Source organism: Xiphias gladius, chromosome 13 (assembly GCF_016859285.1).
Source record: "Xiphias gladius isolate SHS-SW01 ecotype Sanya breed wild chromosome 13, ASM1685928v1, whole genome shotgun sequence".
Classification (NCBI taxonomy): Eukaryota; Metazoa; Chordata; class Actinopteri; order Istiophoriformes; family Xiphiidae; genus Xiphias; species Xiphias gladius.
Genome location: NC_053412.1, coordinates 10383507 through 10497248, shown reverse-complemented (window position 1 = coordinate 10497248; position 113742 = coordinate 10383507). Strand labels below are relative to the sequence as shown.

General features: G+C 40.3%; 1 protein-coding gene across 1 annotated transcript; it reads right to left on the bottom strand.

The window, feature by feature from the left end:
• Positions 1–26900: 26900 nt before the first annotated feature.
• On the bottom strand, positions 26901–108008 carry LOC120797902 (gamma-aminobutyric acid receptor subunit gamma-3-like). The gene is made up of 10 exons (XM_040141668.1): positions 107922–108008; positions 107329–107483; positions 82011–82078; positions 62758–62849; positions 62161–62292; positions 57703–57785; positions 50412–50549; positions 42325–42477; positions 31015–31211; positions 26901–27820 (listed from the first exon to the last, which is right to left on the bottom strand). The coding sequence occupies exons 1-10, from the start codon at positions 107975–107977 to the stop codon at positions 27539–27541; spliced, it is 1356 nt and encodes a 451-aa protein (XP_039997602.1). The 5' UTR covers positions 107978–108008; the 3' UTR covers positions 26901–27538.
• Positions 108009–113742: the final 5734 nt, after the last annotated feature.

Sequence of the window (113742 nt, the reverse complement as noted above, 5' to 3'; positions counted from 1 at the left end):
CTCACTAAGTGGTTAGTGGCTATTATGTAGTCTTAAAGCTGCTGTAATCAATATCTTTATATGAATAATGGATTAAATGACTGTGTGTAATGTGAAAGGTGGTGTTTGTAGTGATGAGCCCAACTGTACTTTCCTCAGCCTTATGGAGCTTTTTAGGATCTTTCAGCTCGTTGTTTTGGTTTTCTGGCCCGCAGCTTTCTTGTTTTGGTTCACTTTCGTAGCGTCATTTTTGGCTGCCACAGGCGGCTCCCTGCTCTGCAGTAATATATCACTGTGTTCACAGTTTCTTTCTGCTGCGCCCAAGCAGCCTAAAAATCTATTATATCAGTTTTTAAATTCTGCTGTTTGCAAAGAAACAAACAAGGTGACTCTGGTTCAATGCATGTTGATGTTTTAATTTTATAAATTCAATTTATTTTGCCTGTAACATCTACTTTAAAAAAGTACCAAAGAGCTGAATGCTGGTTCCAACAGTCAACAATCAGCCTTTCACCACTAAAGAGCAAAAAGTGTCATCACACAGTAGTGGTCTACCTCTGTATGTCTCACAGGGAATGAGTCAAATTGAAGAAATTATAAAACATCTAGGGGAAAAGCCCCTATTTTCCTTCTCAGTAATTCGTCCGTCTGTTGTTATTTATACCCAACTGTTTTTCTCTAACTTTTTTTTGCTAACTTTTCCATCTCAACCAAGCGTAAAATGTATTTCTTTTCAGTAATTGAGAATTTTTTTTTTTTCCCAGATTTCTGGAACTGCCTGTCAGGTTTTTATACACAGTTTCAAATGTTCTGTCATTTTGATTTAGGCCACTTTTATGTGTAAAATCACAAAAGCATGAAAAAAGATAGAAACCTTTTTGCTGTCAACGCTTCACAAATTAAAGAGGTAAGCAAGATGGCTCAAGCACATTAATCTGTCAACTCCTCTGATGAACGGCTAAAAACGGGACAACATCTTTTATCTCTTAGTGACTAGATTTGAAATCCAATGGGGGGGAAAAGCTGGCTCTGAAAGGCTTTTATTGCTTGCTGAAAAGCAGTGTAAAGCTAGAATCTGCTTTGTACCCTTTTAAACCATGGCTACCTTTGAAGGATAGATGAGTTTTTTTCCGTAAATAATTCCCCCAAGCAGGGGAGTAACTGTGTTGAGACGTGCTTCCCCCGAGCTATCCACATCAGCAGGCTGCCCCTGTTAACTGCCAGCCCTTATCTTTCGCTCTCTGTCCTTCCTTTTCTCTCCAACCCCCCCCTTCTGTCTCCCCCTCTCTTATCTCCCGCTAAGACTTTTCTCTCTCTGCCATCGCCCTCGCAACTCTCTCCCGTATCCCTCGCTGCTCCCTTCCGCTCTATTTCAGTTTCCTCACTCATCGAGCTCCGTTCTGTTTCCCCCCCCTCCTCACTTTCACCCCAATCTCTGTATTTACCCTGCCATTTAACACCCGGCATTCTCTCTACATCCCCCCCAGACACACACACACACACCTCCAATCTGTCATTCATTTCTCTCACAGTCGGATCCAGCGTTTGATCCAGCTCTTCACCATTCACACCCAAACTTTCTGACATCCAACTTTGCAATGATAGGGTAGGAATCCCCCAATTCTTGATAAATATAATGAAAGATCCTCATTCTCCATGCAAATGACTTGGTACTGTAAGTAATTAATTAGTGAAATGTCATGCTGTTTCGATCAATCAAGGGAAAAAATTAGTTTCATTGTATTTTTGGAGTTTGAAATAGAATCAGATCAGACCAAAAATCAGTGCTTTGTAGATTTAAGATTTATTTAGTGGGTCAAAAGAAAGCATTTATTTAAAAAAAAAAGAATTCACAAAGTACAAAAGGATAGCTTAGTCAATAAACTGTCGGTCAAAACTGTTCATACAAACTTAATGTATACTGTATTTCTTTATCATGCCAGTGTGAACAGAACTGCATATTGCACATTGATCTTGATTCAAGGACAAGCAGTGTTTTACCCCTAAAGCCCTTTAAGATGACAGATCTCTGTGCTAAGTATCTACAATTGCAGAGGTGTGACCGCCTTAAATATTTACACGTTGTCACTTCACCAAAATGATTATACATGCTCTTCCGCCCTGTTTAAAGTCTTTATTAGACACAAGCTGTGTCCGAAATCCAGACTGCATGCTTATTCTACACAGTATGTACTTTATAGTAATCATCATAGTACACTATTTCAGCAGTTAGTATGCAAAAAACATACATCCACATAATTAACCGCTTCATACCAAGAGGAAATTACACAATGCATGCAATGTCGAATGTCCATCAAACTGTGACTTTGGAATGTCACTGCAAGTTAACAGAAACAGAAAATAAAATGTTTTTCTTACAACTGATTACTTATTTTCCTTTTCCAAGATCCTTCTTGAGCAGTAGCACCACCGTCCACAGTTTATTTGAATGTATGATGACAAATCGGCTGGCCACCGTAAAAAAAGGGATCAGATACGACGTTTTTTAATTATCCGGATAACAGCACACACTTTCAGACACTCTAGCCAAATGCGTGGAGTGAGCTTGAAAGTCGGATTGTCTTTTTCGGAGAGTTACTGGTGGAGGCTGTTTTCAAAGCTGTTCGACCAGCCGACAAGCACTTGAGTTGGAGTATACTTGCACCTTTTTTTGCACCTTAATTTTCTCTGGGATTTGAAAAGTGGCCTTCCAGGCACAACCCTGCTTCTGTAACCTCTGGGCTACTATTGCTATATTAATATCTATATTATATTAATAAAGCGCTGTTATTTAACCTCCCAACAAGGAATACCTGCACTGTAAATGAATAAAATCAAAATGTAAAACACATGTGGGTACTCTGTATTGACCTAACTAGACTAGACCAGATCAGTCAGTCACACCTCACTGATGAGCACTGGTTCACAGTATTGAGTGTGAAAAACGCTGCAGGTGTCATTGGATTAACCCTTTCACCTCTGTCTGTTCCAGCATAGCTCATATACAGCCACCAGTTGTCCTCAGATATCTTCACTAAAAGGCAGCTGTTCTTGTTCTCTAACCTCCGCCCCATTCATAGACAGTAGTCAGTTCTACTATCGACCAAGAAAAATGAGATGATAGTAAGAGACACACTGAAGATTAAATTGCAATCAGCCTTCACAGGGAGTCTTTACAGCTCTTTCCTTGACAAATACAGCTGTCGAGGCCTTGATGCAAAAGAAAATGGGGCTGTACAAGATAGATTAATTCTGAATATAATATAGTCTTTTTCAATACGCATCAATTCTACCAAAGATTCCTTGAGCATTACTATGGAAGCCCAGTACTAATGTTAAATGGTGTTTTGACTCATCATTGGGCCATGCAGTGGGTATCAGTCTGAGCCCTCTGACATGTGAAAGCATTCTCAACCTCTGATTTAACATCCCTTTATACTGTCTTTGAACAATGACCGAGCAAAGGGCAGATACTCAGCTACTTAAAGAGTAGCTGAACACTGAATTCACGTTTTTGAATGAATAAATGACATGTGCAGTCACTTTATTACGCTATCTATTGATCCTGGTGACGTTTTATAGTGTTGATTTGCTACTTCAGTTATTTTTCTTTTTCCACAGAAAATTCAGAAATCTGTGAACTTGTGCCTGGAAAAAAAAAACTTGTGAAAAATCCATGAACTATCCAGGGACACTCTGCTGCCAAAAGCAGACGGCGACGTTGCGCCCGTTTTCACGCAAACATACCAAAGTTGTCCCTTACTGCTTCACCAGTGTGAGGAACTGTTAATAAAATGAAAATCTTTTTGTTTTGGAGTTTTGGTCAGACAAAATAAGACACCTGAAGATGTTACCTTGGGCTTTAAGAAATTGTGATAGGCATGTCTTACTATTTTCTGACATAGATTAAACAATTAATCAAGGAAATAATTGTCATACCAATCGTGCCATCAAGCGATGGTAAGGCTCCAACTTCATAAAAAGTCGACATCACCAATCACTTGTTAGCAAGCTTTGCTCAACCAAGACCATGTTAAACATCTGGCTTTTACATAAGCAACCTAAGTAATACAGCCAAGCTAACAGCCTAGCTAATTTAGCCCAGCAAAGATAGCTAACTGGCAGGACTGGCAGCATGACGAGATCATGTGCTAAAGAATCGTTCCCCCATGAATGTCATTCAGGGAACGCTGTAGGTGAAATTTATATGAGGATCCTGTCAGATCCTAAAACTGTATAACATACATACCTGACATTACAAAGCCTGTAAGACCAGAATAACCCACAAACTGTAACAGCATTCACTTTCAGTCAGAGCAAGCAAGCAGGCAGCGACTGGAATTATAGATGATATGAATTATGGATGCAAGAGTCTGATGGAAACAAGGAAGCATGGTGTTCTTTGTGCTGTTTCCCAAAGGTTCAATCAGGTGTTGCAGAGGTGAACTACTCAAAGTGGGATTCCTACATAAAGATAGAGGGGAACTGTAGTATAAGATTGCTTTCCATTTAGCTTCACATTTTTCTTTACAAGTTTCTTTTAAGAAAAAAAAAAAAAGGATTGTAGTCTATGTGCCTCAAATTATCAATAAAATTTGCTTTGCAGTATGGTTGCTTTCCTGTAGAAAATAATTCAGGCACCTCAGATTTAAAGGAACTATAACCTTTGCTGAACCACACTAATGTAAGAGTTGTTTAGCATGTAGCCCAAATGCTAAACTAACATAACAGTAGCACAAGAGAAGAGGATTCATAGGATCATATTATACACATAATGTTTTATCATTCAGCTGAAATGCTAAACTACTGGAGCAGGAGCACAAATGGAGAAGAGTCAGAAAGTCAGCAAACTGACTCAGTAATGTCCATCGCACATTACTGTTTACCTAGTTAACATTAGCGAACATTACACATTGCAAATTACTGGTCATACCAGTCCAAGTAAGGCTGTATCACCAAAACCCTTCAGTCTATTGAATCAAGCAACAGTGCATTTTATTGCTCATAAATTTAACTTTTCATTTGTAAGATGAACAACGGGTTATTTCTTCTCTTAAAAATTACATAGTCCCACTTTAAGATATTTATCTTGAAAATATGAATCGATTCAGTTCAAGAGAACATTAATCACTTTACTGAAACAAATTAAACCTGAAATATATCGTTTAATGGCTGAATAAGGTATAAGAAAAGCAACTTAAAAAGATCAGTCATTTAAGCCATGAAACATTTTCACTATTAATTCCATGATATTTTGCAAACAGCTCATGGTGCTCCATCTAAACAGCAGCACTGTAACCAGCAGTTTAGCTCTGATAGTTGAATGAAAACAGCTCTGCCAGTCCCAGCAGAAAGCCTTGACCTTTGCCATATGTCACCTGTTTCATCTCCAATCTTGTCTTACACCTTCAGAAATTAAATAGTATTCAAATATTCAACATTCAAACAAGCAATATCTCCTTCAAGAAATCATTAAATCAGTTAGGAGTATAAAGTACGTGAAGAGGGAATCCGTGCCGCTGTTTTTAATTTTTATTTTTCATTATTTATTTTTTGCACTTGCTACTGAACATTATTTCATAGATTACTGTTTGTCAAGTAAAGTACAACCAATTTCAGCCAGTGCTCTATTTTCCTCCTCTCAATGTTCCTCTCTCATTTAATTTTAATTACAGCTCCTAGGATTTATGCCAGACTGTCCCTTAGATCAGCCGTAACCACCTTGTTTACAGTCACGTTTTTAGTGTTGCACTGAAGACTGCATTGAAAATTACGACACGATCCATAAACAACATTCTGTCATGTAATTTGAATAATTTAATGGCAGAAAATAAGAACTGTTTTGCACACAACAAGATGTGTCCGAGATCATGAGGGTTACACACACACACACACACACACACACACAAACACAAACACACACACACACACACACACACACACACACACACACACACACACACACACACACACACACCCCTAACTCTTAGGTACACACTGCCCATTCTCAATGTATTGTTCCAGCGCGTTCCCCACAGATGTAATTCCAAAATCAGTGCAAGACTGAAGTGTGGTCTGATTGATGTAGCATGCCAAAGAGGAAACAGCAGGGTGTTGATCAGGTGTGTCCACAACACTGAATTTTGTTGTCATAAAATAGAAAGGATGGCTTTGCATCACAGGCATGAGTGAGTGAGCAGCTTTTCATTTTACTTTGGGACGTCATACTGTATGAGACTCCAACTCTGGGAATCAAAAGGGAACTGAAATTCAAATCTCTGTCGAAACGACATGCTATTTTTTGTCCCTGTATTAACATGTAATAATAGGGCCATTAGCCATTGCTGATGACAGTGGTCAACCTTGATGCGTTGCTTGCACAATGTAAAAGTTCCACACATCAGACTTCAAAAGATAAATCAAACTTACACACTAAATGGTTTTCTGGCTGGGCAATACTTTTGCAAATAACCTGAGGCATTTAATGAAGTAGTCCTACACTTTCTACAATATTTTTAGGCCGTGATAAAACCCGTGGTGTCAACTCCTTTTTTTTTTGTACTCTGGATTTCAGTTTCCTATTAATGTGTTGTTGGAAACATTTTTTTTGTGTGTGTGGTCAAAACTCCTTTTGCACAGCTCTGTAATAACCTTTGTACACTCAAAATACTCATCTTTTTGGGCTGGGTGCCTTATTTCCTGAGTCACACATTGTTCTTTCTATCATTTCTATCATCCCTTCCATATGCCAAGAGCTTCAGGTATTGGAAACAGTTGCCCCCTACTTCCCTTCTTTTACATATTTTAGGGTTAAAATATAGTATTTTTTTTATCATAAATCAAGCCTTTAATGATGGATGATGATAAAATAATTAAAATTCTACTGAGTATTATGTTGTATATAATTTATCTAAAAAGTGAAGATCTTTATGTGCCCATCTGAGAGCTGGTATTTTACCACTTACTGTTGAAGAAGAAAAGCAGATTTGTTCAATGTGCTGTCTGAATGATCAAGAAAATGAGTTTGACTTTGTTTGCTTTGTTGTCCTTCTCATAGGGAACTGCATGATACAGATGTACAAAGACTGAGTTGACTCTTCAGACATGAAACATTTAAATTTGCCACTTAGTTAGAAGAACCCTAGGAGAAGGAAAAAGAAAATCCCTTTATTATCATAAACTGTAGACGTTTAAGAGTTCTTTGTGGTTTACAGTTCATTTACAAATAAATGTTATCTGAAAGAATAGAAATATTTACAATGTGACGTTTTTTGCTTCGTTTTGTTTATGTAGCCTGTGAGGCAAAACCCAGGGCAAAATGACTTCTTGCACGACTTGCCGCTGCATAGTGTTTAGAGACATTCTAGAGGCAAAGCAACCCGAAACAATAAAAGTGCGAGGAATTCTTTTTCGTTTTTTGGAACACCCTAGGTCTAAGATTGATGATCGACTTTGTGGTCATATCGTAAGATCTATTGCCTTATGTCTTGGACACTCAGGTGAAGAGAGGAGCAGAGCTGTCAACTGTCAACAGAATGACAGTTGTGATTATATTCTCAGCAGGAAGTCAAGCATGTTTCCACTTGGTGTTGGCCTTCACCAGGGTTGTCCCTCATCACCGATCTTGTTGTGATTTTCATGGACAGGATCACAGCTCCGGAGAGGAGGCCTGTGTCAAGTTTGGCAACCTCAGAATCACCTCTCTGCTTTTTGCAAACGATAAGGTTCTTTTGGCTTCATTAGCCCGTGACCTCCAGCATGCACTGGGATGGTTTGCAGCTGAGTGTGAAGCGGCTCGGATGAGGGTCATGAAGGCATTGTACCGGACTGTTGTGGTGAAGAGGGAGCTGAGCCAGAAGACAAAGCTTTCGATTTACCAATCGATCTACATTACAAATTCTAACCTATGGTCTTGAAGTTTGGGTATTGAACAAAAGAGTGAGACCGCGAATACACTTCGTAAGGTCCCCGGGTTTGACCTTTGTGTCGAAAGGAGCCAGCTGAGATGGTTTGAGGATCTGATCAGGATGCTTCCTGGACACCTTCCATTGGAGGTTTTACAGGCACGTCTGACCGGTAGGATGCTCCAGCCTAGACCCAGAACACTCTGGAGAGACTATAAATCTCATCTGGCCTGGGAACGCATCAGGTTCCCCCCAGGAATAACTAAAAACATTGCTGGGGAGAGGGACGTCGGGACTATGCGACCCGACTCTGGATAAGCAGCAGAAAATGGATCGATGCATGGATAGGATTTTTTCGTTCTTTCCATCTTCCCTTCCTTTGCCTATAGCTTGAAGTATGGGACACAGTTGTCCTATACTTCCTCCGTTATTGTTGAGCTGTGGAGAAACCAGTATAACCACTCTATGTTTATCTGGTTTAGAGTTTCTACAGTTTACTGTTAATAGGTTTCTGGAAACAATTTTTTTTTGGGCTAATATAGTAACAAAACCCTCCAGGTACAGGTTGTGTTTACACAGACTCTGTACTGTAATAACTTTATTTTTGTATGCACTATTTCCTTAATCACTTATTGGTCTTTTTATTTTTGTACAGCGAAAAAACTCATCATTTTTGGGTTGGATGCACTATTTCCTGAATCATCCCTCATCTGTCTTTTCACATACAGTATTTTCGTTTCCTTTCTTTCTTTCTTTTTTTCCAGTTTATGTTGTTTAGTTGTGTCGGTTTAAATCAAAACGCCAGTATACTGTGTCTGTGAAGATTCTCAGTCATCCAGTTCATGCATATCCCAGTTGAATCGAGAGCAACTTCACATTACTGAAGAACTGAAGGAGCCTCTGAGATGGAGGGGAAACTTCTTCAAGGTCTACAGCAAAGTCCAGTTGCCTCAGTTCAACTCTTCTTTGATAACCAATATACTGCATATACAGTACATATAGTTTATCCTTGGGATACATCCACCTAAGTCTTCAGATGAAAGCAATTGAGACACGACTGTGTCACCAGCCAAATTTCATGAACACAGAAACACAAACACTAAGAATATTCATACGCGGTTCTCCTTGTGCATTTATTTCTACCACTAAGATCCGTAGCAGCTTAGGGACATGACTTGTCTTTTCTGGCAATATTTCACAAGAGATGACCTAACTGATCAGACACACACACATTCACCTGCTTTTTCCAGTCACCTAGCCCTGACAAAATAAATAGTAACGCGACAGTGCAGTTTCCTCGGAAATGGCATACAACTAGCAAGATTTCACCTCAAAGTCTGCCATCTGGAGTTACACATCTTTAGTCGACAACTGTGATTATTGGCTGAAAGAGCTGTAGAAAGCCAAGTGCATCTATGTACTGTATGTGCGCGCACAGCTTTTTCACTTTGCATACATACACGTCAGCTTACCGGTTGACAAGTTTTAGGTTTGGTAAAGGCAAAAATGACTTTTTAATTAAATTTTCTTTTGCGGATTACCACCTGCTGCCACTTACACATTCAGGATATGCACACATGCGCACATAAACATGCTAGGCTAATGTGGATCTGACTTTGATATGCTGATTTAGTAGTTTTAACATTCACACACAAGCAGGGGTAGAAACAGTGGAAAGAGGAGAAGAAAAGGCTGAATACCCTTCTGATTGGGTTATAAATACTCTCAATGGGGTCCCAGCCTCATAAAGATTATCTACACAGACAGCACAGCAAACAGTGTATGTTTGTGGTATTTTGGGGGGGGGGGGTGAGAGAGAGAGAGAGAGAGAGACAGTGAAAGAGAGAGAGTGTGCATTCAGAAAAATTCCATCCGGAGTGTCTTCAGCTTGCAGGGATGAAGCCTGAATATTTGATTTGACTTGAGCAAGCTCAAAAGGAGACATGAGGGGAAAAAAAAACGTCTCCAAAGAGTCGGTGTGGCTAAAAGTTCTCCACTTCACATGATTGCACCCTTAACACATCTTATGTATAGGTTTTGTGGCGTTGCCCAATTATGCAATCATGTGTATGGAGTGAGGACTTTAAGAGCACTCCAATCAATGCGGTGGGCATTTCAGCCCAAAGCTCCATGCAGGAGTAGTGTGTCAAAGATCACGTAGAAAAGAGTTCACTTACACAGGTATGTACAGCCCGACATACCAACTCATGCATTTGACAAATCTTGTAATAGAGATTTTGGTTATTTTCCAGTGGACAGAAGGTTTACAGGATAAGTGTGGTGGATTAGTGTCTCCTCGCATACAGTTAGGTATATAAGCATTTGAACAGTGGCACAAGTGTTGTGTAGACTTTCAACCTTATTTCAAGAGTTTAACAAAAATTTTGCATTAATCATATAGGAATTACAGCAATTTCTATTTAAGAGACTTGATAGTAATTGGACAAACCAACATAATTATAAATATAAGGATTATTTTAAATACTTGGATGAAAATCATTTGCCAGAAGTCTGGAACCCGTGTGCATCACTAAATGTTGAGTTTCCTCCCTTGAGATGCTTTGCCAGGCCTTTACTGTAGCTGCCTTCAGCTGCTGCTTGTTTGTGAGTCTTTCTGCCCTCAGTTTTGTCTTCAGTAAGTGGGAAGCACGCTCAGTTGGGTTGAGGTCAGGTGACTGACTTGGCCAATGTAGAATAATCAATTTCTTTGATGTGAGAAGCTCTTGGGTTGCTTTTGAAGTATGCTTTGGGCCATTATCCATCTGTACTCTGAAGCCCTGTCCTGTCAGTTTTGCTGCATTTGGCTGAATCTGAGCAGATAGTTTAGCCCTTTACACTTCAGAATTCATCCTGCTACTTCTATCAGCAGTCACATCATCAATAAACACCAGTCCACCAGTTCCACTGCCTCCACCATGTTTACAGATGATGTGGTATGCTTTGGATCACGAGTCGTTCCTCTCCCTCTCCATACTTTTCGCTTCCCATCATTCTGGTACAAATTAATCTTGGTTTCACCTGTCCAAAGAATCTTTTATTTAATTTTTTCATTATCCAGGAAAGAATTCTGCAATCATCCACCTTAGTTGTCAGGCCTGGTGGTGTTTCTGAGCTTGCCAGTGCATTCCTTCTTTCTAAGAATTTATCAAGTTGTTGATTTGGCCACTCCTAAAGTTTCTGCCATCTGTCTGATAGGTTTGTTTGTTTTTTTTTCAGCCTAATGATGGCCTATGTCATTTGCATCGACACCTCTTTGGACCGCATATTGAAAGTTCCTATGAACAGCTGCCGTATGCAAATTCAACCCTTGGAATCAACTCCAGACCTTTTATCTTCTTGTCATGAAATAACAAGGGAACAAGCCATGCCTGGCCATGAAACCTATTGTCAGTTAATTGTCCAATTACTTTTGAGTCTCTGAAAATGAGTAGCTGTAATTCCTAAACAGTTAATGCAATATTTTAATATGTTTGTTAACCCCCTGGGTTCAGTTCCGTGCTCTAGTTCTTTCTGCGTGGAGTTTTTCAATTTGTCCAGTCTCACCTTAGCAGGTGTGTCAAGCTTTGGATGTTCCACATGTTGAAGTTGTGTGTATGAGGCTGTAGTAGTGATACTGTATTTAAAAGAGTTTGGCATCTTTGTTTTTAGCCGCACCAAAATCGAAAACACAAGAGAAAATTTGTAAGAAAGTGATTAAATGGTGTTTTTATCTGCTCTAATGTAAGTTACAAACATTAGCATATCTGACTAACTAGCTTACAACTAACAATATTAACCTAGCATTACTTTTAAATTAAAGGAGCATAGCGTTAGCCGACTTTATGATTGTCATCTGGCAAGGATTATAAATTTTTGCCTGGGACATGTGGCTTTAGCCTCTTACTTTTAGCATTATCCACGTAGCCATCATATGCACATTTAAGAGTTCCCATGTTTAAACAAGTTTGTTGGAAACATAAAAAACATTAAAAAAGTCAGCTGTTCTCAAATTTTTTAGCCAGGAATTAGCATCAACTAATTAGCTAATGCTAGCTAAGTACAGCTAATAAAATCTGCTAGCCACAGTTGTCATTTCAAACAAAAATATCAAGATTTGTGGGGTAGAAATGATAGGCCTGCTTTTGTTTAAAATAATTACTAAGAATTTAGAGTGGTAAATCTGCCATGGTTAGCACTGTAAGCTACATATATATTGTGGTAGAGCAGAAAGCTTGACAGATGTAGCACTGTGCAGTAACTTAGGGGCTTATCAAAGGGTCAGTTGTCCAAACAAGTACAGTATATTTGCTCTCCAAAAGTATATATTTAGCCCCCATAGCCACGTACTAAAGTGAAGCTCTTAGCTTCCAAGCTAGCTACATACCCTCTCACTGGTTCAATTTCTGGTTCCATCTGTTCTGTCTCTGTCTGCCATTGTTCCCATCTTCTGTGCAGTGTGTCCCACAGGGAGTGTGATATAAATTCAAAATATCTGCCATCTTCGATATTCACCCCCTTCTTCCACCGAATGAGCTTTTCTTAGTGCATGTTGGCAGAAGCCCTCAGCCCCCCCGCAACCCTGAAAATTATGAAGTGTAAAGGTACTATATAGCCATGATTCTCTAAGGCTATTTTAAGTTTCACAATATTAAGTTTCTTACAGTCAAATCAAAACCTGTGATCACTTTAAAAAACCTGAAAATAAGTTTTTTTCTTCTGAATTCCTGAAAACTTCACTGCTATCAGATGAAAACCTTATAACACAAGATTAAACACCATGTGCACAGAATTTCAAAAGAATTTTAATATCAAGTAAAAAGAGGAGAATCCTGGTGTATTTTACAAAATGCTAATTTCTGGGCCAGTTGCTGCACCTCTGAACTCTGCACCTCTGTACTCTGACGACATTTTTGTCTCGGGGCTTCTCCTTTGGCATCTGGCCTTGTCCTCTTCTGAATCCAGAGAGAGCACTCTGCTAGTTAGCAGCTGCCAGAAGATTGGTGCTGATTCTTTCTCAGGTTTATTTTTTTGCTGTTTCAAATACAAATTAAAAAAAAAGTGAGAAACGACTGACTAGATACACTAAACTTCTAAAGGCATTTATGTGAAATCATGGCACAGGCACAGGGGATGGCACGTAACAAAGGTTGGGTATAAAGACTGAAAACATTTTGTTTTTTTGCCTCACACTGCTTATCCATTAAGACACCCACGTATGGTATTTCTCAAGGCCTGTTGTATGATTCAGATAAAAGCAAAACAATAAGTGCAGTTAAAATCTTTTCATTCTAGTGCCGTACGGAACATGAAATGAGTGAATGGATGGCAGGTCAAGCCAAGTAGGATCCTGATCACAGTTTGATTTTTGGCTGGGCTGATTTTTAATCTGCCTTTGAACAGCCGGTTGGGACATCTTGTTTTAAATCCTGACTTTGTAAAATCCTATAGGATTGTGTTGTTATTATTCTACAAGATGGTTGCAACTTGTGCCAATTTGGGCTTAAACATAGAACCAAAGGCATCAGTGCTTTAAAAGTGAAATGTAATATCATAAACCCAACCAAGTAGCTAGAACAAGGGTAAAATCAGACATGTTTGTTTGAATTTTAGGTACAGACACCAATAGCAGTATCAAAAATATCACAATAGCCAACCTCCGGAGTGTGCTCAACCGGTGGCAACAGCTGGTGGAAGTGATGATTTTGACTCAGGTTCCCCCTCAAAGGATCCAAAAAAGGCTAACAGAGCTGTCACAGATGTTTGGATGATGGCTGCTCATTTCTCTTAATCACTCCCCCTGCAATGAATCTGATGGTCAAAGGATTTCCCTTGAGCAGTGGTTTTGTGTACACAATGAAACAGGAGATCAAATTGAAGAAATGCCAATGTGTATCCCCGCACTTGTGGATGTTTATCTATCCAGTAAGTTTATATTGTCTTTGACTTTTAGCTATTTTTTTCTAAACTGATGGCAGTTTCAACACTGTTCCGTGGTAACACTGATGCTATGTGACAGGAAATAAACAAGAGAAACAATTTCAAACCATGTTTTGTGTATTTATTCACAAAAAGTGGTCAGAAAAGAATGTTTTAATGTTTCGGTCCACTCCCACTGCTGTTATTGCATGATTGTTTTGGCCTCAGCAGGCAACTGTTTTCAGACCCACACCAGCCCGGCTTCATACAGCAGACTGACAAAATTAGCAGCAAGCTGGTTAAATTCACCAGGCTAGCATACCAATTTTATGGGCCGATAATTTGTCAGTGTTGTGTTTACAGCTTGTTTTCGCTGCCCCCAAGCGGCAAAAAAAAAAAAAAAAAAAAAAAAAAAATCAATCATTGCAGGTTTAAAGTGGGCTTTGCCTCAAATTGAAGAGAATGGGCACAGTTGTATTGACCCCAACCTTATTCGTTACAAAGTGATTCCATTTATAATTTTTTAATTTAACAACTTGTTTTGAATTTAAATACCTGTGTAAGGGCAGAAGGGATGTGGAATTTTGTTTTGAAAAATAAATGTCATATCAGAAGTCCTAATAACTGTAGTATTTGTCAGATTTCTGTTTTGATTGGGAGATTTCCCATTGGAAAGATGAAGATATATCTCTAGGAAACTGACAACTATTTTGGTCAGATTTCCCCTGAGCTCATTTTTTTTTTTTTTTTTTTTTTACATTAGGCACCCAGACAAAAACAGGATGCATCTTTAATGAAGTCATCATTGGTGGGCATTTTGAGATGAAGCCCCCCAGCCCCCACGCCCCCCCCACACACACACACACACACACGCACACAGAAACACCCCCCCTCCACCCTTTTCTCTGCACTGCTGAGTTGTAAACATTTCTGCATATGGCTGAAATCAGATAAACCTAGCCAACAAACAAATTTCCCTGGAGTTTCCATTAATGAAAACGCTCAGATAATGTCTTGCTGTTTGTGAGTTGTCAGAGATATGTTTGTGCACACAGCACATGCTTTCATTCCACTATCCAATTTGCAACTGTAATGAAACCGACATACTCAGTTTTCATTTTTAAACTCCTTGGAATAACATTTTTCTTTATTTAAACAGGCAGGGTTTGTTGATCCCTGAATCACAAACAACTATTATACTGCCACTGAGCAGATAAGGTTTAACAGCCCTGATCAAACTCACATTAATGATGATTTCTTTATAGTAGTGTCTTTCACATTGACTTTCACATTTACCCTCAATTAACAATCAGATATTTTCTGTTCAAACTCATCTGATTCTTTGAAGCAATAATTTTCTGTGTGTGTAGCCCTCAGGCTGTTGCCACCCAACCATCCAGCTTTGATTGTGTGTGTTTTTTAAGGACTATTTTAGAACCAGACAGCGTAGATGATTCACAATAAGTAGACCAGGTACTTGTGCCCATACAGACAAGTAGCTTTGATAACTGACAATATTCCTGATGCTGTCAGTGGTCCGAAACCTACTCAACCATTTTGTCCTTCAAGATATTTAGATTCATTTTGAAAAAGCTATTTGACAAGTTTCAGGCCTCATATTGTTATAAAATTGCTGTGAAGTGTCCATTAACGCTTGCATATGACATAAAAGAGTGGTTTAACCACTATTCATGTGGCAAACTACGCAGCAATTTACAGCATCAATTATGGATATAGATGAGTATATTGAAGAGGAGATGTTTTTCAGTAAAATGCTAGATGGTTTTTTCATTATATGCTGAAAAACTGTGATTTGCTGAAGTGTGTTTTGCACCTAAACAGCTCACTTTGTATTAGTTTTGTAAATTGTAGAATGTAACTAAGAATTTAGGAATAACTTTACATTCAAACTTAGTGATGGATTTCTGAATAGCAGGTGCAACGAAAGCTAAGCTAAGCTAACTGTCTCCTGGCTCCAGCCACATACTTCGCTTACAGATAGCTAAGTGGTATCGATCTTTCTCAGAAAGTGAATAGGCTTACATCCGAAAAGGTTTAATTGTTCCTTTAAGATTTTAAAGCTCAAACACAAGGGTATTCAGGAATTTACAACTACAACATATTACAACTGTTACCATTTAGTAGCCATTCAGATACAGCTTACAGTAATACTAAAGTCTTATTTCTCCTCTGCTGAGCAGCCTACGGAAGAGACGTTTCCTTGTCGCAGCTGATGAATTAATATCTCGTTTGATACTGTAACCGATCAAGACTCGGTCACATTCCAGTGTTGCATTACTGTGATGATTTAATCCTCCTAGATACTGACAAAGGAGGGTGCTACCACAGATTTGTTGTTAACTTCCCTTTGATTATAAATCATCTGGATTTTGAGACACTGATTTAAACTATTTATCGTATCTGAAATGAGCAGCAGTAGCCTATTACTAACCACAGGACTTTCACATGCTGTTCCCTAAAATAAGCTAATGGCATCGTTTTTTATTAACAATCCAAAATACATGTTGTTTTTTTTTCTCTCTCTGTTATCCAGTTGTTCCTGCTGCTGGGGAAATAAAGTCATATGGTTAAGAGAGGGCGAAAATTGATAATGGCCACTGTCGATTTTTTTTTTTTCCATTATCATGAGGAATGATCAAATAACCCCCATCATGAATTTCGGCATCCGGCCGAGGTTTGGTAGTGACATGCAGCAGTACTGTCTCACCCAGTTGTCACACTTATTCATTTTTTTGTGCTTTGTTTATCAGAAAATGATGAGAAGAAACTAATGTGCCTTATTAACCTACTGTAAGAACAAACTGTGCAGTTTCCATTTAAATTCCTCATATAATTTCTTTGACCTCGGACAGAAAACCAGTCAAATCTGCAGAGCTTTGGAGCCATCTCTTTATATAATGATGAAAAGTTATTATGACTTGTGTCTGGCTCTGTAAATCCAGTTGAACTCTGAGAAAAGTAAAGTCTGTGGAACTGAAGCATAAAAATGAAAGAAGAAAAGTCAACATCAGTCTTCAAGTAGACCTGGATAAATAATAGTTTAGTTATCTTAAATTAAACCCTTAGATCTCCAAGCTTGAGACTCATAAAAGTCAGATATGTGGCTGGTCTGCATACAGTATATACAAAAAATCTGAGACAAAAACACACTGAAGGAACCAAGATAAATGCTTCTTTTAGAAGTTAAGACATAAGCACAGTAGTTTAATTTTGATAAAAGGTAACTTAAATTAATCTTTTCCATGTTTGACTATTGTGTTTACATTAACACATCATCCACGCACAATATCTGTTTGTGCGCACAAAGACAAGCTGCCTACCTTCTGCCTTTGTTTACATACTCTCCACTTTCTTGGACTGACTGATTGGTTCCTGATTGGATCCATGCATCCGAATGTGAGGCAGTATCTTATCTCAGCCCTGTCTCCTAGAAATTATATTTATATACTCCTAATTTTTTTTTTTTTCTCCACTCTTGCAATACAATCTCCGTTCATAGCAACTTAATGATTAGGCACTCACAGCACTTGGTTAAAGTTAGGGAAAGATTGTGGTCTAGGTTAAATATTGAAAAAGTCAACCATGACTTGAAGCATGAGACACCAAGTGTTTACTTTATTAACATTTGACTGAAACCACAATACTGCAAATGTTAAAGCAGCTACAATCAGTATTTTTATATCATAGTGTATAGCTTAATTGATCAAATAACTATGTGTAATATGAAAGGTGTCACTTGTAGAGATGAACACACGGGTAATTATCACCCAACGCTGCAATTCCCCTGAGCTTTTTAGGGTCTTGCAGGACATTGTTTTGGTTTCATGGGCCAGAGCAAAAAAAAACTCACTGTATGCTACCTACCCAGCCCCAAATGACATACAAAGTTAGCGACTACCTGGTGTAAAGGGGGGAGTATTTAGCAGCTTGAGAGCCAGATTCCCTTCAACCTTACAAATTTTCAAAGTCTGTTACCTGTCTTTTACCTCATTGTTTTATTTTTATGGCCTGCAACTTTAATGGTGCAGTCTCACCACTTTCAACAGCATTGTTTCCATCAGCAGCAGGCAGCTGATTTCAGTGAAAACATTCTGAGAAATCCACTGTGGGGTAAATTTCCAGCAATAAACAACTGACAGACAAAGATGGTGACTAGCTAGTGGAGCGTTTAGCTGCTAAAGGACATTTCCATTAGGAGTTGGTGGAGACCAAAACAGAGCTCACAGGAGAGTGAATATCAAACTTACATTCATCAGGTGTTCACAAACATGACTCCTCATGGATGCTAATTTCACTCCATATCTTTTAAATGTATTATAAGCAACTATTTAAGCATATCAACTTTATTATGTGATATTATTCAACTGCTGTGGCCAAGATATAACTTACTTCAGGTGTAATTACCATTTCCACAAGTGAACATAACGTGCTATTCTGCAGTATCTCTTTAACGAACCCTATAACCTGTATCATACATCTGGTTCAGCTGCCATTAGCTGGAGTTCAGATAACCAGCTACTGATTTTGACATCAGTTCTGATTTAGCATGCAGCTAAAGCCTGGCAAGTTCCAGTTTAGCTGAACCCATGATAAACCAAAGCTGAGCTAGTCAGATACAAAGTGACATGGCCCCTCTTAATTGACTTATGTGCATCAGCACATGTTTGGCTTATCGGCTTATCTTCAGTTTAGATAAGCCTCACGAAGTGCATTATTTACTGCAGGGCTACTGTTTCTTTATATCAGTATATTATTGTAACCCCCGCCCCCCCGTAGTTTCATTTCATTTCATTTATCTCAATCATGCATCCCTTTTAGGGGCTGTCATAGCAAACATCTTACATAATTCAAATTCAGAATTGGTCATAATGTTTCATTATTATCATTTTCTACTGAAAAAAACCCCCAGAAACACACCATACCCATGTGAGACAAATATTTAGGAAAGCAAACAGTTTTTCACAGACGCTATTGTATTTCCCAAGACATGAAGCTGCTTTAGGAAGCATTACCAGACCTGAAAGCCCTCTCTTAGCGAAGTGACTGCGACACCTCAATTGAAACAGGCACTGAAATGCCACAAACACATCAAAATATTTCCAAAAGTGTCTATGCTTTCAACAAGACAAGAACAGCAATGCAGATGGTTATACCGGGTAATAAGATGCTAAATCTTCCAGTTATTTAACATTGGCATTGACAGAAATGGACATATCAAGAAAATCCATTCAGGCTGAGAATTCAATTACAGTCTCTGCTTTATCATGGGCCATGGAATCAATATGCGGGAAGGGGACACACACACACACACACACACATACTCACACACACTCACACACACACACACTCACACACACACACACACACACACACACACACACACACACACACACACACACACACACACACAGTCACACACACAGTCACACAAACACACACACACACACACAAACCTGCAATTATTTATTGTTATCCCTACATCTGTCAGACCTACTCACATCTCAGGATCATTAATCGTTCATACCGTGAACTACATCACAAGTTGACAAATACACACAATAGTGTTTTCAGTTGTGGTATAAGTGAAGAAAAGTGGGACAAAGGTGGTTAGTGTGTGTGAGACCAAGAGTGTAATTTACACTATGGATGGGGGATGGCGTGTCGTTCTCACCTTTCAGAATCTTATTTTTATCCTTTGCAGCAGCAGTGACTGATACACTGCCTTTTTTACCCTGGGTTTTGCCTCTCAGGCAACATACAAGCTGCCCTATCCTGCTGGTGGATATTGTTGGGGTTGTATGCTGCCTGAGAGGAAGATCTCTCAAACAAACAATACTCAGGGCTGAAAACATACTGCAAGCTCCTCTACATTTTAACTTTAAACCTAATCAGTCAAAGAGAAGGCAGTAAAGGGCAATACTGTGGAAATACTTGTTGTGATGGAAGAAGATGGAACTGCATTATTTATTGCTTTTAAAAGTTCATTGTCAACATTGGAAATAGTAATTTAAAGTTTTTGTCACAGTTTTCATAAAACATGTTAACATTATTTATATTAAAATATCGATTCAGGGCTGATATTAATCGAGTATCTCAGAATTATTCCTTTCGCTGAAAGTTAACCAAGGAGTAAAAACACTCCTAGCTCCGAGTAGGACTTCAGACTAATTAATGAAGCTTCCTACACTGACTTTCTGCGAGGAGAAGGATTCCTCCTCCTGAGGAGAGTGTTACGTCGCTGTTTTACAACACTAACGTAGAAATTATGAAGATGTATTAATTAATTAAAACTCATGGATATTTACAATTTAGCCATTTAGACTGAAACTAAACATTGGCAAGCTGCTTATTTGGCTTAAAAATAAATGTAGCCTTTATGTAAACTAAAAGAATAGGTAATTTGACTGAGCTCTGTCAAATTATCCCATAAGCCCTGTCCAAAGCTCCATTGTTGTACCACTTTTCGTGCCACTTCTTTCATAGACTGCACAGGCACATGCAGCGGTGATGTTGAAATCTGCCAGGCTTCAAACTAATCTTCTCCGCTGTCCACTTCCACAGTCCTAATCTGCTTTCATCATTCACGTTATCGTTGTGAGGCACATAAATGCGATCAAAGCTTGATCCGTGACTTCTGAATAGCGCTGACCGAAAATGGAGAACTTGTGCCTTTGCAAGTTCGACACTTACCAGGTCTGCATTGGTATGTTCGGCCTTTAGGAAACAGCGATGCGGCTGCCTTCCGAAGTCCGACATGAACGGACCGCTTGGGGTCTTTGGGGCTCGCCACATTGGTTCATTTTCAGTAATTTGGCTACTGTCATGAAACAACATCCATACGAGTTTGTAAAGTTTTGTTTATATTATGTGAAAACACTGTAATACACATCTAGCATCAACACAGTTTATCACACTAAGTTAAATAAAAATACCTCTTGATTTCCGAAGTTATCAGCTTTATGCATATTGTTTTACTTCCTCTTCAAACTGGCATTTCATGTGAGTGTGTCCTGCACTCTTGTGGCCTGAGAGGTGCGAAATACTCAATACTTGAAAACTCAAGTGAAAAATATAGAGGTCTAGACCTGATATACATTGTAGCAACATAAAACTCAAATCTCCCTGTCCCTATCTCTGAATACTTTCAGTTCCAACAGAATCACGACTGTTGCACACTGTTGTTGTGAGGAAATCGGTTTGTGAGGAGATATCAGGTGTTCTCTTCTGCATCACCCGCAAAGTCGGGCTCAAAAACGATTTTGTTTTTCTCAAAATGATCTTTCGGTAAGCTTGATGCTGTCAAGTGTTCCCAAACTCTTGCGGATTCTCTCTGCTCGAACGCCATCTCTTGGAAAGTCCTGACAGGTTGGGACTCATCTGGTGATGAGACAGGATTTCCTAAATTAAGAAAGTTGACAAAATATTTTTACCTCATACCTCATCCTAATAGGACCGAAAATGCGCCGCTCATAATTTGTTATCTGGTAGGTGATATAAATGTCATTTTCCACAATTCAAGAAATAGCATTCTTTCTTTACACTATAGTATATTTCCATATTTTTTTTCTTGGCTGAAGAACTTCTGATTCCATTTTCCTTTTGCAAACAGAGGAGGACACACAGTTATACACACATCCAGTAACTATACACACCTGTACAAACCCACAAAATGCTAACATGAGTGTATGCATGCACCCACACACTAACAGGAAGAGTCCCGTTCTTGCTGAGGCATGCATGCAATCATGCATGACCACACGATGTCTGAACGCGCACACACACGCACGCACACACACGCACGCACAGACAAACAAATACACTGATTCCCTGCAGCAGGTTTTCTCACAAGGGGGTGTCCATTCTTGCTTTAAGCAAAGCTGTCACTTTACAGACATGAGCAAGTTCATAAGTTAAATCTACACACACGCCTACACATGTACTGACGGCAGAAATTTCTACTGCATAAGTGCTTTCCTCTCCATATCTACTGTGTTATCAGGTCATCCTGCCTTTGGCTCGCGTAGGTGACAGGAACTTCCTCTTCCAGCTTTGGGGGCAGAGAAGCTCCACACCGTAGCATCCACCCTTTGACTCCACTTATTTGTTTGTCTCTACCTTGTGCTATGTTCATGCTGCTCTCCTCAAACTGGGTCAACAAACTCAGGGTAAAGCAATGTCGTGCTCATGCATCTGTCAGTGGATATTAGTAGTATCATTGATATTAGGCATGCAGACTGCCTGAAGACAATTGTAACTCATGTTATTGTCTATGGAGAGCATAATTTATCAACTTGCCCATCAGAACATTGAATTAGAGGTCTTTTTTTGGACTAATGAAACCAATGAATGTGCACTCGCCGAATGTTTAGCTTGTAAATTCGGAACTTCATTTCAAGGTTACAGATGATACCACCTGGGGTTGCGTCAAGTGAAACTAACTCGGATCATTTCAATACTTGTTTTGCACCAAGCTGGTACACCTAGATATCCCTTCAGTAAACACTATAATTCTTAATGCAATGTATCCTTTTAGTGACGTGTTTCTTTGACTGGATAGAACCCAGTTGTCGTGTCACGCTGCATGAAAAACTTTCGCAACAGGGGAGATTACTGATATTTAGCTAAATCAAACACTGGTCAATATTAAAGCAGGTAAAAAAACAGGGACTGCCAACTATACAGGGCATCCCATAATGCTGAATTTGACCACTTAATATTAACTTACTATTATGGATTCGGTTCTTTACTTAATGTTATGATTCTTTTTCGCCATGCAGTAATTATACTTCTGCTAATTTTGTGTTGTGTCTGTCCCGCTGTCCAGCAAGAAGCTCTTCCTGGCGTTTCTCCCTTTCACAGATCCTCCAGAGTCCAGAAAGATAATATTTTTGATCCTGTGCTGTTGAAGGTTATTGTGGAGATTTTCTTACAATATCCAGGGTCTAAGGTTAGACGTTGTTGCATGGTGCTTGATCCTCTGGGACAAATTTGTAATTTGGTGCTTTATAAAAATGTATCCTGACCTTGCTTGGCAAAGTCATAATAACAGTAATAATATTCTTTATTTGCAGAATACTTTTGAAAACTTGACATAAAAAGTGCTTAACAGAGGGCAGCAAATTAAAAATGAAATCATAAGACACAAAAGATAAAACCAATTCCAGCGGTGTAAGATACAAGAAATGATAGAGAGGGGATGAAAACTGAAATAAAAAGACTGATAAAAGCATGTTTAAAGAAAGGATTTAAAAAGTGGTTACTGACTCAACATACTGGGAGCCAGTGTGAAGAGACTTAAACAGGAGTGCTTTGGACACACCTCTTGGTTCAGGTAAAAAAAAAAAAAAAAAGAGGCTGGAAGCTGAGTTCTCTACAGTCTGTAGTTGATGAATAGATGTATGCATGGCTGTCACACATCATCTCTGTCTCCTAAAAATCACATTTCGATACTAATAATTTGCAACGGCAAATGAATTTAGAAAGAAATGTAATGCTGCCTGGATTGTGCTTTTTAATAGTATAATGAGGAGACGTTGTTAATGAACGTACTTGCAAATGTCACTCCTGTAATCCGATATCCACTCGTACCAACTAAAGCATAATTAGGCCTTTTTATACTTACTGTATATTTAGACTCTCAAAGTTCTTTGTTAGGGGAAGATCTTGGTCTTGGTTAAACACTGAAATGGTCAAAATGGACTGGAAACCTGAGAATGGACGAGTGACGTACTTTACCATAATTTAACCAATTCCAGTCTTTTCCTAAACCTTAACCAAAGTGTTTCTGTTGCCCAAACCGGACCACACCCGCACAGTTGTGATTGCCTTTTTGTTCATTGCTAATGTATAAGTCAATGTCAGTGTCAAGTTCTGGCACAGTGATAGCCTTTCCTCCAGTCCCAGTTGTTTTCAGACCTCATGCCTCTACCAGAGCACACTGAAACTATTCATCAGAGGCTCATGGCAACTTAAGACACAATGTATCTCCCATAGCCATGAATCGGTGCTAGACAACACAGACAGTAATACTCTTGAAGAGTTTCATTCTTACATAAAAAGACTTCACAGTAGCACTTGACCAAAACGTTATTTATTAATATAAGCAACGTACCACGCACTAGAAAAAAGATACCTATTTTCACTCTAGGTCCTGTTTTCATAAAATCTTTCCCTTTGGAGTACTGATCCAAGATCAGAGTGGCTATTTTTGTACAGCCCTGTCCTGCAGAGACCTCACTGACAATCAAAACAAAATCCGTTTGCGGGGTAAAATAGGAGTAATATATGATTTTGTGTCAACTGGGCGCAAATGATGCACCGCTTTTCAGGGAAACTATAATGGAGGTGATGAGGTCTCCACAAGAAGCTCTTGAACGAGTTCATTACGCTCACCAGTGCTGATCCAGGGTTAGTACTCTGATTCCGAAGAGGCTTTATAAATACAGGTCCCAGTCAGTTGAAACACACAGGTGATTTTCATTAAGACGTAGAAAATAGTGATTTTGTTTTATTGAAGTATCTCAACGGACTAAGACACTTATAAAGTGTAGTAGAAATATCAGAGGTGAGGAGAGTTTACTGCGGTGTGGGCCAAGCTCTGTTCAGTTCCGTCAGTTCATAGATAGATAGATAGATAGATCTAATGTCAAAAATACTAATGTAGTTTCACTGTCTCATGTGAGCTAATAAATTAAATCAGCAGAATAAGTAATGGCCCACAGGGTAACAGACCTTCTGCTGTTTCTCTAGCATCAGTCGAGGCAATTTGATTTGTAATTACAAACCTCTGGACAGGACACAAATGTGTCTGCAGGCCTTATGAATATGTAGGACCCCTAAATATAAACTCATTTAGCCTGCTTGAACTGACTGAACTGGAACCAGATTGACTCCGGCCTCGCTACTGGCCTAACATACATTCCGTATATAACTGTATGAAAATAGAAACATTAATTAGACACATCGTACATAAAAGCTTTTCTCTGAACATACAAATACTGGGGAAAAAGTGTGTGTTTGTGTTGGGGGAGGAGGAGGAGGGAAAAAGGGGGTTGATTGTTCTACAAAGCCGAACGACTGCAAAAAACACCATATAACAGTAAACAAAACCAAAATGTAAATGCCGTCGGTACCGTCCATCTTGTGTGTCTGTATGCCTCCATACATGGCATCAATTTTACATGTTTGAGGAGGGCATGTGGGACTCCATCAAGACTCATCAACAACCATCCTTCATCATCCATTTTTTAACACTGTGCTGTGTACAGTATGTGAGTGTATTGAGTATCACAATATATAGAACCTATTTTACAGCACCTGTGATCATTGCCAGCTGGGCACAAGGGGATGGGACTTTAGGTCCTGTATATGGCAGGACATCAGAAATTCACTTTTCATCAGGAAAAAAAAAAAAAAAAATTACGCTTTCATTAAGACGCAGCTTTATGTATTCAAGCGCTACCTCTGAAACTAGATGGAATGACTCTAATGCAAAATAAGTAGGCCATGTACAGTATATTTGTGTTTGTATGTGCTTTAGGGTTCAAGTGGCTTTTGGCCAAGACCAATGTTTTCTGCAGCTCATTTTCTACCAATATCCAACATATTTGTATTGAACCATATTCATGCCAAAACAATTATTTTCCGTTTATCCACAATTTCATCATGTGCAGCTGAAACTCTCCACTGAAACCACTGAAATTTATCTGGGGTTGCTAACGCCTCAAAGGAATAGCCCAACAATATGGGAAATATGCGTATTCGCTTTTCTTGCTGGGAGTTAGATGAGACCACCGATACCACTTTCCTGCCTGTATGGTAAATATGAAGCTACAGCCAGCGGCTGGTTAGCTTAGCTTAGCATACTGGAAACAGGGGGAACAGCTAGCATGGCTCTGTCCGTACCGTGGTTAACAAAGTGCACCTAATAGCATCTCTAAAGCTTACTAAATAACATGTTATATAGCCTAACTCACTAACTGATTTCTTGGCAAGATTCCTGTCAGGTGCATTTTTAAATTTGTTTTAACCTTTGAACAGAGCCATGTTAGCTGTTGGTAAATGGTAAATTCAGTATAATGTTCATTTCCATAGCACTAATTCATTAGTGCAACAATCGGGTGATGTTATACTCACTACTCTACTGCTTTGAGTTTCTCTTTTTTAACAGAAATAATGTTTTCTCATTCTAATTAATTCCAGTCGATTCTTCTTTGCCGTGTTCCTGATCAATGTTAAGTAACTGTCAACAAAACTCAACACTTCCTGATGCTTTCTCTACTTATAAGTCTTGCAGCCTACCTATAAAACAATGGCTGCAAGACTTTTAATGTGAAAATTCTGGAGGAAGTGTTGAGTTTAATTCATGGCATCTTAACATTGTGCCGTAACATGATTGTGTTAGTGCTATGGAAATAGACGATGCTGACTTTATTAAGACATAAGGTAAACATGGGGAAAGTTTGGAATTTGTATTAACTAGGGATCAGAGGCGATTATGAATAAAAGCATGTCTTTAATAAGTCTGTCCTAAATACGACAAACTGTCACTGAGGTAAATAAAGGCTCTGGCCACTATTTGAGAAATTATGGTACGTACATTTCCCAAATATGTCGAACTTTTCCTTTAAACCTTGGTGATCCACAGGCCCTATAAAAAATAAAACAAAAATCTATATAAATGAGAATAAAAGTGTGTAAAATAACACGCGAAAGTGTTTTGTTACAGCTATAGGAAGAAACCAGCATTGCTCTAACCCTGATCTGTTAATACGTGTACTGTAACATACATAATATGCCCGGTTTAGTATTAGATTGGTATGGATTTATGCAGTTCTTATACATTTGGTGTGTAGGATGTAACCCAGGATTCTTCAGAAACACTCAGATCTTCTTGGCATCAACTGTAAACCGCATGGTCTCATCATAAAGCATCATGAACAAAAGCTCACTGACTTAATAAACAAGATTTTACCAGACAACCACTGCCCCTGACACTAACTCATATTTAACAGTTAACAACTGAAGTGTGAGCTAACTGACTTACTGTGAAAATACAACTAATTCTCATAATAATAATAATGATAAGAAGAAGAAAAAACATTACTATTATTAGAAAGGAGAACTAAATCTAGGGTACAACTAAAACTAATGTGCTACAAAATGAATGGTGAATGTTAGTTTTAAACATCTCCAGTGGTGAGAACTGTGTTCTGGGTTTGTTTCATCAAAGAATAAACAGCTCAGCATGCGGCGGTGTGATGGATGAGGTAATAAAGATAATGGTGGGAACGCTGAAGCTGCATCTCTCGGTGCCGCACCCTTTCTAAAGAAGGCACTGTGGGTGCTTCGCGATCTCGACGACCAAGATTCAGCAATTCAACCCCCGTCCCCAAATGTCTCTGAAGCCACAGCTGTGTGTTGTTTGGTTTCTGAGAGTCATAAGTGGGACCTATCCATTCAAGTTAATGCTGACGGCCTTGTTGTTCTACTGCTGAGCATTTTATTCTCCTTGGAGCACCACGGCTCAAAGTATCATTGTGCACAACAGCACACACACATTTTTGAGTCATACCAAAAATGAAGAATCCAGAGGCAGCATGTTTCACACACTTCCCACAGAGTCGATCTACCTCATTTCGTCTTCCATTAGTTTTGAACTCTACTCATGACCGAAGGTGCAAAGTGGCGGGGACTGTGGCTGTTTCAGCAAGGCCCCCCGGATCAAGGCCCGTGACCGACTAGAGGTACAGGTAGCTGACCCAGTAGACGATGTTGAAGAGCAAGAAGGACGTGGGGAAGAAAACCCGAGAGTAGGAATCCAGCTCGCGGATGTTGACGTGGATCCGTCCTTTCTTCCAGCCACCTTCTTTACACTCTTCGTAGCAGCAGAAGAAGCTCTTACAGTCCTTCCCGTCCAGGCACTCGTACAGGCAGTTGTCATCGTAGTCGTGCCAGAAGAGGGAGTTGCCCATGGGCATCATGGATCGAGTGTTGCGACCCATGTTGAAAGATGAGTATGTCTGTACAGGAAGACAGAAAAAGAGCGTTATGGTGGAGGTACTGAAAGTTTGCTATACCCCTCCCCTGGACACTGATTGTCCAGTTATAGCTTAGCAACCGTAACTAGGCAGAGCAGACCTGTCAAGCTTTGAGTTTCTCAATATGTCAAAGCGATACAAGCATGGGGCTGTAGTAAGAGTAAGACTCAATGTTTAAAGAGTTCTGGCTAATGCTAGCATATCTATCCTGCTCTTTATTACATCTGAGGAACTTTACACTCCGGCGAACCCAGCCAAGCTTGTTTCCTGAGATACGTTGGCCAAACACTTTGGTAAGTCCTAAGAGCCTTATCTCTTGTAATCTGAAAAAAAAAGAGGAAAAACACTGAACCAAATACAAACCATTATGTCAGGTAAGAAGCCAAACAAGCTTATGTTAGCATGAAACAACATTCTGATCTTACATTTTTTCCTCACCATACTTGTTTAACTAACTAGCTCTATGCTCAAAAACAATGGTGGGTCTTTATTTCATTATCTTGTAAATAGATCATTAGCGGTTTTAGAGGTTTCTGGCTTTTTGCTTTTGGAATAATTAGGTTTAACCTCAGTGCTTTAGCATGATAACATATATGTAGCCATCAATTGCGTATATAAGACCTCTTTTACAGAATTCTTATTGTAAAACAAGTCATTTGGAAACATTAAAAAGTCAGTAGAAAAGAGCTTTTTAAACCAACTCATTGAGTTAAAATGACCTTATTTAGCCAGCCAGCTACTGCACATAAAGTCTGCTGGAGACAGTTATCATTTCAGCTGGCAAAATCAATGGCTGCCGGCTAGAAACAAGAAGCCTGCTTTTGTCTACATCTGTCTGCAATCAAGGACCAACTGTTTTCGAAAATTAGTAGGGATTTCAAGTGGTTTCATTCTGGTACAGTGACGCTGTAGTGGAGAAAGTGTCCCAATCTATTGGATTACACTCTCTTGCTTGATCATTAATGCAAAAAGGCCAGTCCATAAAAACACAAAGCCCTGATCAAAATTACTGATCTTTTAGATTGCTGAAAAACTCAATCAAACTCCACTATAGATGTGCTGAATAGGTCTCAAAATGATGTACCATTCTCTACATTTTGTCCATTTATCCGTTTGAATAAAAAAAATACATCAACAAACAAAACTGGCCCAGCAATGCAAAAAGCATTTGTGAATCGATATGATTTTGTAATGGCACAGTGATGCCCAGGGTTTTTGAAAAGTTCAAAGACGCTCGGAAATTGATTTTTGAATGAAGTGAACTACAATACTTATGTTTAAACATATTTAATTGAAAGTAAAAGTGCTGATTTTCGAAAATGTATAAATATATAATAACAAGAATTATCCATTATTTTTATTCTTTTTATGGTCACATAATGCAGCTATAGCCTGATTTTTTTTTTTAGACCCGAATGCTGAATAAGTACCCCTGAGAAAATTCATTATGTGACTTCCTCCCTGATGTCTATAAAGTTGTGTGGGACAACCTAATTGGGGTAAAACCCTCACAAATTTCTCCAGTCCTTAACTCTGCTCTTAACGGAAGAGTGGGAGGCGAGAGAGGGAGAGTAAGAGAGTTATGTGTCTTGTTGAGTAAGACAACTGACTGAGTGGGTGGCACAAAGGGGCCATATGGATTTGGGGGGGGGGGGGTTGAGGCCTCCCAACAGACATATTGGGCCAAAATACAGTAGCAAGCCAGAAATGCAGTGGATTGGACTGAATGTAACACAACTTAATTGTTCAGCCTGAGCCGACAGTCTTTTTAGCCCTGAGACACATTCAGCAGAACTCCTCTACGCTGGGAGGAAATAATGAAGATGGAGGGGATCTGGAAAGAGTGAAATGACAGCAGTGGTGGCTGACTCAGAGTTAGTAGATGTGTGCCGCTGCCATTAGAGCGTTTGCGGCAGGTGCAGCCTTGAGAACGCCCACACAGACCATTAGGTTCTCACACAGGAGCGATTGCTGGAAAAGAAATGTTTTCAACTGCACACGTACTCATACAGACAGAGATCAGACACCTGAAAGGATATTGTGCACTATATATAATACATATACATATATGTATGTGAGTGTGTCTCGACACCCTATGGATTAAATCAGTGTAATTTTCTGATATTGTTAGGCCCAAAAAAGGCCAATTCAATCGCTTTTTTCTGTTTTCTAATTTTCATTGAAAAGATTACAAGAATTTTACCCTCGGTAAGTTGAAAAAGCCTCTGAAGCAACACTTGGATCATTGTTAGACACCAAGACTCCAACATGAACAGGCCTGGATGCAGTTGAGCAGATTCTCTCGTACGAACACATCAACACACACTTTTTGCAAATTTTTGGTTGGCTCATCATGTGGCACAAAGGTGATCATGTCAGTATATATTCAAAAATGTTGTCCCTTCCAGCTATGGACTTTTTGTCGAGAGGCATTTGAAGTATTTGTCTAAAGCAAGTCTAAAGCGTTCAGTTCGGTTTGAAACTAGCCCAAGGTACCATCTCAGTAACAAGATTGGTCATATTTTGCAGGCCAGTTTTTAATTCATCATTGTTAATATAGTAGCGATACACATGAACAGATTGTGAGATAATGGGCACCTGGGCACAATCATTGTAAAAGACCCCTCATCTCTCCCATATAGAAGCAAAGCACCCAGACTCAAAGAGACACAACAGGACTACAAACAACATGGCTGTTTTTTTGCAGTTGTTTTGTGTTGGTTCGTGTTCGTTTGTGGTGTTTTGCATCTCTTTGTGGTTATTTTGATTCTCTTTGGGGTTGCTTGGTGTTACTTTGTGGCCCTTTCATGTTTCTCGTTTTTTTGTGTGTGTCTATGTGGTCATTGTCTGTAGTTGTTTTTGTTTTAATTCTCTATGTGGTTGTATAGTGTCTATGGCTGCTTTGTTGTATTCTGCGCTCCTTTTGTATCTCTTTGTTGACTGTTAACAAAGAAATGTTAACAGTCACTTCGAACAGAGGCTTGTTCAGTAATCCCTCCATGCTGATACATTAATGAGATCATTACATGAAAGATACTGATGAAAGCTACATGCTTTACAGGCTGTTTTTTGTGAACCTTGGCTGTAGCGGAGGTGGATATTAACATAAATAAAAGCCAAATGCAGAGCTAACATACGGTACCAGCCTATTACTCACACATTCGCCACAGGCTTACCATTCTCTGCGTCTTGGCAGGAGGTCTGCGTATACTGTAGGAGTAGTAGTTGAGCATTGCGTACTCGATCATGGCAGCAAAGACGAACAGGAAGCAGACCGTGACGAACAGGTCCATGGCTGTCACGTAGGACACTCTGGGTAGCGAGTTTCTGGCCACTGTGCTCAGGGTGGTCATGGTCAGCACTGTGGTGATACCTAGGAGGGAAAGAACAATACCTTTGTAAAGAGAAACATCTGGGACTGCAATGTGAATTGCTGGTCAGTACTGGGGTGACCCATGCGGAAGTCAGTGATTATATAAGATGTGGGCAGAGGCTTATTAATCACTATTAATAATGAATATGGGGTATTCTGGGTAGATGTCCCCATTCTTGCATCAATCCTGTCCATTAAACTCCGACAGTGGGGATTTGTTTCAAGTGTGGTGCAGCAGAATCGTTGAAATGAACAAATAATTAAATTTTCTTTCCCCTTTTTATATTTCGTCTTTCCCCTAGCGATCTCAAATGTGATAAAATGATGTGTCAGAAGTCGATTTGTGGGTTAAGAACCTCTATTATAGAGTGGAGCCACATCAGAATCATGAAGCGAATCCTGACACCTCCTCATGACTAAAACATGACTTGTCTCTGAAGTGGCTCAAGCAGGGCAGCCATAATTCAGCAAGCATGCGGTAAAAAGCTGGCCCTGTATTCCCGTATATCTCTTAAAACCTCGGCCTCGGTGGAAACCTTCAACACACTGCATGGATAGAACTGAGACTTTTAGAAATTACACCGGAACCGGATTCTATTCCAGGTTTTTTCAAGGATTTTTGGATTATTTTATAATTGGAACGGATCTTTTACCGGTAATATTTTCTGTTTGGTGATACTAGTGCAGTGCCCTTTCAAGATGCGCCTGTCGGTAGGGGCTGAATCCTTACTTGGCAGCAGTGTGCGAGTCAGTCGGTCTCGTTTGTTACTGCTGAAGTTGGTTTCACAATACCGCTCCGATAGTGTCTGGGTGACAGTGTAGAAAGTGCGGAAGTCCCGTCTTTCTTAAAACCCTGGCATGTGCACACCGTAAAATGTCCGGGTGCTGCACTGCCCTCACAGTGTAGTTCCGCCTTTTCCTTCACATCAAGTAGCATGTAGGAAAGGGACGTTTGAAAAACTTTCTCAAGAAGCTGTCATCCAAAAAACTTCACGGTCGACACTGTACTTCCTTGGGTCCTCAGCAATAACGCCGCAAAGTTTGAAGTCAATTAGGTGAGCATTTGTAGAGAAAATCGAAAGACAGACAGAGACTCCTCCATTCATAATTGGATATATCTTGATGTAAAACAGAAAATTAGGAAACTATTCCAAGTGTGGGATATATTTAATTTAGGCAAAGCTCTTTATTTAACATTAGTGTAATGAGCATCTTGGTGTATTTTGTCAATGAAGTATCTCACGTTTGGAAGCCCTTTTCTGCCAAGTAAAGAAAAAAGAAGAAAAAAATATATGTTAGGCATGATAAAAGTAAAAATACACATAATAATTCATAGTTTTGACTTAGTATTTCAAAATGATGAGATACAAACTAAGAAATCTTGGCTTGCAAAGAAATAATTCTGAAATTATAAGTCAAAACTGTGAGATACTAAGTCAAAATTCTGACTTACTAAAACAAAAATTTGACTTTTTTATTAGTCTGTCATTACTGTCATTATTATTATTATACATGTTAATCTTTTGTCAGATTTATGAGATACTAAGTCGTGAATTCGACTTACTATTTTAGAATTTAGTATCTCACAATTTTGACTTACAATGAGTATTTTTATTTGTATAATGCAAAGCTTTTCGCCAAGTTTTTTCTTTCCCTGGCGGAGATTGGCCTCCAAACATATGCGACACAAGACACATAAGACGTATAAAGACACAAGACATAGTACCCCACTGAGATTTGTTTTGGACGCCATTATGCTGACAGTCAACTCCCTGACAGATGTATAGACTGTGTTCATTAGTCAGCCTCTGGAGAGGTGACGCTCTCATCACTCCACTTGTCTTTTAATGACCGTGATGACTGATGGAAATGTAGTCGTGCATTAGCTCGACTTCTATAACGAAAACTCACACTGAATTAAAAATGTGTAATAGCCAGGTTGGGAAGTAGCTGACCATCACCCGTCAACTGCTGGTACACTAGTGAGTTACTCACTTTGGAAGGTAACTAATCTTTTCCAAAACGGTTTTAATATTGTTAAAAGTGGCCGATATCACGATCAATAAATACTTGTCACACTGGTATTGAGAATAACATTTAATTGTGTCATCAGTGCTATTGCTTGAAAAATTACTCCCCGTTGTGGCTTAAAGCAAAATATTGTGTGCGCTTGGTGAAATGAAATCTTTCAAACAAAGATGAACCCACCGACATTAAAGCCCACTGGGGCCATTGATATCTACTGCTGACACACACATCATTCTCGTCATATCGTCGTCTCTCCCTCTCGTCCTCCTCTCTTCCTTTTACCACGTCTCACTCCTCCTCTTCCTCTCTTTCTCTATCCCTCTCTCTTCTCTGTGTCTTTCATCCTCATCCCCTATGTGTCTTTCACGGCAGTGTGTGCCACTGTTTTTGCCTGTGGTTTCCATAGAGACGAGTTGCTCCCATCTATTTCAAGCTACCTCCTCTGGTCTAGTGCTCGTCTAGACTTTCTCTTTTTCTCCGCTCATTAGATTTAAGCACCAAACTAGGTAAATGAACAACTCTCTGCTTCTAAAACCTTAAATCTATCTATCTTTTCAAATCCCAATGCAGTGTAAGCAGTGTGAGCTCAATAAAAGAGCAAATGCATCGACACCACTGTTCTGTCTTTGTTTTTTTTTTTTCCTATCAGAAACTCCCCACTGGCTGCTCACAGTTTGGGCTGCTATTTCAAATCAAGGTCATGAGTTTTCTTTGCACAGTCGAATGCATTCTGTGGGAATTGTCGCTACGTGATGCCATAGCAACGGGGTGACTCCTCTCTGTGCCTGGCGATCTGACCATCACAAAGTCTCACATCTCCGGACCGAAAGCCAGGGCCATCACGCAGAAGTGAGAAAAGCTCCAGCACATATGCCTGTACAACGCAAATATGCTACAGACGTCCTCAGTGGGCAAAATAATCTTGACGGTGTGATCACGACAACAAGGAAGAACAGATTTCACAGTTGCTACATTTAAATTAACAAAATTTCATTTAAAAAACATGGTAGTCATACAGGTCTAGTGGTGATGGGGTGTTGCCACAATTTGTTAACACATTTCAGATGTTGACCTTTGTTATCAGTCCAGGGGTAAACCAGGTGGAACAGACCACAGCTTGTGTTCATGATGCTTCTATAAGTAGCACTGTGAAAGGATCAGTAGCCAGGTCACAGGACAGCATGGGTTTCCTTATGACTACAGACTTAATCTGTTCTAAAACCAGTGCTTTTTCTTTTTCTGCGATGCTCTACTACAGCAAAATCAACAAAGTGTTTTGTTTATGAAGCTGTTTGGCTGGTTTCATTCCTCTTTATTGCCCAAATCATCTCTGATTTGCTCAGCGATTCATATTCCGTTGATCTGTTGTGTCCATTGACAGCTGTTTCTCTCCCTTTTAGAAACAGGGAACCCGGTCAGAGCTTTGCACAGGCGGGATTAAGAATGGGGATGCAATCTTCAAACGCAGATAGCTACCTAGCCAGAGTTGCAATCGGTGAATTAACAAAACAAGATATTCTAATGTGTCAACTTGGGCTTTTGGAAATTGCAATAGGCATTTTTTTAGTATTTTAGGTCATTTCACAGACCAAGTGTTCAACTTATAATGAAAACAATCATTACTTGAGGCTCATAGCTAAATTCATAATAAATAGTGACAGCAAAATGGCCACAAAAATGCACCAACCCTAAAGGTTCTGGGGAGTTGACTTGCAGAAATAACAGCTGTCGGGTTTTGACCACTAGTAGCACTATGGAGCAGTCTTTTTATGAGTGGGTGCCCGTTTTGTGTGTAATGTGCACCCATGAGGACGCAAATGCATGCACACATGGGCGAAACCATCCACATTCCTACTGCTGGGTTCTACTGATCAACAATGGGTGGCATCGGCAAAGGCAGAGGAGGGCAGGTCGGCTTTCAAGTAAACATGTTTGTGAACAATGCAGGATTTACAAATATTTAAAAATTTAAATATAAAAAACTTTTCAAGTACTGTATGAGGGAGGAAGTGCATGTTTGTTAGGACTAAAGGGTACACACAGTGCATTTTGGTAAGGTAACACTGAATGTAAACGTAACTTTTGTGTACAAGAAAACTCCACGGTGCTGCTTTCAGTGACTGTAGCTTCCATTTGGATTGAAAATGATGTTGGCGAGATGCATACCTCTCTCACTTCTGATTGTTTAGCTCAAAACTAAATAGAATAATCTCTGGCTAACATGAACCCATCAGGTGAATGAATGCAGAGAAACAAAATGGTAATTCGGTCGGACTATTAGGCTAGGTATGCAATGATGCTGCCACTCAAAGAGCAGGTGACATGAACGTTTGATTTTACTGAAGTAATGACAATGGCAATAGTATTATAAACTGCGCAGGTATGGTGCAAAAAAATGAGAAAACATTGTAAATAGCGGTATATTGGGTGTCTCCAAGCATGGTAAATGTGCCATTTTTTAGTGTCTCATCATACATACATGATGATGATTTAACATACATCCATATATGGATATATGTTTAAAAAAAAGACACACATACACATTATGAATTTTTGACCACATTTACCATAAACCCATTTGCTTCTTATCAAAAAAAGGTAAAAAGGGCATCACTACTGGGTGATTATGTTTGTGTTGAATAGCTAGAAGAAATATTACAGAGCACAGCAGCCCTAACAGCAGATATATATATGTTCTGACAAGTTAAATTGAAATAATGCAGTTAGAATAGTTGAAGTGGAAATAAAGTGTGTATTATTTGCAAAAAGTGAAGGTGTTCCTCTTTTGAGCTGTGAAGCACAGTAAAATGCAGTGTACATTGGAGCTGACAGTCTCCTCGGCAAGAACCTTGTTTGTTTATGGTAATTATGCTGTTGTTTCCAAATTAATGTGCTAGTGATTGAGGTTGAAATGCTACACATGTTAACTTCAATCTAATCTGATTAAAGGTGTTTCACACACACTCTAGAGGTCTTGATTTAAAGCCACATCTCCTGCGTATATAATCAGTCAGATAGTCCTTTTGACCAAGGAGACACTTGGGACTAAATAGCCTGAAGCAATTCTACTCTTCTCTAATTTATTCACTCAGCCATGTATTTTCTGACAGTCGGCTTGATATCTATAGACCATGCTTTATGTGGCAAAGTTAAGAGCAGATAACTTCTTTGTATTGATATTTTACTTATAGCATATGAACTTCTTGTTGCTGTGGAACATTTGAACGGATTAAAGACTTTGCGGCTAACTTCATTTTATTTTGTTGGAAGTTGCCACTTACTACTTTTAGACCCTATCAGGTGTCTCAGGAAGAAATTGCTCTGGTAGAGAAACATAGCTAATCGTATAGCCAATTTGTCCCTGTGGTGAAGAGAGCACCCGATTTAGATTACCCCATCTCTCAGGGCACAGTTTGAGGGGCCGCTGTCTCTGTACTAGCTATCTTTGACTCACTGCCTTCTTGGTAGGTTTCCCATGAGGAACACTGTCAACTTTTACACCCTAGCTGACATATCAAAGTTGACAAGCGTTTGTGTGAATGTCGGCCTTCGCACTGCAACCTTGGGTTTTTAAATGTTAGCACTTTTTTTCCCCCCATCACAATCATATCATGAGAAAATAATCTACTTTTGTTGCCAGTGCATGCAGCTAGCCAGGACCCAATATTTGAGATTGATAAAACTAACCAAACAGTGTGTTGTTTGGTTTTTGAGGATATCTCTTTGAATGAGATCTCTAGGTGATTATGACTGTCCACCAGAAAAAAAACAAAAAACAAAAAAAACAATGGCATCAGCAGTTTCAGCAAATGCTCCAAATAACAAATGCTTATGTTCTAGAGACAAATTCTCCTGTGGCCGTAGTAAGTATGACTTTCTCTCCATCAGGAGCAAAGGAGGAAATAGTGTGATATTGTCATAGAGTCACAAAGTCGGCAGAGGGAGGGGGGCAGGATGACTCGAAGGGTCAACAAAACTTCAGATGCGGGAGACCACTTTCCCATTTCCTACCAACTGTCAACAGTTGTTTCTGGCCACAATTGTTCTCCAAGTGGTTTATTATCTTAACCAACAGCAACCAAGGTCCCCTCACCTCATTGAAGTCATAATTTTAATTCAAATCATGATTCGTACTTAACCGTAACCAAGTTGTTTTTGTGGTTAAATCTAACCAAACCCTAACCGTAGCCTGCTGATAGGAGCATCGGATCAGGAATGTGTTGCCCTGGAGGGCAATTACAAACTGTGTATTATTTCATTTTTGGTCAAACCAGTGTTTATAATTTAGAGGTTCCCTGGACCAAAATTCTGACCAAAATCAATTCATTTCAATGGAATCGCTGCAATCAGTGGTTTCACTGATGCAGGCAAAGTAAATCTATGCATACAGCGCTCAACTTTTGTGAACTCTGGCACACAAATTCCTTCTCCTGAACAACTGCAAAACCATCTTGACAGTACTGACCAGTTCTATAGAACCCTGCTCGAATGGGAAGTAAAAGCAATATCGCTTTCCTCTTAGTAGTGAGAAACAACAAACTTCCACCCACAAGCAATGGAAGCCACCGCACCACCTGTAAGTATTTGCCTCGTCACCCAGCCCCGTTCGTGACTGTCTAATCTAGTGCGTTTCAGAGAATCCTGGATGGCTCCCACAGAAATTCCTAGGGAAGCAGCTTCATGCTGCTCTTGAGCAGAGGTGGGGTAGTTAACCAGATGTTCATTTTCCAAACCTTCCAGTTAGTCTTCATCCTTGAAGTCTTTTCTCTTGTAAACCCAACAAATACATTTTGAAAAGGCTTTAGATAAAGCATAAGTCTCACCTTTGTCTTGCTTGTCGAAGTTTGTTTGCGAATGATTCAAAGAAGACGTCATACCCCTGGTGAGATTTATGTATTTTTTACTTTTACAAGAAAAAAAAACTTCAAGGATGAGGAATACATGGTTGGTTTGGGAAATGTACAACTGTTACACTTCCACACCTCTGTTAAAGTACAGGGCAAGGCCTTTTTCCTAAGCTTTTTGATGAGGCTATTTGTCATCAAGCTTCCAGCACCACCTATTTTTTTACTTTATTTTAATGTGCAACTTTAAGCTGGAGATTGTTTCTGTAAAGACATGTTGCTGTTAAAATTGTCATCTTAGATGCTTTCAGCAGAAAAACAAACTCCCCTCCACTTTAATGGGGAGGTAGCAGAAATCTTATAGGTGGACATCTCAAAACCTGGGCTCACGAAACCAAAAGTATCAGCATTGCTAGATTTTGTAAAAATATATTTTTTGCCTTGACATGAACTTCTGTGGCACTGTGATATTCTTTATTACCCTGGATAACTCTGTATAGGATGATGATCGATGTTACCACCCAGTTCAATTAACTCTGGAACCCCGGTTCTCTTTTACCCTCTCGAGCTCTACATTCTCAGCTTGTGCCTTGGGATGTTTTTTCTTTCCCCATCAGCAACCCTCCATATATCTGCAAAGATCCATCTGAGCTGCAGAGATTGAGGCCTAATGGGAATAAACCTCAGTTCAGCTTCCTTATTTCCAGCCCGCTGCCATCCAAATGTCCTGCTGCTGAATGAGTAGCAGGTGAGTGACGGCTCTTTGGAAAAACCACTCGGAAAATGTTAGCAGCTTGTCAAGGCACACAGCCTAGAGGGTTGTGGGTGGGGGGAGGTGGCGTCACCTGCCTTTTTCTTGCACTTCAACCTCTCCATGATCCGACTGATCCTCCCCCTCATTTTGACACTTCTCCCTGCTGCTACATGCCAGAGTCCTTCATTTTGCTTTGCACTCGTTTTGTCTCTCTTGCACCCGGCTTTTCTTCTTGTTATCTCCCCTCTCCCCTTTCAGCCTCGGGATCAGGTCTCAGACGGACCTGAAAACGTGGGCTATGTACTAGTGAACAAAGGCTAAATGACTTTCTGTTGGGGAGCTGAATGTGGATGTTTATCAGGACTGGGACAGCTTGCAGCTCTGCGTTACCTGTTGTCTGAGAAAGAGCACAAGCCTTTCATTGCCTTTGGTCATGAATCACACCACCACCCACATACTGTAAGCTTTGACTGCCTTTGGTTGTTGTCCACATCAGGCAGATAGACAGGTTGACAGAGTGATGGAGAGTAAGACAGGAACACACACACACACACACACACACACACACACACACACACACACACACACACACACACACACACACACACACTGTGATTAAGTATCAGCCGCAGTAGCAAGTTAAAAGCTGGGAGAAACAGCAGTAGCTACAGCTGTGATACAGTGATCCTTAATCTTTCCTACACTGGTAAAAAAGCAGTTACATTGTAGCCAAATTAATATGAAGTAAAACCTCTCCAATGTATCTTGGTGGATAAGAAATCAAATTAAGTAGCTTCTGGTAAAGTGTGAGAAAGCAGTGGTATTTCAGCAGCTATCTGCCGCTCCCACAAACACATTTCTGAACACACTGAAAATAAGCCTTTGTACTGTTGTCTCTCTTGATCTCATCTGCTTCACACTGTTTTGATGTTCAACTGTCATCACGTCAGCTTTCATCAACCTAATGGCAAAAAGTAAACTGAGCAGAACTCCACGCTGAGCACAACCTTTTATTATGATTAGCTTTCATCAACAGAACTTAGAGGAGAGGCTCCATTCGGCCCAGTGCATACTTGAACAGTAACACTAGCTTATTATTGAATTCGATACAATGTGAGACAACCTTATTGTTCAGCTATCTGAAGTTTTTTTCTTTGGGCTTTTTCTTGAACAACTAAGGATGGAGAGAATCCAATATAACTTCTTTATTACCACAGAGACATTCTAGATGTCCTTCTGTGATATTGAGTCTAACCTCATTCAACAAGTATTACCAAATTCCACAACTGCTTTGGTTGAGCCAACATTATTTCTAGGGTATTATGGGGCTTCCTGGCCTCATTGTGTGAATGTGAAACCATGGGAAAGGTGTTAATTTGTACTTCCAATTTCAATTGATAGATTGCGACCAAGTCAGTACAGTAGAGGAGTAAATGAGCAACCATTCCCCAGACGGGTAGTCCTACATTGCCTTGTGGAGACATAGCAGATACTCCAATGAATTTCGACAGTACACAAGAAGGAGAGTGAAAAGGGAAAGGAAAAGCATGGGAGAAACTATGTGTTCTAAAAACACACTGAAGCAGGATGCTGCCAAGTGCTCTGAAATAACAGCTATATTTGGTGTACCAGGGCAGTGCATATGTAAAGTATGCAGTAAATTAATGGACATAAATCAGTTGTTACATTTCAAGGCTAGGCTTTCTCGGATTTTCCTTTTGTTATTAGCTGCCCACCTTAACCATCACATTTTTTCAAATAAACTGATTAGACTGATTGAAGTTACTACAGATATGCCAGATAAATTTAATTAGAATTATTGTCAAATGGTGTCGATGACTGATACAGGGACCATGAGAGTATCATTCATTGTTTGTGGCGGTTATCAGGAAATAAAATTAGCAACTCAAATAGAGGTCAGGCTCGTTTGGTGAAAAAACCTTGCTTCTAGAATTCACTGTCAAGTTTTAAAGCTTATTTTTAACTTCAGTTCAAAAACTTTCTATTTTAGCCATACTAGCAGCATTTCTCTAGGAATGGCAATGTCACTCGGTCGGTTGGCCCATCAGTTTGGATATTTATGTGTTTACTGCTAATAAGCAAATGTTAGCATGCTAACATGCTAAACTAATACGTTGAACATGGTACACATACCTGTAAAACATCAGCTCACCAGCTTTGCCTTTTTGAGCCTTACAGAGCCAATGGCACGGCTGTCGACCCCTTGACTGTGCTGATGTATGTTTTGCAGCCATAGCAGAATTAACTCAGCGATGATGACAAGGACGCATTGGTCAAGATTTTCTTAAGGTTACAGACACTGTGACTTATGAGTCCATATCGGATTGTAAGTCAGAAATTACAGTGTCTTTCTCAGTTGAGTGTCATGATTTTCTGTTGGTTTGGAGCTTTTTCAAATTAAGGGTTTACTTCCATCTCAGCAACCTTTTCCTGCTTGCGGTGGGCCGCTCTGTGTTATTTAACTCACAGGCCATGAGTGAGATGCACTGTGCTCCTGTTTAGCATTCATCTTAAACCAACCTAATGTATACTCACTTTCCTTTACCACAGTTTTATCTTTTTTCCCCCTTTCGTAGGATTCACTTATTTAACACTGACATTATAAAAGTGTATCATATACAGTATATATTCTATATCATCTTGTTTCCTACTCATGATTGAAACTATATGACATGGCTTAAAGGAAATTGACAGTATTTAGAAGCAAAGTAATAACATAGATAAATGGACATGACCTTGTCAGACACTTACCTTGAATTTCACAGGAAAACAGGAAACCATGAGCACCTTGCACAACATCGTCATCCACAGGAAAGCAAATGAACTAAGGGCAGGCATGCAGTAGGGGAGGAAATGATGCAAAACAACTGTCAACTCATGCAAAAAAAAAAAAAATAGAGCTAAAATAATGATGAAAAACAAGCAACACTGATGGGACGTACATTTTAAAGATGGCTTAATACACAGCTAAAGTTACAGTGAAACATACTAAATTATTAGAGAATGCAGATACACAACAACTTTTTCTTCATATGCCGTCTTTCACTCCACATCAATATGCCTGTAATAACTGCAGCGCCAAAGGTGGAGTTATAATATTGCTGTTACCAATCAAAAAAGAGATTATTGCTTTCGCTATCGAGCTGTCTAAATCTCAGATTGAAGGGGAATTATCAAAAGGCTTTAAACCCTGCCACCAACTTCATATATTCTGTCGTGAAAGTATTCCTATAACTTCAATTAAAGCTAAAGGATGACAAAATATTGGACAGCAACAATATTCACTATTGCTGATCATTGACAGGCAAGAAAGGAATTATCTGGCAATTTGGTGGGTGAAACAGAAAAGCAACACTAAAAAAGTATTGCAACAAATGGTTGCTCCCAAGGGAGACTAAGTTATACAAGCCCTTTTAATTTTAAATAGTGCTCTTCACACAGCTACATGGGTGGTGCTGTTACGTACCTAGGGCCGTCCTTGCAGGCGTAGCGTCGCTCTTAATCCAGAAGGAGACCCAGGAGAGGACCACCGTCAGGATGCAGGGGATGTAGGTCTGGATAGTGAAGTAGCCCATCCTTCTGCTGAGGTCAAAGTACACTGTCATCAACACATAGTCACCTGTTGAGAGAGACAAAATGGAGTGCAGAAACAAGGGAGAGACGTGAGCTGCAATTAGTGTCAAGAGTCGCACTCCTCAGAATCATGACTCGGTCAAATCTGAGCACACAGAAATGCAACACATTTTTAGACCCAGTCTGATTTACACATTCAGAGTATATCATTATCTCAGAAATCCATAACTAATAAATGTCGATAAATCCACTTAGAAATCATAGAATAAAGACGCTACTTATAACCTCAGAGAATGTCTGAGAATCATCACATTTGGAGTAATCTAGTGATAGTTGTCTGTACCTCCATGGGTTCATTTCAAACAGCGGCTACTAATAGCTAATTCAGCACAATATTAATGGTGCTAATTTGCCAAAAAGAAAACAAATATAGGCTAAAAATGGGATGCAAGTTGTACCCGCCAGCTACAGTAGCTAACTGACTTTACTGAAACATTATATGTTTACATCCCCCCACAAAGCCCCTAAATTATGAGAAGTGTAGTTCCAAGACTTAGAGCATCATTATTTCCCACATACAAGTGAGACAAAAAAGGAGTTCTGACATCCATTAATCCATTAATTTATCTGAGGGGGCTCATAGTGTCAGATTGTGAAAAGCCCCTCCTTAGTTCCATAGGTTTTGGAATTTTTTGGTCCGGGGGCTATATGAAGTTGTCCTACCAGGCGGGGAGGTTTCGTTTTCTACATTCTTTCTGTGATTAATTCTACAAGTGGATCGGCTCTGGCTTATAGCCATGCAGGACTGGGATACATATCATACAATCCTGGATCACGGCTAGTGTCATGCTACAGCTCACAGGCACAGTTTGCAAGGCCCCTTATCCTTTACTGAATAACGATAATAACTCACTCCAGTGCATCATTTGTTCTTGAGATTCTTACACGCTGGTACAATTCAACTGGAAACTATGATGAGTAAAAAAAAAAGTTTTCCGTAAATGAACAAAAACTTTAGTAAACTGGAATATAATTCTAGTCAATAACTTGAAATAAATTCACAGCTTGCCTGACATTCTCAGTGGAAGCCTTTGTAGAAAGTACCCATAACAGCAATGGCAAGAGAGTGGCCATGAAAGAAACCATGCGGAATAGATTATTATGGGATGTTCCCCTTTAGAGTAATAGGGAATACAGCATCCTTTTGCTTAATTTTCTCCATTCATATGGTAATAATATAAAACAGCAACTTTTCAGTCCATAGTTTTAAGAAATTGACTCGTTTCCAGCAGCGAAATTGCTCTTTATGTCTCACTTTAATGTAAGGTGACCGTGTTATTTTGTAAGTTACATTTTTTTCCCCCACTCTTAAACTACAGACCATCATCCCTGAGGATCTGAAGCAGCACACTGGCTCATGAGTAATTAAAAGTCTGATATGTAGCTCGGAGCTACATCATGCTCTTAACTTGGTCATCAAAACAGAGGCCAAAACCAAGTTTTTCAGATTTTTAACAGCAGACTCTACATACTTTATAATGCGCTTTATCAGAAAGCTGTGACTGTCTGATTAGTCAGTTGATTATACTACAAGACAGATCACTATATTGTGTTCGGGACTAACAAGATCTAGGTGAAGCACTTGCAAAAACAGCCAGGGGCTGAGGAATGACCCCTGGGGAACACCACACACAAAACCAGGCATTTTCTGCTCTGTTTAACTGAAACCATCTCAGAGTGATGTCAGCCCAGTTTTCTAACGAGACCCTCAGAAGTGTCTAAAGCCGTGCTAAAATCTAAGGTCTTCAGTAATTTTAATTAAGACAGTTTGTGTGCAGCAAAGAGCTGATAAACTTGATATTGGTCAAAGTTGTTATTATCGGTCAAACCAAAATTTAGAATGTGTTCAGTTCCTTCTATGATAGTTCGGAATTACATCTTCAATTGCTTAAAGTTAGATAATCTGGATCAAATGTGAGGTCAGACAGACCGAGGGGAAAAGGACAGAAATAGAGAGGAAAGAGAGGATAAAGCTGAAAAAAGTGAGGTGAATAAGATCTACAGAGAGCAGAGGACAGAAAGAGAGAAAAAAAACCTTAATGGAGCCCATAAAGTAAAGGAAAAAACTTCTCTCTAACTTGAGCAACTATACAATGGCACTGTCAGTGTTAAAGGAAGAAAAATGAGGAGAGTGAGAGGATTTATTCTGCTGCCTCTTTAATAGTTTGACTGCGGTTGGATTCTTGTTACTGTGAGCATTAATTGACAGCAGCAGGGATATTGGGCTACAGCAGCTGGTGAATAAAAGCCATTGTACTGACACCTTGACAAAGTTCTATCCATCAGAAGAGCATTATTTAAATATTACTGAGGAAGGCTGTTTGATAATCTGCTGTCCTTTTCGAGCACTTCCGTGAAAAAATTCCTTGATCCACCCCTTTAACCGGATGCACACCAGGGTTCTTCCCTGGCCCACGCCCCATCCTTCCACCAAGTGCCGTGCAAATCTGTTCAGTACTTTTTGCGTAATCCTGCTCAAAAATAAACAAACAGACAAATCAACAAGCAGACACGGGTGAATTTCCTTGGCAGAGCTAACAACAGCTGAATGAAATGTCACTGGAGTCACGTTACAGTGCAAGTTGTGTTCACTTGATGTTAGAGCTCCTCTAAGTGTAAACTGCTGCAAATGGTTGCTTGATATATATTTATGTCACTGCTTTATGAGCTCACCCTGTCTCACATCTTCAGTAACACGCTAAGATGGAAGGAAGAAAATACTGCTTAACCCTGTAAAGCCTGACACATGAAATAATTATCAGAAAATTTCATTTCTTTGAAAATGAGCTTTTTATTGAATCTTTTGCTAGAAAAAAAAAAAAATTTTTTTATATATTATGAGCTTTTTATTGAATCTTTTGCCAGAAATAAAAAAAATTTTTTTTAATATATTATATATATATATATATATATATATAAACGTCTATCTGTGTGTGTGTGTGTATACGTGTGCGTGTGTAATATAGGAAGCAACATCAGTTGTGTTTTTAACTATTTTAGTAAAAACCCCAGTTTCAACTAAAACAGTTAAAACTGTTTTTTTTTAATTGCATATTAAAAGATTTTTTTTATGTACACTGGTCTGGGCATTACACTCTAGATAGCTTTCTAATTTCAGTTTATATTTATTGTGTAGTTTTTCTGCTTATTCTTTACTTGCTTTACAGCAACTCATGTGTCATGTGTGTAGTTACCTAGGTTCGACCAACATACTAATACTATTGTAAAATAGGTACTAGCAAGTTGTGTCCATTCAAAAGATTCTGTTAACGGCTGTTAGAGCTGCTCCTAGAGGCTCCAACATTGTTTCAAAGAATCGTCTGTCAGAAAGTTTATTCAGCAAGACTAATAATTTACTTATGAAGCCTAATTTCAGGCTTTTTCAGGGCCCTCCCTGTGGTTGGGCCCTGGGTAGTTTGTTCCACTATTCCCCTCACCACTACGCCCCTGGAGAGGAGAGTTTGCAAATAGACTCCGTAGGGGACACTTTATTGGGGGCTGAAAGTTTGTATTATTAGTCATATCATGATGAAACTTCTGGCTTCTGCTTATTTTGTGACCCAGTGGTTCACTCGCTCATCATATGAATCATGAATACGAGGAAAGGATACGCACGACCTGTTCACTTACAATGATCAGCCACAACATTAAGGCCGGCGACTGGTTTTAATGTTGTGGCTGATCGGTGTGTTCTCCTTGTAAACATCATATCTTAATATGATCAAAACCGGGAGGAGTTCTCATAACCTGTGTAGTAGGCTGGCTAATCAGTTGAACAAAAGATATAATGACAAATGATGATCTAAACACAGAATTAAAGATGAAATACAAAATTTCCCAATTTTTTCTGCAGGATCCAGATATGGACTAATTTTGATTACCATGCATTGGCAAATAAAGCCGGATATTTGCACTGGAAACGACAGATGTAAAGTGCGTTCTGTTAAAACACTGACCGTTGTGAGCGAGAGACCTGCAGAGCCACAAAATATAGAAACCACAAAGTTTAAAGTTAGAGTGACACCAGGTTCCAGAGACATTTTGAAGGTGAACCACCTCTCTGCGGGGCTGCTGTTGGTTAAAAAAAAAAACTTCACTTATTTGTTCAGGCTGCAGTTGAAGAGAGTCTGTCTACATCCTGTCCAGACCTTCTTGCCACACCCGATCAATACTGACATCCTCTCTCAAATACTATAGGGAACTATTACCTAAAGAAAAGCTGTCAGACAGGTTATGTCATCTTACTGCAGGGCTATCTGAACTGCTTCACTTATATAGAGCCGTATATTTGATCATACTGTGGTGGTTCGGACATCCTTGAGTAAAAGTCTGATACTGATTATATCGTCACCTCAACACAGAAATGAAATTTCATGAATCAAAGACACAGATGATCAGTAAATGATCTGAGGGTCAGGAACCTGGGTAGTGTTAGAATCATTCAGGGATATAAATAACCAGGTGCATTAACATTTCAAAACATGATTCAAACCAGGGTAAGACTATTGCAGGCCCTGCCTATGTCAGCCAAAATGCCTGATGTGCAGTGATTGCTAAACAGCAATCCTTACATCTCAAACGCTGACTCTTTAAGGAGAATTAGGTGACTGTAAAAGCAAATGGCCCGATAAAAATGTAGTGAGTGGAACCGGAAAAAGGACATAAGACATCTAGTGCATTTAATCAGACAGTAAATCTCATGATTGCCAATACAAAGAAAGTAAGAGACCAAAAATGGAATTTCTTACCTATTGCCCATTAAGGAAAGTTGCATGTAATCAGACCTTGTATTAAAAAGAATTAGGGTAACTATATATCGCAAAGACTACTGTAAATGATCTGGCTAATTTTTCTCAAGTGCAACGTAACAACAAACCTTAATCACAACACAGTAGGCATAATATAAAATGAGTGTGTGTTTAGTGTTTTTCGTTTTAATTTCTGTAGCCATTTATGTCTGAGATAGAGCGTGTCTTCTTCTAAAGCAATCCAAATCGTGTTAGAAACGGAACATAACACCGGTTTGATTAAAAAAAAATTATATACCAACTGGGGTAAATAAAAGAACAATTCCTTGTTGCCTGAATTATTCTCCTCTTCCTCCCTCTCAGTACAAAACACCTCAGTTGTAGAAGCGGACCAAGGGCAGTCTACAATGTTTTATTTGACAGTTTAATGATTGGAAAATAAGCATCATTTCAGTGTAATACGGTTTAAGTTAGGTTAATGACTGAGTGGAGGCTGCAGAATGAAGTTTTGCTGAGAAATGCTGCGCGAGTTTTCCACATTCATACTTTGAAGCTGCCCAGTACGACCCCAGTCTGATCTGTTGGCTTAGTGGGCAGGTCCATTGGAGCAGTTGGGGGAATCAAGGTGTTGCTCAAGGGCACCACAGGGGTAATGAGGGAGAGAGAAGTGCTGCTTTTTAAAATTTCCCTACCCAGGTTTATCCTGACCTGAAGTCAGTCAGTTCGAACTTCGCGCCGAGCAGGAAAATAAAAGTTTTAAAGAATGAAAGTTTCAAGACCAAAACGTCATGCCTTTGTTTTCAAACACTGGTTGAAAACACTGTATCTGGCGAAACGTTCAGCATTTCCGGTTGAATTGTTTTAAAATGACAAACTTGTGAAAGGGGCCTTGATAGCTACATGATATCGTGCTAACAGACTAGCTAACATATTTAAGGCAAAAAGTCAGCATCATCACCAGCTGACTACAAAGACATGGCAATAAACAAAAACCACATTGTATCAAGTTTTTGTATTGCAGTGTAGACCTAGTCGGTCCTGGTATTATATGTGTGACAAGGAAAAAATGTAAGGTGGAGGAATCACCGATGCGTTTGGTCAATGTAACGCTTGGAAGTGGGCACGACAGAAATGCTAAATGTAAAATGATTTTAACGTCATCTGCGGTCAGCTGCAGGTTAGTGAGCACAGTCAAAGGACGTATGGAGGGTCTCATACATAAAATAGAAAAAGAACATCAAGTAGAATATCAGTATTGTAATCAATAATACAATCCGAGAATAAGGCATGGGATTGTCAGTAATTTCACTATAGATTTTTTACAGAAAGGAATTGGAAATACTTCAAGGGTGGAGATGTAAAGAAAGAAAAGGAAGAACGTCAGCATTTTTGCAATGTTACTGCAGGAAAGGGCATAATGGAAGCTTTCTGGGAATCTGCGATAGGATCGTAGAACAAAGCACTGAAGTGTTTGGGATTCCACATTGGGGCCTTTTGAAGAATTCATAACGATGGTGGATTTGTGGCGGGGGTCCCAGTGGTGCTGTGGCCGGGGATCTGTCCACTCTGTCCTCATTAAAACAGCCCGATACCTCGAGTGTTTATGAGGGATGAAGGAGAAAGCGGGAAGAGGGAGAAAGGGGGAAATGAGAGAGAGAGGAAGGAAGAGAAATGCAGCACTTTCGAAGTTTGTCATGACGTAAATTAATGATAGATATTTTTAGCTGGGGATCTAATCATCATATGTGTGGAGATAGAGCTCCGGCAAGTGAAACAGGAAAGAGAAACGAGGTAATAAATGAGAAAACGGCTAATTTTCTTGAACAGCATGAGGTAGATGTGTAGGTTTGCCATTGTTTTGAGCATCTCAGCAGAAAATTAGTTTGGCTGTGTTTTGACGATACAGCAGGAGTCCATGAAAACCTAGAATTTATGAGGCCATCAATGTCTCTCGGGATGAGGGCGCTCAACAGTCACCTTTTTTTTTTGTGATCAGAAACACAACGATACAATGGCAGTTTCTCATTAGATGTAAACAGGATGCTTGATCCCTATTCCTTATGGTTGACATACTGTAGTTATACAAACAAGATAAATGTTTCCTGAATTTCTTAATGTCTTCAGTTAAAAAGATGGATATATTTGCTATAGGATTTAGCTATGGCAAGTATTGGGACATTTTACAAAACACAATGAAGTTGTATAACTAATTTCCACTGAGCACCTCAATAATTTGATGCCCCTCCCTGTTATCCCCCTCCTAATCATGCCAAGTACCGCTGTTCCTTGAATATTCATTAACTGGGTTCAGCTCTTAGAAAGCTGAATCAGGACACATTATGCAGCTCCGAGCACATCTCTCCAAGGACAAAATACCATATGTCAGAAACCACAAGGAATATATGCAACTCATAAACAAGGTTAAGAGGGGTTAACAATCACGGCGTGATGCTCTTTCTCTATCTCCCTAATACTTCACTTATTAAGTCATTAGGATATGTTTTTATCTGCAAAGGTCATGTGAAAGCATTAAAAATGCATTAGGAACTTGTCCAGCCCGTGCCAGTTACGTGTATAATTAGTGGCACCTGTTGGAGCAACTGTATTTCTCCAGCTGCCACTGCCTCCCAAACAACAAATTTAAATTAAATCATCAAAGAACACAATGCCTAATAACCGCACTGAGAAGAGATGGGAAGAGAGAAGGAAAAGGATTGAATAATTAAACTTCTTTTTTAATCTTTAATCTTGGTGATTAATGTCAGTGGAAAAACCTATTTTCCCTTACACCTGAGGGGAATACTTACGAGCTGTGAGCTTGTAGTTATATGATTACATTTATGGGCATGGTGCTAATGTTAACCTGTGCAAAGCTTGGGGCACCAAGGTAGTCGAGCAGCTCGAAAGGCTGAACGGTTCTTGAGCAAGACTCTGACTTCCTGCCAGCTCTAGCTGCTAGTTTACAGCGAAAACTGACCATTGACTGGGTTAGGGTAGAAGAGAAAAAAAAGAGTTTCCCTGCAGGGATCAGTAAAGTTTTATATCATTCTTAGCCATAACGCCGGGAAATACGCCGTGACATACAACTCTTCAGGTTGTTTTTTTCTTGTTTTCTGACTCAAGTGCCAGTGGTCTTGGCCTTTTCTGGACCTTCTGATGCCACCTTTCCTACCTGCTGTCGTTGTGAGCACATCTGTGGTGTTCCTGAGCCCCATGAAATCAAACTGGTAAAGCCTCCAGTATTTCTGATCTGAAGTTTCCACTGAGTTTCGCCTCCACTTGTACACAATCTCGTCCCGCGGGTAGCCATCTGGAAACCACACGAAGAGTTAGTCAGGTGTGTGAAAGAAAGAGGGGATGCAAAAGAAAAAAGACAGATAAAAGTTGAAGGCAAGAATCCAGGAAAGATTAATGCAGCAATGCAGTTTTTATTGTATGCATGATTTATACCTGATTTATGCATGATTTATACAAATTTATACAGCAAGTTTTCATAGGCAATTTAGTGGACTGCAGACCAACTGAGCAATTACCCTTAACTTGTCTGCTTGGAATCTGCTGTAGTGCAGCCAAAGTAAACAAATATCCACTCTAACATGTAATTTGGTCTAGTATTTATCTTAATTGCATTGGAATAATTTCACCTGTTTCTACAAGTCCAAGTCAATTGGTGAAAAAAAAAAAAATACAATGAAATGGCCCGACTTTTTAGGAATTGATCTTTTTTTGTATTATAAGAATGTAGACTATGCATCTTTTTAGCATTAAAACTGCAGGATTTCAAATGCAGATCCAAGCAGATGAACACAAGCGAAAAAAAGCATGTGGGAAGTTGAACTTCTACGGAAGCTGTATGTAAAACTATAGCTGAGCTCATTCGACAAGTTGAAGCAAATTTTAGATAGAAAAATGAGTGACAGCAATAATGAGCAGGTGGCAAGCCTTGTTTTGCCCTGTAGTAGAAACCAGACAAATTATGTAAATGGTCTCATTTAGAGGAGAGCCATCTATAACCAAGAAGAGCATTCACCATGGAGCAAGTGATGTGTTGTTTTTTTTCAAACTCTAATACAGATGCTAAACATTATTGCCAGCATATTTTCCTTGGTGTGTTTGTACAATTATCTTTACTGCAAACAGTATTACCATTGTGTTACCGGTGTATCTTCAGAGCTAGAAACTGTTTGTCATGTTTCATGCCTTTTAAAACCCCCTGAAGTAACATGTTCTTACCCAGTTTTATAAATTACAATCTGCCATGGCCTTGGCTGCAATATTCTCCCTGTCTATCCTCCAAGCAAAGAAGATGGTTGTCCAGTACTGCCATATCATTATTAAGTCCAGTTATGTGTGAGGATATCTGCCAGTGAAAAGGGTTTTAGAGTCAAATTGAAATTTGAATTCTTCTTTTTGTGTAAGGAAGTATAGAGTACAATAATCCTGCTGCGACTCGGTGAATTTGTCACATTATGAACATTGAGACAAGACCTTATTCCCCTTTTTTAATAAGCCTGCATAGGTTAGGCCTATGAACCGTTAGTTATTTAAAACACTGCTTTCAGTTTTTCAGCAATTACGAGGACCCTTTGTGCTGTTTAGTTTGTATTACACTTGAAAAATGGAAACTGGCAAGTGAGGCTATCTGTACCATTAGCTTATCAAAATGTTCCTTTACAATACAACAATACAACAACGTTTAGGAGGAGCCATTTTGCTGTTAAGTTTCAGAAAAAGGAAACTAACAAACTAGCCTAACTAGCTTTGGAGTGGAAGCTAGTCAGCCCTTCTTGCTGAAGTTTGCTGATTCCCACCAGGCGTTCCTTCTCATTCATGTTGTTTCAACATGAGTCATCGGCAGCTCTCAGTGTTATGTTTGTCCCCGCATTATAGCTACCGTTAGCTGTCTCTTTTCATGGGCCCATTTGCAGTGATGGCAAAGGACCAGACAGTCGGGGTTCACAGCAACACAGTGTCCGAGACTGAGCAATAGCTCCTTCGGCTAATGGCAAATGGCTACGTCCCTGCTGGTTAATTACCCGTGTGGCAGAACTGAACTGATATCCCAAACTATTTTCATTGTTTGTCTACAAATACATTAGAACAGTCAAAATACAGCACCAACGTTGTCTTTCAGAACCAAAATTCATGCCCCCTGGCACTAATGTAGGGGCAGTGTCACAGCAAAAACATAAATAAAACCTAAATTTCCTCCTAATGTTGATTACAATTTCAACCAAGTACACTGGTCAAAACAAACACAAAGGATATATATTTTTTTTTCCGTAGCAAAATTTCAGTTCAAGTTTAAAAGAAGGTTGCATTTAAGGGCTGGCTAGAATTTACCACATCCGGCTAATTATGATCTGAATAGCTTTATGTGATTTCCCATATGTCTGCATTCCTACAGAATGCAGACATATGGGTGTAGGAAAACTTTCTGTTTAAAATGACAGTTCTCCCCCTTGTCTGAACATACAATACAGTGTGCTTAGTAAAGATAACAAAAAATAATAAAAAGTAAGAGGAAAGAAAATAGATTACTGTAAGCACATTTTTTCCACCGTACCAACCATAACTATATAGAAGGTCAGTAACAATTTCTTTCCAGTTTCAGCTGCTTTGGGAATGTAAACTGTAAGCACTCAGTATTATTTCCCCTTGTTCTTCACGCTCACGCTCAAAAATCCCATTTTAGATTAGCTTTTCAAAATGTAAACAGGATGGTTGTGAAAAATAATGTAACAAGCCCCGTGGCAATCAGGATGGAGGTCCTCAGTTTTTTTGGGCAGGAGTGAATGAGATCTGCTGATTACATCTTTCAATGTATGACTCACCTATTTGAACAGCACTGGGATGGTTAATTCTGCATTATTTGTTTTTTGACTAGAGAGTGATAATTTTGCAACCAATTTAACTGAGTCACTTGGTAGTAAATACTAGGTAACAAATAATAGTATACTGTGTATTGATTGGTTTTAGCCCCTATGCCAACTACCATAAGTCTTGCATATATACTGCGTACAGCATTGCTTAAGGGCTGGCAACGTTGTTCTGTCGTTCATTCCACCACTTTGGGCCAGACTGAAATATCTTCTATCCAATACTTTGATCTATTACCAAATACCTGCAAAACGAATGACTTTTCCATCACCCTCAGTTGTAGTTTGGGTTAAATGCTAATTTAACCCAACCCAACTTTTAGTTGTTTAGCATACTAGTTGTTAAGCATACTAAACAACTTTTAGTTGTTTAGTATAAAATGCTAAAATGCTAAACTAAGATGTGTTGGCATTTAGCTTAAAGCACCACTTTGCTTAAGTACAACCTTACCAAGCTGCTAGCGTGGCTGTTGACTCTTTTTTTAATTTACAGCATGGATTTTGCAACATCATATTGTTATTGGAGTTTATACGATTACAGTTCTGAGGAATCGTTTCTTCCATTTCATCCTGTGGCTGTCAGATGATAGACAAGAAGCAAAAGGAAACGTACCGAAAGTGTCACATTTCTTACACACAACTAAGTACCTACTGGCCCCTCAGTCATAGTGGTATGTGCAGTAAAAAAGGAAAGATCCTACCAATATAGCACCAGTGTTCCTCAGGAAGTGATTGCAGCTATGCCTGTGGTGTGGACAACTGCAACTGAGTTCAAAATGCTTGTAATCATAAAGCTTTTCAGGGCTTTTATATTGAGCTCATCAGTTGTCAATTCATAGCCATGAATTCAAAACATGTTTGCAAGATCTCAAATTGCTTGCATAATGCCTTTTAGGAATGCATATGCATTCAAAAAATAATCAGAATTCATAAGAAAGATAAGCGAGACCATCACGCATTCATCATGATTGTAATGTTCTATCCCAATAAATCAAACTGATTACTACCACAATGGGTAGACTTCTAATTTGCTTCATGATGAAGAGACAGAACATTTTAAAAGCCTTGTGCATTAGGTTTCTACAATATCATAATACATTAACAGCCACGTGCCTTGAGTGGTAAGAGAAATATAGCAGTGGATGTTACAGCATGTAAGAAAGGATTATGTGTTTGGACACCGGAGAACAGCGAGGGGCCAGTTGCGGCTTCATTATCAGATCTCACCCTGGTGTACAATGACTGAGGGAGACTATAAGTGTCCTCTGGTCTACTTCTCTCTCCTCCTCTACAGCAGATCTTTATCTTGCAAACCGTCTGCCATGAATTGTGTAATTTGTAGCGTGGCAACATACTTGTGCAAAACAGATGGAGAGGACCTGAGTCCAAACTCTTGCTGCTCAGTTAGTTTATGTGCTTTCCTTTGGCATCTAAAAGCGCCTCAGGCTATGATGTAATTTTAAGACGATTTCTTTCGCACTTCTTAATGGATGTATAGGTTATCGAAGTTGTACGAAAATCTGGAAAACAGCATTGCATTTTCCAAAAGAGTTTATTCATGTGCCGAAATAAGCCAAGTTCATATATACAAAGTAAAAGAATCTGGACTTTTTATTACAGACATAACCCAGATATTATGAAAGTTTTTGTTATTTTTATAAAGAAGACTCTTCCACTCTAAGAAGTTATTAAAGGTCTTAAACTTTGGCCATTTTGAGTTTGCTCTTAGCAATATCTCCAAATGTAATTTCCGGTGTTCCTAAAATATCATGAAATCTTGCACAGATCAGAAAATCCTGAATAAAGCACAGTTATATGAGTTTTAAATGAAGGGATTCAAATCTGAAACACACACCCTGAAATTAAAGCAGTGATTTTCATCAAAATATGTTTGAGTAATAATGATTAGCTATCAACATGTTGCGGCAATGGCAGTATTCAGTTTCAAATATAAGAGGCAAAACTTCATGGCTTTAATTCGATGCTATTGAAGACACTAGGTGCTCATCCATTGCAGATACAGACAGAAAAAAACGCCCATTCACATGGGGGTTATTACTTCAAATCCTTTCACTTAGAGCAAAGACATAATGGAAGCCCATTTGCGGTCAATAGCTCTTTGACTACCTACAGTACATTAACATCCAGTCTCATCGTACTGTGAGGAAATTGTATGTAAGCTCGAAAATAGTCAGTTGAGAGGAGCTTTAAATTCCGCCATTTGCTGTCGCATCAGGTAATGATTATTACCAAAATTAAATCATATCTAGCAGTAGAAGATGTCTGGTCCAATAGAATGACTTTTCATATAAAATCTAATGTGATTTTGGTGCTTTTTTTAGGTGGTGGGTAAGATAATTAGGCCATAGTTAATGGAAGAACAGCAATTGTCATCCACTTTCTGACATTTGTTTTGGACGAAATATGTCGGTCCGGTAAATATTAGACTACTGCAGGTTAGCGTAGATTAACCTGCTTCGCTCTGTCCAAAGGTATAAAAGAATAATCCCGGGTGCAATAACATAAAAATAGTTGACAGAACCACGTCATTGGAATTTTTCAACTCATGTGGGCTTTAATAGTCCGATTAGATTTTCGTTTCTTTCATTTTTTATTTTACAGTTTGTGTCTCCTGGGATGTTTTGCCAATTTAGGGTTATGATTTGAGAAAGTGAGTGAAATTAATAAAAGCACAGGAGCAATTCATGTCGACATTTACTTAATAAGTGCAACAGCTGAAATGTTGTAACTAAATCGTTTGTGTGAGCTAAGCTAGGACCAGTGTGGAAAGAGGTTCTGAGCATTTTGTCAATGAAGTGCATTAAGATAATATACATGTCGTTCAATAAATGCAGCCTGTTGCATCAAACTACTGCCTAAAAATAACTATTTGCATTTGGTTTTTACTAACTGCCTTTATATCCTTCCTTCTTAAACGCCTATACCCTAACATCTTATTTTTGGATGCCTCATTCTTTGCCTTATCATTAGAAAGAGTAGTGGCTCTGCTGATCCTTCACCTGAATCCAATGAGCCACCGGGAGGCAGATCTACTATCTGAACCCCCCTTCGTGGGAGATGTTGAGAAAAACACCTGGAAAAAAAAATAAGCTGCTGATGGCGCTGATGGCGTAAAAAAATATATTACATGAGCTTCTGTTGATTTTCTGGCTGCAAAGGTCTTAAAATAATGCTGAGAATCCTTGTTTGTATGTAAATTCTTGCTAGTATAAAAATATGATTCAAAATCTTCTAAGATCAACACACAAATTAGTCTAAAACAATATTTCCAAAATAAAATGTCTTTGTCTTGTCTTGTTTTGTAAGCCTGGAAAGCTCTCGTTGCTACACAGCCAAGTTGTGTTTGTCCTTATTTTCTAAAAAGGACCACGGCAAAGTTTTGCACCGATAAAATGAAAGAAAGGCAGCATCTCTGAAAATTGTTTGGTTTCATACATGATGTATTTTAAGGCATTCCTGTTTAATGGTATAAAATATGGGAAGAGGGGAATGGAAATTTATACAAATAGCTGCTGAGCCTGATTTACACACGGAGGGTGAGAGACTAGTGAGCAGACAGTAGAGAGAGAGAGTGAGAGAAATCCAAATGACTTCAGCAGAGAAATCCAAATGACTTTATATTACGCTAGCAGAGTTCTCAGTTCAGCACCATAGCACAAGACAAATGAGCAGCAGTATGACAATCTGTTATTTCTCACACGACATTACCTGCCTATTTTTCCTGACTGTTAATGGATCATATGACTGAAGCAGCCGGTAATATTTAAAGGTTTTCCCAAAAATCCCCGACTTATTTTTTCATAAGTCTCTCTGGTCTTTTTGTTGAGCTGACAAGATCAGGCTTTTTAAGTTAATTTTCCTCACATATAGCTTTTCCTCTTTTCTGGATGAATACATACCTCTCCAAAAGCGTCTTCACTGATAATCCATGTTCGGCGTCGGAAAACACATAAAAATACGCCGCTAAAATAAAAGATTTTGGCCCCCCTCACAGTAATTTGCAACGGGCTTGGCAAATATCCTCCTATATATGTAGGTGATCCCCGGGCCCCTAATCCATGATTCCCACTGAAACTGAGGCCAACCCCATTTAGGGTCATCTCTACAACCCTCTCAAATGTCTGAATCTCCCAGGTGGGATACCAGCTGAAGTTAATGCTAATCAGGTGGAACAGTTCAGTTTCGGTAGATGTTGTTTGGCATTTAATTGTGCTTTTGTTTCCACCTGCTCAAACCATCCCAATGAACAAGTTTTGTGACTATATCTGCCACTTAACACATCCCTGCTGGCATTTCCTGTAGTTTTAAATGTCAGCTTAGAAATTTTTAGTCTTTGGCTTTTTATTTAACTATGTCAACAGTGCTCATTTTGCTGATGCTATTTGTTTTGTATTTTCTGTCTACCTTTTCTTTAAAGATTTACCATGGCAGGTGTTACATGTACAGGCATTGCCATCCATGACCATGTTCCTATTTGTCTGTGTGTGCGCATATGTGTGCATGTGTGTGTGTGTGTGTGTGTGTGTGTGTGTGTGTGTGTGTGTTTTCATTGCCAATATTCACAGCTGGAGAAGACGAGGGGACAGGAGTGTTCGTCCATGGGGAAATTATGGAGCTGCAGCTGGCATTCTGCGTTGATGGTCATCCTGGAGAGGGAGAGAAACACACAGAGACAGAAATACTTAGACATTTACAATCAAGGCAGTAAATGCTTCGGATCTTCCATTTCTCGGCCCATGAAGCACATGGTGTGAATGCAAGATATCCTTCTTTGCTTACATCACATGGCGCACTTTTTGCACTACAGTATATGAGGTGCTGTCTTCACACCAGATGGTGAAGGATCACACTTGATTGCCTGGTTGATGTGTGAAATCCTTCAAAATGACAGAATTGTTCGATCATCGGCGTCAGACATGCTTTCTGCGAAGACGGCATCAACTTATAGGTCAGGGTCCAAAGGCATGTGAGCGCCGTAAAAACAGTAGTACTTAGCTATGATTACTGGACAAATCAATACACCAGAAGTGTTGGAGAAGCAACAGTGATCACAAAGACCCGGGGGATTAGTTTAACATGCAAAATATAAACTTGAATCTGACTCAGTATATATTCTTGTGTGTTACTTAAATATATCATCCTAAAATTAATTTTCACTGAGTGCGATAAACGTTGTAAAATGAGAGCATCACAAAAACAGGATTTTTTCTTTTCAGCTGTTGTGTCTTTGCCAAGGGTACGATTTTTCATTAATTTACTGACAAAGCGGGAAAAGGGGCTGCCTCACTCGCGCCGGTTGTAGGTGAACAAAGTGCAGATGATGAGCATCTTCAATTTGCATATAGACGCCCGCTTCCATCCTTGTCAGCGGCCGGGAGTGAGGAGCCGACTGGGGGAGAGCAAGCAGCGCCAAGCACAGCAGACGTGTGAGTGTGAGAGATGTGTAAGTCAAGGCGAAGACGCCCGAAAACATGCGCCTCTTCGAGACTTAATATCCTTTTAATGAATCAATAATTTTTAGATTCATCACCGAGACACACAGTAGCAGAAGTGAAATTAGCCATTAAAACCCAAATGTTTTGGGGGAAGTGTGTGGCTGTGAAAAGGAATTTAGTGAGAGGATATTTTTTTCCCCCCATTGTATCTAGAATTTGTGTCGGTCTAGGAGCCACCATGTAGTCTTTAGAAGTCACTTCCCTGTTAGTATCCACACACAGCTGTGTTGGGTGCTAGTCATCTGTAAAAAAAAAAAAAAAAAAACTGCTGGCAAAAGGTTTTTGTCATGCTTGCAAAGGCCTGCTACTGCAGATGTAAGTTCAACACCTCTTAGGATTTGATCCAACTACAGTCATAAGTAAGATACATATTCATCGTTACACATCTTTGTCACAATATTAAGTAACACGTAATGTGAATGGTAAACATATCTACACCATCCTCAGACCCAATAAGCAAGAAAACCGACTGTTGTCATAAAATCAACAAAAATATTCAAAGAATTTCTTATTTAAAGCAGAAAATACCTGAGGTCTGTGGAAAATTGTTGAAATTAGAGAAAAGATTATTAAAGCTGCATTCATGGATTTTTTTTTTTTTGGATCACATAGGAAACTAGAAACACATTACTGACATATTATCACCTTATAAAGCTGTTATGGCAAAAACGTTAACATAGTTGCCTCTTCACACATCCAGCAGACAATGAGCAACTAGCATCCATTTGGAGTTTTTTGTTTCTGGACACATGAGGATTGCAAGGCCAATATAACTCTCCTTTTCGTTTAGTTTTGTTTCCACTAAGTCCTGACGAAAATATTTTGCTATTTAGCCTCTAAATGTGCCACTTCCTTCACCAGCTAGCTATCCAGCTAGCTTTGTCTAGGTTTAGTGTTGGCTTACAGTGGGTTTATCAGAGCTTTTTAGCTAAAAACATCTGCTTGCTGCTAGAAAACGAGGTCGATGAGAGCGAAACAGTAAAGGAACCCTAATCTAACCTAACACTAACCCCACGCCCAATATTCACTCTCCTTCTGGTACTTTACCGTGCCGAATGCCAAACAATGTTCAGCAGCTAGTTGTTTTTTTGTCTCTACGCTGGCCAGATAGCAGTGGCTTTATCAGAGCTGTTTCATTTCACTGCCTCCTGCAACTGGGAACAAAGTTGATGGGAGTGGGACCAGATAACCGAAACAATGAGCTGAATTGAAGCCGAAACGCTAGGTAGAGCTGAGGGGAACTGCAGAGTTGGGTGGTGAATGTCTGTGGGTTTGTCACTATGAGCAACCCCTTTCACATTACACATAATCTTTAGGTCCATTGTTAATATAAAATTATGGATTAGTGCAGCTTTAAACATGGTGGTGCTTTAGAGCAGAGCATTTGAGTTATAAACCACTAAACCCCTGGTGATCACAGTATTATTAATCTCCACAACACCCCAAATCATTCCCTTACAAATGTGAGTTAGATTTTAGTTAATAATTAGAAAACAATTAAGTCTTAAACATTGGGTTTCTTTTCTCCCTAAATTTAGAAATAGAAGCTGGCTGTCTGAAAAGCCACATCGCTTCCTGCTGAAAATTTGCACACCATATGAGACATTGCACCTTACCCAGAGAACTAACTGAAACTTGCCAGTCAAGACAAATACGACGCGGGCTCAGTGGAGAGCCTTACATTTTAGCACACTTTTTCTGGATTTATTCTCCTCTTCATGACAGAGTCTGAGATATCCTGATGCAGCGGGCGCTGTGCATCCGCTCCTCCAAGGGGGCTGAAAACAAACACTCATGGTGTTATTTGCTATTTCGCCGAGGTTTAGTTTGAAATCCTGGACCTGCAGGTGAATTTGGATCCTTAAGACGGAAAAAGCTCATGCCAGAGCTAGAGGGTTCGTAAACCCAGATGCCAGTCACATTTAAAAGGAACCTGTCCACTCGAATCCTGAGAATTGTTTTTATTTTTGCACAGACAAAAGTGAGGGTTATTTTGTCAGGACATGCACATGCACGCACGCACACACACATACACGCACAACCTCCCCCGGTGTGTCATTTCTCTACCACTGAGATGCTGTCGGGAAGAACAGAATAAAACGAGCAGAAACGCACGACATGTCGATATGTTGTAATGAAGGTTTTTATCCTTCTGTGCTAAAGGTAAGGCGAGGCTTTGTGGCAAAAGCTTGGATATTCAAATTTCAATGTTGAATAATAAAACATAAAATTGTTTGTACTTATATGCAAGCAAAAAGAAGCCCAGCCAAAATTCTATACATGCTGTGTATGCCGTGTTGGAGTCCAAAACAACCCATGATAGATCATTTTTTTAAATTGCCCCTGTCAGCAGGTTGACATTGTTTGCCTGCGCCTTCCAAAATGCATAGCACTGTTACAAAAATGATTTATACGACGGGTTTCTGACCTGCCACTGTTCTGGTTAAGGTTACGCAAGTTGCTGTAGGTTTAAGGAACTAAAAATGACTTGCTTAAGGCCAAGGAAAGATCACAGTCAGAGCGGACTGTTGACTGTAATAACGGGAGCCGAACTTGCACTAAAATTACAAGGTCTCCTTGTCCCAGTTAAAGCAACAGGAAAAAGCGGCTCCAGCGGTTCCACTACATATAATCATACAGAAGGTGCAGCACGCTGTTGTGCAGTTTATCTGATCCCCGATCAGTGCAGCTGCTGAATGATCTGTATGGGGGTGCGGCATGACTGAGAGCTGTTAGGACGATAAAACCTTTGTCTCACTCGTTCACAAAGACGATTCATGCACAGATTTGTGTGAGTTTCAGGGTAGATGTTAGCTAGCTCAACTTTACTGTTGGAAAAAATTGCTGAAGTGCACAAATTATTTTACTTCCGGCATTTTCGGTAGTTATCAAACAGTTTTGGGTGCATTGGCACTACCTGCTGGACCGGAGGGGGGGCCGAACCTGATTTGCATGTGGCTCGGGAAAAACTAAGACGGATTGTGTTACGCAGTGTATTAAACTGTACCTGGATTTATTTAGCCTACCCTCACGGATATAAATCGGGTGGACAAAATAACAGAAACCCCCGTCGGTGTAATGTAATGTAGTTGAGCAGGAAACTTCACCCACCAATCCTCGCCTGGTCATGCACTGCCGCTTGCACCACTCAGTCCCTTTTTGCCCCAATTTGGATCCTGTGTTTTCAATGGACTTCCAAGAAAAAAACAAACTGTAAAGGGAATTGTCTGCTACAGTGTGCTCAGGAACTACACATGATTTAACAAATGCCCTGTCCGTGTTTTTCGACATCTTGAGTGTCTGTGGTGGGTGAATATGGGTTTAGAAACTGTCAACCTTTGGCACTGATGGTCAAAAACAGACAGTTATGTACATTACAAGGGGCTGTTAATGTCAGCTTTCCTACGGTTTAGGAGCGACCTGCCACTCCTTAACTGTTGTATCTCTAAACAGTCTTTCTTATTTCATCCATCATACTGTACTGTGTGTTTTCGTGTGTTCTAGAGGTTGTTGTTTTTTTTTTTACCTCAGTGTGTAGAGTATTTTTCCATTGTTCCAGATCCGGAGCAGCTGATTGGGTGTCGTTATCCAGTGAGAGTCGGCAGTCTTGGAATTCCTAAAGATGGTGTCGGGCAGCCAGATCAAGCCAACCATATTGCTGGTTGAATAAGAGACAAAAAAAATGTACCGGGCGAGAGGGGGCAGAAGGTAAGAGATGATTGCTGTTGAATTCCTTCAAATTTCTCTGAAAAGCATGGAGCAGCTCCACATCCAAGTAAGAGGATAAATAAAACACCAGAGCAACATGGGGAAACAAAGCACATCAATCAATTCGTTCCATTAATTACAGGCCTCTTCCCGAGAGAGAAGAGAATAATGTTCTCAAATGACATATTCAGAGTATGAAAATGTTGAATCACAATAGTTGCTACAGTGGAAGGAAAGACACTAGCAGCAGTGTTTTGGAGTCACAGTTGATTTAAAAAAATCTATAGTTAAAAAGAAAATGCTGTAATTATCAGTAGATAGGTACCGATGCTTCCGCTGCAAAGCTGATATATTTGGGAATTTGAAATAAGGCTATCAGTATATTTTCACTATATCCTCAGTGCATCAAGTATACCTGTTGAGGGTTAGAATCCGCATGCTGCTGCTGTTATACCGCAGGCGAGTATCCACCCAGGTCTGGGCGAAGATAATATCGATCTGGTACTCCTGGGGAGAGAGAAGTAGAGTCAATGTACTGATCCGACAGCCCTTTTAAGAGTAGCACAGAGACAGGAAAGGGATGTGCCGAAGGTCTGTGTGCTGTGCCGCCTCGGTCTAGCCCGTGCTGATAATGCGTTTGTTTGAACACAGACGTGTCCACATCAAAGAAAATATTAAAGCAGCACGGCACTCACTGGAAACACTCAAATACACATTATGCTTTTGATATGGAAATTCAATTACATCACCTCACAAAGTGTTTACTTCAGCACATTATTTTTTTCACCTCAGCAATGACCCTTCTTTTAATTGTGAGAAGTTTTTAGCAGAATTTCCTTACATATCAGATAAAATAAGTCAAAGTCACACCGGCATTGCTATAAGAACCCCCATGTATCTATAAGTGAATAATTTTATTTATTTTTTCTTTCTTGTCAACAAACAATAAGTTAATTCCGTGAGAAATGTCTGAAAAAAGTTTAAAAAAAAACAACTTTTTTCATTACTGTGCAGAGAAGGTTTTGTTTGCTCCAAGGTTAATCAGGTTTTATTGCAGTTGCTGCTTTGGTCAGAGCCAAACTCCAATGAGTATTCTAGTGTATTATGTGACAAGCTGCTAATGCAACCACCCAACTAAGAGATTTTGGATTTGTCACAAATGTCAAATTGACCATGACTGGAGCCTGAACAGAGAAATAGCATCCGAACGATCGCTAAATACAGCCAAGCACAATGTAGCCGACAAAGAGTGTCATTCATCCGCTTCCCTGTCTTTGAGTCTTTGATTAATAGCATTTATCTTGAATTGGAATAGATGTGAGCTCTGCTGAGAGCTGGCTACACCAACTGCACAGACTAACAAGGCAAGGGATCCCAAGCAAAGATTTTTAGTTTTAATTTTTTAAAATCAAAACATTTAAATCCTTGAAATAATAATTACAGTCTTTTTAATGACAGCGTTTTTTTTTTTTGTTTTTTTTGTAAAAGCCAATCAATCTCACCATCACAATATCAACATCAAAATCGCCTCTTCATCTCTCTCTTCATCTTCAACCACGGTCCTGACCAGCTTTCCCTCTCTGGCCATGTTGCACGTGTCTCCCGTGCTGCTCTGCTCTATACAACACCAGGAAAACCAGGCTTTGCCTGACTCAGTAAGCCAGCCAACTCTCGGTGAAGGCCACTCTTATCTCTACACCTCGACTACTGTAACGTCCTTCCAGCTGCCGAACCTCTCACATGAAAGCCAGGCTATCACTTGTTGGGGCTGTCGGTGCTCATATAGCATTTCATTCTAGCCTGACCTCCACCCCAGCATCCACGTGTAGATTTTGAGTCTAGTTATTAACCTATGTTATTAAGTTATCTTTCTCACTCCCCACTTCCCTGTCCTCGCTGTCTTCTAAGGAGAGACAGAGCGGATAGCAAGTCCAGGCTGACCTTGCCACTCACCACTCTCTCACTCCGCAAGGTACAAATCTGACAAGGTCAGAATCTAGTCTCACTCTCCACTCCGTCACTCCCCACAAAAAAGTCAGGACAGGGAGTGGGGAGTGACTATGGTCAGAGCCATGATGCAGTACATTTCTAAGATAATAACTCACTACATATGACTTGGCTGACATTGACTTGCAACAATATACTGTATTCTGAACAATCTTGTTGTTTTACATATCGTTTGAAGTTTTTATGTTTGGAAAACCAGTTTGCCGCAATTTGCCCCAGGAACAAATGTAGTATTTGGATTTGTTTTGGTTGTTATCTACTACAAATAATGATTTCTCCTGAATAATTATGGTACCAAGCGAATGTTGTTTTTATGTCTACCATATGGAACACCCTGACATTATTTAATCTCCTAAATCAGGTAAATTAAGTCCCATTAAGACTCACTCTCAATTTGAAGGGTGACCTGAGTACATAAAAAACAATATGTTTAAGAAAAATATTACAGGATGCCATTCATTATTTGGGGATAACGATAATATTTGAAGACAAAATTGATTGTGTATTTATGATCAACCAGAAAACAGGCCAGAGATTAAACACATTTTAATACCCTTTAATCAGACAGTCTAGAAAGAACCAGCTATATACAGCTTTCCATCACTCAGAAGCTGAGGACCTCCAACATAACCGGCAGTACATCAGCTGGAAACGCTCTATAGAATGTAAACAAACTGATACTTCAATGATAAGGTCGGACAATGAGAACTCTTTGGAAGCTTATATGAAATTTAGGAAAAGAAAATATTGGCATCCCAGAGTCTATTATGTGAGACTTTCTCCGAGGGATCCTGTTTGGCAAAAAGCTGATCTAGGTTTAAGGTGAAACTTTGCAATTACATACGGACTTTCTGTAAATAATAGAGTTTCATTTTTAGATTTGTCATAATTATCCTTACCAAAAGTTTGTAAATTGACACAAAGAAAGATATATTACAGATTTTAATATCCAGTACTCTTTAATTTAGTTCAATTCAATTCAACTCAGTCTTATTTGTTTAGCACCAAATCAAAACATATATTATCTCCAGTGATCAGACTGAATACATATATGTTTAAAGTAGAGTTAGTGAAGTACACATGCAATAACTCACCTCAAACATGGCAAATCCGCACACAGTGTCAGTCACTTTCAGACTTTAATGCCCTTTTCCAAAAACAGACCGACAAGACCTGACCTTCTTAATACATCTGTCACCAAACCAGCCATTGTTACTGTCGGCCTGCGTGACCTTTGGAGGATAATGACAGGGAGACATGTTCTGACAGTGACATGCCCATAATTCGCACACCTCCAGCAGACCACACTATGTTACGCCTGGCAGAGATGAACTCTCACGGCAATCACCAAATGGGATTTTCTGCTTCCACTGGGTCCTTTTGAAGACTACACGTACAAGACAAGGCACTGAAGCAGGTCCATTATTCATGGACATTATGCAAAACAATGAAGCCGAGTATTATCTGAGTGAAATTAACTGCGGAGGCTTGCATTATTCCCCAGGGGATCCAGTTCAAAGTCAGAAAATAAAGGTGTTAAAGGAGTCTATTACTACTGACAAAAGACAATGAAGAAAAGACCTGTAAGTGAGGTAATCAAGGATGACTTGCATTGTATATTCTCTGCCAAGAAAATTCATTGAAAAAATTCAGAGACTGGGAGTTGCCTGGTCATTATTTAGGATAAAAATAATTTGTTTTAGGTTTTAAAATATTCCGAATGTGATAAACTGTTTCCCTCCTGTCCCTAACTAAGTTTTACACAGCAGGCTATAGGTACAGGAAGTTTTAGGAAACCCCAACACGATTCAGCAAAACGTTTGCAGAAACGCGGCACTACGCAGAAAATCCCTTTCTGTATATGACATTTAACCACTTTCAGTGTATTTTGACACATCAAATGAGTAACGCATTGTAAAAGATGTAATTTTCTTTCGGCTTGAAATGGATATCCGTAAAAAAAACTTTCCGTTGCCAGTCTGGGTACAAATCAACAAATGTGGCCCTCTTCTCTTTGCAAACGCAAATGCCAGTCAGAATCCAGTAATACTGAATGCATTTTTAAAGCCAAAGGATGTTGACAGCAAAGCACGTCTGACTGAAATTAATTAGCTTGACTTGAACGGCATCATAACAAATACCTTCCTCCTTATCCAGCCTCATCATTTTTGCATGGAGGCCGCTCAATCCTCACTAATTACAGACGTTGCTCAGTACATTTTCTGCATCCATGTACCAAAACGTGTTTCCCAAGAGGACAGATATAGTATCTGTATAACTCTGGGTTTAGCGGGAGCTTGATTGAAATCTTTGAAACTCACCGATCCAGAAATATTGTCTTTGCCTGAAGGTGTCAGACTACGAACTGTCAATAATAAAAGTGTCTAGATTGGCAATAACAGGGTTCCATTGTTTATTGCTGATTCCTCCATGCATTACCTGGTGTGAGGTCATGTGTAGAGTAACAAAAATCACGACAGAAAATCAAAACAGAAAAGCAGAAAAAAAGTCCGTAAAATTTAAATCGTTTGTTTTCTTTGCTGATGTGTGTGTCTGTGTCTGCATGTGTGTCTGGGAGTATTTCAACTTAATGCTTACTTCATTCTACTTCTCGACTACTCGGTGTATCCCTCTACGAGACAGGGCTACGACGATCACATAAGAATGCAATAATGCACCTTAGTTTGTCACTTTGCCCGGTTGGTAAACCAGCCTTGGCAAACAGTATATTAAGTATAAAGTGGTGAAAATTGGGTCCATCCGAGGGACTGTCTCCAGGTATTTCTAGTAGCTTCACGGTTGAGATCCGGTCACACCAGAAAGAAGCACAGCAAATTGAATCTGCGCGTTTTTGCAAAATCCGTGGTTGTAGAGGCTTGATGACGATTATGCCTGGACAGCGAGTTGGAGAACTACTGCATCTGGCTGGCTGACCACAAACACTCAAGCCAGCCAGTAAAAAGTCACTTGAAATGCGTCCCCGAACTTTTTTTCCCCTGCACTGAGCTGTTAACTACGTTGTTCTCGGGCCTCTACATAATTTAATTAAATGAAGAGCTGCAGTGAAGAGTAGGAGAAACTCTCTAAGATAACAAGCTTGCTAACTGCTTGGTCGCTAAGGGGACTTGAAGATCACACATTTTATTCAGAAGATGTATCCATCCATCCACCCATCCATCCACCCATCCATCCATCCATCCATCCATCCATCCATCCATCCATCCATCCATCCATCCATCTGTCTTACCTACACACTGCCCTAACCGCAGCAGTTATCTTAATAAACTGCGGAAGGAGTACTTTTACTTTGGATACTTTGTGGGACTGTTGCTGGTTACGGAGTATTTTTACACTGCGGTATTACTACTTCTACTCAAGGAGTGAATAATTCTTTCGCCGCTGCTGATAGGCTTTCCCCTCTTGTGCTGGTTCTCTCGATGAACTTAGAAAAAAAAAAAAAGTCAGTCCAGCCTGCCACAACTATTTCACCCTTACAACTCTATCATACTCAGTCATGTGGACTCTACTCCGCTTCACTGCCGATCAAGTCGAATCAGTGAGCTCTAAAATACTGTCCTGCACTCTATGATACGATGCTTTGCAGGGAGGGGAATATCAAACCGAAGCACAGATCACTGACTAATGTACTTCTTCGGGCAAAACTGATGCAGCACAGTTGGTATAAATATTTATAAGTGAAATATTTATATCTCCCAGAAAATTGGTCGCTGGACTACATTTTCAATCCCGCAAGAGGAGGATAAAAGACAAACACGAGGAGTGTTCGATTTCTCCAAGTCATGTGTCCACGTCTGTGCTGGCTCTGGTGATACTTCATCCCCGTGAACGATATTTAGATATTCAGCTCTATCCTCCGAGCCCTCTCATCCACACCGCCACTCCCCTCCTCCCCAAATAAACACATTCACCCAGAATGCTTTGCTGTCGCTTCGTCCCGCAGGCGGCCTCTCGGCGATGCTCCTTGTGTGTGTGATGGGCAGAAAGAGCGGTAAACACGACCATTCAACAACTGCTTAGGGGTGATGATGAACTTCTGTCACGTGTAATAAACAAAACTGTGCGGTACCTGCAGATATGAGTGGCATTTTAAAGATCGCTTTGGTGTCTGTGTGTGTGTGTGTGTGTGTGTGTGTGTGTGTGTGTGTGTGTGTGTGTGTGTGTGTGTGGAGCTAAATTTCATAAAACATGCTTTTGCCTTGTTCATTTCTAAGAATCAAATCGAAATAGCTTGGAGAGAAACGAAAGGAAATCATTAGCATACCTGTCTGTTTACTTGAAGTCTGTTTGTGAGGAAGGCAGAGACAAAATGAAAAATGACACAAACTGTCGGCTGTGTGTAACTGAGCCACTGGCCCGAGGTTCAATTAGCACCTGCGCTTCGTTGTCTAACGCTAAGGCAAATGATTTATTAGTGCTTGTGTCGGTAATGGTGACGGCAGTAGCCGAGTACTAGATGTTGTGGTAGCAGCGGTAGCGTGGATTTATCTGCCGGCAGTGTGCGGCAGTATAATTAGCTATTAGCGGTTCCTTTTTGAAATGTACCCATGGATGTAAAAAATAATAATGATATTGTCAGGAAATGTAAGTTGCACTGAATCTCAAAAGCCGAAATCAACAGTCTGGAAGACGGTCAGAATGGCTTAAGGCAGTTGAGCCTATATTATTTCTACTCTCAAATTTGCTTTAATAAAATAAAATACAATATTAAAGGCAAACCTAACAGAAGTAAAACAATACTAACATCAGCAGCAATGGCAGTGGCATTACTTCAATGCACAAAGTGCACCTCTTTTTGTTCGTCTGTCCGAAACGAGCAACATGGTCTTAAACCTATGTTGATACCTCAAGCTTTTTCAGTCTGTTTTTAGAGGTGATCGTCCCCCCCCCCAGGCTTTGGGAATAGCCCATCCAACACACACAGCTCATAATGAATTTATATGCTGATAAAAGAGTTTCACTCCAAAGGCTGCATTTCTGTCTACACTGATTCCGAGGGAAAAACAGAAGAAGAATTAAATTAGGGAGGAAATGGGAGAAGATAATGGAATCTAATGAGGACAAGGAAAGAGATGCGGGGCAATCATGAGCAGTCAAAGACTGAAGAGACGTGCTGGAGCAGGAAGAAGACAGAAGAGGATCGAGTGATACTGTAGTTTTTGCTATGTCAGCTAATCAATATCAGCTGACTCAAAGTCCTATTGAAACAAGTCACCAGCCACATTAATCAAGACCACGAGTGAGTCTTTTTAATTTCATGCTCACATAATGCTGCAGCTGCTGTTTGTGCTTGGCTCCACCTGCTACATGCTGAATACAGGCCCTGATGATTGATCTGTACCCCCCCAACACCCAGCCCCACTTCTTCTGCGTACTTATTACCAGCCTCGGTGATGGCATCTCTTGCCCCGTTGCATTTTGTGGATCTGTTATGTTCTCTTCCGTACAACCTGGGAGGGTTTTTATTGCTTTTCACTGCTCAGTCCTGCTTAGAGTCACCGGGGAGCATCCTCGAGAGCATACATATTCCACAAGAATGTTAAAACTGGACTGAAAAACCCCTAAATACATTCAGTCGCTTTTCTTTTTTTTTTTTTAAGCATCCAGTTTCCTAGCTAACATATTTGGTGTTGCTGTTTGGTTGTGTATAAATGCAGTTTCTAGGGAACAGGGTTGGTCTAGAAGTTCTTCACTCGCAGGTCGCAGCTGCAAATTCACTGAGAACCACAGGGCACATTTGCGTTGCCATTATTTTCTAGTAAATAGATCTGGCCCTGAGTTTTTGCGAAAACTATGAAACAAGCATACAGTAGGAAGAACTTTGATCTCAAATCCTGAGGGTGCGTTTGCAAGTTGAGCAATTTTAGCAGAGGTCTGACTTGACTGAGTGCATTTTAGTTTGAACAGGTATCCCCCTTTTAAAATGGTCACATGTGACACTTATGTAAGAAAAAAAAAGGATTTTTCATTTTATTCCGACTATTATCAGGCCACAGAGGTTTCTCATCCAGCTCAGCGAATGTAATTAGGCGTAGTGAATGCTGTTTCGTTTTTCTGAATTAACTCACGAGGTCATCTCAATGCTGTCTCGGTGGAAGAGGCGAAGCACGGCGACCTTCTGCACTGCAATCAGATAACCTTTTCTTATGAGTTTTCGGCCTAACTTACCCGGCACCTCAATGAGTCACATCAATGAAGGTCAAGCATGGAAAAGCTGGAAAGAAAATAAGCCGGTGCGTACACACTTTCGCATGCACACCCATGCACTGAGACGGCATTAAAAGGCACTTTAAAGTGGTGTTTGACATCTGGAAAAAGCACAAAAAAAAAAAAAAATTCTCTGCCTGAGCATTTTACTTGTTCCGAATCGTATCAACTGCACACTTAGCACCACTCAAGCACCCACACCGAATGGAGTGGGCAGCCATTGTCTCCCCGGGTTGGACTGATGGAAAATAAATCAATATTTATCCCGAATGACTCTAAAATGAATCTCCAAATCCTATAAATGAGTCCTTTATTTTCAAAAAGCAACAGGAGAAGATTCAGAAAGAAGCAGAAGAATTGAGGGACCCTCAAGTGAGCCCCAAGTGCATCATATAAGAGCTGTTGTGTGGATTATCCCACTGACGTCTTGCCCATCTTGAAAATTCCTCGTCATTGTGTCCTGAATCGATTTATTCTCTCAGTGATGTGAGACGGATGAAAACGTCTGGGATCTTGAGTTGGCCTGTGCTTTGTTTATTTTCTTCCGAGCTGTAGCCTACTTGTAGTGATGTTTCCCACTTTGCACGTACCTTTTATTGAATCAGAGTATATGCCGGAAGGAGGTGTCAAGTACGTAGCGTCACCCTTAATCAACCCCCTCCTGCGACCGGTAGAAACTGCGTAAGCATGGGCGCAGCACGACTGTATCCTGTCTTTACATTCATCTTAAATAAACCGGACCTCAGCGTCATTAAATTCAAGGAATTATTAAGATGATCTAAAAGATCATCGGTATAAAAAAGCTCTACTTACACTACTTGATACTCCTACTTCACTAGATTTTAAAGAATATTGCACGTTACATTTATTTGACGGCTAGAGTTACTAGTAACTTTTCTAGGATAAGATTTGGTAAAACTGTATAATGCAGTCCTGTGATTTGACAACTGGGTTAATTACCAGTAAGAAATGTATTTGTACTTGATTCTTACACTGAAATAACACTAATAATTGCAGGTTGCATTATAAAGTGTTCCGTAGATTTTCCGCACAAAACATCTGATCTGCTTTTAAAATTATTCCGCTGTTCAATGCACATAATCTCCTTCTTCTAATGTCATTTTAGTCTGTAACTGAGTCTGCGATGTCTTATTTTCTTTAAAAAAGTGAAACAATCTGACAAGGCAGTAAGAATATTCCAACCTATTTTCAAGGCAGACTCCTTTGTTTTAAGTTATTTTCTAAAACAGAGTTGAATTTTTAGGAATTCTAGTCTAGCAGCCTGTCGTGTTCCTTGTTTTTTCAAGGTACAGATGCTCCTTTTTCTGGAGCATCTTTTTTAACAAACTAGAAGGGCACTGAGTACAGCGCAGACCTCTGCCAAGGCCAATGTCAAACAACAGAGGAGAAACATTTCAAATTCATAGTAAATGATCCAGATCTGCCCCAGAATTTAATGGGTTCTTCCCTGGCCCATGCCCCATCCTTCCACCAAGTTGTCCCGCTGACAAATAGACCGACATGTGCGAAAAAATAACCTCCTGGGCGGAAGTAATGAAATTGAATACGGCATTCTTACTGCACTGACTGACGATTTTTTATTACTTGTTTTAGGAAAAGATATTATTGTGTACAGAAATGTCTCCATGACATTGGAGGTTTTGATTAAACTGCCCAACAGGATATAGAGCGATTCAAATTTGTTCTACCTCGGCCAAATACAAGATAATACTTTGCTTTAAGTCTTCCCATTTAGCATTTATAAACACTATATAAACGTTTCATAAATGGTTTATAACACATTATAATTATAGTTTTAGAAAGTTGCAAACAGATATTTAGGGTATTTTAAGTGTTTTTTAATGTACCGTATTAGTAGTAGTATACAGCTGTGTCATTCATTAAATGTTTATACAGCAGCCTGCTTTTATGGATATATCTCCTTACAACTACATTACAGTGTGTTATAAACCATGTATTAATTGACAGCTGTGAGCTTCCACCCCTGACTTTGGCCTTCTCTGATTGGTTAGAAGGGCCCGACTTGCTCAACAAGTCTAAAAGGGAATATATATCCACACTGCTGCCAGGCTTTTCAATGAGTCTGGCTCACAGAGGCATTTGACAGCACGTCTCCACATTAAGACATGTTTTGGAGCATATTTCAACTAAAAAATATTAGAAAAAGTTACATACTGTAGCTGGAAGTAAAAGACGCGAGAGCTTCTTTTACCACTGGTTTCTCTCTGTCAGTCTTCGCCTTTCGGGTGCATTGCCAGTAACAGTAATATAAAACAGAAAATACAAAAAAATTAACCTACAGTAAAACAAATCTTCAACAAAGTCTTAATACAACAGATTCATGTCAGTTAGGAAGCATTTAGAATGGGGATTTCCTGGTTAAATGAAGGTTAAATCCAATCCGCTAGAATTAAATGCACCTCCATCCTGGAATCAATTCCTTAACACGCCTCTGCTAAGTAATCCGCAAGAGATTTCCAAACATTGTCAAGAGTGCATAAAGCAAAAATCGGCAGCAAATATTGAACAGAAATGATGGAGAAGCAGAGGGAGGCAAATGCAGTGATCCTTTTCAAGTCTAAGAGTCTCCTCTGAAGAAAGATGGAGCCTTTGATGTGTGTTGCCTTCATGTGTGTGTGCATGTGTGTGTATTAACACATCACAGATAGGTAGAAAGTCATGCAAGTGTGTGCGTATCTGTGTTAGTGTGTGTGTGTGTGTGTGTGTGTGTGTGTGTTTTCGTTCCGTGTAAGTAAGTGTCGCCGCCACAAAAATAGCGTCATCTGTCTTTTCAGAGTGGAGGGTCAGCATGTCCTTCAGTCTCTACAGACTCAATTATTCAGGGAGTCCGTCCCCTGTTACTGTTGTGCCGAGGGTGCACGCTTTTGTTTCATCTGATGAAGTTGAAGTGCTCGCACACGTCGAGTCGATTTGTGTGGAAGCCGAAATTACAGGGAATGAATAAAACGAGAATAAACATGAGAATCAAGTCAAGGGTCCAGCGTGCACTATTTTTCCTTCCTGTTTTCAGACTCTCCCATTCATATTTACTCCTGTGATTCAAAAGCAAATTCAAGCTTTTCAACTGTTTTACCATTAGCCTGCACCGACAGGCTTTGAAATGTATTTCAAAGCAGAATTAAGCAAGCTTTTATGCAAAAACACACTTTTTTTTTTCAATCAACCTTAATCACATAAGTGGAGCTGCAGGATATAGAGCATTGAGACGCCGCTGATTGAAACGCCAGGAATTCAACCAATCCTCCAAAATGAGATCAAGGAAACGACTGCATTGAGACGAGAGTTGAAACATACGATTAGTCTGCTAAGTCTGTCTCATTGCATTTTGACATTTAATACACTAACTTTCCAAGTGCAAAATCATTCTTGCACCAGTGTGAAACTGAAAATGTGCATAACAACAGGTGGATGGAAACACATTCAATGACATGGCAAACAAACTGATGCTAACCAGGTTTAATGTTTACCTTGTTCTCTGAAGTAGGCTGGTGTGTGACTAAAAAACAAACAATGAATGCACCATGAATGTCTGTACCAAATTTCATGGCAATCCAACCAATGGTTATTGAGATATTTCAGTCTGGACCAAAGTGTTGGACATACCAACCATGAATGTCCATGAATACTGAGAACAAAAACAAGCTGACTATTGCAGCATTATCAAGAAAAAAAAATGAATAAAAATGACAAAATGAGTTAAAAACAACTCGTTCTCATGCCGCTGTTGACACAGCAACCAAAGACACTGTCACAGAAATGACAGTGTTGATTGCTCGCTCACCTTTTGGAGACAACCTAGCAAAATAAAAATGAGCCGTGAATCGACTGCACTCGATCACAGCAAATTAAAGGCATGGGCTGTGCTGTATTACCATCACCTGCTCTTTGGTTTTGGGTCAGTAATAACATCTTTGAAATGTGCACGCTGACTAATAAATGCAGGATCCGTGTGCCAGGAAGACTGAGGGCAATGCTAGATTGATTGCTTCCCAAAGAGAATAAAAATCTGTCCTCTCCATCTCTGACTCACTGTCCCCTCTCATTGTCTTTCTTTTTCTTTTAATTATGGAATGATAAATGTGTTCATTGTCAATATGTCATGGACTCAAGTATGGGCTAATTTGGTCAGCTTGTCTTTGTAGAGGACGACCTTGATCACAAACCTGGATGAGTAAGGATTTGTGAAAATAATAAATGACAAGGAGTTTCTGTGTTCATCAGCCGAGCCCCCGCCAACAGCGCAAAATGAAAGGAGAGAAATAAATAATTAAAAAAAAAAAAAGGATTTCAATAAGCGGAAGTGATCAAAGAGGAAGGAAAGAAGCAGAAAACAGTATCTGGAATCACTCACACAGAAATTGTACTTCAGTGGGTTTATCAGTCCAAACAATAAAAGGCACAAAGAAAAGCTGTTCACACTCGCACAAATACATGTGCACACAAACACACACACGGCCAGTGTGCATGTACAGACTGTTCCTTTATCTCGGACCAAAAACACAGACTGTAAAATTGTACAGCTCAGACACACACACACACACACACACACACACACACACACACACACACACACACACACACACACACACACACACACACAGCAGCTTTGAAATATTGCATCTGTCAAACGGGGATGTTTTCTCTTGGCTTGGGATGACATCTCTTCAAAGATTATACATGTAAACGCATTTATCTGGACTAATGTAGATGGCTGTCTGTGCTGAGCGTATCAGCCCCTTTCTACTCACTACAGAGGGACTTGAACTGACATGTTAGGAGAATGTGACGTGATCATCTAGAGAGAAGATGTCTCACTCTGTTGGAGATCTTGGAATTACACTAGTAATTGTGCAGCGGCGTCGCATAGTGGAGCTTCTTCCCTCACGAAGGATCTTTGGTGATACAGGCCGCAGCTTCTGCATCTTACTCCTTGGAGCCATTGAGCTCCATTGTTGTCCAAAAACTATTGAAAACAAATCAGCGAGCTGCACTGTTTCACTGGTGCACACACGTTCCTTCATTATGATGAGCGTGGGCGATGTAGTTTATTTTTCAATCCCGCATATACCCTTCCTGCTGCCATAAATACTCACTAGCATGCCAAATGTGGATTAATCCACCTCTGAAAGTAGTCCCCGTCGAATGCACTATTAGCTCCTGTTTGTGTCACATTTTGTGAAACCCACAATGCCCAGCTGTTCTAGGAAATAATTTACCTGTTTAGAAAATGAGACCATTTATTTTTTGGCACATTTTAAACGATTTTACGTCATCAGTAGGAGCCAGTGCTGATGGCTGAGAGCCTCAGACAGGCTGGGGGAAGTCTACTACTGATAAGCGGCCAAATGCGTTGTTGCTTTTTGTCTTTTCATGGTTTTTTTTATAATAATAGATAACGTATTTATGATTAGCTGTATCTTTTAAATAGTGATGTAGTTGTTCATAGGCCCCTGTTACATTTATTTACGATAAAAACTATAGGATGACCTTTACATCATTCCACCCTTCACTTGCTGGAGGGGAGCACTAAATAAAGCATCCACATGGGATCTACATAGTAATATGATGACCAATCAAGCCTTGAGCAATTTCCAGTCTCTATATAAAAAGATATAGAACGTTTTCTCTGTGAATGTGATAATAAGCTGAGCTGCGACACAACTCTCATGTGGCCACAAATAGCAGGCCTTCACTTCCACGTAAGTGAAAATTATCTGCTTTCCACTTCAGTCAGATGTGAGTAGTGAAAAGCTTTAAAGGAAGTAATTCCTCTCTGGCTGATGGCAAGAGCCAATTTCCAGTGGCCGCATTGAAGAAAATACAGTGCATATTCTTTCATGGTCATTCTTTCAGGATCATAGTCTTGCTTAAATACTGAAAAAGTCAGTGCTGACTTTAAACGTAAGCCATGGAGCCTTGACTTTGTCAATAAGTAACCGTGAACTTTCCCTCGCTCTAACCAAGGGTTTATCACCAAACCTAACTACGCAAGGAATGCGGGGAGCTTTTCCCACCCGACTGTCCATCCTGACACTATGCTTTTTAGGTGTAAAGACGTACAGAGGGGTTTACATTCTATATTTACACACATTACCGGAGCTGAAACAACTTCTTTGATGAGGCAAAAATTCCAATCTTTTACTAGATTGTGTGGATTTTGCTGCTTCTCAGAAGAAAAAAAAAGTTTTTTTTGTTTGTTCTTCAGAATTTAGAGAAAGAAAAACCACCAGCCTTTGACTGAGAAACAAATTGTTTTCCACATCAACTCACACTTCACTCAAGGCTTGATCTTCTTGAACCTGTTTCCCTTCATTTCGTTTCTCCGGAGGGTCTGGTAATATCAGTGGGGAATCATAGCTCGATGTCGTCAGTCTGATTCATGAACAAGAGCAGGTGGCCCAAAGAATTTCCACAGCAGGTTTATACATACTGGCCAGCTCAATAGTAGAGCAGCATATTCGAGATGCCGCCCACTCACTGGCTCAAGCACAGACGACAAGAACATACTGTCGATGTCAAAGTGCGTCCATCTTTGTCAGTTAATTTACTGGCTGTGTTATCTGACTCTGCCAGCACCAGCTATAAAAGCCCAGCTTTTTTGTTCGACTTTAATGCTGCTAATGCTGTTTAATCACTCAACCATTCATCACAGTATGTCCTAAATTACTATCGGCTTCATTTGGCATTGCATCATCCCAGCTAGCGCCCATTACCATTGGCCAAATGAGGAATGATAATGTGTTTTGTTCAAAGTAAGATGAGAAGCCTCCCTGGAGTTTGGTCGCTGACTATGTCGCAGCACTGGAGACTCGCTTTTATGTGTGTGTGTGTGTGTGTGTGTGTGTGTGTGTGTGTGTGGTCAATATGGATAATGAAGCTAATATACCCTGGGGATTGGGGATTTGACCCGCGTTTTAATGCAGAAGTCGCACACGCACACACGCGCTGGAATTCGCACACACAGAAAGTTCAGGAAGCGAAAACACTGAATGGAGGTCTCAGGACACATGATGGATTGGACTCAAGTGAGAGGAAGTGAAGTGTATCCATTTATCCATTCCACAGAGGAATGGATTAAAAAGAAAAAGGCAAGAAACACAGATATATATATATATATATATAGAGAGAGAGAGAGATAAAAGAGTTGTGACTTTGCACTCATTCCGGTGCAGTCAACCCCGAGGGCGGCCGGGGATTCACAATCCAATGACCAGCGACCGTCGTCCCTGACGGGGTGAGGCCAATCAGCGCTTACAGAGAGGGAAAGCACTGGAATGTCACAGCAGGATCCTGTTCTCCACTGAAACAAAGTTTGGGCTCCCACAGCGAGCCGAGCCCAGCCGTGCCCCACTGACCCACTACAGGCTGCGGGAGTTTTGAATTCGCAACGGCTATATTACCCCTGATGGCGTGTGTTGTGCTGTACTATGTGCCTGTTCAGTTGTCCTGTTTTGTAGAAGCACTCTCCTCCTCTTCAATTTAAATTTAAGATAATAAATATTTTAACACAAGCTAAGAGTACATGATCTGGAAAGATGGACATTTGCGGTGCATAAGTTCAATGTAAAATTATACGATTTTTCTAATTTAAAAAAGGCCCAAATAAACATCATTTGCATAGCTAGTTTCAGTTATAAATAGAAAACAAGGACATCCTGAAAAAGCTCATCTGTGCCAACAGTTCCAAAGGGTTTGACTTTAGAAACGGGGAATTCTTTAAAATGAGGGGCTTGAGATATAGTTTCTCATTCCCAGTGCATGTAATGCTAAGTGTTACGTTCTGTAAGTACCCTGACTTTCCTGTTGTAGCAGTATCTGTTAGGCCTGAAGTGTCGCAGCAGGGATCTGTATGGCTCAGCAACAAGGTGAACATCCATGACTAAAAAAAAGCAACATTAAAGTCAAAGTTTGAGGAACAAAAGATCCTGACTTATTGTTTATTGAGAGTTTACTTTCAAAAACTGTTAATATGCTTCATCGGGACTGTGTGGGCGTGGTCTGATGAGATGTAATCGACAGCGGCCTAACAACCCACCAGTTACTCTCAGGCTTTGAGTCAAATGGCGCTAAACTCCTGACTGGTGCACAGAGTCTGGGACATCAGCTTTTTCCAACCGAGCCCCACCTGTTTAAAATCAGAGAGGACAGAAACACACGTGCAGAAATCTCCAAAGTGAACCACCCGTTATGTAGAAGCAATAACATACTTGAGCTACGAGAGTGAGCTGTTTTCGAGGTCGCTCTTCTCCTTGTGGCACTCAACCTACACGTGTCCGCGTTCCTGTACGGCACATCGGCCAAGTGCAGCATACAGTGGTACTGGCACTTTTGCTTATTTATTACACAGCTTTGTTGAGTTTGCAAATCTGATTGGCCAGCAAGAGGAGATCTAAGGCCTGCTCAGATGCAATCTTTTACATTCAGCCCTGGGTGTTTTGATGCTTTCTTTTTTAACATCAGCTCAATTCCAACTGAAAGATGTTGCTCTGTGGGGCACACAGTCCTGCTTTTCAGCGTACGCCTCACTGTGGTTTTAGTTTGTAATAAAGGCATTTTATCGGCTTTCTCTGTAGTTTCCTACGATCGTTGTCTTTTGTAAGCACCCATGTAATAGGTAGCCTGCGGGAAGGAGGACATCATGGTAAAATAAGCCCCTTCAGTGTTATAAAGAGCCTACTATTTAATTGCTGAATCACCCTGCAGGGGCTTCAGTTGTAATAGTGGCCAGTTTGCTATACATTATTTTTTTTCTTGTGCAAATCAAAAATACAGGAGGTAGAAAGAATAAACAGCCGTGCAATGTAATGCAGTCCACTATAATAGCCCTGACACAAATTTTGTCGAGATTATGTTCCGTACTCACAGTGTGCGTTTTTGCTTTTTTCAGACCTTTAAAGACTTATAGTCTATTGTTTTGTATTTTGTAAATCATAAAATGTATTTTATTTTCATTTAGTATGGTTATAATCCTTAAGATGTTTAATAAAATCAAACTCAATTTTCGATGATTTACGGTCAGCTTTTTTCAGAAATCGCCAGCAGAGAGAATTCATTTGTACAGATTCTTGCTGGTCCTAAACAGATGACAAGAAACTTCAACTTCAGCTCAGTTTATTTACAGTCAGTAATTCCCTCTCTTTATAATAGTTCTTCATTGTTAGCGGCGGGGCCCGCCATTCATGCACTGGGTCCAGGTTGCCTTGACATGCATGGGGCATTTACAGGAAATGATCCATCATTTAGTTCAGTTTATCTCACCGATATCAGCCTTATTGTTTACTGTTCACTCTCTTTACGCTGTGTCAGAGCTGTATTAAGTTACTGCTATACATGAAATTAAAAGCAACCGGCAAAACATGGAGTTGTGTTTTAAAGTGAAGAAGCTACAGGGAAGGCAACGGATTTGTCACCGCTGTTATCAGTGACTACGATTGTTAATGAATAAAATGCGTTTTTAAAACCAAGAAAATTGCAGCTTTTGAGCTTTTTTTTTTGACAGCGGATCAGTTTTAAATAATGCAGGGAGTAACAGAAGAAGGTAGAGGAGGAGATAATGAGTTGGAGGTGACTGTCTGGGTGCGCTGTAAACTGATGCACCAGCCGCTCTTCTGCTGTATTTCTGATGAAGTAGCTACTCGGTGAGTGTTTGCTGCTTCCAAGGTTCTGGGGCCTGTGGCATTAAACTGCATTTGCTGTCACCACAGTTACCGTGGGTATGTCTAACGGTGACCGTGGGTGGTACTCGCGTGGCACAGATTGTCGGTGTTGCCGTCAGCGTTGGAAGAAATATTGAGATCTTTTACGGAACTTAATTAAAAATAGCTTGGTAAAGGTGGGGCTAATTTTAATAACTTTACATAAAGCTAAAGTTATCAGACGTTATTTGCTTCTGAGTTGTAGTGGAACAGAAGTATAAATTAGCAGGAAATACTCAAGTACAAGTACCTCAAAACTGTACTTAAGTACAGCACTTCAGTAAACGTACTTAGTTACGTTCCACCACTGGTTGCCCTCTCTCCTTCTGTCTTTCTCACCCTCATGTGACTGAATTGATAATAGTCCGGGAAAATACAACCAATCACACAGTCTATAGCAACTACAGAGTTCACAGTATTTACTTAAGTGATCTTTGCATCTCCCGTTGGCTCCTCTAAGTCCAGAGTACAAAAACAACCATGAGTTCAACTACACCATTTGGCATCCCAAATTGAATTTGCCCCATTGCACTTTGGGAGGAACCCTCAATGTCCTCTGCTAAATGACGGCATAGTAATTTGGGACAACTGTGTACAGTCGCATTCTTTTAAAATGTGTTCCATAATGCCAAATCTTTAACTGAGTAACATGATAAACAGGTTTGTTTTCTTACTTGCCAGTAGATATTAATTCTTTTTTATTAATTTTGGGTTTTTTTTTTACAGACTAAATATATTCCTTTCTGCCAAATAACTAATAATAACATCAGATGGCGAAGGCAGATCTAAGCTTCAATAATATAAGTTGCCTGCTTGTGCTGAAAATAAAAAAGGCTAAATTGCTTTTATATCTGGAAATATTTAATGTTGCCTGGCAACAGTCGCAACCCAGCATCAGGTGATCTGGTGAGTTCAGAGATAGAGGGCTTTCATTATCATGTCTAGCTCGGTTAACATTTGCAAAGCAATACATTTATGATGTTTTGAGAGGGAACTTTCAAGCTCTAAATGAATATCATATTTGAGCAGATTGACAGCAATTGAACAGGCCCTTTGCATTATACATATATAATGAAAGGCTGCATCCATTTAGTCTGCGCACTTCCCTCAAGGCCAAACAACAGACTGCTTATTCTTTCAGTTGTTTGAAAAGTAGCTATTTTCTCATTACCACTCTTTCTGCTTCCGCTGTTCATAGATTTTAAGGCATCTGATCAGGCCTTGTATAACAAAATATACACTGATTCATGTCCCAGTCTCTCTCCAAAAGCATTTTTGCCTTCTAGCCAAATTATTTTCTAGGAATTTTCATGCCGTTTCAGAAGATCCAGATCTTAAACAAAGAAAAAACCGGAAGAAAAAAGTACCGTGAGAGGTGTTCTCCTCTCCACAGAGACACATTAACTCCATAGCAGAGAGCTTTCATAGCAGAATTTCCTACGGCTCTTCTGAGTTTTTTAAACTCACTCATTTGCTTAATCCAAGCTGATCCACGGCACATGAACAAAGCGTCCACACCTGTCTTTCCTGGCTCCCTCTGCCACAGAGACAGCCGCGGCGGCCCACACGACCTCCGAATGCAGCGTGAGATATGGCGGCACTCATGTAAGATGACGCTCATGTCAGACAACAACAGATGTGTGTGAGGTTGTGTGTGACTGGGGAAGAAGAGCGGGTGAGAGGGAACGCTTTCACTCACCATATCGATGGATGACACGGGCCCGATGCTGTTGACATATATGCCCACGTCGATGACTGTTGGTTTCACTGCAAGAGCCAGAAGGAAGAAGAGTGAGTGAGGGTTGCTGCACATGTTGTAGGTGGGAAACGTGAGATTTACATATGAGGTGTCTCTGTTGTATTTGTCATATGTCAGTGTTTTCATCCTGCAGTTATGTGTGACTGAGCCAGCAACTGTATCCATGGCGGCCAAAAAATCAAATCAGTAATCGTGTTTGAACAATTATTATCATCAATCACAATGTCACCCTGACAAATAAAATAAATTTATCTCCTTCCTGATGAAGGCAGAGCCATCTAAACATCCTACCAGAGGGGAAAGATTTACACTTTTGAAATCAGAAAGGCTCCAGCGTGCTTCCTGGAGCAGTTACTGTGTTACCATGGCAATTAATAGCATTTCCAGTCAGTATGTAGGATATTGGCTAATTTTGCTTGGCAACAACATCTGACTTGGTTCTAGGAAGCAAAAATTCGAACATCAGAAATGTGGAGCAGTACCAGACCTAAATGCTCCAACTAAGTTTTTTTTTTTAATTGTTTTTTTATTTCATGACTGTAAAACAGAAGGAAAAGGCATTTTGTGACAACACAAAATGTGAAGATGTTTGTAGGAAGAACCAGAGAATGTTTGTATTAGTGAACAAACATTTAATCAAAAACTTATATCAAGAGTTTCATGCATCATTCTGGCTGCATGTGTTTTTTTTTGTTTTTTTTGTGTTATCCCTTATGTGGTGACCCGGTTTTTCATTTTTACTAAAAGAAAATCTAGACAAAAAGGTGGTTCTTCATTAGGATCAATTAACTTATTTATTGCCATACAGCGAGGTGGTGGATTTCTTTTTTTTTTAAATCTCTCTACCTCTCCTAAAATCTATAGGTAACACACTCTCAAATCCACACACATATACATACCTGATAGGTGGTGTTTAACATAACGTGGAGCCTCACCAGTGATCATTTTTAGCCATGCTAGCTTGGCTTTATGGATATCAGTCCGCTGGTTGGTCCACCACTTTCACTTCCACACATTCATGGTCAATTGTAATAACTTTCACCGTCAAAACTGGTCTCAGTGGTACTTTGTGATTGGTGAAAATTTGCAAATGTAAGCAGGCTAACACATTAGAGTAAGATGATGAACATGGTAAATAGTCATTCTGAGCATGTTTGCATGCTGATGTTAGCATCTAGCTTAAAGCACCACCTCAGCAGAGCATGGCTGCAGGCTTGTAAGGCACGTTCACATTACAGCAGAAAAACAAGGCACTGGTCTGCACCGTATTTACTACTTCTCAATTTCAGGTGTTGCCATCCTAAACAGAGTCACCTTAGCTACAATACTAGTGTTGCTAGAAGCAGATCGCTATGCTTCAGAGACTCACACAATGTGAGCCTAGTAGCTGCATCTGTCTGATATTTCGCAAACAAATAGGCCTATCCTTTTTGTCTGGTCTCAATATGAAGCCAGTTTTTTTTTTTTCATAAACCACATGAGTCAATGCAGCTTGTGTAAAAGTTCAACAAATTTAAACTTCCGGCGCACCCCCACTCTACTCGAAAGAGCTGGATACGGCATCGCCACTCAGCTTTGCTGCCAATTTGGGCCCGGTGGTAACTCGTGGTATTGCAATGAAAAAAACCCGCTGTCGCCCAAAAAGCATTTCGCTATAGCCCACCATTATAAAAGAGACATTTGTACAACTTTTGACAGGAAACCTCTAACTGCAAACGTCGGTTGTCACTCTGTTTACAATGAATTTATAATCCATGGATGTTTTATATTTGTATAACCTTCCCAGAGCCTAGAAAAGTCAGTTTTACTCACATGACGTAATCACAATGTAAACTCTATGGGCCTGCTGGGAATACACGGGCAGGGCCAGCAGGGGAAACACTGATGCACGTGTGCAGTGGGCCGCACGATACAGACGCAAAGCAATAACTGAATATCAAACAAGGGTTAATCTGTTTCGTGACATAATTCAATCCACTGAAACAAACCTAAAAATATTTCGCATGCACCATTTCTCTCTCTTTGTACTGCAGGATGCTAAAGCCCAACTGTAGCTATCCAATTTTGAGATGGCACATAGACTGGACTCACACACACACACACACACCCACATACACACAAACACACACACACACACATTTGGTCTCACATACACAAACACAATTTTCTCCCTTTTGACTGCAATTGAAGACAACAACTGCAGAGCCTCCCTCAGACGGTGGTATAAATGCAGGTTGAGCTGTTTTGGTTAGAGCACACATTATGAGGTCAAGCACAGAGCGTGTGTGAGAGCTCTTGTCTGTCTACCCCTGTGAGAGGGTGTAATAGCTGGTTTGTATTATTTTGCAGGATTGTGACCAGCACATCGACGTGTCTGGAATCTGCTGCCGGTGAAAATGGAAGACTGCAGTTTGCCGAAGAAATTGACTTTAATCTAAAGCTATTACTGTGACTATTTTGATTTCTACAAACAGCAGCACTGTCAATTAAGAGCACTAAACAAATGGCAGTTTTGCAATCTAATAATGTTGTTGTCACATGTAGGGGAAAGAGCTACTTAATGAATCCATGACCCGCAGTACATTCATTTCAATTGTTCTTTATGGTTCATTGACATAGAAGACTTATATAACTATATTGTTAAATTATCAGCATATCCACAGTCATGTGATTTTGAAAGCTCTGTGATGTTAATATGAATAACAATACTGAAGTGCATGTGGGTGTGTTCATTTGTGCATATCTGCGTCTTGTGTCCCCAGGGACCTGCTGTGCTGGGCCACTTATCAAACGGTTTTGGTTGGTGAAGGCCTGCTGGGAGGCGTTGATTCAGTTCCAGCAGCATGTTCTGCTCCACCAACTGGACAATGAGGGACAACAATGCAGTTGTTCTTTTAAAATTCGTTGAGTTTTTTTTTTTTTTGTCTGCAAGTCAGCTTGTACTATGCCTACAGATATGTTCTCTGGGATCTTTAAAATGAATTCAAAACCTCAGCATCCAGTTTCAGCAGTTTGATGCTGATAAAAATATGTCAACAACTACTGGATGGATTACCATGAAATTATGTAGAGGCATTCATGGTGCCCAGAGGATGAGTCCTAACAACTTTTGTGATCACCTGACTTTTCTTCTAGTGCCACCAAGAGGTTGTAAGTTTGTGTGCCATGACAGTTATTGGATGGACTGCCAAGAAATCTTGCTAAGAAACTCATGGTGTACATCGTACAGAGTCTAATGACTTCTATGACCCCCTGACTTTTCACCTTGTGCCACCAGCAGGTCAATTTTTTAAAATTATTTAGTGAGATATCTCAACATATGTCAGATAGATTGGCACAAATGTTGTACGGACATTTATGGTTCCCAAAGGATGAACCCTCCTGACTGTGATCCCCTGACTTTTCTTCTAATGGCACAATAAGTTCACATTTTTTGTTTTTAGTGAAACGTCCCAAAAACTATTCGATGGATTGTCTTGAAATTTGGGGCAGACCTTCGTGTTCCCATTGGAATGAATTGTAATAACTTTGGTGATCCCCTAATTTCTCATCTAGCGCAATCATCAAGTCAAAAATTTAATTTGGTTTATGACCAAATGCCTGCAAAACTAATGACATTCCAATTAGCCTCAGGCGCTTATTAGAAAATGTTAGCATGCTAGCATGCTAAACTAAGAATGGTAAACATGGTAAGAATTATACCTGCTAAACATCAGCATGTTGACATTGTCATTGTGAGCATGTTAGTATGTAAGCACTTAAATCAACTAAGTAGAGTTTTCGAGCATGCTAACATGGCTATAGACTTTTGTTTTCTCTAATTATACTAAAAAAAATATTCCTGTTTTTCTAATTTGATTGCTTGTAGCTGCCACAACCTAAGGGTTTTATTCCAGGCAATTAACTCAGTGATTAATCCCCCTAGCCAGCATATGGAAGCATCGATTGAGATATGTGAGCAATTTCTCCATTTCCTAAATAAAATACATCTCATTAGGCTCCAGATCACACCTATGACCAGAAATCTCCTCCTCTGTACTGAACCCTCTGCCAGTGTGTCTAACTTCAAGCAGGTTGCTAGATGTGAGGATTTAATCTCCCGCTTAAATTCCTCCAGTTATCAACTAGGCATTATCCTCACTACATTTATGAAAGAGGTGTTTCAGACTGTTGAACGACAAATCCTCTTTATAATCAACTCCTCCTTGTCTACTGGCTCTGTTCCCTTGCACTGCCTTTGTTTTAAACAATTTTAGACCAATTTCAAACTCATCTTTTTTATTTTAAACTTAATTTTTTTATTTTATTTTAAACAAATTAGCGAGACTCAGCTAACTATCCTGAGTCACAACAACCCTGTAAAATGTGGCAAATCCACAGAGATTACCTGTTCATGACAGTTTACGGGACTGTCGTGACTCAAGGCAGCTCATATAGCAGCTATCATCTGTGCTACTTTGTGGAAATCGTTATTACAGTGTGAACAAAAAGGTTATTTTAAGTTACAGAGTAGACATTTTACACATTCTGTACCCTGAACTAAACCACGTAGAACAAAAAACCACTGTCTACACAGATGATTTAGCACAGATGTAGATGTTCACTGAGAAAAGGCGCAAATGTGAGGATCAGGGTAACCAGAGGCTGGAGCGTATTCCTCTATGCACTGGGAAACTCCAGCACACACTGCCAGCCTCAACACCAGACAGAGTCATACAGAGATAAATAATATTCACACATTTGGGCAATGTAGACCCGTCCAACTCATCTGCATGTGTTTGGATTATGTGGCAGAAACACCTAGAGGAAACCTAAGTGGCAGTGAGAACTACTGTCCCTCCTCTAAGACCCATTTATAGTGGAAATGGAGAAAACTGAAAGACCACAGAAGTGGAGGCACGGGGTGGGAAGCTGATCTGTTACAGCTAAGCAGGTCTGCAGTGTTGGGAAACTTGGACAACCTGAAGGGAACTGTCCTTAATTCACACCACAATGGATATCCTTGGTAGATGATGACACTCTGTGTCTATGTTTTACATAGACATTAGCAGATTTCCTTTCACGTGCAATACAGACTAAAACAAGTACAGTCCAGTGTTTTTGGTCCTACTTCAGATTTTATTTTTTTCTTTGGAAGTGCATGTGAGTGTTTGATCAAACACAGCCATCACAAACAGTGAATCAACCCAACATATGTCCAAATAACACATGGCAGATTCATGTGTGATGTTGCATAGGTAATCATGACTCAGCTGTAAAAGAGAATATTCAGGACATATTTTTCCATCTTGTGTATTGTTGATTTCTTTTTATATTTCTGGTTTGAGAGCTTGTTTTTCCCTCTGTCATCTCTAAGGGAGCAAAATAAAGCAGAAAAGAAACCAACTTCTAATTAATATGGAAAGAAACTAAACATCTACCTACCTATCTATGTATCTATTAACCCAATTTTCCACCTCTAACAGACAGGCCATGATCCGTAGAGGCCAGATGAATTGGTCGTCCTCCTCTGCATGTTGCTCATCCTCCTCCACCTTGTCTTGCTTTTCAGAAGCGCGTGACAGGCCTCATCTGTATTACCAAATTACCCTGTTGCATACGATTAAGAGGAAATGGCTTTTATGCCTACTTGGCCTGGCAGGCGTGACAAATGCAGTATGCATTGTCAGCCCCAGCGAACACATGTGTACATGCAGATGCATATATCCCAGGTGACCATTCAACTCCCATAAGTTCAGTTTCCAAGGGGCACTGTACTGGGAGTACTGCAGACCTCAGTGGGCTGTCAAATGCTATCCCAAGGGTTAGCCTCACATCTCTATAATCTCACTTTCACAATAAATGTGCCGTAAAATAATTCATCACAACCTTAATAGAAGCCATCTACAGTACTTTAGGCGTCCAAGCTATTTGCCTCAAGGGATTCCATCAGAAAAACAGTTTGACAACTGCCTACAATTATTTCAGTGTAGCTAAATGCCAAAATGCAGATAAGTATATATATTTGGCCAAAATATAATTAAATTGCAGGGACTGTAAACAAACTATATAGAGTTTTATATAAGTTTAACTCTTTAAATATCTCCGGTGCATTTTAACATAGAAATATGGGACTCTTCCAGATAATTTAACAACCCTATAGGTTTATATCATGCCCACCAATTTTACATAGCTCAGCTTAATTTCCGTTTGGCATGGCAGATGCCTCTAAATACTACAATAGCCATTACTATTAAGAAGAAAGTCAATCAGAGGCACGAATCAGCGCTATTGCAAATTCAAAGCGCTTTGTTGTTGATTTTGTACTAAAAAACTTTGCCATAATTGCCAATATCATCCAAAATGAACCCTGCCACCCATATCGTTGTGTAAACACTCAAAAGGGAGAATTTTAGCTTCTACAAAATGCCACATAAACCAACTTATGTATTTGCTTGGAATAAATATTTCTCATGATTCCTGTTACTGCTGCCACTGTAGTCCAACAGTGGTTGACTTATTATGTTTTTTACATAGGATGTAAAAAACATAATGTTCCTTATAGAGCTGTAAAACATGAAGGGATTCAATTTTACAATTTATTAAAAAGTAGCGCTTATCATGAAAGGTAAAACAAAACAAACACGATGTTTTGCATACTTTAAGAAAAAAAACGGACTTGCATCTTTTGGAATAGAAAAGGCTTGTTGCTAGGGCCATACACATGTACTTACAAGTAATTACAAGTCAGTTTTTTTACCACTACTGTGAGTCCCATCAAAAGTACATTTATATAGCCCAAAGTCTGAGTTTGAAACAGAAATACTTAAAGGAATAGTTTGTCATTTTGGGAAACACGCTTATTTATTTTCTTGCTGAGAGTTAGATGAGAAGACTGATGCCACTGTCATGTCTGTCTGTAAAATATAAACCTACAGCCAGAAGGGAGTTAGCTTGGCTTAGCATAAAGGCTGGAAGCTAAGGGAAAGAGCTATCCTGGCTCTGTCCAAAGATTGAAGAAAATAAATAAAACCAAAGTGTAAAAATGACAAGTTGGTATTATAGCTGTTATGTACCAGACTGTACCCCTGACCGGGCCTAGTGACTTCCTGGAGTTCCAGTGGCTAAAGCTAATCTTCATGTATGTGACCGCACCAGCTCCACTTGGGAAAAAACGTCTCTGTCCGTTCCAGCACTTGTCAGCCTGCATGGCATTGCACCGCACATTGGCAAAGCAACAAATTTCCTGGACGCGCACACACATACACAAACACGAACACACACACACACACACACACACACACACACACACACACACACACACACACACACACACACACACACACACACACACACATTGTTGATTACAGAAAAATGTCCAAACTGTTGAGGAGCGCCAGAAAGCACAAACAGCTCAAGGACTTGACTGATTTAGACAAGAAGTACTCTAAACCAAGTTTTAACGATCCAGTGACTTTATTAGATAATGGATTAATTACCTAACATTTGAGCAAAATGTCAAAGAACACCTCAGTTCCAAACATTTCATAACGGTTCTTCTCACAATGGTTGAAAACCACTTGACAGTTAAATACAGATACAGATACCAGCTCCACTTGGGAAGCTGGTGAGCATTGTTTAAATTCAAACAATGCGTTTGCAGGCCTACCAGTAATTTAGACACCTCTCTATCTAATATTTTGTGAGCATGTTGGCATTTTTATTTTCATCCGCCCACTAATGTATTTAAATAGGAAGGACAAAAATATATGCTATATAATGTATAACAATATATAATGTAGTCCAGTAAAACAACACCTTTAACTATGACTTCAGTAACTAAAGTTTACACATTTCTGACAATGCAAACAAAAACTGAACATTATAAACTTCTTAAAGAATTTATGGCAGAGCTGCTGTATTGAATTGGAAGAGACTGTACAGGTGTACCTAATAAAGAGGCCACTGAGGGTATTTGAAACCTAATCCCAAGAGAATTAAAAATGAGCCCAAATAGAAGCTGTGTAACTGTTGGTCCAAGGGAAAAAATAGTGGAAATACAAAAAGATGTTTTTACAGTGGGAAAAGTCAGAAATGCACTGGGCAATATTGCATGGTGTCTCTTGTCTTGGCCTCAAGTATCTATGATTAAAAAAAAGAAAGCTATTGACAAAAAAAGGGGTCACAATGGATCATTGGGCCATTTTACATTATTTATAGAAGATAAGCGTTTGATGATGGTGCCTACGTTCAGGTCTTTAGTTTGTAGTCTACTGTCAAGTCATGCAGGCTTTCATATCAGATCATAAGGTAAAAATAAAACACCCATGAACATCAGTTAAGATTTATTTCAAGTGTACACACAGCTTAAATGAAACCCTTCAGTGCTTTACGTTTTCCTACTCCTGCCGTTTTTTGTTGACCTTCACTGCGCAGTGGCAAACGAAAGTCTGTATGCTAAATATGAAGCTGGGGCCAGCAGATGGTTAGCTTAGCTTAACATAAAGACCAGAAACAGGGGAAACAAATAGTCTGACAAATGGTCTGATCAGCAGCAGAGACTCCCAGAACCAGCATCCCCCGTAAAACTTTTGGAATGTATTAAACAAACAAGATACCATATGTTAATTAGTGAGCTTTATAGGTGCTGTTATAAAGCACCAAGTTTCCCGTTTTTTTGTGCAAAGCTAAGTTAGCTGGCTGCTAACGGCAGCGTCATGTTTAGTGTACCGACACAAGAGTTTCTCAATCTTCTCATATTACTCTCAGCAAGAAAGCGAATGAGTGTGTTTCCCAATATTTCGAATGTTCGCGTTGAACCTGCAGTAACTGATATGTTTAGCCTCAGTGGAAACGAGGTGTGAACACAACCATGACACATCGTCGACTTTTAAAATGCAAACATCTTAGCAAACAATTGTCTATCTAGTAGATACAGAGCAACATTATGATTCATTTGGTATCATGTTTCTCTTTGCTCAGGATCCAGCCAACTGCAACTGTACTGGGCCTCTAGCTGTGTATACTGTATATCTACTTGAATTAATTTAAAGCAGGGTATTGCTGCCACACATTTGCTCAGCAAATCTCCCCTGTATAAACAAATAATATTTAAATTGAAGAGTGCAGCTTCATCGGGTGACCCTCCAGAGTGTATTTTATTACCCCAAGCTAGCAAACATGTTTTAGAAACGCTCGTCTAGTTCATTTCATTGGACAGAGATAAAAGATGACACCAGGTGTTCTGAGGATTCGGTTTAAAAAAAAACAAAACAAAGTCATATATTCCTTTTATGAACGCAGAAAAAAAAAGCCATGTAAGTGGTAATGAAAAGACTTTCCCATCAGACACATATTGACCTGCTGTGTGGGTGTGTGTACTGTGCCTGTGTGTTTGCGGTTTGAGTATGTAGGTGTGTGGGGGACTGTTTTTGTCTTGCCTAGGAGGTGTGATGAGAACCAGGCAAAGGGAGAGGTCTCACTGCTTATGAATCGCCACCGGGCAATCGCACAGCTAACGCTAAGCAATCGCTCAGCAAAATAGGGGAGGGGGTAGGGGATGCTTGTTACACACAACCACACACATTTATGCATGCAGTGAGGAGGGCATTTTACAAATGATCTCCCAATTCAATTTCCATTAATACTCAAAGAATAATGAAATATTCTCAACAACCTCTTGTACCTGCTATCATTGGTAAATGGATAGCATATCATCCATTTATAGTGTTAATTATTTTTTGAATTGACAGTGAATGTCACTCGCAAGGTACTACATGGAAATTAAAACTGACTTTAAGACTTTGTTCACACACCGTTGAAGTTTATGGTGCAAATAGATGCAGATGGAAAGCTTTTTGGCTCGGCTCAGGATAATCCCAGGATACTATGTTAAGAATCACAACGGAATCTATTTATAATAACGCTAATAGAGCTTGGATGTCTGCCATGACAGAGGTTAATCCTATAATCTCTTTGATAGGGGAAGAGACAGAATATGAGTTGCTTTAGTCACACACACCCATCCATATTGTTAAACTGACATAAGATTGGTAAAGTAGTGAAGTCCTTGGTGAATAGTATTGTGATTTTTCCACAAGCAACTTTGTCACTTCACACAAGGAACCAAAGAGCAGACACACTCATCACAGCTGCAGACAATCTCGAGATTTAATTAAACCTTGTTTCCATCAAGTAAACAATGAATTATGCATTGTTTTGCTCCCATGGTGCAATCACAGCAATGGAAAATGGTTGATTCCAAACAAGCTAATGTAGTGGACGGAATTTTAGGAAAGATGCAACATCTGTCTGCAAGATTTGGTGTCCCCAGGGTGGCAAAAGTATGCAGGTAATACCCCCCTTTTTCTGATTGCACAGGGTTAACTCTGATTGCACAGGGTTAACTCTTTAAATCTTAAGGAAGATTTAAAGAGAGAAAATAAAAGCAAATTTAAAAAAAGTGAAATACAGTACTGTATTGTTATATGTATTTCCTTTTTATGCAAGCATTTAATGTTTCATTAAATGAAACATGTTTGTTAAAACTTAAAAAGATTAAACTTATGGTTTAATGAATAGCACTCATTCATTTTTCAAGCATCCAAGGATCCAATCACAGCTGGGAGAACGGTCATGAGCAGAGCTTAGTGCTGCTGATGGCAGCAATGACAGATGGCCTTTCACATTATAACAGTTTCCTGTGGGGTAGCCAGCTAGTTACACTAAATCTACTTACCGCTCGTGTCTGCAATGATAAGTTCCTCCTACGGTTCTACCCCGTAGCTGTTACTGGGCACGCTGTTTTTCTTTTTGGCACCGTCAGTGCGTCTCCATCCCAAAAAGCAATTGCTCCCCCCTTGCATGTCACCATGAAAACTAATGACAGTGCATCGCATTTAGCGCGCTGCCCTCTGCTGGACAACCGGTAATGGATAATAGCCAACATGGTGTAAAATCCAAGATTGTACGAGATAACACGGGGGTTTAAAGAGCCACCTGCAAAATGATTTGGACATCCAGATTAGGCAAATATGAACCACATTTCTGAACAAATTTGTGTGGTGCTTACTGAGAAGCTATTTATTCTGTTTTTCAGTTATTGATGTGTGGCAGTTACACAAATAACCCTAGCTCCAAGCTCTTTAGCTAAGCCTCACTGTCGCTGTCTTTACCTACAGTTTAAAACGGACCCAGTAATGTGGACCTTCAGTCAAACACGAGGTGTCCGGTTAAAAGTAGATTCACACCTTCCAGCCAATCAGAATCAGAATTAGCTTTATTGAAGTACGTCCCTGAATACAGAGAATCCGACTCCGGTTTCCAGCGGCTCTCAATGTACTTGCACACAGTACGCAATGACAATGTCCAGGGAGATACACATGGACATGCAGCAAAATGGATTGCAACTGATTTCAGTAGATATGAGTTAAACTTATGCAAACGGGGTGTAATAGTCTGTACTTTACCTGTTTGATTTGTTTCTATTCAGGCATTTTAAATCTTCCCTCAAGTCTAGAGCGATCAGACAGAAGTATTAACACCAGAGACGCTTTACAAGCAAAAGAATTGCTCTAACAAAATGTTCCCTCTTATTTGTTCTCCGCTGCAGCTCTGCTAAATGACCAGGCTTAACTGGAAATACAAACCGCACACACAGGTACAAGCCCCCCCCCACCCCGTCCCTGGCTAACCACTGGCTCTTTGGCTGGAGAGGACATTGGAGACGCAGATGGAAATCGATTAGATGGTTAGAGCTCACAGGGATGGGAAATGTGTCAGCCAAGATCCAGACCCAGGTTGTCTTATCACCACCTAATGCACTTCACTTTGGTATCAGCCGCCCACTTTAAAGCTCTACATGATTGCTTGGCCATTCCTTTGTTGTTTCTCATTAACTCTGGAACACTGAAGGAATGAAAGGCGAGCGTTTATCGAGCTTCACCACCTCTGTTTCGACATAAATTAAACATTTTAAGAGAAGCTAAATATCTGGTCAAGGCCTTCTGTTTCCCTCCTCAGATGGTGTGTGTGTTTATCAAAAAATAGCACAGGAAACTGCATCAATTTGCGAATATTTCTGTCAGCATACTTGTGCGCACTTGGCAGGTAGCTCCATGTTTTTAAGCACTAAGGGGGTACAGAAATTCTAATTAATTTGCTAATTTATGCAGTAAGATGCTCGAAAATATAATGAGATAATCTTATCTGTAAGTACGTGTTATTATGAGATCACAATGCCTGTCAAGACACAGGCAGACATCACCATGGCAACATAATTCCCCAAATGCAATGTACCTTGGTGGCAAATGACAACACATGACATGATATAACTATCAACATCAACAAAAAGGCATCCAGCATTCAATTTGCAGCTTGTTCAAAAGTGAAGCTCAGTCGTTAGCTGAGGAAGTCGGTGTAACATGACATTTGATGAAAAGTCGATATGGTTTATACAAAAGACACTTTATGAGCCAAAAACTGGCTGGTTCAAGAAAACTTCCTTTTTTAAATGAAACTTAAAAAATAAAAATAAAAATGTTCCTCAGTTTTATTGAAAACAACCTGGAGTGGCAAAGTATCATTAAAAATATTATTAATCCTGAGACGTTAAGAACATACAGACACAGAGCAGAGGAGACATTCGCATCGTGCATTTCATAAAAGGTTACTCCATCCATTAGCTTGTGTGTGTGCAAGTTCGTACCAATTCGCCTCTGCCGTGTCCATGCACCTGAACCTTGTGTGTGTGTGTGTGTGTGTGTGTGTGTGTGTGTGTGTGTGTGTGTGTGTGTGTGTGTGTGTGTGTGTGTGTTTGTTTGTGCGTTGGACCTCCAGCACCTCCATCCCGCAGGTGATTGTCAGTTCAGCTAACCTGGACACCTAAGATGTGTGGAGAAGCATTTGCCAGGACTCTAAACTCCCCTTCATCTAATGAAATGTCACCGGTCTTGAAATATTGAGGAGGCTCATCTGAGAATTTTCCTTTCAGCTGGTGAGGTGTTACCACTGTGCCAAATGTCAGCTCGGTGAGGATCAAGGAGAAGAGACCTGCCAGGACAGAGTCAGACTCAAAGCCAACAAAGATCTGAGCTGGAGGTGGAAAAAGTAACTTTTTTTTTACTACAGCAGAAATGCTCTAATTTTGGTCGGTTCTTCCTCAAAGCGGCGCCAGACTAAATGTTATGTAAGATGAGATCTCAGTGGCCTTTAAGGTGGAATCACAGAGCATCCATTAATGCCCTATTTGCCTGAATAAAGTACTGGCAGTGGGCGTGAACTCCTCCCTCCCAGCAGGATGTGGTGAATCGAAATTTAAAAGTGAAATACAAACTCTCAACTACTGCAGTGGAGCTGACAGTTTATATTATATTACATTGTTCGTCCTCTTTGTATAACTTTGGTATAGAACTATCTCATACGAGGCCAAGCTACTTCCAGTTAGGGTTTAAGAGTACTGCAGTTACTGCAGTTACTAGAGTTTTCACCTCTCAGTGCTGTTTGGGGCTGGCAAGGCGCACATGTGCATACTGCAGTTTTTATGTTAACAAGTCAAAGAATCTACAGCCATGCTAGTCGCTCTGTGGGGCCGTTGGCACCCATGTAGTGCAGACAATCCGTGCAGTCGCAAAGTTTTAGCGGCATGCAGGTGTCTGCACAGGGGTCTGCGCAGACCCTCGCAGACTTGGGCAGGTGATGAAATTTACGTCGTGTGGAGCCCGAGGACCTTTGTGGCCACGCGGACACGGGAATCATGAATTGGCCTTTACATCGGGTCAACATGCTCACCCGCTCACAATGACAATGTTAACAAGCTGATGTTAAGCAGGCAAAATGTTTATTATGTTGACATTTGCTAGTGGACACCAAACACGAACGTCAGCTGAGGCTTCGCAGGTATTTAGTCTTAAACGGACCTAAGTACTGAACAAAGGGAAATTTTTGTCCTGTTGGTGGGGCTAGATGAAAAGTTCAGCGATCACCACAATGATTTAGGATACATGATCTGGAAACCAATGTAGGATTGCACAAAATTTCAATCCAATCCCTCCAGTAGCTATTGAGATATTTATCAATACTTTTGACCTGCTGATGGCCCCAGAGGAAAACAAGGGGGAACACTAAAATTGCTGGGATTCGTCCTCTGAGAATCGCGAATGGCTGCACAAAATTTCAGTTGTCGAGATATTTCAGTCTGGACCAAAGTGATGGACTGACAAAAACAAAATTAGGCAATTACTTGGTAAAAGAAAAGAAATTTAATCTGTTCTCATTCCTTGTGGAAATTTGATCTCAACATGTATATCTGCATAGAGTTCATGTAAAAAATTTCCTACTTGGTTACAAGCAGTGGTTTGTCCCTGTTCAGGCAACAAGTGGTCTGCTGCAGATAATGGCTGAATACAGACAGTCAATATTTTATTTTAAAAAAAGCCACAGCTGCTGTTTTTCAGCTTGAACTCGCTTTCACATTCATTCAGTTGCACTTGTCTTCATCATTAAATCTTGCAGCAGTAGAATTAAAACTTAGAGTATTCTGCTATTAACCTAAGGGTTAAGCACGATTGGTAATTGAACTTTATAGGGTAGGGTGAGGGCCAGACAATGGGATTTTAAACTTGACCTTTCTAGTCAAAAGCCCCCAAGTTTTATTTAATTCAAATGAATAAGGATGTTAGTTTATTTTGAATACCTCCCCATATTCTCTAGCTGATTTTTGATCCAGCTGAGTAGTTACATAATGAAAATGATGCCCCGTTAAGAAAATATTAAGCCACTTCATTATCTGTGTCTGATAATTTGAATGTTATGCTTTCAATCAGAAAATTGACTATTAGCACAGAGGGCCGCACAAAGTTTTTCAGAATGAGCCTGCATTCATGATTTTGCATGTTAAATAAGGCTTAGGCTACTTTCAGTGGTTGTTTGAATGTGTCTTTTCTAGGTTGCTGGTTGTGTCACTGTTAAAAATTCAAAGGCAAACTCGAAAACTAAATTAAAACACTGTGACTTTGAAATGAAGGGGGAGCTTGCTCATTCTGGATCCAGTAATCTTGTGATCTTTTAAATAAGCTACATGCACTCCTGTTCATTAGAGGGGCTGAAATCAATTTAAAATACCTCTGTTTGCGATTAACCCCTTTCTCAGGCAGACATGCAACTTTACATATCAAAGATCAAAGAGCATCAAAGAAGCATCAAGTGATAGAAGTTACCTGAGGATATGAGAAAAATACAATTCATGTCTTTCATGGGTCTTTTGCACCCAGTAGTGGTCGGCTCATGCTTTTCGGTCACAGTCACAAAAACACAATGAGGAATTTGCTGAGTGCCGAGACTAATTGGATGTCACACCGACCAAAAGCTTGCAAAAACACCATTAACAAAGGCTGAAAGGTCCCTGCAATATGCTTCGAACTACAGGATTTAATTATTTGTGAGCTGAATGTGAGAAACATCTTACACTGACTGGCGTCCAGGACAATTCTGTACATAATTCAACCACATCTTTCAGCACAGTGTTTTTTCCCGAAGAAACTTAATCACTACCATTATGTACACACCACAAGATGGCTGAGTCTTAATCAATCATCCTGTCAGGAGGCAAGGCATGGATGGCCTCTAAATCCCGCGACAGCTCCAACACAGAAATTTCAAAACAATGTCACGAAAAATACAAACTTACATTAAAAACAAAAAGCTTTACCGATTGGTAAAGCTAAAAGTATAAATGTGTTTTTTGTATGATTAGCTGTCCATTGAAAGTATGTACTCTATATACAGTTTGGACACAGTTTGCTCTACAGGGATGAAACAAGCGTTGGGACCCGTCATCGTCCACCCATCAACACACAGTATGGCTGAAGCTAATAAAGAAAAGTCACACGTTTGGAAGGTATTCGGTCACAAAAATCAAAGCATTCGACAGCTGATATTTCAACCTGATCATGGCACTATAGGTGAAAAGCCAGGGGATCACCAAAGTTAATACAAGTCGTTCTGTGAGGGCATTTATGCCTGTACCAAATTTAATGTAAATGCATCCAATCCAAGAGATATTTCACTCAAAACCAAAACTGTCCACCTGATGGTGGCACGAGAGGAAAAGTCACCAAATTCAGTAAGAATCATCCCTGGGGGACCTTGAATATTTGTACGAAATTGAATATTTGTACTAAATTTCATCAAATCTACCCAATATATGTTGAGATATTTCAGTCTGGACCAAAGTAGTGGACCAACCACCTAACACTGCCCTCCCTGAAGCCAAGCCACTGGGATGACAATGGCTAAAAATGCAAAGTTTTTCTTCACATTTAGTGCTCATTTATTTCTCTTGTTACTCACTGTTACTTGTTACTTTTAAGGTGAGGTCATTTTCATCTAGACGCACAAGTCAAGACAACCCGTTGTGGTGATTTCAGGCTATGAGAGAACATAACAACCAGTCTGAAATTTTCTTAGCAAATAATGCTACGATTCCTCAAATCTGATTTCGACTGGTTTTATGCTTTAATAAAACACAGGATAGATCTAAATCTTTCATTAAACAAAGGGGGACGTGCAGGGCTGCTGATATACTGTACAAGGGTATGAGCAGAATTCACTGAGACCAAATGTTGCAGTGTCCACATCCCGTCCTCCGCTCTCATACTTCGCCCCGGAGTGATTGAATCTGACATGACTTCTGAATTCGATCTACGACATTTTAATACAGGATGCAAAGTGGGTCAAACTTACTTGGTTTTCAAAAACTCTCAAATCTGGACCGCACTTATGGAAATAAATTATGTAGCAATTTGCAGTGATTGATAGCAAGCAGTGGTAGGTTTAAAATGGGGAAGTAAAGGCAGGATCATGAAGGAATGGCGGGAGAAAGGGAAGAGACAAAAGAGTGAGAGAGAGAGAGAGAGAGAGAGTGAGAAACAGATGGAAGCAGAGTGAGACAGAGACAGGAAACAGCTGCAAACCAATGATGTCTGAGCTGCTTTGGTTTCTATTTCTGACACACACCTGGCTTTTATCAGAATCAAAGTCTTTCTCTTTAGTGACACATAAACACACACACACACACGCGCGCACACACACACACACACACACACACGCACACACGCACACACACACACACACACACACACACACACACACACATACAGAGAGAGAGAGAGAGAGAGATTTAGCTAGTTCACATATAATTTGTGTAAAAGTATGTAAGGAAAGCCAAATGAATGCAAATCTTATCACATTAGCCGCAAATGTTATAAAAGCAGATGGAAAAATATTGGTTGGACAGTGGCTGCTTGCTGTTTACAGTCAAACTCACACACAGAAACACACGGCCCCGATTGAAATGCACGCGCAGTCTTTCCCTTCTCCACTCCACCCACAGGCTTAATTGTAAGCGCCAGACATATTCTTCGAGGGAATAATGGCAGATATGATTGCAGCGACCTGGTCAGTCTGTGTAGATCAATAGCTTGTTAGCTATGGACAATTACGGCCCTCAGTCACAGTCGCTTGCTGTGATCACACACAAGCTGCAGCCAGACTAGCTACCTGGCTATATTGAAAAGCCGTCACACTGACTGCATTTGCACGCAGGCTGAAACTGAACCATACCTGTATCGGAGTGATTTCTCCTCATGAGGTTGAGTTATTTCACTAAGATATGTTTCAGTTGTTTCTTAAAAGTCGAGAGATTTATAACAACGACACTTTCTTAAAGTGGCCCTAGCTTAATCAGATGTTTTGTCTCCATATTCTGAGCTGCTAAGCAGTCATTTCGCTTGAGATCAGTTCTGTGACTTCTTTCTTCTCCTGATTTTCTGTTGCTTTTCTGTCAATGGGACTAATTTCCTTGTCTTCTCAGCAAAGTGGCTTTTGCTGCTTATATCAATTTGCCACATTTTGGCAGATTGGCCACTTTGTTTATTGCAAAACACGTAGCAGTTGTTGTTAAAATGCACCATTTCTTGTGTAGCAAAGCCTTTTTCCTGTAGCGTCTGGCAAATCTATCCTTGAGGATCAACACGGTCAGCAGTTGGAGCACGCTGGCGATATTCTATGTTTTTGTTACTGTCACATGAAAAGACCAGAACCACTAACATCTTAGTCCATCTCTTATTTTACTTAACTTCCTGACTTCCCTACCGCGTCATTGGTTCTCAGCCCCAAGCCCATTGGTTCCTACTATGGCTGTAAATGTTTAAAAATGCCTCATTAAACATTTAGTTTCGTTTTTAAAAAAGGCTCAGGAATTTCCTAAATCAGCTGGGCACTGTCATTTTCAGCACACGTTACTCAGGCAGGAGATATTGGTGCATTTGTTGGGAACTGTTTTCACTGGCGGATTAGTACACAGTTGATGCTGTAGTGAGTATTTTCGGCAGCAGGACAGTGTGTGTGGCACTGACTCAAAATAAATTACAGTATGTGTGTTTATGATAAGATGATTGGACACATGACAGGGGGCTTTAAAGCCTCTTGTCTTTGAGCTGGAGTCTGTAGACTCAATCCTCGCCGGCGCAGAGACTTGAATCTGTATTAAATGTACCTTTTAATTTGTTGGAGGGCTGGACTGGACCCAACTTCAACTCCTTGAATCATCTTCCAACGTCTAAATTTGTGTGTCTGCAGAGCCCCCACGGCAGACAAAAGCCCGACACTCCAGCCCGCTTTGTCCCCGATTCTCTCGCGAGTACACGCGCTCACACACACACTCACACACACGCACGTGCGTTTTTTTCACACAGTACACGAGGGCCCCACCGATTGCACACAGTGATCACACTCTGAATCCAAAAGGAGAGTGACACAATAGGGACACTAAAGCATCTCATCTTCATCTAAGGCGAACTGCTTCGGATCGGTTAAGGTGAGACTCAACACTTGTTCTGCTCGTGGGAAATCTGGGTCGCGTTTTTCTTAAGTGGACCAGTCACCCACTTTATATGAAGATTAGGCTCAGTGCTGACTTTACAAGACTGGAAGAGACAGGAAGAAAACGAACACAGAAACTAAGATTGTACCCTGTTATGCTGTATCTCGGATTTCTACTGTTATTTTTTTTCAGATTGTGCATCTCCGCTGTGGAAGTGAGGCGCCTATGTTCCAACGACTCCGCAGTAACATAAATTGACGATATAATTTTAACATCAAGGTGACACTGATGTCTGGGAGCGAATGGGCAACTGATCACACCTAAATCTAGAGGGAGCATGGGACGGTTGTAATACAGATAGCTGTCCCCACCTACACTACTGCCTCTATTGTAATGTGAAAAACACTAATATCTGTATAATGTCATGTAATTCAAGTGGAAGAGTGGTTACCCTATTCATGAATGTCCAGTTTTTATGTTGAAATAAATCACATTTTTAACACATACAGGCTAGAATATTATACTAATGTCAACGGAGGACAACAGAAACGTACAACCATCCCCAGCCTCCCCTAATTGAGTTTAGCTTAAAAAGGCTGTTTTGACCAAAGAAGCCAGCTTCACTGTGAGATATAAGTACACTTCTAAGTTCTAGGTCAATTGATAAATCAAAAAACCACAAATCTCAAATAATCGCAAAATAATAGTACGTATTCAACGAGAGAGGAACTAGAGAGGAGCTCACCTTTAAAAACGGGCCAAACAGAAAAGCATTGTTTGATTCTGTGTGTGTGTGTGTGTGTGTGTGTGTGTGTGTGTGTGTGTGTGTGTGTGTGTGTGTGTGTGTGTGTGTGTGTGCATGTGTGTGCCTCGGTGTGAAGAGAATGACTTTGACTTAGACAAAATCCAGGTGTATCTCGGAAATGAGCCACACTGTTCTGAATTCAGCGGCTGGCTGTCTATGTGACTGTACTTGTGTGTGTGTGTGTGTGTGGGTGTGTGTTTGTGTTTGTGGGTGTGTGTTTCTCAGAGATTCACTGCAGCAGCTCTCAACTAAACCCACTCTTTTTTTTTTACAATGACTTAAATGTCCCAGATCTGTCTTTGACTCAGCGTCATCTCCAAGTGTGTTTGTTTGTGCGCGTATTTCTTAGTGTTTGTGTGTGTGTGTGTGTGTGTGTGTGTGTGTGTGTGTGTGTGTGTGCGTGTGTGTGTGTGTGTGTGTCTGTGTTTTCACACTGCCTCACGTTACCCTGCTAAGACATTAACATTTCATGGACGATGCTGAGGTTTGTCAACTGAATCTCATCAAAATTTCATCCTTAATTATGGAAGCCGAGCTGGAGGGAGACCCCCCCCCCCCTCCGCGAGGTGAACTACCAGACTGAACTGAGCCGCCGGCGGAGGTGAACAGAAACAAAAAAAAGAATTCCCACCAGGTTACTGCCTGTGAAAGCTGGGTGCTGGGCCATTTTACACAACCTAACAACACAAATAAACACTCTTAATGATCTGGAGATAAGTGCTCCCACCAGAGTCTTTGCACAAGGTCTGTTAAAAACTTCATCTGGCGCCACTTAAGCTCCCAACTGGACCATTACAGGTGAAAGTCTGTCGGGCTTGGCGGCGGCGACTTCGGGGTGCGGAGTGAGTCTTGATAAAGACTCATCGGTCCTGCGGCTGAGAGACAGAGTTTAGTAGCAAACGGGCCCCACTCCTAATTATTAAGAGATTTATAATGATAATATTATTTTCAGTGCCGGAATTCAGCTCGGTACATTTACTGCACTTAAGTACAGCCTTGAGTATATGTACATGGTACTTCATACATCCACTTCCCTTGTTTTTCACAGGCAGATGTTGCACTTTTTACTCCACATTTATCTCACAGCTGTAGTTACTAGTTACTTTTCCCACTAAGATTTTTACATAAAACAAGGGACCCTTTCAAACTTCTCACATTATTGAAACACCAGTTTGAGGCTGAAAGAGGTAAAAGTTTAAACTATTTCTGCAAAAAAAAAAAAAAAAAATAGCAAAGATTAGAAAAGATCCCAGTAACATGACTAGAGATTTGTGCAGCGGAACTTGTTTTTTCTTTTCTTTTCTTTTTTTTTGTATTACCGACCTCAGTGATCATCTCACGACCCCCCGGATTTATCAGGTGACCCTTTCAAGAGACCGGACCCCTAGCTTGGGAACCAGGCATAGGGGCCTGGTCCTGCCTACGCATTGCTGCTGTTGCTGTTACAGAGGCCATTTTCCTACCGGTACTTTTACTTTGATCCTTTCAGTCTCTTTTCTTAATAATAATTCTGTACTTTTACTTCAGTAGGATTTTGAAAGCAGGACTGTTAATAGAGTTGTAATAGAGTACTTATACATTGTTTTAACACCTTTATGGTGTTTTGTCGGAGTCCAGTATATTCCGCCCACCTGTAGGCCTAACATGGAATATTTTGGGGGGAAATTACCTTTGGAACTCGTCTTCAATACTTTAACTCTACTTCAACGTGTGCTGATGTGTATGTGGGTCAGGATTTAGGTGAAGAGAGGGGAAGGAAATGTCCCAGTGAGCTGCAGGAAACAATTCAGCATCTAACACGTAAAAAGGACCCAACAAAATACATCGTGCTTATTCCAGAATTTAGAGCAGAGCGGTTCCCAAACGTTTTCCACGTATCAGACGATCAACTATTCCTCTGATTTTGTCGGCACGTCGCTGATTGTGAATGCAAAATCTGAATCCAGGGAAAAGATATACAGGAAAAAAAAAAAAAAACTTTAACAGAGCAGAAGTAAGTTGGAATATTAGACAAATCAAAACAAAACAGATCATATAGGGCTGACAGAGTGGGCCCCTCCTGAGACAAAACTGAGACAACTGCACTCACAGCCCCATAACTCATATTATTATTCTTTGTCTTACCGCGATTTAAGGGATAATCGTGCTCTAAGTTTTGGAACAACAGTTCCAATAATCTAGTGGTGGTGGTGGACAGGAGGTGTTGCCACGGAGTCTGTCAGTTAGACGACATTTGTTTAGATTTCGGCAGATTGGCCCTAAAAACGGCGAGTTAGCCACTAGCAGTTCCTGTTTGCCGTGTACCCGTGGATGTAAAGACAACTATCACTGGATATACTATTCTGACGCGGAAGAAAACTCCAAAAACTTGAGGATTCTGAGGCAAGTTCTGGGGTTATAAAGAGCGTCTTTTTTCTCTGTGATTTCTCACCGGACGTACGGACTTTTATGCACGATGGACATCAAAAATAAAGGGATCGCTGGGACATGTAAATCCCACTGAATGTAAAAATACGTGTATCGTGTCTGTGTGTTCCGATTTGACGGAGTCATGACTCCAGGAAGGAGGGCGGTGTCTGCATTTACATTAAGAATAATACCTGTTGGTTCATGTCTCGGTGTTTGACGTTGTATTCCCCCACGGAGATGCAAATGCACAGCCATGTGCAGGCATTTAATCACAGAAACCAGACGTCAAGACCGGTTAAGAATCAGAGCTTTACCAGAGAGCACAGAAGTTTGACTTTATGTATTCAGTCAGAGATAGAGCCACAATACACGCCTCTCACCACAATCACACTAAACCCTAAAGCGATTATCACGTCACTCTTCACCACACCCCACGTTCAGATCGAGGACAGACTGCCCCGATGTTTTTTCCAAATGACTCTTGACAGGCGGCAATAACAATGAATGGGACCGTAACGACCACACACTTAGCGCAGGAAACTTTTCCGGTCAGCGGTCCACCAGTGAGAACACTCCGGGGCTCGGACCAGCAACCACTGGCTTAGCGGCCAGCCTCCCTGCCTCCCTGCCTTCTCCGAGGATGAATATTCCCCCCTCCAACCCCGAGACGCTTGGAGTTTCGATTGCGGTGTAGGCATAGAGGAAATGATGTGGCTGCAATCGGAGAAGGACTCGAACTCGCACACACACTCAGATGAGGCAAGACACTCAACCCACACGTAACCCAGCCTGTGTCTGACATACGTCAGTTAATGTATAACTGTTGCCGACATGCAGTAATTGCTGTCGCATGTAAACGTCCATTGTGTTTGTTTCAGATTTTGAGGTTACTTAGTCCGATTTTTCATTATCGGCTTTTAAGGATCTGCGTGATTTTGACGAAGACAGACATAAAGTGCCGTTTTTTATGCATATTTTCAATTTGTGCATAAAAAAAACCTACATGGAAGTGACAGAAATTTCCAAAAAAATCTAAATATCGCAAAAATGTTTTTTCATGTTTGACGATGTCATGTTTTCCACACCAGTCTTGTTAAATCGAAGTTTCACTCCCGCGCGTTTGCGCTTTTTCTTTTGCCGATTTTCTGGGAATAAAACGGAAATTTGTGCTATATTTGGATGGAAACAGGTATTTTAATAATCCGATACAAAGATTCATGTGAAAAAAAAACCTTGTCATTAGTTGGGAGCATTTGTTCTTTGGAGAGTAGATTTTTCTGATAATGGTCAAAGTATGAAAAATCCACATCTGAGGCAAGACGCCCAACAGTTCCCCACCCTTACATCTTTCTGTAATCAAAGACACAAATACGATCTCGGAAAGATAATTTACCTGGTCCTATCAATTCCATGAAAACCATGTATCTCCAGAATGCCTCCAATGAGATTTTGTATTTCATTTATTTATATTATACTTTTATGTTTTAGCTTAAATAGTAAGGGAATGTACTCAGCCCATTAAGCGACAGTTGTAAATGTAAAGTCGCCTAATTTGGAGATACCTGGTTTTTATTGGACAGTGATATCACGTTTGCGTGGAGGAGAAGTAGATAGTTATACAAGCTTGTTTGCTAAGAGCAAAATGGCCGTTAGCATTCAGAAAAAAAAAAAAAGGTGTGTGAAGATTGAGGTATCATTTAGTCATAGACGTTCTTCAAAAGGTAGAAATAGTCATAAAACTGAACTAGATTTTGTTTTGTCTGAGGCCCAAACCCTTTAAAGCTAAACCTGCTCGACCCTCCCAGTCCCAGTGGAACGCCACTGACCCTCCCGCTGCTCCGCACGAACCGGTTGGTCCATCTCGCTGTCAACCAGGGTACCATCGGCCCCGGTCCTTCTGAACGAGATGAGCTTGGTTGTACCCGCTCTTTGCGTGCTGCTACGAGTCTCCGAGCGACATTCGAGACCCAGCTGGAGGTTGGGTCCCGTTCTCCAGGACGGGAGGTGAGGCCGTGCGGGGTTCGCTGAACAAGCGGACGCCGTCACGTCGGATGTTACGAGGATGTTGTGAGCTCAAAAGTTCCCGTCAGTCGCAGCCCAAAGTACCTTACAGGTGACACCGGTCAGTCGGGTCACTGCTCCGTCATGAGCTTCCATATTTGACCACTTCACGACTCTGATCAAACTCCTTTTGTAACCGTTTTTCTAGGCGAACGTACAACGCAAGACATCCACATTCGAAGCTAATAAGAGACTTTGAGAGGCAAATGGTTGGAAGTTGGGAAAAAAAAAAAATGCAATTTCTGGCCTTGGACTAAAAGGATTTATACTGATGGAATGCGACTAAGTGCATTTAGTCAAGTACTGTACTTCAGTGCAATTGTAGGTACTTGTGTATTACTTGAGCGTTTCCATTTCATGCTACTTTGTACTTCTGCTCCACTACAATTATGAGGCAAGTATTGTCCTTACCACGCCGCTGCAGTGATCGGAGAGCTATAGTTACTCTGCAGATTACGATTTTACATACAAAACAGGTGACGATCCACCTCGGAGGGTCTTTAAGTGGCCTGTTCAAATCAACCAGGCCTTTTTCAAAAGATGATATTTTGCTCAGTGTTAATGGAAAAAAATCGGTTGCAGAAAAAACGTTGCTCTCGAGGAGATGGTATTTGTCGTGTCGATTGTAAAATCTCTAGGTACCCAATGACTCCCTGGGGAGTCAGTGCTTACCCCTTGAGGCTGGGTCGGGCTGAGCTAGAGCTACAGAAATGAGTTGACTAATCAATTAGTCTATATCGGCAGAAGATTAACTTGGAGTGATTTAAGTAATCAATTGATTATTTAAGTAATCAATTGATTAGTTCGGCACGTTTCAAGCATAAAAAAAAGGTCAAACGTTCTCCTCAGTCTCTTGATTCTGATGATTTAGTGTGAGGATTTGCTGCCTTTCTTTGATTTTGGAATATTTGGGTCAAGGGCCGTTTGACGGTTTCACCCAGACATCAGACCCACGCGGCGCTGCAAGCGTCGCCGGCTCAAGCCCCGTGGACGGCTCCAGTCCAAACCCCCAACCCCCCCCCCCACCACTAACGTCCTGCGCCAGCAGCCCCGAACTCCTAACGCCCCGACAGCGTTTCGTTTATTGCGCAAGCCTTGAACGAATCACCAGAATCGGGTCCTACCTCCAATGTCTGGCCGGAGCGTCTTGTCGTACTCCTTGAGCAGATTGTTCAGTATGAGCGTGGCGTCCTCCTGGTGCGACCTGGGAACCAGCATCTGATTGACAGTGACATCATGGTGATCTTCATCGTCGTCGCCATATTCCAGTAGATCGCAACTGGGGGGTCGTTAATCATGTTAGCTCCCCTTAAATAAACACCACTGTCACGAAAACTTTGTCGCAGCATCCAAACATTCGCAAGCACTGATGTATGCGGGCTGCATGTGAATTGAACCCCCCCCGCTGGAAATGATGTTCAGACCCCAGACTGGGAATTTAGGCACCAGCTGTAAACGGCTGCTTTTTTTTTTTTTTTTTTTTTTGGGGGGTCCGTGTGAGTGTGTGTTTGTGTGTATGTGCGGGGAAAGCCCTCGGAAAAAAAAAAAAAAAAACAACCAAAAAGCAACATGCATTATCAGCCGGGCTCATTCACGTAACATGCGAGATTGCCCATCATGCCCTCTTAACTTTTGAAGCTTAAAAAGAAACAAGCAAAAACAAAACAGAAAAAAGCCGAAAAGCTCCCAGCTGTTGATCATGTACATAGAAACTCACCGAGCACCTTGAACGAGCAGGAGTGTGAAGAGGACGAGCGCAAACTCGCCGGTCATTTTCCCACGCGCGGATCACCTCTGATCACAGGAATCGGTGGACGGAGATCCCGGCGTGTGTGCTGCTGCCTGCCGCGGCGAGAAAGTGCCAGTGCAGTAGGTGTGTAACCATCAATCCGGGCTCTGAACTTCCTCCTCTCCGCCCACACACTTTCTTCTGCGTGTCATCCGCGGCCACACAACAGCGGTCTCCCCCAAGATCCTGCGTGCTCCGCGCACAAAGCGTGCGTGTGTTTGTGTGTGTGTATGTGTTTGTGTGTGTGTGGGGGGGTGGAGGGGTGGCGGGGGGAGAGGGAGGGGGTGGGGGGGGGGTTGGGGGGCTGGGGGTTTCTCCGGGACGCACCCAACGATCAATCAATGTGGCCGGCTCAGCGGAGCGGAGTCGGATCGACGGGATCCAGCGGCGCCCTGCTCCCTCTCTACCGCCTGTGTGGGCACCAGAGTGGTGGGCTGACGCTGCTGCTGCTGCTGCTGCTGCTGCTGGTGGTGCTGGTGCTGATGGTGCTGGTGGTGATGAACCTTAGGAGATGAGCATCTTGCGTGACTCATGCACCGTGCACAGGCTACATACAATACCTGGATCACAACTGCATTTCATTATCTGGCTGAAAAACAGAAGCAAACATCTCCCTCTTTTTATTTTTTTATTATTATTATTTGCAGGCTACGTCATGAGCAGTATTTATTTATTTCATTACACTTGCTGCATATTTAAACATCTGGATGTGCTTTTGAAATGATTCCAGTTAATCATCCAAGGGTATCTCCTTTTTTTTGGGAGGGAGGGGGGTGAAAAAGTGCCGAAAAAAAATTCATTCGGATTTCTTTCATACTTCATCCGCGTTTTCAGTTTTGCAGCCTGCAGATTATTAAAAAAAAGTATCAGGAGGTAGCAGAAGGTCATTAAAAAAAAGGGCAGGATGTCAGTGTCACTGAATGTGCACCCGGTTTTTTTGTTTTGTTTACACCGGTGGGCGCCGCCGGGAGACGCGGTCAGGCCTTTACACGGGCAGGGCCGTCGCCCGCGCTCCAACCGGGCCGTCTCTGGACAGGCGCGCCGCCCCAGTGGGGGGTGGGGGGTGGGGGGGGGGGCGTCCAGCCCCTCGCAAGCACCCGGGAGGCGGCGACCCTACGCGCGAGCATGACCGGCAGGCTTCGCCGCCCCCTGGCGGCCGGCGACGCGGCAGCAACACGGGCCGCAATATGAGACCAAACGCACAAGAATAAATAAATAAATTAGAAAAAGGAGAATTCCGACCGACCTTGTTGTTACACTGTTAGTTGTACTGTCTGTCCACAGTGGTGGAAGAAGTCCTCTTAAGTTAAAGTAGCAGTAGCACTGTGTAAAAATACTTTATTACAAGCAGGAGTCCTGCATTCGAAACCCTACTTGAGGAAAAACACATTAATAGTATCACGAAAATGTACTTGAAGTACCTGAAGTAAAAAAAATCTGCGGGAGACCGATGTATTCTATTGTAGGATTGTTAATGCTGATGGGTCAACATGTGAGCAGCATTTTACTGTCATAGCTGCTCCACGTGGAACTAGTTTTAACAACTTTATATCAAGTTAGTAGCTTAGGACAGAGGTTCTCAACCAAGGGTTGGGCCCCTCACACGAATGTATTTTCTTTTTTTTCCTTTTTTTTTTAACTTCACTCAAACTGTAAAATATTGGATCGATTCACCCCCTTACTTCACCCCTTAAATTATTATATTAATAAGACAATCTGGGAAGTTTAAAGGGGAAATTTCTCTTTGGAGAAACTACTAACAGCTCTTAATCAGCTGAAACGTGACCAGGGGCCCCAACTGGCTTTTTTTTTGTAGTGGGTCGCAAGTTGAAAAAAGTTGGAAACTACTGGTTTCATGTTTTAAAATTCATGGTATTTTATAAGCTTATCGTATTTGATATGTTTTTTATGTACACTCATAATCTGTGAAATAACTATAGTTGTCAAATAAATGTAGTGGAGTAATAACGTACTTATAACAATGCGTATATGTCACCAATTTTGGGGGGTAATTGAGGTGTGCAGTCAATAGTTCCCTGTCTTATAAATAATAAGACTTCTAATAAGATGTCTATGCTCAGCTGAATAAAATCCACGAACTGAACGCACTGTCATCTCAGCAACCCAGTGTCTGTCTCATCCTATACCAGGATGGGAATAATCGTAGCGTTAGATAATTCCGGCCTAAATGACGTAGAAAAAAAGGACCTGGCAGCCTGTGACCGAAGTTGATCGGCTACATCAGTCTTTCCCGGAGAAGGGAACGGCAGTGCTGCATTCACAAGAACAAAAGCAGACCGGAGAAGATATTTCTCAGTTGTGTGATCAGGGGAACTGGAGCCTAAAGATACTACATGTATCGAGCTATTTTCATAAAGCAATAAAATATCAATTGTGAATCATATCAATACAACTAAGAAATGCAGTCAGATTCCCCTCTTGTCATATTAGGAGCTATAATCATGATTTATGATTTTGTAATATACAGCAGCTTTTCTCCACGGTAAAAAAAAGTATTTCCTGAATACCATCTTTGTTCGTCCTTTTTATTCGATCATTTTAAGTACAATACATAAAACAAATACTGCACATAAAACAAAGAATGAATAACGCAGAAACTTTGTTAAGCCCGGCTATAGCTGCAGTGGGTTTTTCGGCAGTTTTGCAAAATTTAAGCAAAGGTCTCAGTGTAATGTTTCCCCCAAAATAAAATTAAGCTAAGTACTTTAGTGATGCTCTAAACAATAAAGATCTCATGCACATGCAATGGCTGTCCTTAGCCCTCCTGGGGTAGACAACTGTTGCTGCCACAGCCCAGGCATACTGTGAGTCTCCTCAAGCAGACTGCTGCACGGGCATTACATTCCCTAGCTGAGAGACCCGAGTTCAAAACTTCAAGTCTGCTTCACTGCCCATGAGCTAGCTGAGGATAAAGTACACATAATCAATGCTAAATTGGTCCCTAGCACGCACCAGTCACATCTGGCCAGACGCGGCACGGAGAAAAACAAGCATTTGTCATCGGCTGGGCCAGTCGGGGCTTAAATTGGAGTGAAACGTTCTGCTGTAAGGGGCCCCCCTGAACGGGTGAAAGCAACTTAAGCGGAACTAAATCCCTTTTTTTAACAGATGTATGGCAGATGAGTCTGTCACAGTGGCTGAAGGAAGGAGGGAGGCGTATGCAATCGTTTCTTGGCTGGCAATACAGAAGAGCGTGTTGGTTAAATGGATGGATGGGTAGATAGGGGCACTCATATTCTGGATGGCAAGAAGGATGTGTGTATAGAGAGGATATAGTCTACCAAGTCTGCAAAATGGGGGTCTTCTGACCTGCGCTGAAATGACGGCTGTTGTGATTGTGTCCGTCTTCAAAATGTCCTTTCCCGTTCTAGCATATAAGCATCCTTCTCTTCTCTGTCTGTGAGGAATGTGTGGTCCATCCTAGTGAAAACTCGAACGCCACTTTGCTTCCCCTCTCTATCTCCAGTAAGGCTTTTATACCACTGTATGTTTTTAATGTGTTTTGGTTGTTTCTTTTGATCAATGTAAGAATAGAACTGACTTATAAAACTGGTTAGTTTGGGGCAACAGAGTTACAATGCTCCGTTAAAACAACCCGGTACAGAATGATGCCTCAGTCTGCACGTCTCAATTCACGTGGGGGCAGTACTTACTCTCAGATGTTATGAGGTTATATTCACTGTGAGTTAAATAAACCTCGTGTAAAATAATGCTAAAGTTTTGATGTAAAGTGTGAAATGGAAAACGTCAGCTTTTATCAAGAGCACAACCTTTTTTGGTGGAGGGATGGATTCGACCCATGGGCTGCTATTTGCCCAGCACGGGTCTACAGCCGTGCCAGCATTTCCGTGTGGCTGCACTTTGGCAAATCAGTGCTTTGAGCTAAATGCTAACGTCAGCATGCTAACAATGATCGTGCTGATGCTAAGCATGTATAATGTTTAGTGTGTTTACAGTTTTAGGTTAGCATGTTAGCATGCAAACATTTGCTAATTAACGCTAAAGTAGCAAGACAAGTACAGCTGAGGCTGATGGGAATGTTAAAGGAAGTACACTTGAACTCTTGACATTTTTTTGACATTTCTGGACATAATATGTTCCTTTGTGGTGGTGGATCTTGTCTGCTAGCTTTGAACTGGCCTCTTTAGTTAATCCTTGTGTATTTCAACTCTTTCTAACATTGTCATATTTGTATTTTCAGATAGCCCCTTGAGGGACTTTTGGATTGAACTGAATTAGCTTTGCAGGTATTTGGTCATAAACTAAAGTATTGGACAAGTCAGAGGATCACCAGTGTGATTATAATTAGTCCTGAGGGAACCATGAATGTCTGTACCAAATGTCATGTTTGTTGAAATATTTCAGTCTTGACCAAAGTGGTAGCCCGACTGAATCACAGACCGACATTGCCTTTCCTAGAGGAAATAATGGAGGCTAAATATACTTATTACAGTTTCATTTATTTTGGTAATTTAAATCAAAATAAGGCTTGGTCAGCTCAAATTAAGCAGCACCGGAGCAGTTCAGCTCTGACACGACAAACAAACGATCCCAAACTTTGTGAGGGACTCTGCAGGCATAATCAGAAACAAAAGGAATAGGGTCAGTCGTACTTGACAATGTGTATAAGCAGCAGAGTCAGGAACAAACAGGGAGAGGAGGAACAGATGCAGAGGTTGGAGGCTGTTTCCAGGGAAAGGGATGTCTGGTCTGTTCATCTGCTCCTGGCTGCCATGGCGACCCTAGACAGATGGATGTATAGATCGCCTTTCAACTGCATCTCATTGGACTTCCTTTTTTTCCTGCTGCTGTGCTTGTAACAAGCACTGAAACATACAGTAGTCTTTGCTTTGCTTATAGACACCCACCAAGCATATGACAGATAGCAACACCTTAGATTTACATAAATGGCAGATTCGACATCCACCCAAACCAGCACAAAAACACTACAGGTTATTATGGCACAAAGATTCAAAATAAAAGCACTTTGGAAAGAATTTTAAACTGATACCTTAAAGATAGATACTCAAGGTCCCAATTTCACAACGCAAAGCATGTGTGGTAGCAGCTGATGTCATCTTTATTTACATGGTTTTTCACCAAGCCATTCAGCGCCAAAAAGTTATGAGGGACACTGCTCCCAGCAGCAGGTGGCAGAGTGAACTACACTTTTTTAAAATCCATGTGATTAAAGACGCAGTGACTCTGAGGCAACTCTTCTGCTGGAAGAATGGGTCCTTTTTTTTTCCTGAGTGTGTCTCACCATAGTTCAACAAGTCACACGATCCGTCACGCTGGGCGCGAGCCATAATGTCATGACTTGTGCTCACTGGTTGCAGTTCAAATACGTCAATGTAGAAATAAATACATAAAAATCTGATTCAATTCAAACATTAAAAGCCAAGTTTGGTCAGACGTAAGCTCTTATACAAGCAACAAGAAGAAAAAGAATCTTACACATGTACACAAAACATTAAGAAAAGACACAAAAACATACTCTTAATAAATTGAAAGTCAACATTAGACTTTGGCATTTTTTTCTTGTAAGGGTTTAAAAAGCAAATGTGAAAATCTCAGTATTGTCTTTTTTGCGTTAAAGCAAAAAAGAGTAAATAAAAAGTCTATTTACATGATTCCCTTATGAGACTCAGCTTAATTTCCCCAAATCCTGGTAGGTTAAAGCCTTGTCACACTAACATTTAAAATGGAAAAATTCTGCGGCAAAATC

Bases quoted from the DNA above. Each gene is read 5' to 3' on its own strand.
- LOC120797902 (XM_040141668.1), bottom strand. From the start codon at position 107,977: ATGACCGGCGAGTTTGCGCTCGTCCTCTTCACACTCCTGCTCGTTCAA. The intron at 107,484-107,921 runs GTGAGTTTCTAT...ACGACCCCCCAG, and splicing joins CTGCTCGTTCAAGGTGCTCG to TTGCGATCTACTGGAATATG. The intron at 62,293-62,757 runs GTATACTTGATG...TTATTCAACCAG, and splicing joins CGGATTCTAACCCTCAACAG to CAATATGGTTGGCTTGATCT.